General features: G+C 36.7%; 3 protein-coding genes across 9 annotated transcripts; 1 reads left to right on the top strand and 2 right to left on the bottom strand.

The window, feature by feature from the left end:
- Positions 1-19,532: 19,532 nt before the first annotated feature.
- LOC131425117 (ras-GEF domain-containing family member 1B-like) lies at positions 19,533-99,564 on the top strand. 4 transcript variants are annotated; one of them, XR_009228943.1, is made up of 8 exons: positions 19,533-21,247; positions 25,589-25,633; positions 92,724-92,774; positions 92,838-93,071; positions 97,330-98,124; positions 98,314-98,516; positions 98,571-98,878; positions 98,933-99,564. XR_009228943.1 is itself a non-coding variant. In XM_058586717.1 (7 exons), exons 1-7 carry the CDS (start codon positions 20,027-20,029, stop codon positions 98,815-98,817), a joined length of 2,796 nt encoding a protein of 931 aa, XP_058442700.1. In that variant the 5' UTR covers positions 19,534-20,026; the 3' UTR covers positions 98,818-99,564. The 4 variants fall into 4 exon arrangements, 3 of the variants coding, with proteins under 3 accessions (XP_058442700.1, XP_058442701.1, XP_058442702.1); XM_058586717.1 differs by having other exon boundaries at positions 19,534-21,247; positions 98,571-99,564; XM_058586719.1 differs by lacking the exons at positions 19,533-21,247; positions 25,589-25,633 and adding exons at positions 31,902-33,230; positions 91,527-92,553 and having other exon boundaries at positions 98,571-99,564.
- Positions 74,151-81,330, bottom strand: LOC131425116 (uncharacterized). 4 transcript variants are annotated; one of them, XM_058586715.1, is made up of 4 exons: positions 81,148-81,330; positions 80,964-81,077; positions 74,520-80,886; positions 74,335-74,449 (listed from the first exon to the last, which is right to left on the bottom strand). In XM_058586715.1, exon 3 carries the CDS (start codon positions 80,746-80,748, stop codon positions 74,602-74,604), a length of 6,147 nt encoding a protein of 2,048 aa, XP_058442698.1. In that variant the 5' UTR covers positions 80,749-80,886; positions 80,964-81,077; positions 81,148-81,330; the 3' UTR covers positions 74,335-74,449; positions 74,520-74,601. The 4 variants fall into 4 exon arrangements, with proteins under 4 accessions (XP_058442695.1, XP_058442698.1, XP_058442697.1 ...); XM_058586712.1 differs by lacking the exon at positions 81,148-81,330 and adding an exon at positions 74,151-74,258 and having other exon boundaries at positions 74,336-74,449; positions 74,520-81,141; XM_058586714.1 differs by having other exon boundaries at positions 74,520-81,077.
- A 14,943-nt stretch (positions 99,565-114,507) lies between the features above and the next one.
- Positions 114,508-118,801, bottom strand: LOC131425114 (uncharacterized). Its single transcript, XM_058586711.1, has 3 exons — positions 118,425-118,801; positions 114,720-115,047; positions 114,508-114,649 (listed from the first exon to the last, which is right to left on the bottom strand). Coding segments are annotated over exons 1-3 (414 nt in total). The 5' UTR covers positions 118,509-118,801; the 3' UTR covers positions 114,508-114,647.
- Between the last annotated feature and the right edge of the window lie 3,095 nt (positions 118,802-121,896).

Below are 121,896 nucleotides of genomic sequence, written 5' to 3'. Positions count from 1 at the left end.
GAGCATCTTTTATTCCCGCGGAATACGAGTAAGTGACTCTACTTACGTATCCGCCCAACCCTTTTTGTTCGCTTTTCGGTAACAGCTATATTAAGAAGGTGAATGGATGAGTCATATCGGGGCTACTGTAAGTCTACCCGCATCCACTGGCAAGTCCTTGAACTGATGGTGGCTTCACTTCACATCACATCACATCACAACAGTACCAATTTATGGTACATGGATCTGAAAACAGCATTTGACCGGATAGACCACCGAATACTCCTTCGTAATATGTCGCGATTAGGTGGAACTCAAAAGTTTACTGGTTGGTTATGCTCTTGCTTATGTGGTAGAGTTTTACGAATAAAATTGGGCTCGCGCGTTTCATCTCCGTTCACGAATGTATCTAGAGTACCTCAAGCAGTGTTGATGATTGCCGATAATTTGGCAGAGAGCGGCTCGATATTTCTCTACATTGTATACAACATCTTCAATCTGGTAGATAATGCTACAAGAACTCGCAGCCTCTCAATGCATTAACCGTGAAAGAATTTTTCTACATTTCTTCGCTCCACCTTATACTCTGAGTATTTCACGGCCCTTATAAAAATAGATACAATTTTGCAATGATCGGCGTTGTGTGGAATTTACCAAGAGAGAATCGCAAGTTAGCAATTTTCGCAGAAAATCGAATTGATGATTTTCATACTAGGTTACAATATTTCAAAACCCTTATGGAGCATTCACAGTCAATTTCATAGACATAGACATAGATATATATATATATATATATATATATATATATATATATATATATATATATATATATATATATATATATATATATATATATATATATATATATATATATATATATATATATATATATATATATATATATATATATATACATACATATATATATATATATATATATATATATATATATATATATATATATATATATATATGTATATATATATATATATATATATATATATATATATATATATACATATACATATATATAATATATATATATATATATATATATATATATATATATATATATATATATATATTATATATATATATATATATATATATATATATATATATATATATATATATATATATATATATATATATATATATATATATATATATATATATATATATATAGCCCTGATGGTCGGTGGTTCCAAGTATCTATGCGCCGAAAGTGGTAGACTCGATAGATGATCCTTTGGTCACAATTGTTGGCGTCGCAGATTTGTCGTTAATTTATATGTATATATATATATATATATATATATATATATATATATATATATATATATATATATATATATATATATATATATATATATATATATATATATATATATATATATATATATATATATATATATATATATATATATATATATATATATATATAACCCAACAGTGGTTTTCAACCGTCTAAAATAGTTGAAAATAGATCAGTCAACTACGAGAAAAATGAGTTGATAAATAAGGGTGGAAAGATGCCAGATCCAGTTCGTAGTTGCGTACGAGTTTGCACGCATGAATTACCATTGTATGCAAACTAGAGATGGTCGGGTATCGGGTATTTTACCCGAAACCCGACCCGTACCCGTACCCGTCGGGTTTTTGGTCGGGTACGGGTAAAAATTTTTATTTTCAATCGGGTACGGGTCGGGTACGGGTAAAAAAAATTTACTGCTTACTCGGGTACGGGTCGGGTCGGGTAAAAAAATTTACTGCTCACTCGGGTACGGGTAAATTTTTTTTTCTGATCGATTACCCGACCTTTTGTACTTCACATAAATATGTTTACACGTTGACGAGAATTTTTTATTGCAAAACAGTTGTTCCGAAAAATAAACAATTTAATTCAAGGGGTTTTGACATTCGCGCCTAGGACCAGACCTGAAAGCTGGCATCTTTTTCCAGAAAAAAACATTTCTTTTCTTCATTTAAAAAAAAACGATCAATCATAGTTACGTGAAAAGTTATGTGAATATTTTCCACCCTACTTTTTTATAACATATTTAATAAGCCCACTGCCTTAGCTCTAAGATGTTGCGGTCAGACCCTACTTTTCACGTAGGTTTTAATGGACTGCCATTTTAAAGCTGTTTAATGCACAATCCAGTAAAAATTATTTGATTAATATATAAAATGTAGTGTAGTACTCATATCACATTCAGATACCAGAAAACTGTTATTTTAAATATTGGTTGGAGATTTTCAAAATTTACATATAAATCATAATTATTCTAACCATAAAAACATGAACATTTATTTCAGAGAATCTGCATAGAAGTTCTTCTTATTCTTCACTTCTGGATGGTGTCACCTCACTTGAAATGACACCGATTGATGGCACAGCAAGTTGAGCTATATTGCCAGTTCGATGTCAACATCTCATAAGGGCACATAAACCAATGAGAGTTTCTCTCTGTTTACTTTCTCTTTTGTGAATATCTCCTTAATTTTCACGTGTACTTAGAAAGTATTCGTGTAGAATGAAAGATAATATCTTCATGTTTCCAACATTACCAAATATGTAACGAACGTTTGTATAATAACGCAGATATAGTCGAAAGAGAAAGTAAACAAAGAAAATCTGTCAATTGTTTTTAGGCCCTTTTGAAATGTTGACGTCGAGTTAATTTACGTTTCTTTTCATTGAAATTCTCGATGCGTGACAGTCGCAAAAGTGCGGGAGAAAATCTTTTCACGCGAAATGCTAAAATTTTCAGCGTGTTCACTCGTTGAGGGTTCCAAGGGAGGTGGAACAGAAGTTCAATGGCTGTAAAAACCACCAGCTCCCGTTAACATCGTTGGTGTGGGTTTGTGAGGCTTACAAAACAGGTATATATGACAGATTAATTTAAATCAAAATCATAATTCATTTTGCTTGGTTGTAAAAAAAATGTAACCAAAAAAAATTTCTCACAAATGTTCAAACTACTTACACTTGAAGGACTCACAGTTCACCATTTTCAAAATTGAAATTTTCACACCGGGAATACACGTACATTATTTGATGTTTGGTCAATTAAACGAACCGATGATACTCTATTCATTTTAGGGGATGTTCGTGATTTTTCAAGTATTTTTAATGTGAATTTTTAATTGTGTGTCAAGATAATGAGCACGCTTACTTGTGGTTCTAAAGAATTAGATCAAAAGTCGCACTGTTTCGTAAAAACCATACCTACCCAAAATTGAATACAACGGGTATTACGACATTTTGGATAAATATGCTTCTCGAAAAATTTAGTAGATATTACTCCCTTTTGTTGACATTTGTAAATGAGTATAAAGTACCAAAGACATTGGAAATCTATTCATGCTTCACAATGTATTTATATGTTTAAATGTAAACAAGCATTTTAATGTATTTTACTTACAAACTAGAGCCTGATACGGCTCGCTATCAAAAACACTTTATTTTTTCCATCCTGAATTTTGGTAAACTGTTTACTACTCATTCGGGTCGGGTACGGGTACAGGTAATTTATAATCGGGTACGGGTCGGGTACGGGTAAAATTTTTTATTTTTTATCGGGTACGGGTCGGGTACGGGTAATTTTTTTTTATTATTGATCGGGTACGGGTCGGGTACGGGTAATTTTTTAAATTTTTAATCGGGTACGGGTCGGGTACGGGTAATTTTTTTTGCTGATCACTCGGGTACGGGTCGGGTTCGGGTATAAGAATTTCTATACCCGACCATCTCTAATGCAAACGCGAAAGTATTCCGCATGGCGTTTTGGTTACCTGGGTAGCCATGGGCACAAAAAGGCTACCAAAACCGATTCAGTGATGGCTGTCAATGCCAAAATGACAAAAAAATCGTCCGTCGTCTAGTAACCCGCGAATTTTCACTTTTTTCAGATGGAGAAGTCATTTTCATACGTTCTCGTGCGAGTAAAGTTTTCTAGGATTCATTTATTTATTTATTTATTTATTTAATCAACAGACAAATTTAAGTCCTAATGATTGTTTCTAAGAATATTAAAAAAAAATTCCCTTATTCGGCTGCGGGAAAAATGAAAATCGAATCCCGTCGAAACACCGTTGAAGGTTCGTTGCAATCCAATGACGGCACCGTTGATTCCGTAGTTAGTACGACGTAGAGGCAATCTGAGGAGGTTGTTGTTGCGGAGAGCTCTGGAACGAACATTGATGTTGATTTGACTAAGAAGTGCTGGGCAATCGATATTGTATGTCAAGACATCGGCAATCAGCATTGCACGGAACAGGTCACGACGCACTTGCAAAGTATCGAGCCCGATAAGCGTTCCACGGCTTTCGTAGCTCGGCAGCTGATGAGGGTTGGTCCAGGGCAATTTGCGAAGAGCGAAACGAACGAAACGTCGTTGGATTGACTCAATTCTGAGAACACCGTTAACATAGTGAGGGTTCCATATCACCGAGCAGTATTCGAGTTTTGAGCGAACAAGTGAGTAGTAGAGCGACTTCAAACAGTATATATCTGTGAAGAGCTTAGCAATTCTCATAACAAATCCCAAACAACGAGAAGCCTTCGTAACTATGTAGCCAATATGCTGCTTGTAATTCATTTGTTCGTCTAGATGAACTCCAAGATCCTTGACACAAGTGACTCTTTCAATCGCTGCATCATGGAGGCAATAAACAAACCGCAAAGGGTCTTTCTTACGAGTGAATGTGATAATAGAGCATTTGCTAATGTTTAAAGTCATTCGGTTGATCTCGCACCACCTTGAAAAAATCGTCAATTGACGCTGAATGTATGAAGCATCCTCTGCACTCTTGATTATTTGGTATAACTTTAAGTCATCAGCAAAAGATAGTCGTGGGCCTTCTAGTGAGTAATTTACATCGTTGAAATAAAGGAGGAAAATCAGTGAACCGAGATTATGAACCGAGATTATGAACCGTGAACCGAGATTATCAGGTATTCCGGAAAAAGCAAAGAACTCCTGCGATAGACTGTCATTGATTTTAACCGCCAGCCGTCGATTGCAGAGATACGATTGCATCCATCGAAGAACACTTGAATCGAAACCCAGCCTATCCAGTTTGGCGATCGTGATAGCGTGATTGATTTTATCAAAAGCTGCGGAGAGATTCGTGTAAATAGCATCCGTTTGGAAGCCATTAGACATAGCATCTATTATGTACGTCGTAAAAGATAAGAGATTAGTAGCAGTGGAGCGTTTCGGCATGAATCCGTGTTGAGTTTCCGCGATGTATTGTTTACAGTGGTCGAAAATTGGCTTAAGAACTACTAATTCGAACAATTTAGGTATGGCGCTTAGGGCAGTAATTCCACGATAATTGTCAATGTTCTTTTTGTCTCCTTTTTTGTGAACTGGAAACATGTAGGAAGATTTCCACATAACGGGAAAGACTCCGGTCGTGAGTGATAGTTGAAACAGTTGGCATAAGGGAGTTACTATTGCACTTGAACATCTTTTCAAGACAACTGCCGGAATACCGTCGGGTCCAGGCGAGTGTGAAGGTTTAAGTTTTACGATTGCCGTTAGTAAAGCCTCGATGTCGATATTGATTACATTCAAAGACTGGCTCGATATGGGAACATTAGGAGCCGCCTGAGAGATTTGGTACGGGCTTAAGGTCTCTCTAGAAAAAACACTGGAAAATTTTTTCCTAAACATATCGCTTATCTCTTGCGTGCAGGAACCAGTTTGTTGTTCGTAAAACATGGTCGAGGGTAGGTCTGATTCCTTTCTTAGCTCGTTTACATGTTTCCAAAATGATTTTGGATCGGACTTTAGCCTCCTTTGCACATTGCGCAAATAGTTCGAGTAGCAACGCTTGGCTGTCTTTTTGTATACTTTATTTATTTGCATGTAATTTTGTCGAAACACTAAGCCGCCATTCTTCGAGTATTTCTTCAATGCGGTCCTTTTTGAACTTTTCAAATGTATTAGCTCTGCGGTTTGCCACGGAGCCTGTTTGGAGGGCTGGATAATTCGCTTTGGAACGTATTGATCGATTGCATACGTCATAACGTTAGAAAAGGTTTGAGTCGCAAGATTAACATCGTCGTTGTCAAGAATTTCACTCCAGGTCAAGTTAGAAAGTAAAGTAATGATACTATTGTAGTCGGCTTTTTTGAAATTGTAGCTGACGATGCGAGAATTATATCGATCGTGCGACGATCCATCTGATTCAAGTACAATGTGGAGCGGAGGGTGGTGTCTAACGGATTTCACCAGAGGAAAGAGTGCTGCGATAATTCTGGGTGCACAATCGGATTGGCTCGAGAAGCAGAGGTCAAGTATTCTGCCATTCTCATTTTGAACGTGATTCACTTGACGTAACAGGTTGAGACTGTATCGGTCAAGCAAGTTCGTGATACCAGTGTGGAAGGAAGACTGCAACGCATCTACATACAGGAAACCGTCGGAAGCGGGGATCCATTTCAGTCCGGGAAAATTGAAATCACCGATAATAAAGATCTCATCAGTAGGTCGCATATGAACGGAAGTAATTTCGTCTATCGATTGTATATGCGTATCGATCAGTGACAGGTCACGTATCCGGTCCGGTGGAAAATAAACCACACAGAGAAATAATGATGAGCTATCACTCAATCTGATTTTCACACATACCTGCTCAACGTTCTTTTCAGAAGCGTTTTGCAAAAGTTGTGCTTTCAAACGACGACGAATAGCAACAAGAACTCCACCACCGATGATTTTGTTACTATTGCGGGAGCTGCGATCGGTTCGAAATACTTCGTAGTTGCTATCGAATGCTTGTATGGACAGCGTATTTTCGGTCAGCCAAGTTTCTGTTAATGCGATGATATCAAAACACTCGTCCGAACAGGCTAGTCGATAGTTCTCCAAGCATGAATTCATACCGCCAGCGTTTTGATAATAAAGTTGAATTTGTAAAACGTTTCTATGTAAGTTTGAGCTGGAAGCAGGGAGGCAGTCAATTGTTGAATTGTGCAAGTTGCTAGTATACTTGCCGGCGGCGACGGGTTGGAAGACCTCTTCACCGCTCTTGCACACTGGACCGGGACGGCTGACGAGCGCTGGCTGCGATGGCACGACTGTGGCGAGGGGATCAGAGGCTTCCATAATACCAACAGCATTGCGTCCCACTGTCCGGTGAGTAGAAGTCGTCGAACTGGAACCGGAGAACAAATCAGCGCATACATAACTGGGAAATGATAAATACTTGGAGAAAAGTTTGGAAACCCCCTTCACCGCATCCGCCCACAGGACCGGGACGGCTGATGAACGCTGGCGGCGGCGGCACGACTGGGGCGGGGGTGTCGGAGGCTTCCATTATTCGAACAACGGTGCGTCCCAGTGTGTTACATCCAGTTATTGTCGAGCAGCATCCACTTGCGGCGATGCCGGCGTAGGAGACGGGTCCACTACAGGAGGAATTCGAAATTTTTGAGTGGATTTGTCCTCAAACTCGCGAAAGTAAATTCCTTGTGGCCACGTTGCGGGATTTAAAGCGACGGACTCCAACCCTCGATCAAGACCGACTTTGAACGAGACAAAAGTCATGGTGCTAACGTCAGCACCTTTGGCAACCAATTTAACAACAACCGGGTCCTGTGCTAGTCCGAGATTGGCTCGTACCATGGCAGAAATCTCGTTATTCGTGACATCAGGTCGAATACGGGACAAATAAAGCCAAAACTTATCAGTCGATTGTTCGCACACTGGAACATTAACGATGTTATCGCCTATAGGTTTAGAACCCGATTGGCACTCGGAAGCTTTTTGTTCGATATCAAGTCCACGAGGTCTTTTAGCCGGACGACGATTGTCCAAGGATGGCCAGGGCCGATTGAATGGATTGCGTGTCCGTGGAGTCGGTTTAGATAATGCTTTTATCTCACTCTGTAAGCTGTTTATTGCCTCCGTGAGTGATACCATTGGCGATTTCTCGTCTGCAGCTTTCGTGATAGAGCGGAGATGCGAGTTCTCGAACAAACTAGCGCAAGCATCACACATCCAGAAAAGATTTTTTTGATGCGATGTAAAATAACCCAATGGAGCACGTGAGACTCCCGAGCATGCCATGTGAAACGAGCATCCACGGTATCCACGGCAAACTACTGAATCAATACCGGTAATGACTTGACTGCATTTAGCACAATTTTTCTCCATGTTCATCCAGGGAAGCGCCTTTGATTAGGCTATACACCAAGCAGATGACTAAGTATGCGAAGAACTCGATCAAGACGATAGCTTATTGTTTAAACCACAAAGCGACAGCAGCTGTACAAATAGCACTAAGCACAGCACGAATAAACGTAAATCACTAGCCAATATGCAATTGATTTAACATTTTAATTTAATTTTAATTTTAAAAACACAACAAACTTAATTGAACAGTGTTCATTGTTTCTTTAATGACATTGTAGCCCAGCTGTCGCAACCAGTTTTGCTTGAATTACTTCTGAAATATTATAGGTACCTATGTCTTTAAATAAAAAGAAAAAAAACGATAAAAATGTTCACTATATTCTATATTATCTCCACAGGGAGGATAGCGGTGTGACTTACGAAAATTTGTTATATTATGCAGGCCTAGTTACAAAATAATAATACGATAACTATCACGAGGAGTCCGGCCTAAACGGACAGTTCGAAGAAGGTAAAACTTGTTGTATCTGAAACGCAACTACCCCTGAATGTTGTTATCTCAATGCGAAATGTTAAAGATCAATTTGATGCACTGAAAGAGTAATCTGGATTGGTTTCAAAGTTTTTGGTTATGATGCCAATCTCATTCCCGACTTCCGGAAAGCAATAGTTATTGGTGTCATCGGATCGGTGGGTGCTGGTAAGTCATCTTTGCTGCAAGCAATTCTAGCAATCCGATGGAAACGAGTTGGTGGTGAATGTACAAGCTCTGGTACGAGATATTGAAGCTAATCATCTTATCGCAGAACCGATATGTTTCTGAAGCCAAGGATGCTCAAAGCGGTAATCACTTGTTCGATATATGTATCGAGCCCAGGAGCCGGTTAGGTAAAGCTAAAGCTTCACGAATTTTAGTTTAGGGTTTTAATGATTGTTCAACTTCTCTTCTAGAATAATATGACGTTGCTGGAGTACTTTATCGTTGGATCACCGGTGCCACTAGACTCGTAAATGATTAGAAACTTTCAACATCGAAACTCCCAATTGTCGTGAATTCGTTCACATTTGAATTCATGTTACCACTAATTTGATACTTATTCAAAACTATACCAGAATATGAACATGAAAATTTTCTTTCATTTCCTATCATTAGCATCCGAAATAGGAATAAAGCAATCAAAACAAGCAAAGAAGAATCATTACCGGGTTTCTTGCGGTTCTGTTCATTCTGGCTGCCAGCGGTATGGCAAACAGCTGGCAATCATGTTTCCCTTAGAACCGATTGGAAAAATCCTGGTGGAAACGGCTGTATCGTTTGAGGTGTATGTCTGGCAGCGGTGATGCAGTCGGTCACTAGTCGCATGTATCTAATACCGTTTGCGTTTATTGATCAGAGCAGCCCGAGAGCTGACCCAGAGTCGCCAAAACAACTTTTGAAGAGTTTGTTTTAGCAACCTGGCGTCGCTCTAGATCGGACTCCAATCGCGTAGTTTCGCTCTGATAATTTTCCCGGGTCGCACCACGCATCCATGCAAGTTTGTTTATTTTTTCTTATTTATATGAGTTGTTGTCTAGGGCGCGTAACACGTGTTCGTTTTACTCGGATTCAGAGTTGCCCGCGTGTAGGTTCTAAAACGAAAACGGTATAAGTTAGCCGAGCGTTTTCATCTTCTCACCCTCGCTGAAAATGTCAAAGATTTCAATATCAATATTGTATATCTGGTAGCGGTGAGGCAGTCGGTCACCAGAATGTCTGCCAGCCATATTTTGCCCGCTGGCAGCGTTTAGTCCGCCGTCTGGCAGCCATTCATTTGCGGATACCGTCACTTTGATAAACAACCGTTAAATTTCTTACAAACGTTTAATTCACTACACTACAACTCAAACGATACAACCGTATCCAGCAGGGTTTTTCCATATTGAAATCTTTGACATTTTCAGCGAGGGTGCGAAGATGAAAACGCTCGGCTAACTTAGATACATGCGACTTTGTTTTGTCAAATTGGATTTTACAACCGTCATTGAATCAATTTTGGTAGCCATCTGGTGGCCATGGCTGCCCTCTCAGCAGTCCGTTCAATTTTGTTGGTTTTTGAGCGCTTGTTGAACGACATATTGCACGTAATATTCGTTCTATTTGCTGGAACGGTTTGTTGTTGTTTTTTCACTTGCAAAAATATTTTGTGTGAAAATTAAGTATTACCTTTACATAGTAAGAAAATTTGTTTTTATTCTACGTGAAGTAGAAGTATTGTGCAGGTATGTATTGTTAGTTTAAACAAATAAGTGGAAAATGCTTCGGAAATTGTCCAGTAAAACTAGTCCAACGGGGCTCCAACTCCTTATATTAAAAATGGCTCAACAATGGACCTCTGTCTGCCGGGTTTGTTGAACGAAAAAAATGGCATTCGGTTCAACCGACGACACGAACTGACACTCCGAAGAAAAGTCGGCATTAAAAGTGTTCGTAAACGATTTACCACCGGTTACCATAAATTGAGTGACCCCTTACTAATGTAAAAAAATGATCTTTTGAGCAACACTGTTCTAGTTGCTACGAACTTGTTACCAAGTGACCAGTGTTAAAATAAACAAACAGTCTTTAAATGTATCGAAATCGTGATTTTGAATGTTTGACCTTTTCACAATTTCAGATTTAAGAAAAAGAAGTAAATCCAGAGAACATTGTGAGAGTTCCTAATAAAAAGACTGTTATTTCTATCCAAGAATATGTCATCACTGTGAAGCACACCCAGACATCAATAATGACGTACTTTCAATAATGTATTGAGGAAGGTGGGTCATCCTAAAACCCCATTAATTGAGTTGTAGTATCAAGCCAATATCAGAGTCTGTGATGCAACAGGCTAGACTTCAAGAGCACTCATTGACTCTTAGCGTGAAATCGGATTGTCTACGAACGTTTACAGCTTAAGGATAATTTGATGCTATAAAATCACTTGCGAATATGTTTATTTTGTACAATATATTTTAATTAATACATAGGAACAACTCATTTCAGATTTTTGTACTCAAATTAGTCTCTTGTTAGTTGGTGGCCAACTCGGTTTCCGGTTCCGAAAGCATTGGAAGTATTGTTCGAAACACTCCACATACAAATTGAATCGATATCTCATGTAAACGATAATAAGCAAGAAATCGGTGTAATGGATATGATTTGTTTGGTTTTTGTTTTTTTTTATATAATTAACTCATTTTACTGTGCTAATATTTGTCTGGTAATAACATTCGATAGTAGGCTTTCTGTTTTTATTCTCTCAGAGAATTTTCGGAATCTTTCGTCATGGATAGGAGAGCTTTATTCCACTAAGACTAAGACCAGAATTCATCCATCTCAGCTCGGTTTATACAACAGCTGATAAAAATTGTGCTGATGGGAAAATTCCAAGACACGGTGACACAAGATTTTCCACTACAATTGAAACAAGCTTCTGGCAGCGGCCAAAATCGTCCTCGATCGAATGTTCGGCTTGTGGAATGGCATCAACATTTGTTTTGTTTACATTCTAAAATCTGTTTAAAACCAGTAACCAAGGTTATGGTAACTGTTATTCAAAATCAATAATTTATCAACTTGTGCTGCCAGTTTCAACATTTTTTCTAGAGATTTCGTTTTGACATTACCAGTTACTGAGGGGTAGTTACATTTGCGATACAGTTTCGATAGGCGAGTGGCAGGTTGTGTCGTCGGTTCAACGGTCTGTTTCAAAATCGGCAAGCGAAGGTACCGTGTTGGCACTTCCGTTGAACGATTGATTGGACTTTCATTGGACCAATGATCCAACGTATTGGACCAATGAAGGACCACCGTTGAACGTTTTTTTTTTCTAAGTGGGTGCCCAGGTAGCCAAAACGCTATGCGGGATGTCTGAATGTTAGTTTTCTGTTCTTGAACTATAACATTTTATCCGGATTGGTTTGTGACTCGAGTGTGGTTTTGTCAATATCTTTTTATGATTTACATTTTGAATTCCTTACACGAGGATCAGTAATATCATTAGCACCAAGTATAGGTCATTTTAATGATTGTGTAAGGGCAGTAATAATGAGATCGCCATGCAATGTCAAAATGTTACGCAAAAGCAGTTTTCTTCATTCCACTCGCATCGTTTTATTTTTAATCATAGTACAACAGTACGTTATACCGAACAATTGTTAGAGCAAATTCAGCAGCTTCGCGATTTATATGGGTGGTCTATAAAATAACTGAAACTGAAACAAACAACGTTCTATTTTTGCTATATTTGGAACACAGGTAAAACGCTCTAGGGCTGCCAGTTTATTTTGTTATAATTTCTAGATTTAAATTTTAAAACTGACATAAATTCTGCATCTAGAACTAGAGCACTTCTGAACATGCCTTTATTAATGTCTAATTAATACCCTGCTCTAACCTTATGGTACATCAACTTGGGCTGTATACAGTCATAAAGAAAATAAACCTAGAGGCCTCATAATGAGGAAGTGCTGATGACACTGAATCAGCGCAATCATTTTCTGAAGGCGGCAAATGGGTGCGTTAATAATGATGCACCGTGCGCATTCTTTGCCTTATGTCTTACATATCCATGCGTCTACTATGATTATAGCTATGACAATCTGACAAATTGTAACCAACAAAAAATACGTCGGGTGTCGATTTTCCAAAATTGTCTACCGAAGATGTGCAGTGCGAAATTGTGGGGATATTTCAACTGGGCCGTCGCGAAGTGCTGATAGAGAACAAGTAAGGTAATGTTTATCTATAGGATTTCAAGTTAATAAAATTTTGGGTCTAAAGGACACGCAATATAGAGGCATGGAAAAAGTTATGTGGAGTCTCCCAGTTCACGAATGAGGACTATGTGTGTTCCGCTCACTTTACCGAAAATGATTTCAAAAATTATCTCAATAGAAGCCAAGGGTGAGAACACGAGATTAAAATTGAAGTGTATCATTTTTCAATAATTTTATACTAATAATAGATTGAAGAAATCTGCCCTCCCCTTCATACGAGAAAATTCAACCCCTCCATACGAAGAAAATTTAACAACCGAAAGCGTTTCTTCAGAAGAGCCGATGGAAAAAGAAAGCATTGTGACCGATAGATGTGAGTTGGAAATAGCAGGTGAAATTGTTTGCGATGATTCAGGAAATCAGAACGATCAGAATCATGAATCAGAAGATTAAATAGAATTACACGATAAAAGAAACACCGAGAATTTAACAATAAGTTCAATTAAAAACGATCACGACTACCTCCCGAACCCTACACGATACGTGTTCATGGCTCAACAGCTCTTGGAATTGAATTATAAATTAACCTCCCTTGGATAAATTTTCACACCCTCGTAAATTTAAAAAAAGCTGTTATTACAATATTTTCATTAGACTAGAAATTTGTTACTTGTGATGTTTCTTCAAAATCACACAGAAAATAGAATTATAAATCTTTTAATAACTTATAACAAATGATTGAGAGTTGATTTGAAGTGCAATATAATCACGAAGCAAACAAAATTGAAATACAATAACTGGCTTATCACATAACAAAATTTTATTTGGCTGTCAATACAGAAGAATAATTAGACTACAAAATGTTGTACCTTGAACTTATTGAGAAGGGGGCTTCTCAATTAGATCAAGTCAAATCTTCCAGAAAAGCATTCTATGGTATTGCAATTAATATCATATCATATCTATTTTAGTTTAAATTGTAATTGTATTTTCCAGCTGATTACTTTCCCTTTCCACAAGCGTAGAGAAATTATTACAAGCTTAGCACTGAGACTGCGGTCACCATTCTTTGATCAATCGTTCCATTCGTATTTACATTCTGAAGAGAAACAAAACAAATCATACCTGTGTCCATGACAATGCCATTTGCTATTAAAAGGGGCAGGGAATGCTATAAATGTTAAACAATATTTGCGGGCACATTTACGCACCCATTCTCCACCAGACGGTGCTTTTGCTGTCACGGGTTGCTCAACTACATTACTATTACACTGGGAAATCTATGTTTATTTCATTTATGATACAGTCCAATAGAGTTTTTTCACTGGACAACTGGCGAAAACCTCGCAGTGCTGCAGGAGTCGCTAAAGTACAGATAAAGAAGTTTCACCGCATTAACAGATACGACGATGAGTCATCTGAATCGGTTCTCTATAGTATCAAAAAAGTGAAAACGGTAATCCCGCCTTTACAAGTTTTGTCCATAAACCACGCTAGATGACAGCACAGTCTCGTCAGAATTGGCTAGTATAATCAAGTTACAATTTTCGTCGTCATTTGCGAATCATACCGTCTAAACAATCACCACCAGAGGGTAACTTTTGTAGTTCGAATTGCAGCCACTTGAGGGTCAGAATTCACCGCTTTTGTTGCTTTTAAATCGGTACCAACATCTGATTATTAATTAACATCACTCGAGTTTTGAGAATGGAATTTAAAAGCATATTGTACATAATTTCAAAGATTTGTCTTCCGTCTACGATGATATATCGATGTTCTTGAAAGCTGTAAAGCCGAGCAATGAGCAACATTCTAACATTCTTAAGGTCCCTATCGCACGATATGCCTTAATCACATGTTGGTACTGAAATACTGTTTTCGAATATAGCTAACAGTTCGAATAATGTTTGTACAACCATGAAAACAAAAACAATCCATCAGCGGCTGAAAAAGCCATTATGAATCATAATATAAAATTTTATTACAGCGGTACGGACATCTAAAATGTAGTGCCAGATGGCGCACGAGAGCTTTCTACTGCCATCTACTTCAGAACTTAATGAATTTTCAGCATCGCCATCTGCCCAACCATTTATTGCATCGCCATCTGATGGATTTTTATTTTCATTCATAACTGTATGAAATGGTTACGAAAATGCACTATATAAAAGATACAAAAGAGTCTAGTTGCAATTTTGTTCTAAAAGGATTACTACGAATCGATTGGGTGTAATTTGTGTGAGGCATTTCATATTTTGATTTTTCTTTCGATATTGTTTTAGCTTGAAACGCCTTAATTCGAAGATTGGAGGTAGTCCCACTGACGCAATTTATGTTGGTGTGCTGGCAGAAACCAGCAACCTAACCAGACAGCGACGATTGTATATCTCTACAATGTTATAAGAATTTCGATTTCTTTAATTATGTAATCACCAGAAAGTTTTTTTTTCTGATGAAAGATAGCAAGAAAGCACTAAAAATATGTTTGATAAAAATATAATAAGAAAGGATATAGCAAAATTCCTCAACCGATTGCCATAAAAGTTGTTTCAAATGAATAGTTTTATCTGGATTCGATTTCTAGTTCAGGAATAATAAAATAATAACTATTAAAAACTTCAAGCCGCTTCGTAAATGCCATCACAAAAGTAGTACTGTTGAACATATTTTATTAATTCACATCTATTTTCATGTACATATTTGGAGCATAAAATAAAATAGAAAACTTACATCATCGTTATTTATGATACAGTCTATTTCAAAAACAAAATTAACAAAAGTTGATTCAAAATTATAACCTCATAAAATCAACGGAGAATCTAATTAGGTTTTATTTTAATTACGGCTACGATCAATTATTCAATTCAATTGATGCTCATTTTAAATAATATTTTTTTTCTAAATTGATCACAAATTAATTCTATTTTGTTTATTTTTGCTGTACCGGTTCCGATTTTCCGCATAAAAATATTGAACAGAAAAGTTATAAAAATTTACTAAATTTAGTATAATGCACCGAAAGCTTTAAACAACTCTGTACATAGCAAGCTTCAAGTTTAGCATAATGCTTACCTATTCCAAAATAATACTGATATACTTGTCATGTCTATTCAAAAAGTGCAAGTGCACACTTTCATGAAATTTAATGATTGACAATTGCATGCAACACAACTTGCTTGCAAAAATCCTTTCATTTTATCCATGTTTTGTAGGTCAAGTGAATGAAAACGGAGGAAATAAGATATTCTTGGATAATGTATGAGTCGATTCTTATATGATTCCTGGGAACAAACCGTTTTTCTGTGGGTGCAATACAACTTTCGTCCAAGAATGTTTTCCCTTTGCATTTCGTGAAGATATGCACCAATCAACTTATCCTACTGCAATGGTGGTTGTGTTGCATTACAGTAATGTATATGAGTAAGGTCAAGGTTGTCTTTTTATCATTTTCATATAGAAAGGTTATGCAATCTTTGTGAAAACCGAGTTTTGAACCGAGGCACGGAGGTTCGAGTATTATATACCATTCAACTCAGTTCGTCGAGTACGAAAAATGTCTGTATGTGTGTGTATATGTATGTAAGTAACATATTTTTTCATTCACTTTACTTGGATATGGCTGAACCGATTTTAATTAACTTGAATTCAAATTAAAGGTCTTGTAGCCGCATACAGAGTTCCTGAATTTGATTCGAATCCGTCCCCCGGTTCCGGAATTACAGGTTGGTATGTGCAAAAAAAAATAAATGAAAATTAATTCATTAACTTTTCTCAGAGACGGCTGAACAATCAAATGAAAGGTATAATTATCATATTTGTTGTAGCAAACGAACCAACTTCGGCTATTCCGTTTATCTGAATCCGGTTTCGAAAGAATTGGAAATAGTGATTAAAAACTGCAAAAAGGATCTCACTCACTTTTCTTGGAGATGGCCAAATCGATTTTTGAAAAACAAAAAGGATTGTCGATAAACTAGCTACCAATTGGAGTAGTTTCGAGGCCAGATTAACACATTTTACCCTATAATTCTGGAACCGGAAGTCGGATCCTGATAAAATTTGGGAGTTTTATTTGGGACTATGAGACCTGGGGTGGAATCATGTAAGGTGATTATCACCAAGTGATTATCACTTTTGAAAATTTTGAATCATGTAAGCTGATAATCACCAAGTTCTGTCACCATTGCTGAAAGGCTAACATCACTATCAAATGTTGGCATTACGTAAGGTGATAGTCACCACGATTTAATCACCTTCATGTCAAAATGGAGGTGATAGCAATTTAGTTATCATTTTTAGTAGTGATTTCATTTTTTAAAAAGTGGGTTTATAAATTATTGTCCGTTAGGTGAATTTTAAGCCACTGATATAAACATAACCTACCAAAATTGGTCGGAGATAATAATTTTTTAATAAAATTCGTACTGATTTTGTGTCAAAATTAAATACCAAAGTGAAAAGTAACTTAGTTTGTATTGTTTAAAGAATTCATAGAATGAACGGTAGTATTTATCAATAAAATCAGTTCATTTATGTTGTAATTTTTATTTGAGGGAATATCATTGGGGTATTCGTAGAGTCAAAGATAAATTGCTTTCTGGAAAAGTGATAAGTTTATGAATGTAGACATCTCCTGTTGCACATAACGTAACAACATAAAAAATCTTTGCTAACATTTTCAGTAGAATTAGATGGTCTTGACTTAGTGAGCGACATATCAGTCTCGTTCAATTGAACGAGTAAAAAAGATTAAACTGCGTTCTTAATTTTCTTCTTGTGAGTTGAACTAAATAAGGCAATATTTTTGAACAATTAGTTGCTGCTAATCATAGTGGATATTCGTAGTACCGGTGGGTAAAATTTCCAAAATGGAACTAGCATTCGAAAGCTCTGTGAAATGCCATAATCGTAAAGTGAATGAAAACTATACACAAAATTATTTAACGGATCTTTCTCATTCGAGAGGAATGCCATCCGTTGTGAAACATCAAGAAGATCTAACAATTCGTGTCATTTCAAAGCTAGCAAATTTATCCCAAAGAACTGACTGTGACATTGATTTCCATTGAAAAATAAAAATCGGCACTAAATTAAACCACCAAGTGAATTTTTTATTTGTTTGTGCGCAGTTTGCCATACTCGCGAGGCAATTTTTTTCAACGTTACTCTTCGATCCATACAATTCATCATTGATAAACATGACTCGAATTAATGAAAAGGATTGAAAACTACAGGAATAAAAAATTAGATTTTAAAATATTATATGGGTATACGCCACATTCATATTTTACTCCTGAAAAATTGACGTTTCTTGACGGTGATAAATTGAGTGAAGTTGGCTCAATCACCGGTGATGGTGATAGTAAAAGTGATCACCTTCGGTGATTCTAAACATTCTGGTTATCACCAGGAGGTGATAGTCACTTATCACATCACATGATTCCAAGATTGTTAAAATCGATCTCGCCATCTCTGAGAAAAGTGAGGAAGTGATTTGAAATAGGTTTTTTTTAACTAATCACCCTGTAATTCCAGAACCGGAAGATGGATTCAAATAAAGTTCAGGAACTTTATATGGGGCAGTTATGCCTTTAATTTGAATCTAAGTTTGTGAGAATTGATTCAGCCGTCTTTGAGAAAAGTTAGTGCACTAATTTTCATTTTTTTGCACTTATTATCCTGTTATTTCGGAACCGGAAGTCGGATTCGAATAAAATTCAGGAACTTTGTATGGAATTTATAAGACCTTTCATTCGAATCTAAATCGGTTCAGTCATCTCCGAGAAAAGTGAGTGTAACATACATACACACACACCCATACTCACATACATACAGACATTTTGCGTACTCGACGAACTGAGTCGAATGGTATATGACATTCGACCCTCCGGGCCTCGGTTTTCATAGTGATTGCATAATCTTTTTATATGAAAAAGGTAAAACAATTATGTCGTTTTCGTTTGAGAAAACTGAAACTGACCCAGGGTAGTTTCATCAAACAAACACGAAACTGTGTTGGGTTCGCACTTAGCAACGGGGGTTCAAGCAAACCTGATATAAAAAGCAGGTTCGAAACTGACTTGATTTTCAGTTCAACAACGTTGAAACTAGGTTCGAAACTGACTTCAAACAAACGGATTGACAGCAGTTAGGGTGGAAACTGGGTTAGGTTTAGCATCAAACGAAAACGACATTAGTCATTAGTAGTCGAATAGTATGGTAAATTGAATCAATAGCAAACTAGGGAACCATAAGACCTTTCATTCAATCCAAGTATGTGTGAATTGGTTCCGCCATCTCCGAGAAACGACTACGTCTATCTTCGAAAACAAAAAAAAATGTATTTTTTGGTATGTGATGTGTTTGGCGAAAACTAACGTTTGCATGAAAGATCCAATTTTAGGTTGTTTCATAACTGAAACGTTTGCCTAACGATGCGACAAAAGCGAATTATTAATAATATTTGGCAACTGTTAAAATGAGTCCCCTCATATAAGAAACATTGACAATTTCTGTCAAATGTTAGAACATCTCGCAATTGTTCCAGAGCGCCTGCGTGCGCTTTCCATCCCCCACATAGACTGTAAATTACTCCATTGCTCTTGGAGTCCTTTCCCATCGAGGACACGACATGCATACAATTTTAGGTATTGTGTTTCTATACTCACTTGAAGATAGGATACGAAGCATTGCCGGCTAATACACAGTATTGCCATTGACCGCTCAGCCACACCTAAAGTGAATGAGAGTTTTTTATGAGAAAGTCATGTAGAATAAAGCTCTACGAGATGTACCGTTCTGGGGTTTGTTTTGGTGTAAGCCACCCACAAAATCTTCCCGTTCCCTACGTTTATTTTACCCTCCCTTTTCTTTTAAATCGGCCCGTCTGCGACTGTATGGCAAACAAGAATATATCGGAAAATTCTCCAACTAATTTTCGATGCGAAAACCAGTCATATATACACAGTGCAAGTTCTTAAGCAAATGTTTATGATCATTCATGACAGTATTTGTAGTTGAAAGTTAAATTTCTGTCGAATTTCGGTTGAAATCAATTCAGATTTCCAGGTTTTAAAGTTTATACCATAGAGTGACCATCATTCTGAGTGTTGTGATAAGCTTTATGATAATCGTATAAATCGACAAGATGTGAAATTCCTATGTTGAGAAGCTTCATCGTACGTTGTGTGGTTAAGGAAGATACCAAATATTTCCCCAAAAAAGATTTGTTTAGTAAAATGCCGCAACATGGCGAGAAGAAAGTGTGTTCGGAGGAGGGAGCGCCCCGTATCAAACCAGCGCTTCCAGCCAAGCCGATCAATATTCCTCCCCCAAACCACCATCACATTATCATAGCCGGATCCGTTGGTACAAGTACTATGAATTTTGGGTCGAATAGTAAGGTGAAGCAAATTCGTAAGAACTTCACTGCAGCAAAATCACTCGATGGAGACTCGTTTGAACCTAACATCAGTAAACGTCAACCGATTTTGCATGCGGTTTGCAATTCTGTCCCCGGTGACCAGCTGAGAGAGGGAAATAACGGATGCACAAACATTAGCGATGGGGTGTCATCAAATCCTCAAACATTATCGCTTTCACCAAGGAAAACTGATCTAATAAAAAAGTTCACCGACAAGAAGCCAACCCCTTCGTCACCTAATCTTGGCTGTGCCAACGATTGCTGTGGAATTATCTTAAACTCAAGTAATCAAAAGCAAAATTTACAACAACCAAAACATGGTCCTAATCATGCTCCCAACAGCATCGGGACACTGAACTCTACCTTTGAAATGAATTACAAAGATGATAGTAAACCACCGAAATGCAAACGATGGGAAGAAAATCGTATCAAAACTTCGAGCGATAGTGTAGACAGCTCACTTTCCTCCAGTTCCGGAGGCTTTAGAGATCCAGACTTTATAGCACGGCAAACAATGGCCTTTGAGCTGTACAAAACTCGTGAAACAAGTAGTAGTAGTAGTTGCATAACAAAACCGCCACAACACATTCAAAGCATGTCGCAATATCAGAAATCAACGAAACAATTGGAACAAATGCTAGCACAACGATTAGAAAAAAGTTTAGCACTGGGAAAGAATATTTCGCCAGCTCCTACCGGAATACCTCCGATGCATCCAAACCCTGCCACACATTTGCGAGCCCGAAGCATCGATACCGGAATAGGAAGTTCAAATTTTACTATCTCGAATAGCAGTGCAAGTGGATGTTTTCTTGGATCAAGCACTATTCCTAAACAAATTCAACTAAAACTGCAGGAGGAAATGAAAATGCAATGCAAAAATATTAAAGATAAATTTTTCATCGAGAGAAGACATCCTCAGGAACACTACAAACCAGCATACAGAGAGTCTGGAGTGGTACGTATATTTTTAAGTTACTTTGTTTTAGTATATGGAATACGATCTATCAACGGTATCGCGAATTTTATGAATTTGCATTACATGGCATGGACACGTACACGTTAACAAAACTCTTCCTAATCTGAACAGCATGAATGTTAGTGATGTAAAGAGTAACCTAACATTTCTTCAAGTAGAAGTTACAAATGACGACTGTTGACTGCTCGGCCACCACCACCTCATTGTCGATTTCCATTTTCGAGTAACTTAGATAGCCGTGTATTGTTTTAACTGGCACAACACTACGGTTCAACTGTCCCGGTGGTATAAATCCACCAAATAGGTAAGCCTTGTGGCATTCGGCGTAATTGTTTCAACCTAGAATTGATTCACTGCTTTCCTGTTCCATGTCGTAAAAGGCATTAAAACGCTCACAGCTCCCTGTCACAGTAAGATTTACTAATTGAAGGCATATTTGTCGCTTAAGCGGTCTACACCGAGCTATAACGTCATATTCTTCATACTTTATGAATTCCAGTGCTACTAAAGCCATTACTAGTAAATTCATTGCTATTTATTTGCTCTCAAGCAATGCTTAGTTGTTTATAGTGTTAGTTCATCACGCTGCTTAGCGTAACAGGTGGCAACTAAAATTTTGGAATTTCTTTCTCAAGCTGACAAAAAAGACAAACATACTTTTAGATGATCTGATTTATTGAAATTAAAGATACATTGTTCATTGTTGAAAATATTAGAGGGTTGTATTCAAGACACGACCGAGCACAATAAAATTACAAATGAAACGTTTCTTCATAATAAATACAAAAATAAACATGGTAATGATGATGATACACTAAACTTCACTACACTTCAAAGTTACTTGAAAGCTCAATTCTAGATACAAATAACCTAAAGATTTAAACCTGAACAAATGAAACTATTTTATTTTATGATGATAATTTTCGAGAAACGTACAAACTTATTAATTTGATTTGATTTATATCGTTTATTTACCCCCAGCTTTAACCTAATAATGGTCGTTTACTGGGTGGACTTTTTAATTTTATAAACAGTTAATCGATCCAAGAGAATGTTGTACCAGTAATCTCAGTAATGGTGTAATTTTATTAATCCTTCAAAATCGTCGATAATCTTCGGAAAGTGTCGGTAAATAATATGGCAACAATACGAGGAAGAAAACATGTGAAACAGTCCGCATTAAATATTTAGTTATTTACATTGATTTTCGCTTTGGCATATTAGGAATGGATACGCAACAAAATTCCGAAATTTTGTTCATATCGTAACTTGATGTTATTAACACATGAATGAACATTGTCATAGTTACAACGCGTGTAGCCATCAGACGCTTATTGCTTTGAAGCAAATAATAATTGAACTGAAACTGGCGGTTAACCAAATTCTACGAGGGTTTTTATTCAAACGATACATGTAAAATCGCAAGTAAACCTACCTTGAGTTTATCTTTGATACTATATGATATTGCATCTAATTGTACTGTATATGTGGGCCTGTGGAACTCATTTATACTACTAAACCGAGGAGACCGCTTTTAAATAAGTTTCAGAATTTAATTTTGAATCTTTTGAAGCGTTTAATTTCTGGTGGGACAACAACTTGTTCAGTCACACTGTCACGTTTTGTTCGTATGGGAATGGATATTTAAGTATGCAAACCAATCTGTTGACAAATTAAAACATTTTTTATCTTACAATATTGAAAATTTGGAATAATTTAAATTAGGAAAATCCATTAACAAATCATCGAGGTCGAGCGCTGCAAATTAGATACGAGAAATCTATCGCCGATAATTCTAAATTGGCCTGATAGTTACCAGAGAACCGAAATAAATAAAATAAATAAAATAATAAAAATAAAATACTCAATTCAAACCAATTTTTCAATGGTATGCAATTGAAATATTCAAATGACGTTGGCTTATAAGTTTAAGTTAAATGTTTCCAAATCGATTGTTTGTTGAGATATATAAATCCATCAACAAATGACTGAGTTATAAGGGTTCAAAATTATGACAGAAAAATGTTACGCGATTAGTTTTGCATGTTTTAAATTGACACTCAGCCTAGGGAAGCGAAGTGTAAGGCATTTTTAATGGCAAAATCGACCAAAAATTTGCTAAATACGTGGGATATTTCAAAAGAATCGGTAACCACGCTGATTCGGTTCTTCAATAGCTGTATGATATATAAGACACTCAAGCGAACACGATGTTGAGCAGACAACAGGAAATTTCACCAACAAATAATGCAAAAGCGACAATCCAGCAAGTGAACGCATATACAATCCAGTCATCAGCTCACTGGACAAGCTACTTGTTTCATTCACAGTCAAACATCAACTAGGCAAAGAAATATTGTGCAGCCTATATTTATAGATTTCTCTTCATGCTACGCATAACGATACGGTGTTTTTTATGCATGACGCAAAGCCTCCTATGCCGAACAAGAAGTTGGCGTCGTTTTGTACAACAGGGATTGGTGGATGAAAACATAGGTCTATTCCAACCATTTTTTCAATAGTATACTATTGAAATACTGAAACGACGTCGTCATACATGTTTAAGTTAAAAGTTTCCGAATCGATTGGTTGTTAAAAATTGAAACTTTTAATTGACACCCGGCCCCATACAGTGAAGAGTAAGGCATTTTTAATGCCAAAAAATTAGTGAACATTTGAAAACGGTCCGTAATCGGATGTTCGGCGAAGCTTCCGTTTGATGTCGGAACAGGAGCGTTGTTCGGCCTTTGTTGTCAACTTTGCGAATGCATCTCTTGATTCTACCAATTAACTGTTAGCAATTCGTGGCTCTCCAGTTATTTTTGTACACCAAGGAGCTCAAAACCCCGAAGAAATCTTCGATTAGGCGACACTGAGGTAGATTCATCGGGTTGTGGTTTTTGGGTACAAATGGGATCGAATGGGTATTCAGGAACGATTGTGTTTTTATGGCGCAATGCGATGACGCTTTATCCGGCCAAAACAGGTATTGTTCATAAGCATGATGTTTTTGAAAAAACGGGATCAAAACTTTCTACAAACACTCGTTCTGGTACACATCTTGATTGATTGCCAACCCAGATGGCTTGAACCATGGCTTAGAAATGCCTTTCTCGGAAATGACAATGTACAGCATCACTTTCTGTTCAAACTAATAGTTTATGTTCGGATGTACAGTAGAACTATCCGTTGAATAGTATCGATCGTTTGCGTCTTCGAAAGAGGGAAGTAACTTTCGTCGTCCAAAACAAAACTTTTTCCGGAAAACTTTTTAATCAACCAGCGGCATTGGGAATAATTTTGGCTGGTCTTCCACTACTTTCCTTACGAGCAATTGTTGGGCATCTTAAGATTTTGTAAACTGTCGAAGCCGCAACATTTTTGCTTTTAAAATGTTGTACCGTATACTATTCGCCGAGATTTTTGTGCAGTTCGTAGAACTGTACAATGCGCCCGTGAAATACTTCTTGTTTCGACGGCATTTTGAGCAAAACTGAGCAAGCATGAACAAAACAGATAATACTAGCAGAAAGAGGAAAAAGAGTGCTAACACATACACACTCTTAGTTCTGTCTGAGCTCGTTTGTTGTTGAGCATACAGGCCTCGAAAAAATTCTAAAATTTTAGTTTCCACCCGTTAGTATGATATTCGACATAATCTTTTATTTCTTTCTTGAACACTGACGATTACGGTTCGTGTGTTGGATCCGCAAAGCAAATCGCTTTTGGTAAGGTTTGTTGAGATGGCTTCGATATTCACTCAAGTATGCGAGATTCAAATGCAAGATGATGTAACTATTGTATGTTCAAACCCTCATAAGATGGATGATGCAGATGAGATTCCTTCCGCCGTTGAAAATTTGGATGCTGAATGCGTGTCAGTCATCAACTGTCTCGGACAACACTGTTTCAAAGTGCACATAATCGCTTCCGAAAATGCAGAATGGTGTCGCTTTATAAAATCTCTAAATCCTTTAGGGGGTTGAAGGTTTTACTGGATGTACATTTTGAGACTTTCAGACAGTTCAGCATCTTTCCGGGGATCCAGAATGATTTGTTTCGTTTTGTTTTGTGCTATTTTCCCACCTCACTTACAACACAGTTCATTTTCATGATCCTTTTATATTACAGTTCCCATCAGGAAAATGATGAGAAGACATGGCAAGACTCAAATCTCCAGATAATTAGGGGAACACCCGAGCCAATTTGAGCTGATTTATGTGCAAAATTTCATCTTCAACCTACAAGAAACTACATGATTTTGACCCCACAAGATAGAAGCCCTCCTTAATAAGTACATTTTGATGTTTTATATTTCAGAAAAATTCTAATTCATTGGATAACAAACAAGGTGTAAACAGCAAAGTAAGTAAAAGTATAATTTGTTGTGCATTTTACTCCGTGTCGTTTGTAGTGCAGTAATGAACCAAGCCGAAATATTTAAATCTTAAATCGTTACTCTTTCATTACATAACCAAGTACCAAATAGCGATATCTGTTAGATTTATTGTTAAAACAATAAGCCATTACTCCCTCCCTAACACCCATAACACGAATTTTGAACAATTTTCATGACCCATTTTTTTTAATAACCTTTTTCGACAATAATTTGTTTGTTGTTCTGTTTTGTTCTGTCATGAAATTTAAAATTAGTTTACTTGAACCTTTGTTAATATAATTTCATTAAGGATTTTAATGATGTTGGCACACCGGTCGTTATAATGACAATGTACAGTGGTTCGAAAGCGCAATTTCACTCTTTTATTTGATAACTCATAGAATCGTGGTTTTTGAGGTACAGTATCTTCAGCAAAGTTGCTCAGAATGATAGACGCCATCTTTTGGTAAATTTTATTTATGTGATTAATCCCCCTAAAAGTGAGATAAAAATTTTATTTTAGCTCACTTTTAGGGGAATTAATCACATAAATAAAAATTATCAAAAGATGGCGTCTATCATTCTGAACAACTTTGCTGAAGATGCTGTACCTCAAAAACCACGATCCTATGAGTTATCAATTAAGAGCGTGAAATTGCGCTTTTGAACCACTGTGCAATGGTCGAAATATCTGTACGTCGATGGTGTTAATTCAACAGCGAATGCAGTTTCAATCCACCTCTTGGCGTATTGATGCCTTTCTCATAAATGTGGTTATCAGATTACTCGCGGAGAATTTGCAATTGACTCTTGAAACACAAAACTTGTTCAACAATTGATATATTATGTTAATTCATTGAACCACACAATAATTGAACGAAAATCAATCGCAATTTACGATTATATAATTTCCGTCGATATTCAGTATTGAAAACAAAAGTGATCACTGATAATTGACGCCAAGTCAATGATATAAGAATGAAACATATTTTTATATTTTTGCCTTTCACGTATAGAAAGGTTATGCAATCACTGTAAAAACCGAGTTTTGAACCGAGGACCGGAGGGCCGAGGATCATATACCATTCGACTCAATTCGTCGAGTACGCAAAATGTCTGTGTGTGTGTGTGTGTGTGTGTGTGTGTGTGTGTGTGTGTGTGTGAATTCCTGAATTTCATCCGAATCCGTCTTCCGGTTCCGGAGTTATAGGGTAAAGCGTGTTACATATAGTGTTACATAGTGTGAAGGTGTACATTCACTTAAACCGGCGAAACAAAAAACGTAAAAAAAATTCAAAATTTCTAAACTGGTCTCAAAACTACACAAATCGATTGTAATTATCAGAAGGCAACTAAACAAATCAATTCGGCTATCCTGAAACTTCTGGTACCGGACAAGGCAACTCTAATGAAAATTTTGGATCCTTTCCGTCCAGAAAAAAAACTAAGATTCCTAACAAAAATAACACGATTTCGTTATTTATATGATTCCGAATCTTGTCGCTTTCGATTTTTTAACTTTCTAGAAAATATTTACTCGCTGAAATATTTCTTTAATTTTCACGTTTTCGATTCAGTGGCTGTAAACTTCGGTCGAGGTTCAATTGTTGTTCTTTTTAACAAGCATATCATAGGTCTTCTTTCATAGACTGATAATGTAGAATATTATTTCGATCCATAAGGTTCCAAAGTGATTTGCTCAGTTGGCGGTAGTGCTTAAGGATGTTTTGTGAACACTGAATGAAGTAGGTTCGATCAATTCAACAGCATGTTTGGGCCTGAAAGTGATGATTTCGGAATGCCTTAATTCATAACTCGTACATAGCGGACTATAAACAACGGATTAAAAAGAAGCAAAAAGCAGATAAAAATATTAAAACCAGTTCCTTGTTTTTCTCATCAATGAAAGGCAATTTCTCTCATAACTGCAAAAACCGGCAGTTTGTGCAGCGCAGAGTACTAAACTACACGTTGTGTTTTTCTATACGGTTCTCTTTATTCCTGTTCGTTGGCTAAACGCTTAAATGCGCATTCGATATTACGCCAGAGGTCCAAAAGAAATGGAGAAAACCTGATATTGAATGGGCAACTAAATTTTAAGTTTATTTTGACGCGTGAAAGTGATAGTTTTCTCCTTGAGTCACGTAATTAATTATCTTGCACAAATCGAACAGCAGAAAAATTGAAAACGCTACCTTCTTGGAAACAACACGGTTTATGAAAAACTGTGACATAGCCTCTAATATCGTATAGCTGTGATTGCGACTAAAGAAGTACTAATAATACCACCCATAAACACTTTCACTGCAAATAAAGCTTAAGAAAAAGTTCTTTTCAATTCCGAAGTTGCGATGAGTAGTAAACACTAACGATCTTAATAGTCATTTTTTTAAATTAAACTGAGTGGGAAGACATGGGTATTGGATGAAGATCTATGCACGCAGCGACAGAATCAAAGGGGAAGAATTCATAGAGATGAATATGGATCAAATTAGAAAAGGTATCACTATGTGTCATGCTGAAGCAACTCATTTCATCGGTGTAAATCATAATACTACTAGAGTTATATTATTCAAATGGGTATAAAATACTGTACTCCTCGATAGATGAAGAGTTGAAGAGATTAGTAAATCCGACTATTTCATCAACGCTACGAAATTCTCGATAATATCAATAACGATGCTGACATCATACACCACAACAGAGCGGAAGAGACGTCGTGTAATTTACAACATTTGAAGAACTGAAGACTGATTAATCATTTTATGGACCGACAATCAATGATCTCGTGAATTGTTGAGTGAATGATTTTTGTTAAAAAACTTTATACGCGTTTTACCCAAATAGAGGAGCTGTACCAATAGTCATCTGATTAGTAGAGTCGCAATCATATTTTCCCGATTACTTGACTTTCCTTGAATCAATTGAGATGAAATCGGATGCAATATCTTTGTTTCGGTTCTAAGACGCAATACTGCAAAAAAAAAAAAATTGTTCGAAAATTGTACAATAACATAATGCTGTTATAGCGACGAAAACTCGAACTTATGGTTTTTGTATATGAAATGACTACTGGAGTTGAGATGAACCGTTACTTTATATCAACCAAGTACAAAATATCGGATTATCGATTCCAGATTAACCGGTTGATGATCGGCTTTGAAATATACAATTAAGCGAAAATGAAAACTTGTTTTCAACCACCTTTTGCCTCCATAGCCTCTTGATTTTATCTGGATCCGACTTCTGTTTCCTGAGATACAGGGTAATATGTGCAAATTGATGAAAAAATGTGCGCTTTTTCTCGGAGAAAGTCAAGTCCATTTTTACAAACTGGAATTCAAATAAAAAGTCCTAAAATTATTTAAAAATATCTCGAAATTTATCCCGATCTTCCGGTTCTGGAAAAAAGCGCGACAAGTGAAAACTTTTCAATTTTTTGAGTATTTTTTCACAACTCAATTCTTCTAGTTTGCAGATACTGTTAGTTTGAAGATATAGAAACTTACTTCGGAACCACTATTCCCGGGTTTCCGTTTCCGGAAGCACCGAAAATTGTGAAGAACAATTCTAAAGATGGAACTCACTTTGATTTCTCAGCGATGGTTGAACCGATTTTCACAAACTTTGATATAAAATAAATAGGTCTTTTTGTTCATTCGCCACGGGTGCAAAGTTTTTTTTGAAGGCAAATCAAGTTTTGCCCCGGGCATAACATTTTCTAGGTTATCCTGTTAACCTTAAACCTTCACTAACTAACTGACTACATTCCTCAGGGCCGCCGAGAGAAAATTCGAGCCCGTGGGGGACTGCAATATTACGGGTCGCTAAATATGAGAATTATAAAACATTGTGAGCATGGCAGTATCATCTAAACAAGAGATTTTTAAATACATTATTTTAACAAAATAATTTGCATGCAAAGTTTGTTTCGATTTTGGATTGTTTTGTTTTTTGTTACGAAGAATGCAATAACAATTTTGAATCTTCGCATTTCCGGGCCTCCTGGAAAAAAAACCATTTCTTCCCGTGATCCATATCCCAGTTGATCCTTCGGTTTCTAGTAGTAACTAGTATCGTAATAACAATTCTTCCCTTCTTAATTAGATCTGCATACGGAGACTGTCTGACGTCATTTGTGTAAGAAAAAACCTGTTTTAATCCACCTAGTGGTGTAATGATGCCTTTCTCATGTACATATAATATTGTGGTATTCTATTCAAAATTTTTCTCTTCGATTTTTGAAAGAAACCAAGAGATTGTTTATGCATAACATGTTTGTTGCATCCGAAAATATTTTAAGTGACGGTGTACAATATTGAACACACTTTATCCTATAACTCCGGAACCGAAAGTCTGATTCGGATGAAATTCAGGAATTCCGTATGGGAGACCTTTCATTCGAATTTTAGTTTGTGGAAATCGGTCAAACCATCGCTAAGAAAAGTGAGTGAGATCCATTTTGGTATATATGACCACTATTTCCGGAACTTCCGGAACCGGATACCGGGAACCAGGATAGCTGGAATCGGTTTGTTTAGTTGCCTACTGATAATGACTATAGATTTGTGCAGTTTTGAGATCAGTTTAGAAATTTTTTTACGTTTTTTGTTTCGCCGGTTTAAGTGTCAGTGTACAATATTGAACACACTTTAGCTTATAACTCCGGAACCGGAAGTCGGATCCGGATGAAATTCAGGAATTCCGTATGGGACTGGAAGACCTTTCATTTGAATCTAAGTTTGTCAGAATTGGTTCAGCCATCTCCGATTAAACCTAGTAAGATTATTTGACACACACACACACACACACACACACACACACACACACACACACACACACACACACACACACACACACACACACACACACACACACACAGACATTGCACAGCTCGATGAACTGAGTGGAATGGTATATGACACTTGGCCCTCCGGGCCAATTTTCACTAGTCGGTTTTTCAAGTGATTGCATAACCTTTCTATATGAGAAAGGCAAAAATGAACGATTTTGTTTGGCAATCCATAATTTCGTTTGCTACAAAGAATTTATGAGTCATGCAAATAAAAATGAAATAATTTCTGGTAAACTTTCGAAAAGCACATCAGCAAATGACGGTTTCTCTTTGTTTGTTTTCTTCTTCAAGTTCAAGTACCTACTGACAGTTTGTTTTCATATTTAGTAGTTGGTGAAAGAGGTGAAAATAAACCAAACGAATCGGTTACTTGTTGATACGGTGTTTCTAAATGTCACCGATAATTTAATAAATATACTTACTGTGTATACTTTCTAAGATATGAGGTACAAACCCCGAAATATGATGATACAAAGGTACAAACGAATCACTCTCACGAAGATTCTTGCAGCCATTTTGTTCGAACCTTTTTGATTATATGCTTGACACTAAGTATTGCCGCAGTTGTCAGGGAATATTAGGATTATTGAAAAAAAACATATGAACAACAACACAGCGACACTTCAAACTGACATGTTATGGCATTGTTCCACTTTAGTCTTATGTTCGAAGCGTTCGATATCAACATGTTTGCATTTAAGTTCAAAATGTTATGATATTTGATTGAGTCATATGACGACACACTTTATTTTTATGCGTTAATATTTTGAAGCACAAATGAAGTGTACTTGAATTGTTAGTGAGTCTACGACATGAAATGTATTTATAGAAACACATTTTAAAAAAGTGTCGATTTTTAGCAGTGTAGAGAAGATGAGGACATAAGAAATTATATGTCTCACGCGACAGAATCTGTTGCAATTCATATGCTTTTGCTCCCGGTCGTCTTATGTAGTTCAACTTTGGGAAACGAAATATCCCAAAATTGTCATATTGAGAACTATTAGCGCAGTTATCGAATAAATTATTTCTAACGCAATCTTAACGTGAACAATATTTTGTTAAAACGAATTCTACATTTGCACGAGATGTAAGTATTTTTTCATAAAAAAGCGATTTCATTTGTCAGGATTATATTTCCGCCGATCTTTAAACATTAAAGCTTTATTCTCAGTGCAAGCAAACGAAACTGCCAAACTGCTCATATTTCACCCAAATACAGGTAAACAACCGGTTTTCTTACGGCAAGTCAGACTAGCAACTCGAATGGTACGAAAACTCTCCCAAATCTCTAAAGAGAGAGTGCATATCGCATTGTAAATTCGGTCACTCACTGTTACTAAAGCTTGAGAGTTCATTTTTAGCTCACCTCGCTCGCCGAGTCACTCCATTCCAGTGTAGCATTCAGAAGTATATCTTCAGTGATTGTGAATGGATGTGAAATGTAGTGCTGCGTGTGACTTGTTCTTTCGTATGTTGGTGGGATTGAAATAAGTCAACCTTGAAAGCTTCTGTCGTTTGCCGTTTGTGATTGCATCTCATTCATTGATGTATTAGAGATTGGAGAGATAGAAGAATAACATGATGCAAACAAATTTTACTGAATTCATGTGCAATAAAGTGTTAATGCAAATTTTGTTCGAATGCACATGAGTGATTCGTATCGTCCATGAAATTTCTATGAGAATATTCTCTACTGGAGCAGAAACCGCGAGTAAAAGTGTAGATGTGTTAGTGATCGTCGTATTTAAGAAAAAAATGCATTTTACCTTCAAATAGTAATGTTCAATGTTTTTTTCGGAAACAACCAACGCCGAAAGCAGAGTGTGATAAAACACCGTCTGAAATTTCTGAATGGAGTACGCAGCAGCTAGTCTCAATAAACTGAGTTAAAAATATTTTAGCTCGAAGAATAACAGCAAACTAGGACAACTTAGATGATGTCATAATTTTGCTCCGAGCTTCGTTTGGATACTACGTGTTTCGTATGGATTATCGTGCAAAAAGTATTGTGTATAATCGTCATCAATTCTCTCAATAAAATTTGTTTGGTTATTGAAATAAGTAAGTTATGTTAACAACGCCGAAGTGAAGATCAGAAAAAAAGCAAGCCAATAGTGTTTTATAAACCATCTTTGGAAATTTTGTGTATTAGTGTACGTTTACACTTTCCACTTTGATACGCTGTTTCGCTATTGGTGTTATGCTTTGACTATATTTTTTCTATACAAAAGCACTTAAAGCTTTATCTGTATTGGATGTAAACAAATCGAATGTTGTGTGTATCTATAAAACGTGTTAAATGCAGTTTATACCCTTATCGTTGAATTGTGTTAGAGTGACTAATGCGAATAAAGAATAAGAGTTCAATTTAGTGTAAAAACAAAATAAAGTCTGAAAAAATTATGCCTTGTGAGATAGCTTTCTGCAGTCATTGGAACCAAACCCACCAACAAATTCGCCATAACGTATTGTAAAATGATTGGCAGTTCAAACCCTACATATTGTGTCGTCACTAACATTGTGCTTATTTTGTTACTTCTGCAACTACCTTAAAAACTAAAAAATGAAAATGGAAATACAGTCACTTGTCAATGTTCAATTCGTCTTATTCCGGCATTCGATTGGCTGAACTGAAGCATTAGTAGTTGTGGCATATAAAATTGCGCCTGTGACCTAGTCTGTAATAATCACAGAGCATCATAAAGATTGTTTGTTAATATTATCAAGTAAGTGTACTCATGTTATGGTCAAAAAATTATTCTCTTAATAAATACCTTTCGAAACACGGGTACTTCTATTTGCATCTACATCAAGAAACTAATAATTAATAATGAAAATGACAGAGAAAGATCAAATTGTCCTTTGATTTTTGCTAAAAGTAAAAATCCAATAAGAACAACTTGGTATGAAAAACCCATTTAAGTATATTTGAATGTAAAAACCAGATAAAACCATTCAGAGCCGGATATGGATTTTGCAATGCAAGAATCGATAAAAACATCTTTTTGCAAGAACTGGAAAAATTTTTAAGTCAAAAACCGGACAAAATCTTAATCTTCAAAAACAAATGGTTTTACTCGGTTTTTACATACAAAGTTTTCACTGACTGCCGCGGTGGAACGCAACATAGCTTTTTAAGTAACAAACAAGCAAACCAAGTCTTTGTTTTGGAAGAACCGGTTAAGGTTTTGTCCGTTTTTTGCATTGAAAATTTTTTAGTCCGGTTCTTGCAAACGAGATTGTTTATAAACAATTCTTACATTGCAAAATCCGTTTCTAAACTAAGTTGTACTTTTTTAACTGTCCGTACTCAACAACCCGTAACTCCCAAACCGGAAGACGCAAATGAATAAAATTCAATAACAGTATATGCATTGGACCTGAATAACTTTCAATTGAATGTAATTTAATCTCATTTGGGCAAAACGGTCCGAGAAACAAATTTGAATTCGATTTTGACCTCTTCTGGGCGCTACTTCCGGAATAACAAATACGACCACACTCAAATACCCGTAACGTCGAAACCATAATTCGGATTCGGATAAAAATCAATAGCAACCTATGGGCAGAGCAAACATTAAATATAAGTTTGTTAAATATGTTCTGTTTTGTCGGTGTAAATTAAGTTTTCATTTTTGTTACACATATATTTCCAAATTTCGTCGAGTTGTAACGATTAGTCAAGTATAACTAGACGTTATTTGATTCATTACTATTCCTAGTTTTTTGAGTTTTTATCCGTTATTTGATTCATTAATATTCATTCCCAGAGCAAGAATTATTGATAGAAATATTTTACTTCGATATATCAATATTTCATTTTTAAATCTTTTTTAAACACGACATATAAAATTACCAACTAAATCGGGTCTCTTTTTGTATAAGTAGACAACTTCTACATAAAACGGAAATTATTTCTACGATGAAGTTGGGTTTTAATTTGATTTTTTGACATATTAAAGTCAAAAGATTACAAAATTGATTATCTTGACGCATGATTTTCGATTGACTTTGCATAATTTGTTCCATTGTTTCTCAAAAAATAATTATCGTGTTCGTAATTTGCAATGCTATTTACTTTATTGATCATGGTATTATAGTGATCCACAAAAGTGAGCTTGGAGTCTAAGACTGCGCCTAATCTCGTAAAATATTGCATTTTTCTACATGTTGGTTTCCTAGATGTATGTCTATAGAAAGTTTCATTTTTCCTACTAAATGTTTTCGAATTGCATTTTTTTACATTAAGCTTGAGTACACTCTTGCTGTACCCAATGTGGAATAGATTGATTTCGTTCTGGAATATTGCGGCGTCGTTGATGTTTCTAATTTTCATGAAGAGATTCATGTCGTCATGCACTTTTAGATATTAGAGTATGAAGGAAATGTTGTTTACGTGTAGACGTTCACTCTGTCAGCTTGGAGCGATCTCAATCTTCAGTTCAGCAACGCCATCGCACGGCGTCTCATTCAACATGTCATGTCAATTGTATGGGTGCGCAGCCCTGCTATTTTGGCGCGTAAGAATTTGACATTTCTCTCCCCTACTTCTATGTATGAGATTCGATGCGGACTCACCTGAGGGCGACATGCTCGCAAAAAAGGATGTTGCCAATTATTTGTTCGGGAAATGTGAGAGCTGGATATCTTGTTAATATGATGTCTTTGAGACGTTTTAATATTATAATCATTCGTCTCTCTGGTTAGAGAAACTTCTTGGTCCTTTTTATGTATTGTTTATTGCAATACGAGTTAAATTTAAATTGTTAAGATTTAAAGTGCGTGTTCAGTCAAAAGTGGTGACTTTTTAGCTCTGTTATATAAATGATTTGGTTATTACCATTGAGGCATCATTTGCTTACGCAATTATGTGATTTCTTGTAGGGACAATTGTAATCCCGTCTGTGTAACTCATTGGCTTCAAAATCGTATTCAGAATTTTATTCCGAATCCTTTGAAGCGTTTTTCTCCTGGTGAAACAACAATTTGACTAACTTGGTAGTGCATAAAGCATGGACAATCTAAAAGTTTCTAACATTTAATATATTTATTACACTTTGCCTGGATTCCTCCAATGTGATCCTTGAAAGTAAGTTTTTTGTCATACGTTAAACCTAACTATTTTACTTGATCAGACCATGTCAATTCCAAGACGTTCAATTTGATAACGTGATTATTGTTTAGATCAAGAAAAGACTTGTATTGTCACAGAATAGAGATTTCTGACAACCAACGGGTAAATTTGGAAGGTCAGAAGTGAAAATATTTTACAAGATTGTAGCTACACCCGAACCTTGAGGAACGCCTGCTTGTGCGGGTAACAATTCTGATAGCGTACCTTAAAAGTACGATTAGTTAAATAATTTTTCGTCATTTTATAGAAAAGAAACTGGAGATATCAAATAAATAAAAAAACTGGAAATCGGACATGTTTGCTATTCAACTTCTGTTCAAAACTCTGTCGAATGCTTTTTTCGTGTCTAGAAGAGCAACTCCAGTGGATAACCCAGAAGATTTATTTGCTTTTACCATGTTCGTTACTCTAACAAGTTGATGAGTAGTTGAATGTTCATGATGAAATCAAAACTGCTCTGGGAAAAAAATGGAACTCTCTTCCTTGATAGCAGGAATTGGTTTCTGAGGTTTCTTAAGAACCTTAGAAAGTTTCCAGAATAGTTTGAAATATGGTTTAATTTGTTTAACTTTACGAAACTTTCATTTCGCAAAAGAGTGATGTGCGAAAGACTGTTCAACACCGACTGAACTTCTTGATCCGAGGTAGGCTAAGTGAGAAGCGATGGTCTTACCGATCACCATGAAACAAATAAACCAAGAGATCCTAATGTAACAGAGCTATCAGTGACAACAAAAGCGCCGTCTGGTGAATAATTGGTGCGTAAATGCTCCAAAAATGCATGTATAATGTTACCTTCGCATTTCACACAACCACAGTATATATTGAAAAAATAAACCTTTTTTAACCCACCTAGTGGTGTAATGATGCTTCTCTCATATTACATATGTTTTCAAAAACTTCACTAGAAGATTCTGTCAAGATTTGTTTTTTTTTTAAATTTGAATAAAATTAAAAACTTTCTTTGATATAAACTACCATCACCTTTTCAATTTGTAAACAGTTCTTTCCAGTTAATATAGATTTGAATGTGGCAACCCTGCACGCTATACGAAATTGAACAAAGCACGCTGTGTGCTAGGTGGGTGCGTTTTTTCTTCTTCTGTATGACAGTTTGAAAGCTGTGATACCCATTACCCTATAATTTCGGAACCGGAACTCGGATCTGGATGAAATTGCACAGTATCTTTTAAGATACTGAGAGCTTAATCATGATTTGTGTAAATCTGCCAACTAGATGAATTGACAAGTAAATTTTATTAGAATGTACACCATGTTTCGCCATCGCTTGTGAAAAAATACTCATTAAAATTTTTACTAATCGCGCTGTAATACCGGAACCGTAAGTCGGATCTAGAACAACATTTCGGGGGCATCTTAAATAATTTCAAGACCTTTCATTTGCATCTTAGTTTCTAAAAATCGGTTAAGAAATTTCTGAGAAAATTGAGTGCGCATTTTCTCATATATTTTCGAAATAAAATTCAATAGCGATCTACGGGACCATAATACATTTCGTTTGAATCAAAGTTTGTGAAAATCGGTCACACCATCTCTGAGAAAAGCTTTTTTTTATTTTTTTGGTGCGTATCACGCTGTAATTCCGGAACCGGAAGTCGGATCGGCCAATTTATGGGACCGTAAGACCTTTCATTAGCGGCCCTTACACGAGCATTAAAAATGTCATTACTGAATTATTAATGAACGTGTAATGGTGCAGTAATGACGAGATTTCAAACAAATTTGAAATACATCATTACTTAGTTACATTAAAACTGACATTTTTAATGCTCGTGTAAGGGCCGCTATTTGAATCTGAGTTTGTGAAAATCGGTCACGCCATCTCTAAGAAAATCGATTGACATTTTTTGTCACATACACACACACACACACATATATATATATATATATATATATATATATATATATATATATATATATATATATATATATATATATATATATATATATATATATATATATATATATATATATATATATATATATATATATATATATATATATATATATATATATATATATATATATATATATATATATATATATATATATATATATATATATATATATACACATACACACAGACATTTGCTCAGTTCGTCGAACTGAGTCGAATGGAATATGATATTCGGCCATCCGGGCCTCGGTTGAAAAGTCGGTTTTCGCAGTGATTGTATAGCCTTTCTATATGATAAAGGCAAAATAGTACACTAGAAGCGCTGTCAGTGTCTCTGTACAATGGAAAATCTAGGTTTGCTTCAATGATGATTCCTTATTGTATCGATGAATTGTAAAATATTTCACATGAGAGTACATGAAACAATTTATGAATTATCAGGTTTAAATTCGATTGACAAATAAAACTAATTTAGACTGAGCAAAATCTGGAAGTAAAATGATTTAAGTATGTGTGCTTGATATTCAGGATTTGCACATCAAGAAGAATGTTGACTTTTCAAATTATCAAAAATTTTTGATTGTATAATAATACTGAAGATATGGAATTCAGAGCTTATGCATCACAGAAAATTTAACCAAATCCTCAAATTCACTCCAAGAGTTTCGCAGACCCTACTTAGCTGATTAGAGACGTGCAAATGTTATGTTATTATATTTCGCGTTTCTCATAGAAAGTTATATCATTTAAAAAATCGGCTAGTGAAAATTGTGTCGTTCGCCATTCGACTCAGTTCATCGAGCTGAGGCCTGTTTGTGTATGTGTCAAATAATCTCACTAGGTTTTCTCGGAGATGGCTGAACCGAGTTTGACAATCTTAGGTTCAAATGAAAGGTCTTGTCGTCCCATACGGGATTCCTGAATTTCTTCCGACTTCCGGTTCTGGTACTATAGAGTAAAGTGACCAATTTTCACAAACTTTAAATAGGAATCAAGGAGTATAAGGAAAAGTAATTCTTGAATTCCATGTGGATCCGACTTCCGATTCCGAGATTATAGGGTAAAGTGTGTTAAAAATTTTATACCGTAAAACGTAAAAAAATCTAAACTGGCATCAAACCTACTCCCATCTGTGGCCATTATCAATAGGTGGCCTAACAAACCGATTGCGGCTATTCTTTCAAGAATGGAAAAAAAATTTGTTTGAAGAATACATTTTTTTTACTCCAGTAAAAACCAACTTTCGAAAAATGATAAAGTATAGCACAATTCATGATTGTAATAGTATTTTAGCACCTTAGTTAAGAAATATGAACGATTTCGGAGACGAATTATGGGGATAACAGAAAAAAGTGTTGAATCAAAAGATATTTCTAGCAAATTTTCAAATATTTATTCCAGTTGCCAAAATATTGGGAGGGCATGGTCACTCCAATAAATGTTTTGGAGAGGCAAAAAGTGCTCTGCATCATATAAGCGCATTTGATAATATACCAGACAGTACGCCATCGCACAATAAGATAAATGCTTTACTCTGACTAGTATTGCATAATCAACGAGGGTTTTGTTTCACGTCATCTTGCCAGACTCAAAGCCAGACTAACCCAGTCGTTTTCACTGTTTTCTGTTTTGTCTCGTTGTTTTACACACATACAACCAAGCATCATTTGACCATCGTTGATGAAACTGACCAAAACGGTGATTGAAAACGAAATCACCACTAGGCGTGAACTGAAGAATAGTGAACGCATTTGTGTCAGCACTCATGTGAATTATGGAACTGTGTATCTGATATAGATTTATTTATCTGACATAGATAGAGCAATGCAACAATTTACTAACTAAATTTCAATTATTTTCCAAATTTCACGTGTTACAAGGATCCCCACAGAGCTTAAATATTAAACAAAATGTTACTGTTTAATTTAATTACTATGAGCGGGAAAATTAAGTAGACTTATTTGAAGTTTGTTCTTTAAAACAGAAACACAGTTTAATTTAAGAACATTTTTTTCATTAAAGTTTGCTTAAGACAAAGAAAAAAACAGTTTAATTGCAGAACAATCTTTGTTCCTTTTGATTATTACCTTATCTGAAATTATAAAAGAAGAATATTCAATTAAGAAGAGTTACTAGAACTTTATTGTTGAAGAACATAATTTTTCATTGAAAGATTTACAAAAAATCTAAGTAGTTATTTTAAACAAAAAATTCTTACTAACTTATCATACAAATCGTCAAACGTGGTTATATAACTGAATTAATGATTCTAAACTTATGTCACAAGAAACCACTTTCAGAAATATAGATGTTAGTATCTTGAATACTCATGAATCAACTTTTGTTTGCGATTAATCCATGTTGGAGATTATGAAATCTCGGAACACGTACGCTCGGTTGAAATCCCGGAATTATTATGATTCCGTGATTATTATGATTATTTTCATTGATGGATCACTCTGCTCTCAATAACCCATAAAGTTTCGACAGAAGTGGTGTTCAACGGTTGAGATGTAAGTCGGTATTTCATTCGTGTGATACCCATGGGAATCTCCAAACATTATACGTTAGATGCACATCTTCGTCGTATCGGCTTGCAGATTATTTAGATGTCATGTTTCATCTAGTCTTCTTACAGGCCCAATTTTCTCATATATCATTTCCTGAAGGCTCTTATATCATATTATTATATCATAACATCTAGATTTCCTCACAGCAGGAGTGGAAACAAGCAAATTTTTGATTCACTGTAAATAAAAATAGTCAGTATTATCTTTTCATATCACATATTTATTGTAGATATTATAATGAATTTTGAAACGAATGATTTTTGATAAGATGGGTTTTACTTAGAATTTAAAAAAGTCTTCAATTTAATTTCCCATAATTAAAAACATAATCGCAATTTTAGTTTTGTTATCCATTTTTTTAATTCACAGTCTTCGGTTTTTTGATTCACAATCGGGAATCTTGATTAACAGTTTCATGTGCAAAATGGGCTTATTTCCACCTCTGCCTCACAGCATCTATCCTTTCTTAAATGCTGTCATTAGCTAAATTCAAAATTTTGACAGAAATACTAGAATACAAAATAAAATTAATTTGTTGAATTTCAAGTAGACAAAAAGTGTGAAATATGGGTAATATTTTCCAGAAGTGTTTTTGTCAGTACCATTCTCTCTGCTATGTGACTTTTTAAGCAGTACTTTCCTAATATGTTAGACTTAACCAAAAAGACGCTTCGAAGTTAGTCTGGTACTCAACCTAACAACCTCTGTAGTTAAGAATGTTATTCATTTTTAATCAGGACCATCAAATAAATCAAACATCCCCCTGGCGAGCTTACCCCAATGATTGTCACGTATTTATAAACAGTCAATCATCAACACGTTTTTGTTCAAAATCACCATTCTTCAAATGCTAGTACTGGAAAGTAAAATTATATTATTACTTTTGTGCTATACGCTTAAATTTTTGGAAATTAGAATGTGCGTAGTTTATTGAGTTGGAAAAGGATTTTTTAGTGAAACACTTGGAGTGGCGGATGCGAATGAATGAATGAATGATTCGTCCAATCGGCTTGTCATACATGCCAAGATCCGATACATTTATAACGGTCCTGATAACTTGATAAGTTTATTTGGGTCGTTCAAAGAAAGATAACGAAATGCCATTTTCGCTGGATAGGTTCACTGAGTTTCGGGCAAACGATGATGTTTAGATGAATTAAATGGAAATAAATCGTTTTCTCATCCATTTATTTAACCCTTCAAAGCATTCTGTCGTTTAAGGCGGAGAAACAAATACTTAGTATTTAACAACAATTAATCAGGAATAGTCTCATGATTCCGTGATTTCCAATGACATCATATACTGTTCAAATTTTTAATTTCTTTTATTTTTTTTTAATGAACAACGATAAGAAAAGGAGTCAATTATTTTCGTTTACAAGTTTTATTAGTTGACAGCTGAACAAAATGTTTTTGGGTTGTACAGGGACTAGTAGTAAAATCGTCTCAGAAATGAAAACTGATTTTTACAACATTCAGTATAAACGGATAGAGTTTTGTTTTCGGATCCGTCTTTCTAGTCCTGGAATATACGGAATTTGAACCATCATTGTCATTATGACATCGATCTAAACGAAACCTCTGCAATCGTATTACTTCATCGTTTTATAGATAAAATCATTTGCATGAAATTTCGTTCTGTGACTCAAGGGTAGCTGTGGTTCGATTTTCCAAGCACAGCTACCCCTTTTTGTTGGGAATATCGAACCACTAAGTTAGTGACATATATCAAACAAATATTTTATGTTCATGCTCTTAAATGTTTTTTTTTCATGCGATATAACAATAAATTATCGGCAAAGAAGATGGACTTAAACAAAAACCGATCGAACTGTCCACTTGCGATGTGTACACATGACTGGTGGCTAAATCACATGCAATGATTCCCAATGAAAAACATCGTTTTTTGCCTTTCTCATATAGAAAGGTTATGCAATCACTTGAAAAACCGACTAGTGAAAATTGACCCGCCAAGTGTCATATACCATTGTGTGTGTGTGTGTGTGTGTGTGTGTGTGTGTGTGTGTGTGTGTGTGTGTGTGTGTGTGTTTGTGTTTGTGTTTGTGTTTGTGTGTGTGTATGTATGTATGTGTGTGTGTGTATGTGTCAAATAGTCTCACTAGGTTTTCTCGGAAATGGCTGAACCGATTTTGACAAACTTAGATTCAAATGAAAGGTCTCGTGGTCCCATACGGAATTCCTGAATTTCATCCGGATCCGACTTCCGGTTCCGGAGTTATAGGGTAAAGTGTGTTCAATATTGGACACCGTCACTTAAACCGGCGAAACAAAAAACGTAAAAAAATTTCTAAACTGTTCTCAAAACTACACATATCGATAGTCATCATCAGTAGGCAACTAAACAAACCGATTTCAACTATCCTGGTTCCCGGTATCCGGTTCCGGAAGTACCGGAAATAGTGGTCAAATATACCAAAATGGATCTCACTCACTTTTCTCAGCGATGGTTTGACCGATTTCCACAAACTTAGATTCGAATGAAAGGTCTTCTAGTCCCATACGGAATTCCTGAATTTCATGCGAATCCGACTTCCGGTTCCGGAGTTATAGGGTAAAGTGTGTTCAATATTGTACACCGTCACTTAAACCGGCGCAACAAAAAACGTAAAAAAAATTCTAAACTGGTCTCAAAACTACACATATCGATAGTCATCATCAGTAGGCAACTAAACAAACCGATTTCGGCTATCCTGGTTCCCGGTATCCGGTTCCGGAAGTACCGGAAATAGTGGCCAAATATACCAAAATGGATCTCACTCACTTTTCTCAATGATGGTTTGACCGATTTCCACAAACTTAGATTCAAATGAAAGGTTCTGAATTTCATCCGGATCCGACTTCCGGTTCCGGAGTTATAGTGTGTGTTCAATATTGTACACCGTCACTTAAACTGGCGGAACAAAAACCGTAAAAAAACATTTAAATCGTAATTTAGAGTGCGTATTAGTAGAGTTTGTATGTCATGTTAGTTGGTGGCCGTACGCAACGACTTTGATTATACCGGTTCTCGGGTTCCGGTGCCGGAAGTGCATATAATAGTGAACCCACTTCGTTTTCTTAAGAATAACCTACGCAATCAAAGCACTGTTTTATTCTGTATGTTATACTAGTTAATGCACAAACAATCTCTTGGTTTCTTTCAAAAATCGTAAATTTTAGTATCATTACACTGGAGTTCTAGTGACTTTTTTATTTCGCTATGCTTCAATTTTTTACGATTTTCTTAAACAGATTTGCAATACAGATTTTTATTCCCCGATACAGATTTATAGGTTTTCCTACAGCAACATGCAGATTTAAATGTGGCAACCCTGGTCACCAGTCAAGTATATGTTTGGGTTCGTGCGTTTTAGTATATGTTTGAACGTTCGTCAGTGTTTTCGTTTTTATCGGTATACGTTAAAATTTTCTACTACGCGTGCGTATGCATTCCGGAATATTCGAATAAAAATAAATAGTTGTTCGATCGTGTTTTCTTTCGAATTTCAGTATCTCTCATATGGCGATTGCGCGGTCGTGTTCATTTTCTGAATGACACGATCTCGTTTGATGCAATGTGTGATCGTTGGAGGTATACTAGACAAGTTAGTATTCTCATGTAAAACAAACGATTATTCTGCGTGCGCGTTTGTGTTTTTTTTATTCAAAGCGTCGCAAATCACGAGTGCGTACATCGAGTTTGACTGTTTTTTGCATAGTCGTGTTTATAAACGATTTCGATTGTATACGTTAGCTTGTCCGTTTTTGTGTGCGTACAAGTTTTCGTGTGATTGAGTTTATGATATGTTCACGTGTTTATCAAATTTGCTCAAATTTTTGACATTCGGAAAATCATAACTGAAATTCTTATTTGGTGAGTGCTTTCTTGATAAAAGCACATCTGAGGGCTTTCATTAGCGATTTTGTGCGACCTCTATAATATTTACGTTCATTTTGTCGCATGTACCTAAGAATATATTCGTTAGCGGAAGCGCGTGTTATTTATTTTTGATCTGGACGATGATTGTGTCTACGAGCGGTTTTATGACCACACAATTTACAGTTTCTAGTATTTCTGTTCCCAGAAATAATAAATTCTCACAAAATTAATTATGAACAATCCATTATTTAGGCTAATCGAGAAATTTGCGACTATTTGTTGTTGGAATAAACATTCAAAAGCGTGATACAAATTCCGTATTCAATTGGTTCATTTTTTAAAGAAGCTAAGCGGTTCATAAATCAAGCACGTACGTAGATTTTATGCCATGCACATAAAATGAGTGAAAGCATTGGACCATGCAATGAATGCTTTTGCGCAACCAACTACTAACGAAGCTTGAAACTTCAAGCTACAATTCAAAGCTAATGTCCCTGGTGACATTGTCTGGTCGCAGAACACATTTTCATTATTGTACATGCATGTTGAAAGACTTGTTATTTTTTTCAACGTTGATGTACTGAATCCCATCCCGATTTATTTTCGAGACATTACAAGCATTTCTATGACAACTGGCTTCAAAACAGTTCGATTTTTTTAATGTCATTTTTGTATGCCAGATGTAAAAATGTTTTTTTAGAAATGTCCGAAATGTTCAAATCTCGACAAAAAATTAAACCGGGGTTTTGAGACTTCAGATAAAATTTTTGTTCGCATATTTATCCTAAGGAGAATGAAATTAATGTTTGTCCAACTTAAGCTGCGGAAACAGAGATATCTTTTTCAATAACCATAATAAGATTAATGGTGATTTGTTACACGTTTCCCGCACATAAATCTTTGTTGTTATGAATTGATTTTTTGTTATGCAAAGCGTAGTCCTGGGAGTGAAACCTATTTCGATCCACCTAGTGGTATGATGATGGCTTTCTCATATTATTCATATTTTTTTAAACATTACTAAGGGATTCTTCAAAAAACTTTTCACCGAATTTTGAATTTCAACAAGCGAGTTTATTTGGGTATTAAACTTTAAACAGTTTTAAGCCAAATTTTAACGATTTTATTTTACTTTTTCATCGTCGCTCTCAATAACGGTTTGTAATTTTAAACATACTTCACCCTTTAGTTCCGAAACCGGAAGTCGAATCCGAACAAAAGTCAACAGCAGTCTATGGAATCATACGACATATTATTAATATTGGTTTATTTATACCCGGCTTTAACCAAGTTACTTTCTTAGGTCGTCGTTTATTTGACGTTTATTTTCCATCACTCATCTCCTTGTGATTTGAATTTAACTGTTCTCATCAATACTGTTCACAACATAGCAGTTTCAGTCAGCGGATGCGGGGAGGATATTCGCAGATGAACTCAAAGCAAAGCAAAGTCTTGGCATTACATTCCTTTTGTGGAATTTGGCCTTTCTGTTTCAACAGACTTTGCAGCCGATTCTTAGCGTACAGAATCATTGCATGGCTAGTACTATGGATCCTACTGACACTAAGAATCCTTCCAGATCAAGGTTTGAACTCAATGATGACTTAATAATGATATTCTCGTCTACTAAAAAGAGGTTCATCGCTAATGGTTAGCAAGATCAATGGGCCACCACTAAACATTTTTGATCCACATACTTCATGTGGATTCATTATTGACTATAAATCATCATTCAGGCATTCAGAATTAAAATTTAGAAATTACTAATTTATTACGTATATTGTCAACGAAAGTTATCAGGTGTACAACTTTGCTTCCGCCGTTTTTTTTAATTAAAAGCTTTATTGCGAAAAAGTGCTTACAGATTCAAAGTATTGTCCGTCGCAAGCGACAACTTTCTCACATCTTTCCGGCAATTTTCGGATCCCGGCTCGAAAAAAGGAGTCCTCTTTTGACGCTATCCATGAAGCAATCCATTTTTCCAACTCTTCGAAGGATTGAAAATGTTGATCTGCCAGGTCGTGTGCTATCGAACGGGATAGGTGGAAGTCAAAAGGGGCGACATCTGGGGAATACGACGGGTGGGGCAAGACTTTCCATTTCAGCGTTTCCAGGTACTCTGATCACTTTTGCAACGTGAGGCCGAGCATTGTCATGTTGCAGGATGACTTTGTCATATCGCTCTTAATATTGTGGCCGCTTTTCTTTTAGCGCGCGACTAAGGCGCATCAGTTGTGTTCGGTAACAATCTCCTATGATGGTTTCACCCGGTTTTAAGAGTTCGTAGTAAATCACACCGAGCTGATCCCACCCAATACAAATCACAACCTTGGCACCGTGAATATTCGGTTTTGCCTTCGACGAAGTAGCATGCCCGGGATTTCCCCACGGTTTTCTGCGTTTAGGATTATCGAATCGAACCCACTTTTCATCACCGGTTACGATTCGATGTAAAAACCCCTTACGGTTTTGTCTTTGAAGAAGTTGCTCACATACAAAAAGACGGCGCTCGATATCCCTCGGTTTCAACTCGTACGGCACCCAGTTTCCTTCTTTCTGAATCATGCCCAGGGCCTTGAGACGTTTTGAAATGGCTTGCTGACTCACTCCCAACGATTCGGCAAGCTCTTCTTGGGTTTGGCACGAATCTTCATCAAGCAATGCTTCTAGTTGTTCATCTTTGAAGGTTTTTTCTTTTCCACCACCATGTTTGTCTTCGACATCGAAATCACCATTTTTAAAACGTTGAAACCACTCCCGACACGTTCTTTTACTCAGAGCAGCATCACCGAAAGTTTCTGAGAGCATTCGATGCGCTTCAGCTGCATTTTTTCGAATTGTAACAGAAAAGTAAAACTTCCCGCAAATGGCGAGATTGGGCACATAAACAGACATTTTCGAGCGTGAATAATTCGAAAACAAGAACAACTGCCACTGAAACGGCGATGACAATTCAAAGTTGTACACCTTATACTATTTTAATTTCAAGGGAATAAATTAACCCATATTAGCAATGGTTCCCGACCTGGAATAATGTCAGCAGGGTCGTAGCACCCTAGTCATGAAATAATTCTGTACGCTATTATGAATCGGCTATGAAGTTTGTTGAAGCAGAAGGTCAAATTCCAGAATGTAATACCAAGGCTTTACTTTTAGCAATATTTTTACAACTTTCTCAATTCAACTTTCTCAAATTCAAATGCCCGCAAATTGAACTTAACACTACCCATCAAATTCTGCCCAACACTTGCGTCATCTTCCTCGCACTCTCTCATCCACAGGTCGTTTTTGAAGACCTTATTTGCCGAAGCTTTCCCTTCAGAATTTGTCTACTATCCTAAGTTGTGAATTTGATGGATTCATCTCCTTCGGAAGAAAAACAACAACGTCCATCACCAGTTTGAATAAGTCGCACCCACAGATTGCCTGCCACACCAAACGTTACTTGGCAACTCTTGGACGCCTTTTTTCTGAAACTTCTCCGGGAATTTTAGGTGGTGCTTTCCGACGAAAAACTTCAGGTGGGAGATTTGCACTTGCAGTTCAGCTTCCTAACGTGGGATTTGGCTATAATTTTCTGTTTATAGGTTCGGTTAGACCCCTTAATTACCTTGAAAATATGTGGAAGTTCGACCCGCTTCAGTGTCTGTTGGATAAATAAGACTAACAAATTGACCACTATGGACTCATCCCAAATGAAAAGATTTGAATTGTGCTTAAAGAAATCACTCATCTTCCCTGCGTTTCCATGTTTGCATTTATTCTCTCAAATTGTCGATTTCATCAATTTTTTCCCATTCAATAAAAAGTCATACACAAAAGAAAGTGTAGCATATATTTCGAGTACAGTTTTTAAAAGGTTTTTATCGGTTGCTAAATTTTGTCCGATTCGATTTCCGGTTCCGAAATTACAGGGTCATGATTGTTACTGTTTGATCATAAGTGACGACGTGAAAAGGAAAGAAATCTCAAAACTGTTCAAACTTGTTGGCCAAACAAACTTACTTTATCAATAAAAAAGGCATCATAACTAAATTAGTTGAAGTATTGTTATTGTGGTATTTGGTCCTGGACAACGAAAAAAGTGTTGAAAAATATCACAGAAAATGTTATTAATTTATTCTCCTAATAATTATCCTGTGTAAACATCACGCATGTTCTGTGAACAAATTTATTAGATAGCTGTTTCCTTGTGTGTCGAAAGCCTACATTATAGGGACTACAATGAATACTTCCGCAATACTTGTACAGGTTATAACCAAAACACTATTTTTCTTTGATTATATTTACTCTGATTCACATTGAGCCAACTGTATGCATGCTAGTACTGCCAATACACCGGAATGTGTGACCTTTGCGAGTGATATGTCCGAAAAATTGTTCTTGAATTTCCAAATGACAAATTTCACTTTTGTGGACGATGCTAACTATTTATCCAGCTGTGGCTGATGATCGGCTTGCGTGGGTATTTTAGCAGCTTCAATCCGATGAACACAATCTGCGTACAAAATAGAAATAGGTATGTTTATTCCATTATCGCTCAATGAATCAGATCGGTTTTCAGTCAGCAGTGAGCAGAATAAATTATTTAAAAAACAAAAGTTTTGTATTCTTTTCAATATGAATCGAAATAAAATGAAAGGAAATTAACTACGTATTCCGAAATGTTAGCTATTTTAATTAACAAAGACTGTACTAGAAAGTATCGACGTAAGGCATTCATTTGTATGTATACTGTTAATATTAGGCTAGCACAACTGATTGGTATTCTAAACATTTGCTATCTAACGAATGTAGTCTAGCTGGCACATGTTTTTCGGAACGGCCTTCATTAGATTCAGCACATACTTTTTGGCGACAAGTTTAGACAGTTTTTCCATGTTGAATGATTTCGGCTGCAAAGACATATTTCCTAAAATGTTTCCTCGTAAATGCCTAAAATTCTTTAATTAGTCGACTTTACGGGCAATTTGATGGGTTCATGTCTTTCGAACGATTTTTTTTCTGTATAACATCCTACCGTTGATTTCTCCGACGAGGATTTGCATCGTACAACTTTCGAACTCAGGGTCTAATCAATGCTTTTTATTTCGGATTACGTTTTGACTACTACTTCTGGTTCCAATATTGGAACGTTCTTTAGCACGAAGAACATTTAGCTTTTGAACAAAGTACGAACAACTTGAAAATTGACAGATTCTCAACTATCGCGAAATGATAACGGTTTTCCACTGCTCCCATAATTTCTGGACAGTCTTTGTGCTATAACCCACATTGTCAGACTAAGTAATAAATTCTAGCTCTACTACTCGTTGGTTGACGTTTTCGTTGTCTCACTGTAGCCTTGAGCTAGATAATGTGAACAATAGTACTATAGTACAACATTGACCCATGTGCTTGTGTGATCAAAGTTAATTAGAATCGGTTTCTAGATAGCAGGAAATTGAAACCGAATGTGAAACACACTGACGATCTCTCTACTGCAGTAAACTTCACACACACAACGTTCGCTGACGTGCCGAACCGGCAGCATTCAGTTCTTCAATCGATTCTCTTCAAATCAAAGCTCAGGTTAACCACCGTCAGTTGATCTCTTGAAGTAACAAAATATCTCAATAGTGTGAGAGTGGCCTTCAAATGAGGTTTATATAAACATTCGAATTGGTTCAAGATAATAGATAAAAGACAAACCAGATAGCTGAAATTACAGAATAAACATAAATTATTATCATTTAGGGGTTAGCCAAATTTTGTGCTAGGGCACATAACCGTTTTCATTATTTTTACGTTTCGTCTTTGACTCATCAGTGCAGAGCAGTTCAAATTGAACTGCTTAGTGCTAAACTCGGCAGTTCAATTTGAACCGCTAAGCAGACCGCAGCCGAGTTTAGCACTAAGCAGTTCAATTTGAACTGCTCTGCACTGATGAGTCAAAGACGAAACGTAAAAATAATGAAAACGGTTATGTGCCCTAGCACAAAATTTGGCTAACCCCTAAATGACCATACCTGCATCGGCCAGAATAGTCGAAAACACGTTTTCGTTCGGCACGTCAGAAAAGACATTGCACTCCGTTGCAAAACAAAAAGTGTTCTGTAAGTAGCAGAAACTTTACGTCTGCTTAGCGGTTCAAATTGAACTGCCGAGTTTAGCACTAAGCAGTTCAATTTGAACTGCTCTGCACTGATGAGTCAAAGACGAAACGTAAAAATAATAACATAAATTATTAGTTTCCTCCTTCAGTTTTCATTTTCATACTTTACTCCATTTATAATTCTATTCATTCGAATTTGCTCACTACCAACAGCGAAGACAAATGAAGCAGCTAGACTACTTGGCACTTGAAACTGAGCAAGCAAAACTTCAAATTACTACATAAAATTACATTACATAAAATTAATCATCAAATTCAAGAACAATTTCGGCACATTCAACTTCGGTCGATATTTTTTGCATCTTTTGACGAGTTGAACTGCTGAATAAACGATTGTTGACAGCTATACCACAGACTAACAGACAGGACACTCAAATTAGATTCTTCAATCATTTTAACGGTCATTTCGAATATTCCTTTATTTCGGACAGTACTCACATGTGTCATGATGGCGCCACGTTACCCTATCAAAAACATCCTGTCTGTCATCTAGATTGTGTTTATTTTTTTCATTTACCAACAGAGTTGCCATTTATACAGAATTACCTGTAATGTATTGGTTTGTGTACGTCCATGCGAATTTCATGCAGGATACAGATTTAATACATATTGCCAAAACTATATACATAATTGTGCCTACTTCTGCCTATCCTCCAACGCAATACAAAATCGAACCCGTTTTGTTACAATATTTACTTGATTCTGGTCTGCCGCCACTTAATTTCGGGTGAAAACTACCAACACAATAAAAAATAGTCTAGATGAACAACGTTGAGTCAAATAAATGGTTACCTTCCAACATCGCGAAAAAGTTGAATATATTATCAACGTAATTTATTGTGACGATTCATTTTCTAATATTTTGATGAAATCAGGCATCCCTGCAAGCAGCTGATCGATGTTGACAAACGAGGGAAAACCAACTAGTAAAAAAACTTGTACATAACACAAGGGGTGTACAGATAGTAAATAGTTCGCGCAGTGCAATATAGGTAGAACTAGTGCATCACGAAAAATTATTTTTATATGAATTTACTCATACTGTCATGTCTGTTAGTCTGTGGCTATACCTCAAGGTAGCTGTGATGAAACCTTATGATAACTGAAAAAATCACTTAACGAGATTTGAGCGACTGAGAAAATTCAATGCAAATCGGCAGGTAACGATGGTTTCATTGCTGATGAGTTTAAAATGATTGTTTATAAATATATCTTCACCAACCAAAATTAGAATATAAAGTTGTCATTGCAACCTTTTTGTTGATTATATTATAACCAAAATCAGCACAAATTTAACACACTGTTTCAGATTCCGTAATGTGAAAATCAGTGCACGCTAAAATGCAATTGATTAAAGCATTTTAGCAATGAAAACTTCAATTCGCTTATAATTTTCTCCAATTAAAATTTCAAGTTGATTTCTATAATTAATTAAACGAAAAACTTTCATTGAAACAGATGAACATTCATAACAAACAGGCATCTTTGGACTGTATCAATATACGCTTCGCCAACTTCACCGACATATAATTTCTGTTGCTATTTGCTATCGCATCACGCCCATTTGCGCACTTACGCACCGGTGATTAGTTTCTTCATATGCCTGTGCTTTGTTTGGTCTATTATTCTACATTATTTATAACAAGTAAAATTCTGAGCATAAACAACAATATCAATATCAATATCGTTTTCATTCAGTAACAAAATCGATGACGGATAAAATCTCCTCAAGAGTCAATTAAAATTATAAATGCATATCATATCAAGTGTTTCATGGGCATCAAAATCAATTTATTTTCATTTAGGGCTTAGCCAAATTTTGTGCTAGGGCACATAACCATATTTATTATTTTTACGTTTCGTATTTGACTCATCAGTGCAGAGCAGTTCAAATTGAACTGCTTAGTGCTAAACTCGGCAGTTCGATTTGAACCGCTAAGCAGACGTAAAGTTTCTGCTATTTACAGAACACTTTTTGTTTTGCAACGGAGTGCAATGTCTTTTCTGACGTGCCGAACGAAAACGTGTTTTCGACTATTTCGACTGGTGCATGTGTGTGTGTATGTGTGTGTGCACTTTTAGAAGATATTTGAACGCGCTCAATTTTCTCAGAGATGGCTGAACCGATTTTAACAAACTTGGGCTCGTTTGAAAGCTACTGTCGGACCATTGATCATGTTCGAAGATCAAATGGCTGTGACTTTTGGTTCCGGAGATATGATTGTATAAGTGACGTAACCGACAAAAAGCGTTGTATTTAAACGCACTCAATTTTCTCAGACTGTACTGATGAGTCAAAGACGAAACGTAAAAATAATAAAAACGGTTATGTGCCCTAGCACAAAATTTGGCTAACCCCTAAATGACCAAACCTGCATCGGCCAGAAATAGTCGAAAACACGTTTTCGTTCGGCACGTCAGAAAAGACATTGCACTCCGTTGCTAGACAAAAAGTGTTCTGTAAATAGCAGAAACTTTACGTCTGCTTAGCGGTTCAAATTGAACTGCCGGGCTTAGCACTAACACATGGATCAATAAGTCCCGAGACTAAAGCAGAGATGGCGCTCGTAATAAACCAGTAACCACGTCTTTCTAGAGTACTAACCTTTGCTTGAAACGGGTCAAAATTTTAAGTCGATCCGACCAGAAACACCTGAGTTATCGAGGTTGGAGTAAAGTCGTTTTGTAGTTTGTTTAAAAAAATGGAAAAAACCGAGTTTCGTGTTTTGAGAAAAAAAATTGTTTTTAATGGGTAAAAACACCGTGCAAGCGAAAAAATGGATTGAAAAATGTTATCCTGACTCTTGTCCATTAAAAGCAACGATTTGTCGGTGGTTCGCCGAGTTTAAACGGGTCGTACCGACACAAATGACGCGAAACGCTCGGGTAAACCTGTGGAAGCCGTTACACCGGGAAACGTAAGTGAAGTGACAAAAATTATAATGAAAGATCGTAAAGTGAAGCTCCGTGAGATTGCTGAGATGACACAGATATCATATGGAAGTGTATTTACTATCCTTCATGAAAAATTGAGCATGAAAAAGGTTTTTTCCAAGTGGGTGCCGCGATTGCTGCAATGCACCCTGCCACAAGTCGATGAAAACAATGGCGAAATTGAACAAATTGGGCTTTGATCTGCTTCCCAACCCCCCATACTCGCCAGATTTAGCCCCCAGTGACTACTGGCTCTTTGCTGATCTTAAAAAATGCTCCAGGGAAAAAGATTTGGCTCAAATGAGGAGGTCATCGCTGAAACTGATGCTTATTTTGAAGCGAGAGACAAATTTTTTTATAAACATGGTATTGAAAAATTGCAAAAACGTTGGAACCATTATATCACCCTAAAAGGTTGATGAATAAAAAAAAATTTGCAAAAAAAATGTTGTTTCCATTGTTAGTCTCGGGACTTATTGATCCATGTGTTAAGCAGTTCAATTTGAACTGCTCTGCACTGATGAGTAAAAGACAAAACGTAAAAATAATAAATTTATTTTCGTGCTTTTTTTGTGATGCATGCATAAATCGTGACAGAAAATTTATCCGCACAAATAGAAATATAAGAATTATGAAAATTTTTATTGACTTTTAATCAGTTGAACATTCAGTAATCAGTCTAGTAAATGTGTAATTTGCTGAATGATCGGTACAGTGACACTGAACTGACTATTTCTACTGACTTGCTTATCACTCAATACCAACGTTCGGTGAAACTTACAAAAAAAATCCTCGAATATATAAACGTTCTAACCTGTGAAGTATTACTGTTTTTCGGTAAATTTTGTTGGAGATTTATGAAAGAAAAGAGCAATTTTTTAAATCAAAACATACTTTCTTACAATTAATAAATTCACTTACGCGTGATGAACGATAATTTACACCTGCTCTTCAAAATTAACTTATACAAATATAACTTTCGGTTGTCATCATTAATGTTCAAATTTCAGTAGAATGTGGGATCATCAATCATTTTACTTGCTGCAATGAATAGCTGTAAAAGGCTTCTTGAATATATTCACCCAAAGGAAACTTTTCGTCAAGAATCAGCATTATCTATTTTTTTGAACAGTAATCAATTTTCACATACATTTCCATTTCCGAATATGATTTTTTTTGTTTCTATTATAGGGACCTTAACCTTAAAGTCATTTGCCTCTTCGGGTCAGACTTTCTGTCATTATGTTCGGTATTGGAAATCGAAACCAGGACAGCTGCATAAAAGGCATCGGGTAACTCTTTATGCCATACCCGCCCCCCTCAGAAAATGATGTTATTTGACAGATCTGTATTTCTAATGAATTTATAGTGATAATTATTGAATTTCTTTATTATTGTTAATTAATTTACAGGAAATTGGTAAAACTTTCCTGAGTTTTTACAAAAGACATTACATTTAAGAGTTGACGGACCGTGTCAGTAAATTCGTAACATAGAATTTACCGATATTCAGTAGCTTTTTGACTGACAGATAATCGTAAGTTTGGTTAATTTCACGAATCGTTCAGTAAAAATAATAGTTTACAAATCGTAACCGCAAAAATAATTACCGAACGCCAAAAGAGAAATTTGGTGTGTATTTCAATTGATTATAAATAGTAGCATGTGCATATCTCATCATAGACGTCAGTTTATTCATTGAACTCCAGCGCAAACAAGCAAAGTGTTTTGCAAATTACATTACGTCTGCTACGCGGTTTAGATGAAGCTACTAGCTGTTCAACATAAACTGTTAACGCACTGATGAGTCGAAGAAGAAACGTAAAAACAAGTAATAAGTTTTAAGTTTTGAAAAACCGTTTTACAACAAACAATGAAATTCAATTGAAAAGTTCAGATTTGTTTAAAGTGAGAGAGTAAGAGTTTTCGCAATTACTAAATTTATATTATGTCCAAGACGATAGCTGAGATGAGTCTTCAAACTTTACTTCGAGTATGATAGTTCTTGTCAGCCAACACAATTTATATTAAGATGCGCCCAACGGGAAACGTATTGAACTTGGATTAAACCTAAATACTTAACCATATTGAGGTTAAATTTCTATTCACGGTGATCCAATCGACCATAAAATTGCGGTACGTAAACTCGCATAAAAAAAGATTTCAGTGTATTAAATCACTTTTTTCTACATAAAAACGTATATAACCATGTAATTCCACCCGGTCTAATTCAATTGAAACTCCTTTCACTGTACACTTAAGATAGGATATTTTGACTCAACTTCAACAATTCATACTACCAATCATACATCCATTGTTCTAAAGACAAAAAATGACAGCTTAAGTAAAACCTGTTTTAATCCACCTAGTGGTGTAATGATGCCTTTCTCATATCAATCATACTATCATATATAACAACATAATTTTCTTCGATTCTTAAAAGAATAACCGAAATCGGTTTGTTTGACCGTCTACTGATAAAAACTATCAATTGGAAAACCCACTTTATTCTATATTTCCGGATCCGGAAGTCGGTTTCGCATGAAATTCAGGAACTACGTATGGGACCACAGGACCTTTCATTTGAACCTAAGTTTGTGAAAATCGGTGGCACCATTTATGAGAAAAGTTAGAACACATTTTTGTACATATCAACCTGTAGCTCCGGAACCGGAAGTCGGATCCAAATGAAGTTCAGGAACTTTGTATGGGGCTATGAGACCTTTCATTTGAATCTAAGTTTGTGAAAATCGGTTAACCCCTCTCCGAGAAAAGTGAGTGAAAATATTTGTCACACACATACACACATACGCACACAAAGACATTTGCTCAGTTCGTTGAGCTGAGTCGAATGGTATATGACATTCGGCCCTCCGGGCCTCGGTTCAAAAGTCGGTTTTTGCTGTGATTGTATAGCCTTTCTATATGAGAAAGGCAAAAATAACAATCATTTAGTAGTATTAAATTTTAACTAACGAAATTCGGGTTTCTTGTATAAAACGAAATTATAATATAATACCACAAATTCCAATGGTTCCAGGCTGTATTTTAAAGTAAGTTTTAATCAACGAGACGTTCTAAAACTGACATGACAGCTAATACTTGTAAACTGTAAGACTTTCAGGATAATTCTTTTCAAAGTAAAAAACTTCGAATATATCTATTTTTTTGTAAAATTTTTGGCATTCTCCAAATTGCGATTGCTTTAAAACAATATATGGCTATTTTACCAATAGTCATCTCATTACTACAGTCGCCACGCTATTTTGTCGATTACTTGAGTTCCAATCAACGAATTGTGATAAAATCGAGAGTAATATCTTTACTTGGGCTCTGAAAAGCAATACCGCAGGAAAAATAGATGAAAATTTTGTAATACTTCTGTTATAGCGACGCGAAAACTTGAAGCGAATGCATCTAATTTCATTTTACTCTAAAGACCATCTATCGAACAGAGACAGCAGATCTCATCCTAACTAATTATTTTCGATATCCATATGTCCATTTCACCACAGCATGCTTTTGTTTTTAGCTCTGTTAATCGAATCTGTTGCAAGTGATGTTTTAAAAATAAACTTTTATATCAATATCATATGCATAACATATTTGATCAAAACGATAAATGAATTTGTAAATGTTACAAATCAATGAAGAAGTATAGAAACTGCTTCATCGCCGCCCAGGTTCTAATGTGTAACCGCCAGAATCAACTTCAGTCATTGAATATAAGGATTGCATTATTAATCTAAATGTATGTCGAACATTAACCAATTAACATTGTTTGTCTTGATAAATCATTTGGAGAGATATTTCATTGACATTTCGTCGTTGCTTGAGCTATCAAAACTATGAATTGGTACCTAACTTGAAATGCGTTGATAATACTATATGTTGATCATATAAAAATACAACTTGTGTAACCCCAGTTAGATTGTTATAAACCACTAGATCCTCATAGAAATTGTATAGTTGTATTGTAAAACCAGTGTGCGAATGAGCTTCGGATCACTTATATCTATACAGTGGTGTAGCCATTGAGATATTTTGAAATTTGAAAAAAAAACAACATCTTTCTGATTTGTATGAAAAATATTGTCATTCTTTATTCAAAGAGTAAGAAATATACACATCCATATTGCATTTTCGGGTACGTCACTGTATCTCGTGATTTAAATGAGGTATGAGAACATGATTGTTACTAGATGCATTCACTTACAAGCACACCATCCAACTGAGGCAACTATAATTTTTAACGATTGAATAAAGCTTCTGGCACACGACGGATAATGTTACGCAACGAGCTAATGCATAAATTTAAATTATTATTCATTTTTACCTGTGCTTGTTTCGCTTTTGCCAAGGCCGGCCTCTCTCTTAGATTATATATATTTATACATAGGCGAGGTGAAATTGTTTAGCTTACTATGTCGATACGAACGGAGGATCTACAGGTAAGCCCGACACTTGCTTCCCCGGAAAATTCTCATTATCATTCCATTTCAAGACCATCTTCAAGTTCATTTTCCACGACGATTAATTCAAAAATTTCGGCCTGCGTGATGAAGCGAACAATTTTACATCTACCGAATCAAATTATTTCCGAATGCAATCGAATCAAATGCTTGACTCACTGAATTAGAATCTATTCCCGAACTATACATTCCTACAAATCGGTTTCGGTAGGGTTTTGTAACGTAACTTCAAATGCAAGGACCAGCACTTTTTTGATTGAAATTTCAAATTTGGCCATCAGGAACTTAAAATTACATTCTATAATATTCCATTCTATGTTAATTGTTCATAAATGAAAAATTCAGAGTTTTCGATGTTTTTTTTCAATTTCAACAAATTCTCCTTTTTGTGATTAATCTACATTTTCAAAACAAAACCTAGATTGATTTGAAAATGCCAGAGAAGAAAACTTTTGTACATTCTGGATTCTGTGAGTGACTGTATAAAATAGTGTCCCTTGTTTCTAAAATATTGATTACAGCAATCGGAGCATACCTTATGTTCAATTAAAATGCAATAGTTACTGCCGTTCATTACCAACATAGCTAAAAACGAAAGTGAGTTGGATTGTTTGGTTAATGTATTGAAATTCGAGCACGTGCTCAATCAAACAGTACTTTTCGTATTTCTGAAAACTGTTTACATTATAAATAACTACAAATATAAGATGAACAATTATTACGACACGGTCTCCAAGCTATGGTTTAAAAACGAGAGTGAATAAATAATCACATGGTGCGATTTTGTTTATTTACAACGAAACACTACATAACTATCTTCCACCATTAGGTTGCTTGGGAGTCCATCAATTGGGACTCTGAATGAAGTGTGTTAACTAGGTATAAACTGAGTTGAAGTAGCACGAATAGTCGATTCACTCTAACGTAAAGGTCTGAAATTTACGTTACATGTTTTATTTTCCTTGTTCATTTTCTTGTGTGTAGATTCTCGATTACAGATAACAAAGAAACAAATTTCAAGGATAAATAACTATAATGCGTCTGAAGACCCCTGAAGACTTCAAAATTGAAGTAATGCTGTCCTCAAATACAATTAAATTCCCACATTTTTTCGAAATGTCTATAGTTATAGTTTCATGTCTACCCAAGTAGCACCTGCAACTTATTCATAGAAAAATAAAATAAAACATATGCTACGTTACGTAATGGTCGCATAAAAAATACAACGAAACATGCCGGATTATGATAATGACAACGATGTTAAACTAATGTTAATAATCATGCTACAATAAGTTGCTAATTCTTACAATATGTTCGCATTGACTTTTCTTGGTTACCATCAGGTCAAATGTAAAATGAAATGTGAAATAAGTAATGGACTCATATCGGTTACCGTATTCGTTGTGATTCAAAAAACGTGCTTAATCCACCTAGCAGTGAGATGATACCTTTTTTTTATCAATCCGCGTTTTTTTGCATGAATATTCTTCGGTGTTTCAGTTTTCATGACATTATTCTAATGTCCGTCGTTTTAAGTGGCAATTTGAGATTTTAATTACTCATTACTCTGTAATGTCGAAACTGAAAATCGGATCGAATTTGAATCTAAAAGTGTGACCGTTCCACTTTAGAGTTTACGGTTGTTTAAGGTACTTCCAGAGCATAACCCAAACAGATTCGTATGGCCATATGACGAATAAATTGCAATAGTTTTGAGTCCAATTTTAAAGATTTTCGGGATTGTTATCTTCTATATCGGTTTGAATTTTTAAAAATCATCATCCTGTAATTCCCGAATCGGAAGTCAGAATCTGATAAAATCAATTAATTTTGCCTTTGTCGATCTACCTTTTCTTGAGAAAACGATTGAGCTTTGAGAAACGAATCGATACAGGAACCGGAATTCGAAAATCGGTGTAGCCGAAGTCAGATAAATTCACCTGAGTAGCTGTATAGTTTACATTTGTTCCAAAATGTTCCATTTCCGGAACCAGAGGTTGGAACCACACATAATTCAGGAATCTTGTTTGGGAGCATACGACATTTCATATGAACATGAGTTTGTAGAAAACGTTTGAGTCATCTCCGAAAAAATTGAGTGAAATTATTTGTCACACACGCATTTGCTGATCTCGACGAACTGATTCGAATGGTATATGGGTGTTATGTTCTTCCAGCATTTATTGCTCTAAGTAGTTTAAAACAATATGATTATGGAATTGCTTTCAACTCGAAAATGATGCCATCGTCTGATTTATATATGTCATATTCGAACGATTATGTTGCCAAAAACGAACCGTGCTAAAATCGGTCCGAGGTAAAATGTCATGAAAAAGGATGCCGTACACAGTCTTCTTGGTACTTAAAAACAATTGTATGTAACTGTATAAAAATCGTGTTTTACGATGCTCCCCAAACCATTTAATAGCGTTCTGGGTGACGGGAAGACCTTTCATTTGTGACTAGTTTGATCAAAATCGTTCCAGCCATCTCTGAGATCTCGACCTCTTTGTTGACAACACACACAAACATACACACACGTACATTTGCTCAGTTCGTCGAGCTGAATCGATTGGTATATGACCTCGGAAAATTTTTCGAAAGTTTGAGCGAATTCTATACCTATTTTTTATATCTATAAAAAATGGTAAAAAGAAATACAAATGCAGTTTAGATTGAAAGTTTTCTTATATTCTCTCGGACAATAACATTACATCAATAAGAAAAAAAACTCCATTTGAAAAGAAACAGGTATAGTAGTAAGTGAATGCCGTGGTGACCAAGTAAAACGAAGCATGCTTGGTTTTGTCTAGTCAATTGGACTTTCTCTTCATGTGTTTTCATATGCAGGGTAGTTTAACTAGTACACTGGGGTCTCTTTTTACGCGGTTTTTTATGCGGTTTCTTTTTACGCGGATTTCCAAAGTTACGCGGATTTTCAAAATTACGCGGATTTCCAAAGTTTCACAAAAAAAATTTTTTTGAGATTACACCAGATCTGGACGTTTCATGCATTTCTAAAATATTTGACATCTAAAATTTTTCTTTAGTTTGCAGTTTTTTTTACGCGGATTTCCGAAGTTACGCGGTTTTTTTTACGCGAATTTCCAAAGTTAGGCGGTTTTTTACGCGAATCTCCGAAGTTACGGTTTTTTTTGCGCGGATTTCCGAAGTTACGCGGTATTTTGCCCGGCTTTTTACGCGGTACGTATCCCCCTCAGTGTAAAACCATTTCCCGGTTAGGAGTTCCAGTCCCGTCACTGCGGTACCCTTTTCGCGGTTTTCATTACATAATTGCATTCACATGTCAATTTTCCAATCTGTTTTCACCGTTAGATATTGATCTAGCTCAAGACGGTTCTACGTCTTAACATACAGGGTCCGGCACTCGAAGTGTAACCAACTTCAGACCGCTCGCGCAGCTGACGCACGGGCATCAGCTCTCTAGAAATTTGCTAAATGACAGTTCGGAGTTGTATTGTTTACAAGCGCAAGAAAGCATTTTGCCAAAAGTGAACGCGAAAAAAAAATCTTGACTTGAGAGAGCGAAGGAGTTGCTTCGTTTGGCCGAAAGCGGTCAATTTCCGAACATTGTATTTTCTGACGAGAAAATTTTTTCAATTGAGCAATTCGTAAACTCTCAAAACGATAGGGTTTACTTGACCGACCGTTCATACGAGAATTTGAGTCATCGATTGGCCACCAGGATGCAGCACCCGCAACAGATAATGGTTTGGGCTGCTGTAACCGCAGATGGACGCTCTCCAATCGTTTTCATCGAGCCTGGCGTCAAGGTAAATGCGACATATTATCGGGCAAGTATTCTGGAAGTTGCTTTGAAGTCGTGGGCAGACAAACATTTCGGTGGCAGACCATGGACGTTTCAGCAGGACTCGGCACCGTCTCACAAAGCTCGAGTGAACCAAGAATGGCTGAAAAACAACGTTTCGAACTTCATCACGTCCACACAATGGCTCTCGAATTCACCAGATGCGAATCCAATGGATTATTCTCTTTGGGCCATTTTGGAGAGCAAAGTCCGAACTAAAAGATATACCAGTCTCGAGGCGCTGAAAAAAGTTATTGTCCGCGAGTGGGCCTAAATACCTGCAAGTCACATTCGGCAGCCCATGATTCGTTTTTTGACCGTCTCAAGGCCATAGTCAAGGCAAAAGGTGGTCATATCGAGCAAAAGTGAATTGATTCTGAATTTTGTATTATTTTTACACATTTTGTACTTTGAATTAAGTAAAAGTAATTTTCCAAACTGAATTTATGACCTTTTTAATTGGTTACACTTCGAGTGCCGGACCCTGTAGACTAAAACTCAAATCGTTGAGGTATAGTTGAGTCTGCGCTTATACTTAACGACATTGGAATTCCGAAAATTTCTGTGGTTTTTTAAGTATTTCGGAAATTTCTTTGTTATTTTTAAGTATATCAAACGGAACACTTGTACACTTTGTCGCGACATAGAGCTTAATTTTCCTAGACTACATTTTATGACCGATCAAAATTGTTTCAGCAATCAAGAATAGATACAATTTTGTTTTTGCCTTTCTCTATAGAAAGGTATTAGAATTGCTGGAAAAACCGACTTTCGAACGGAGCCTCGGAGACCCATAGTGTTATATACCATTCGACTCAGTTTGACGAGATCGGAAAATGTCTGTGTGTGTATGTGTGTGCACTTTTCGAAGATATTTGAACGCGCTCAATTTTCTCAGAGATGGCTGAACCGATTTTAACAAACTTGGGCTCGTTTGAAAGCTACTGTCGGACCATTGATCAAGTTCAAAGATCAAATGGCTGTGACTTTCGGTTCCAGAGATATGATGGTATAAGTGACGTAACCGACAAAAAGCGTTGTATTTTTACCGCTCTTATATATGTAAAGGTGCCAATATTTTGGGATCACCTCTAATTTCGTAAAGCGCTAGTGCTCAAAAGTTTAAGCACCTCGAAAAATGTCCTCATGCAAAATTTGAGCTAAATCGGACATGCGTAAGGGGTGCTGCCCGGCGGTTAAGGTTTGAAAATTTTCGATCCTGAAAAAGCACCATAGGGGGGTTCATGAAATTTCCAAAATTGAAAATTTGTTCTGATGCCGAAACTCTTAAAACTGCACGAAACGTCGAGATTTTGTGTCATCTCAAAAAAAATTTTTTTCGGAAAAATCAACTTTCTGGAACTTTTGATATTCCCATAAAGTCGAATTTTTTAAAAATCTCGACGTTTCGTGCAATTCTAAGCCTTTTGGCATCAAATTTTTTTTTCCATTTCGGAAATTTCGTTTCGGTACATTTTGTTTTTGATGCCAAATGGCTTAGAATTGTCTAAATCGTCTACGTAGATCCTGACGTTTCATGAAATTCTAAGACATTTGACATAAAAAAATTTCAGATTTCGGAAATTTCACTAGCAAATCACACTAGCTTAGTTCGATTCTCTTTTTGATCCGCTCTAATAATCAAATAATTGTAACATGTGAATGCTTATGATCATTCTGCGATGAGTGAAAGCTTGATTGTTTTTTATAGTATGTTAAAATTGTCCTCAGGAACCAATATAGATAAATGAAAAGATAATTGAATACATAATCTTTATAAAATGAGCGCCCATTTTTCTAGAACTTACATGTAAGCTCTTCTAAATATGAATCAATTTATTCACAGATAAAACTGTGGCAGTATAAATATCTCAAGTTATAAGCACAGATAAACAGACAGAACACTATGAGTGAATTATTCTAAAAAAAATATATTCTCATGGGGCCTGAGTTTCACATACGCCTCTGGTTGAAAGACCACTTCAACCAAATCAGAGCAAATACGGCGTTAACAAGCCGCAGTAATGCCCTTTCTTACAGCTGTCAAGGACAATTTTCACAAATTTAGATTTGAATGATAAGTCATCGTCGCAAATTCTGTTAGGATTGAATTTTATCCGCATCCGACTTTTGGCTCCTATTTGAAGTATCAATCTTATAAAGTGGGTTTAATTCTATTTCAATTTCAACTCTTGTGAGTTGATGCTCAAACAAATCTTTTTGTTTTCATTCAAGGTAAGGTATTTAAAAGATTACCACAGTATTATTTTGGCTTATGAGGAAGGTATTATAACGCCATTAAATAAATTAAAACAAGTTTTTACAATTGATTTCAGCTCGAGAAAAAAACTGTCACGTATATTATCAGTCGTACTAGTATGTATGACGGATAATATACGTGATATGTATGTATGTCATTCAGACAAGGTTTTAATTCAAGTAAATAATTGCTGTCATCTTTCCGGAGATGGAGTTAAGCTTTGTTTTTTTTTGCTCACTAAACCAACGATGAGGCAAATCTCTTATTTTGCCCCGGGCACCAAAGTTCCTCGGTACGCCACTGCACCTATGCAGAAAAAATGGCTATTTGTTGAGTTCAATTTGATTTGAATAATTGCCAAAACTAATGATAGCATAATTGATCCGAATAAAATACTTATTTACTCGGATGATGATGATGTTTTGTGTAATACTGGATGAACTAATACATAGTATAACGATTGTACTTATATATGACAATTCAGTATGCTTATCTTTTCCATCGACAATCATTTGTTGAAATGCAAAATTGATTTGTTAGCTCCCCTTCTTGTTACCACATCTCTTATTTATCATTTTTAAACTCAACAATGGAACATAAAATTAAATAACAACTACAATTTGTTCCCATGCTGATGAATCGAAAGTAAGAGTTCATTTACGTTATATGGCGCGGAAGAATTGCACAAGTGTTGTGAAAAAATTGTAAATATCTATGTTTTATCTAAACGCACCTGGCTTGCCCATCTTGGCAATATTTTTTACGGTTTAGCTCAGTGTATGCTATTCCGATGTTGCCGGCTATATTCTCATAACATTTTTCGTAGACATACAACTAAAAGAAAATAGACAATTTAAGAACACCTGAGATAATATATAGATTCGGGGGAGCACCTTAGAGAAAAAAAATGTTCTATTTTATTCTTGCATTTATTCATTTATGTGTTCAGAGTACGGTATGGAATTTTAAATTTCTCCATATTCGTATTCAATCAAATTCACGATTCAAGTAATCTGTAATTGTTAAAATTGTAATTTTTCTTAATGTGATTTTGTGGTGTAATATAACAACACCTTTGAGAAAGTACTTGTTTAATACACCTAGTGGTGTAATGATGCCTCAAATTCGCATTGCGGGGGGTGGTTTGTCAACATGATTCTCTTTGACTTTAGAATAAAAGTTTTGGGTCAAATTTACGAGTCAGGCTTATTTCGTTGAAAGTTCTTTTCGCCGAAACGTACAATTGTCTTGGAATTGATTTAAAATGAAGAAAAATGAAAGATTATAGCGTTCACGAACTATCACCTATTAAAAATAACGGATAAAATCATTTACCCTTGTTCGATTCAGAGAGAACTCTCTTGATTGAATTTTCAGGCCGATTTATGATCATCTGAATGATGTTTCCAGTTAAACAAGTTTACTTTATTAACTACTAATCAAGGTAGTTGTTTTAACATATCTACCAGATAAATTTTTGCAGCACTTTACCTTTTACCGAGGGCAAATGATAAAAATCTAATGCTGTTTCTCCGAGTCGTTTGGTCGTGTGCTGTCAAATTTCGCAACCGCTCATTCGGACCTAACTAAGGCAAACTGACCCACTCCCAAATCAACGGTTTGAATTTTAAATTCACTTCATCCAAAATCCAACCGGAAGCCTAACTCCTACTACCTACCAATTGAACCATACTTAAAGCCATATTAAGAAGAATTTCCCGTGTTTTTTATCTCCGCACTAAATGACGGTTTGAAATTTCCAATACTTCACCCTATAATTCTGGAACAGAAAATCGGACCCGGAAGAAAATATATGGGACCATCAGACCTTTCATTTGAATTTAGGTTTGTTGAAATCGGTTCTGTCATATCGAAGAAAAAGGAGTGAGTTCTGTTCTGAAAGTTTTGCCCACTACTTCCGGTACGTACGGAACCGGGAACTGAAACGAAAATTGTTTTGGCGATCCGAGCGCGTAGTTATGAGTTTTCAGCTGACAGTGGCTATATTTGATAATATGTTGAACGTTTCTGTATTCAATGCACTTTGATCATTTACTACGCCTAGTCTATGATTTTTTTTCTGTTTAAAAAATATTTCATTTAGGCCTATTTGCGTACAAGCTTTACGTGGCCGATTGAGCTGAGTTTTTAGATAAATTTGTTTTAGTATTGGATCTCGTTGTCACCCTTTTTCTAGGGGGAGAGGAGCTTCCATTTCCCTCCTGTGAGGATTGAGGGGCAGTTTGTTCGCGGTTCGTCTCGTCATCCATTGCCGCATCGGTGGTATTGTTGTGGATTTCGTTGCTTGTTGCTTTAGATGCGCCTTGTTGTACATTGTTTGCAGTTGCTGGTTGGTTGGATGGTAAGTTGTTAACTGCAGCTGGTGTACTTTGTGCTATAGGAGATACGTTGGTTGGTTTCGTTGAAGGGGATGCTTCACTGTTGTTGGTGACTGTCACAGGTGTACTGGGGTTGCTTGGGGTTGATGTGAAGGAAGCACCGTTGTCCTTTGGTGTAGTTGTCTCCTTGTCCGGTTTATCACATGGCTTACCGTAGTGAACAGCTTTTTGGCAATATTGACATGTGGCAAACTGATTGTCATAGGTAACAAGTGATTTGCACGGGATTCTTGTATCCTGACCGAATGTCACATAAGAAGGTATAACCCTCCTCAAGCGCATGCGTAACAAACGTACACCATTTAGAATACTGGAGAAAAATTCTTCCACTTTTCTTTTTCGATAGAGAAAATCTCTCCGTATTGGGACATAGTTTTGCGATGACGTTTGAGGAAAGATCATGCACACGCACTTCTATAGCACTATATTCCATATATACTGGAATATTGTACTTGATATTTTCATGCTCCATATAGTGCACATTATTATTGTCTTTTGCGAATTGAATCGCATCCAACTCTTTATAGAACTGGATATAAACAACATTATTGGTCTTATTGCATTGAAGTGAATGCACACGTTTAATGTCAAGATGCATTTGCTCCTTAAGCAAACCTTCAAGTTCTCGTATCGAAGGTCGAATTTTGCACTGCTTGAAGTTAACAATAATTGTATTCTTTCGTGTCGGTTGGTTCACTCATTTTCGAGGTCTATTGTTCACTACACAATACTGTACTTGGTTTCTTCCGTCCCCAACGTAAGCGGTTTTGTTTTATCGACTCACTTGGATGAGATGTGAAAGCGAACTGACCTAGTCTATGATGAAAACAAATAGAATTTAGCCAACCATATCAAATACTTCATTGTACCTGGGTTCGATTCCCAAACTCTTCACATAAGGTTAGAAAGCTATTCCGACTCGAAGAAACGAATGACCTTAAAAATCTCTATATTTGAAACAAAAAAAAGGTTTTAAATGAAACGTAATGTTTTGCTTTAGGTATTTATTTTGCATACTTCGATGGCATGCATCAAATTGAAAAATAGGAATAGACCTGTGCGCCGATCAAAATTGTCAACATCAACGGCTAAAGCGTCTTTTTGACCAGCGGCGGCGGCGAATCGACGTGAAGCCATTTCCTGAAAATATCGGCGACGGAGGCGGCGCGATCCGGCGTAATCAATTATAAACATATTATTAATTTTAATATTGATTCACAAAGGACAATTTCTCTATTTAACATTTTCTCGACCTACAATCAAAGATCCTAATGTTAATGTAAAGCCAACGTAGTGAATAGAGATGGTAAATTCGAATGCATCGAATTAGAGGAGAAATTAAGATGAATATGAGTGCGATTTTTTGGAGATGGTTGACTATTGTTTAAATAAATATATCATTCATATTCTATCGTTTTTATCGCATGAGCAAGAAATAAAAAGTTTTATTCGGAACTATTGCCGATATGAAAATTTTCGGAAGAACTCTCCTGTTCTTGGTTCCATTTAATTTGCAGGTGTTGCTACCGGTAATTCAGTTTATCGACAGTGTTTATTCAATAATACAAATAGATATCAGCAATAAAAGTAAACTCGGACTAGAAGAAATCGAAATCGATTTCAAAGTGATTATTACTACTTTAAACATGGAAAATCTACAGAAATGTGTGAAATGGGGTAAGGTTAAGTTTGTTTCAGATCAACATTTTTTTAAACAGAAACCAGTGTAATGTTGATTACTTGAAAAATTACTTGTACTAAAATGTATAGCGATCGAGTATAATTTATTTTAGATACTTTATTTGTTATTTCCGGGTATTTGAAAATTGGTATTGAATCATTCTAAATAAACGTTAGTTTTCGCACAATAAATTAAAATCATCATTGCCACCTCAGAGTATAAACATTTTCTTCCACTTCTACTATGATTTTTCGAATGAATTTACCCGTTTTTATAAGAAATCGTTAAAAAGGTAAAGTAATTTGAAATTTTCCTACCGATTTGACAGCTCTTACTGACAGCACCATCTATAAATAAGCAGCGTCCCTATATTTAATTCTAGCGTCATTGTGCCAATCGCTCAAAAACTTTTAAAGAAAGACAAAATAATAGACTTAAAATCAAATAGCATTGGCTTCGGTTAACGTCAGTAATTTTCAGTATAAGTAAGCGGAAAAAGCTAAATCATCTCCAAAGGATTCACGACAACTCCTACTGCTGCTCTAGAGGCGCTACTGTGCATTAAACCACTACATGTGTTCCTAAAACAAGAAGCATTATCTTGTGCATAACGTCTTAAGGTTACAGGGCTTTGGAACAGTAACCCATTAGATTATGCTACCAGCCACACTCGCTTGTGGTCTCAAATGGTTACGTGGGATGAGTATTTACTCGCTCCTAGTGACCTATCTCTCACATGCAGTTTTCCTTTCAAAACATTCAATATGAGCTATCCTCTTCGTGAGGAATGGTTGTCTGGTTGTCTGGAACGACAACTTGATGAACACATAGTTTGTTATACGGACGGTTCTCTGTTGAATGGTCGTGCTGGTGCTGGTGTCTACTGTCGTGAAATGAGGCTGGAGCAGTCTCATTCACTTGGTAGATACTGTACTGTGTTCCAAGCAGAAATCTACGCAATTCTGTGTGGAGTACAATTGGCGCTTCAGCAGAGAATCTGTGGTAAACGTATTTATTTTTGTTCCGACAGTCAGGCAGCCTTAAAAGCACTCAGTTCGAATGACTCACGGTCGAATCTAGTGATCGCATGTCGAACTCAAATTGAAGACCTCAGCATTTCAAATGCTGTTTACTTCTTATGGGTACCCGGCCATTCTGGTATTACTGGAATTGAACTGGAATTGGCTAGAGCTGGCGCAACGAATGATTTCGTTGGTCCTGAACCAGCTTTACCATTTTCAACTAGTTGGATAAAGCACAAGATTCGTTCTTGGGCTGCATCCAAACATGCCAGCTACTGGCGCAGCTTGCAAACTTGCGCTCAAACAAAAGCATTTCTACCAGATTTAAATCTGAAAATGTCAAAGTGTGTACTGCATTTTTCCAAGCCTCATTGCAGTATTCTGGTCAGAGCTCTGACTGGACATTGCAAACTCAATTATCACATGGCTACTATTCAACGTGCTGAGTATTATTCGTGTGATTTGTGTGAATGCGATTATGGTACTTCATATCATCTGATATGTAACTGTCCCGCATTGACGCAGCTATGTATCCGGGTTTTTGGTTCTCCATACATGGTTGAGTCTGTGTATGCGGAGCTAAAATTGAAGGATATTCTCTCGTTTCTCACCCAATGTGGTGAGGAGCTATAGTCAGAAGGGTTCATCGTTCTTCATGGAGTGAATGAATCCCTTCTGTATTCACCTTAAATAGGGTTTAGCAGATTGTTTGGCATCCTTTGGGGGGTACCGAATTTACTTCTGCTCGTACATACTGCGAATCGTTCTACATTCTTCCGGGAGTGCAGAATGGTGTCGCTTTTGTAAGATCTCTAAATCCTCTCGGGGGTTGGAGGTTTTATTAACAGCAGACTGTTCGGGACCTCGTAGATGTTCAGAATTTACTTCTGCTTCCACTAAATGTGATCCTCAGCAGATTGTTCAGCATCCCTTAGGGGTGCAGAATTTACTTCTGCTTTTATGTGTTTTTGTGTCGTCAATTTTTCCCATCCTCCTAGTCCAACCCTTACCATTTCCTTTCAATCCTTCCCTTTTATATATCGGGAAAATGATGCTAAAAACAAATTTATGGCAAGGCACAAATCTCCAAATATCAAGGGGAACGTGCCATTTGAGCCAATTTGTTCTGATTCCTGATTCCTGATACTGACAGCACCATCTATAAATAAGCAGCGTCCCTATATTTAATTCTAGCGTCATTGTGCCAATCGCCCAAAAACTTTTAAAGAAAGACAAAATAATAGACTTAAAATCAAATAGCATTGGCTTCGGTTAACGTCAGTAATTTTCAGTATAAGTAAGCGGAAAATGCTTTAGTGATAAATTTTCAATGTATTTTCACGAAAACTGTAAACAATTTTCCACATTAATAAAGTCATTTTTTCGGCTGGTGTAATATAATCGACGGCATGATTAAAATTTTATAACCGGCGCGCTGATCATCTTTTTATTAAATTGGCGGCGTGTCGAAATTATCAGCGACGGCGGCGTGGCGCGGCGACGCACAAATCTAAATTGGCACCGTTTTGTTTTAAATGTGGAAGAACGGATGCGAGTTAAAATGAAAAGTGTTGAGATCTCATAGAAAAATCCCGCGTTTTATTAAGAACATGCTTTTGGCACCGGAATTACAGGATGAATAGAACAACATTTCAATTTCAAGAGTATTTTTCTATGTGATCATGTAAGAAGAAGCAAGTTATTTGAAAGTGGAGAACGAATTCTTCTACTTTGCTGATCTTGTTAATTGATGACCAAATAAACTCACTTTGGATTCGGATCCGGAAGTACCGAAAATAATGAACAAAAACTTCAAACCGAAACTCAATTAGATTTCGCAGAGGAGGTTGTTTAATTTTATCAGGATGCAATACTCCAAGACGTTTGAGGCTTCAGTTATGGACACCACTTTCAATTAATACTCGTTAAAAGTTTCAACATTACTCTTATAGTCTTGATTACTCCTTAAATCGAGTGACTGTTCTCGATGCTACACTAAATAAGTGCAATAATATAAACAAAAACGGTAGTAATTGTTATATGTACGGACAAATTCATCAGAGTAAGTTAGCTAATTTATACCTATTGTGACATCATGGGATAATTTAAACGCAGCGATAGTTTCTTGTATTAACAAAATTAATTGCTGCTAATTAGTAGACAAAGTTGCATTTAATTTTCAATCCCCTGTATCTTGGCAGACGCGCATCGCATCTCTGTAAGGTAATTCGAAACGTACTAACGTACTAACGAGTGAAAAACGGCTTGATTGCGCTTGCAGTTCACGAAGAGTGAAGTTGAGCATTCCAGTATCTCGTCAACCAGTCTGAAACATGTATGCCACACCACTATCACTCATCATATGCAGACATCGTCCTAGAAAATCGCAATCCGGTTTCACTATCGTTGATAGATTTATTTTGCACAAACGTTGCATTGACAACGGCATGATGCAGGAGAAAATGACAGAAAAATGATGTCATGAATGTGGAACATGGCAAAATGCGACTGACAGGTCAACCGCAGTGACAGAAAACGAAGAGTGAGATAAATACCGAAAACTAGCAAGCTAGTATGGGGTTGTTGGGTGTAATTTCGTAATCTGTAGCTCAGGTACTACCATGTTGTTGCTTTAAATATGACTGTGTGCTATTCTACACATTTTTTAAAGTTATCTTTGTATTATCTGTCACGAATTGTTTTTGCAAAGACTGTTTAATTTATTTCATTATCTACTTCATAAAATATACAACGGAATACACAGTTTTGTACGATTGATAAATATGCCATCATAAAGCTTGCTTCAGATAGAATTGGAACAAGGACAATTGCCTGTATTTCAGTTATTTATTATTGAATTCAAGATCTTTTTTTTTATACAAATGTAGCATTTTCTTCATACTTCTAAGAAAAAATACGGATAAAATTATTCGTCACGGTTTCGAAGGAATTCTGCTCATATAGTTTCCGAGCACGAATTTTGACCACACTATTCTGTTTTATGGTCCGATTTGGTTGTTTGCTAGCTTGATACGACTTGATTCCTTCCCGGAGTCGAGTTCTCCTCACGGTACTATGGGCAGCACCGAATTTTCTGGCTATATCACGGTCTGACAGATTAGGATTCCTCTTAATCGTCTTCAAAATCTTACCACGCAGTTTCCGGTCGACAGTTCCACTCCGACGATTGGCTTGAGGCTTCCGGTATTTCTGGGCAATTTCAGCTGTTTAGCTAGCCTAGATGCAGACCACAATGGATTTTCCAAATAACTTCCATGTTGATTGTTTACAAAGTACAGTTGATTTGCGGAATGTCAAAAATCATATGTGAAGCTGACAAAATTCCCGACACGTGGGCGGAAAGAACTTTCAAATCCATCTACCAGGAGCGCCACAATATGAGCAAACGTTTGTTCCAATTCTAAATGAAGCAAGCTTTAAGATTTTTTTGGTTTCGGTTACAGAGGTTTTAATCATAAGGTCATTCGGCTGCGTGAAAGGCATAGACTGACCCATCATTTCATTATAACCGCTATTCGCTTCGGTGTTTCAGCAACACTTCCTTTTGCTGTTATTTATGGAAACCCCTTTGAAGATACCTTCGAATTCTTGCTGAGAAGTTTTCGAAACGATCTAATCTTACTCTCCCTAAATCTACGAGAACACCCTTAATCTGTTGTTCCTGATAATATGTTTCAACATAGAGAAGATCTTTCCATGCTATAGATACTAGAGGGATATAGAAGAATAGATTTTATTGTGTCGTTGAGCATGTTTGGTAGCTTGGTATGTTCACCAAGCTACCAAACATGCCTTATACCCCGAAAATTGATCATGTTCGATCAATTTTCGGGAGAGAAGAGTTGCTGCTCATGATTGGAATAATTTTGATAGTAAAATCATGAATAATTCGCATGATTTCATGAGAAGATAAAATGATTTATTTCGTGATTTTTAACCACAACAGCGGTCACGGATTCCTGTCCGTGTAGTACTCCAACTTTGTTTTACATTGCGTATGTAGTGGTATCGAAGGAGAACAAACAGTGTTCACAATTAGAAATGTTTCAGAACATCTAAAATTCGAAGATACACAGAAGTTCAATTGTATACCAAAGCTTTCTATAAAGGTCTATATTAAATCGGATTACACTGATCGTGTCCCTACGTTTTGCGGCTTATATAATATTATTTCACAACTTGTTCGTCGGCAGATTTCTCATAAAGTTCCCCCTACAATATTCGACTAACTTCATCTCACGCCACTCGATAATTGCATCTCACCGTAAAATTTTCTCCCCCAAATATTGCTTCACTTTTTGAAGGCATGCTTCAGAATATATGTACTGAGTCATCGATGACTCATCTTCGAAACCGAAATATATAGGGAGGGTTATTGTAAGAATGAATGCAGATTCTTACTATAAGTAGCGTACGTAAATAATCGTTTATGTATTGTGCCGAATTTCGTCCATCCAACGTTAAACGATAATGTTTAACTTACTGCAGACATTGACCAAGTGCTGTTCTATAGAAACGAAAATGAATTTAAATAAAACTATTATTCTATATATTAGAACGACTGTGGTTTATGCGTTCTTTTGCTATTAGAACATAGACATGTGATGTAATTTGTTAAGATTCAGGTATCGTTTAAAATTAAGTATTCGTAGAGTTTTATTTTTAAATTGTTAAAAGCTCAAATCTTTAGCACAATGGTGTATGAAAAACTTACACGAGGATGCTGGATTTGGATCGCATCTCACTAGACCGCGTGCTTCAGTGGGTCTAGCATTATTAAGTGTTTCGGTATATCAACGAAATCTTAACAATGTGATTTTTTCGGACTTTCATTCATATTCAGTTTGATATGCTAAAGTGTATTTTTTTTAACATTTTCTTTTTCTAGTACCTGTTTTAAAATTATTTTTCTAGTAACTGTCTTAAATGTTCAGCTTAACCAAATGCAAACATTTTCTTAACGGATGAAGATACAAAAAGCATTTCTATCTGAATTATGAACAATGTCAAGTGCTACCGTGAAAATACCGTTTTAAACAAAAGTGTTCAACACTATATGTGTTATTGATTCTATTTCCATAGAATTTGAGGAAGATTTCGATCTCATACGTGCTTCATCGAGTTTTTATTACAAAAAATTTACTTACGTTCAAATGTACCACTTTTGGTAATATCATTTTTATAGCGGCTCGAAACTCCGAGTGGACTGTTAGTCAATTTTCAGTTCATAGAAATGCTAAGAAGTTTATACACATTCATACCATATAGGCAATTCCGAAAGTTAACGTCAGGAAAGCTTGAGCTTGAGCGACCACCCTGGTTGCTACTCCGTTACTTATCGGGATTAGCTGAAATTGTACAGAGAGTTTGTTCCCGAGACGGCAACAAGACGGAATTTCCGAAAATTTAAACTACTTTATTGACTACGCCGAACTTTGTTTGACAATGTTGGTTTATTGTAGAATGATGTTAAATTTTTCCTGTTGGTATATAATGAACAATAACTCATCAATTATTTGTAATTAGTGTATAATTCAATTATGTTTTCTTCACTCACGTTTACTGTCTACTTGTGATTTTCGTTCTGTCCGGTAAGCGGTATCGTACGGTAGTTAAATTACTAATAACTGCAATAACTAGTTGCTAATACCACCAACTGTGATGCTCCGACCTGTGATAAGTTAGGTTTGTAAACTAGTTAGTAATAGTATTTTTAATCTAGGTTTCTAATTAATTTTTACCTCTTAATAATACAATTTTAAACTAGGCACTAAGCAAATTCACAATTTAGAAATTTTCAGAAGTAATTTAGAAATAAGCTATTCACTGATTCTTTCTCTTCCTTTTTTTTTTTCCCTTTTGACGTTTCTCTACCAACCCGCTTTGTGATAGTGGTCGTGCGTCCCGTATGCGGTTCGTTGGTAGCGGAGGTGCGTTCGCAGATTGCGTAACATTCCCCCCCAGTACACAGGCTCGATGTCCCTGAGTACTTTCCGATGCGCCGACGTCCAGAACCGCAAGCTTGACCGCTGGACGTTCGTAGATGTTGAATCGCGTTTGTACTGTTGCACTACGTACTTGCCCGTTCCTTTTATTTACGTCTATCACCCGTCCCAATGGCCACGAGTTTCTAGGTAAGTCCGGGTCCACGATTAGGACGACATCGCCGACCTGGATGGGTTTCACTGGATAGTGCCATTTCGTTCGTCGGCTGATTGTCGGCAGATATTCGCGTAACCACCGTTTCCAGAAGATATTCGCGTAGATCTGGGAAGCTTTCCAACTATTTTTAAGCGTGGCGAGGCTATCATCATAAGGCACCAAGGGTTTTGTGCCACCGGAAGAGCCCAATAAAAAGTGGTTGGGCGTCAGTGCTTCACTTTCGGAATCTTCGACAGGAACGTAGGTGAGGGGGCGAGAGTTTACGATGTTTTCAGCTTCTAGCAGGAAATTACGGAGAACTTCATCGGTAGGGGTTCTTGGAAGCTGCATGTTGTTCAACACCTTCTTAACGGATTGCACCATTCTCTCCCAACATCCTCCCATGTGAGGACTACTTGGAGGAAGAAAAGTCCACTTGGTATCCGGTGTTACGAATTCTTTCATGAGCTGATTCTGGTTCAGATTCTGAACCGCTTCGGTGAGTTCCCGATTGGCTCCGACAAAATTCGTCCCCCTATCGCTGTATAATTCTAAGGGAGTACCTCTTCTGGCCATGAAGTTCCGTAGGGCCATAACACAGGAACTGGTGTTTAGTGAGTGCGCGAGTTCTATGTGGATAGCGCGTATCACCAGACAGGTGATTAGCACACCCCATCTCTTCTCAGTCCGTCTACCCACAACAACTTGCATCGGTCCAAAGTAGTCGATGCCTGCGTAGGAAAATGGTCGCGTATAAGCTGCTAGGCGAGCAGGCGGAAGATCGGCCATAACAGGCGGCTGAGGTCGGGCTCTGGAGTTCTTGCAGTACTGGCATGAACGGCGAACTTTGTTGCAGATGGTCCTCAGCTTTGCAATGCGATACTTTTGACGCAGTTCGTTAACTGTAGTTTCGTGGTTGAGATGATGGTAGCGCTCGTGAACGTACTGTATGATAAGGGAGGTAACCGGATGATCCTTTGGCAACAGGATAGTATGCCCAGCGTTATCATTGATAAACTGACATCCGGCAGTACGTCCCCGCATTCGAAGCACCCCATGTGTGTCAAGGAACGGAGAAAGTTTGTAGAGCGAGCTGCTTTTGGGCAGCTGGATTATGTTCTGCCTTGTTATATCGTCAGTACACTTTAACAGTGATACTTCCTCACTGAATGCATCGAGTTGAACCTGACGATAAATGCAACATTCCGCTTCTAACAGCTCCGGTTGCTCGAGGGCTCCCGTAGATTGTGTATGCTGCTTTACCCTAGCTCGAACGTTGCGCACAAATCGTAGCACATAGGCAGTGACCCGTAGGAGTTTCCGCCAGTTGGAATATCTGACAAAGCTGATGACAGGTTCGCAAGTTGCGTGGACGTTGACCGAAGCGATTATTTCGTTCGTAGCGACGCCGTGATTTGCCGGTTGAACTGGCCAGTCCCTCTGCTGCTGCCACAAAAATGCTGGACCCTTAAACCATCGACTTGATGGAGAGAGATCAGGGATCTTCTGCCACTTTGTGCCCTCATCAGCCACATTCTCCTTTGTTGGAACCCATAGCCACTCTGACTGTTCCGTGCTTTCCAGGATTTCACCTACTCTAGCACCGACGAATTTGCTGTACTTCCTGTGATCCGAACGTAGCCAGCAGAGCACGTCCCTCGAATCGGTCCACAGGAACCGTTTCCGTACGGGAACCTTATGAGTTTCGCAAACTGAATTTGCCAGGCGGGTTCCGATCACGGCAGCTTGAAGCTCCAGCCGAGGAATCGAGACGTACTTTAGGGGAGCGACACGAGTTTTCGCCGTAACGAAGGCGCATTCAATAGATTTTTTTTCTTCGAACCGGAAATAGGCGACTGCTGCGTAGCCCTTTTCGCTGGCGTCGACAAACACGTGTAGCTGAGTATCGTTGGTTTTGCTTGAGCAGCTGGTTATCATTCGATAGCATCGCGGGATGGAGACTTGTTCCACGGTATGCAACACGCCAAGCCACGTTTTCCATTGTACGAATTGCTGATCGGTTATCGGTTCGTCCCATCCTATGCATGATCGCCAAATCTCTTGCAGAAGAACTTTGAGAAACATCATCACGTTTGCCAGGAGTCCAAGTGGATCATACACCGACATTAGGACTCGAAGTACTTCCCTTTTCGTAGGAACTTGCTCCCCGAATAGCAGTCTCTGCTCGCATCGCTTAGGTATCTTGAATGTGAAGGTATCGTTGGTTGTATCCCACCACATTCCCAGGACTTTCTCGGTTGCTAGCTCTCCGGTTTTGTTTAGATCCTTTTGTTCAATCCTCTGCTCACCCATGGCATCTAGCACCTTCTTCGAATTGGACAACCATCCTCGGATCTCGAAGCCACCCTTCGCGTGTATGTTTCGTACATCCTGCGCAAGTTTCACCGCTTCATCTTCAGTTTCGACGCTGTACAGCATATCATCGACATACGTCCCTTCGCCTATCGCCTCGACTGCTTCCGGATATTCATCTTTGAATCGTTCTGCGTTAAGGTTCTTGACATACTGTGCGCTGCTTGGCGAGCAGCTTGCACCAAATGTCATTACCTCCATCACGTAGGTCGATGGAACACTCCCGGATACACCATCATTCCACAGGAAGCGCTGGCAATGCTGATCGTTGGGGTTGATCCGTACTTGGTGGAACATCTCCCGTATGTCTCCCGAGACTGCAGTACGATGTTCGCGAAACCGCTGCAGAACTTGTTGAAGAGGTGTAACTTGGTCGGGACCTTTGAGCAGAAACGAATTGAGGGAGAGGTTCCCTACTTTCGCGGCAGCGTCCCAAACTATTCGCAGCTTACCAGGTTTGTTAGGGTTTACTACCGGAAAGATCGGAAGGTACCACGAGCGCCCCTTGTGTACTGCTTCCTCCTCTGTCGTTAGCATTCGGATATATCCTTTTGTCCGATAATCGAGAATTTTCTCCTGCAGGGCTTTCGCGAGCTGTGGTTCTCGAGCCATTCGTTTGCTCAAACATTCGTGCCGTCTTAAGGCCATGGCTTTGCTTTCTGGAAGCCGGACTTCGTCGTATCGCCATAGTAGACCGGTTTCATACCTTCCGTTCTTGAACAATGTCTTGGTCTGCAACAGCTGAATCGCACGTTCATCGTCCTTCGACATCAGTGGCTTCCCGGTGAGTTGAATACCGAGACCGTCAATTGAAAAGTAGTTCTTGACGGCTGAGTGTAACCCATCGCATTGGCAGATATGGTAACTGTATGAAACGTCCGTCGGTTTTGGTCGTCCAGACATCGAGCACGGACCGTAGACTACCCATCCTAGTCGGGTCAACACCGCCGTTGGCTGATTTTCGCTACCTTCTCTAGAGTCGAGTGGATACTCTAGTCTGGAGTTGTCAACTCCTAGCAGAATTCGAGGTTTCACATCGGCGTACGACTCAATTGGAATATCTGAGAGATATCCGAAATGCTCGGCTAACTCTGTTGCTGACATTGACTGTGATGGAAGATCCAGACTTCGCACGGTATGTACATCTTGAAGATTGAAGCGTAATCCTGGAGTTCGTTCACCGGTAACCTCCACCGAAAATACTACCGAATCATCTTCATATCTTCCTTGTCCGCCAGTCCACGAAATACACAGCGGAGCTCTTTCACCGTCAAGGTTTAGTTCCTCCCATAGGCTATGCTCCATAAGTGTAGAAGTCGATCCCGCATCGAGGAAGGCGTAGGTAGAAATCGAGCTCCCTTTTCCGTGAACTGTAACGCTAATATACTTCAAAAACGTGCGTTCCAGTGAACTGTGGTGCGCATTAATCGAAGCAGCTTGTGTAGAATGGCTAATTGACGGCTTATTATGTTTGCTGTCGTTATGCAACAGCCGGTGATGTAGAAAGGCACATCCCTGAACACCGCAGGGAACTTTCCTTTCGCAGGTTTTGAAGTGCTTGTTCAAACACTTGCGACAAACCTTCTTCACGTTCACTAACGCCCATCGTGCACTTGGAGACATCTTGAGAAAACTGCCGCACTTGTCGAGAGAACTGCACTCGTTTCCGCAAGCCAAACATCCTTTGCGATCTACTTGATCCGACGAATGCGTTGTATGCGTGTGAAGATATACTTCTTCCTTTCGCACTCTCCGCTCCGTTTTCTGCTCAGCTTTCTGTGGCTTGGTCCATACAGTGGGCCTTATCACCTGACTCAGGGTTTCTACCATCTCACCCAGCCATTCATTGAACTCTAACAGAGTAGCAGTTCTAATCTCCTTCCGATAGAAGGCCCATTTCATTTTCAATGCCGACGGCAGACTGTCAACAAGCTCCTGAAGAAGTGCGACATTATATAACCGTTCATCCATCTGGCACACCTGGATAGTTGCGCACAGGTTCTGAACTGCAACACCGAAGTCGACAATCGTCTCCATCTTATCTGCTTTCGGCGGTGGCATCATGCGAATCCGCCGAACCATGGTCTCTACTATCAATTCTGGATTCCCGAAGAGAGTTTTCAGCCTGTTCATGATCACTGGAACGTTATCGGGATGCAGCAGTAGGCTTTTGACAGTGCAGAGTGCCTTGTCTTGCAGACTTCTTTCCAGCCGATCGAGCAGCTCATCATTCCGAAAGGCGCACATTCTGGAAGTTCGCTCGTAGGCTGCAATGAATCTAGGCCAATCTTCCGGATCTCCTCCGAACTTTGGCAAGTCCTTTACCGTTTGTCTGGCCGCTAGGTGGCCGCTGTTAAGCGGTAACTGATCGTTGCTTAGTTGCCGTTGTGCCTGTGGACGATAGATGGCCGGATTTGGCCGCGAAGCCGACGTAGCCACTCGGGGTTGTGCGATGTTTCTGCTATCTGGAACGTAGCTCTCGCCCTCTTGTTGCGATGCGATATACGGAAACGGGAAGTGACCAGCTCCAAACCGTATATTAGATGGCCTGATTGGACCCCAATCGCCATGAAGATTGATCGGCTTTGTAGGTGCCACCGATTTCCGTAGAAGTTCGCTGTAAACCGGCAGTGGAGTATCCTGGTTCGATTTTCCAAGATTCTTTCCGATATTGTCGGTCGTCTCTATCCATTCGCTGATTTTACTGAAACTCGCGGCTGATTCCGACTCGGAGTCACTAGTCTCCAACATCTCGCGTTCCAATTCCAGCCGCTCTTCTAGCTGCTTTTTCTCCAACGCTTGTCTCGCCGCCAGGGCCTTCAGTTGCAATTCTCGTCGCTTCGTAGAATGCTTTGACGACTTTGAGCATGCTTTCTCACTTTCGTTGTTGACGGTAGAGTTCGCCAACGGTTTCGCACGACCTTGTCTCGTCGACTCGACATTATCCATACACTGGACTTGCTGCTGTTGCTTCGGAATAGCACCAAGCGATATTTGAGGTACTCCCGTTGCCATTTCTGACGGCAAATTCTGCTGTTGCAACTGCAACTTCCCTATCTGCGACTGATCGAACTGCTCATGCATCCGCTGCTGCAGCTCCGGCTGCTTCTGCCGCTGTGCATGCTCCTGCTGTTCCTCTATCTGCCTTGGGGGATTCTGTTGCCCTTGTTGCCACTGCTTCATTCGCTGTTCAAAATGTTCGAACTGCTCTCTCAATATACGCTGCTGCTTCTCCAGAGATTTCCTCATGCATCTATTACAGCTCCAGTCACGATCCCCGATATGGTCGTCTACGTCTACACAATCATAGTGAAACCACACGTCACATTCGTCACACTGCACCATTCGACTAGTATCGACACGGCGACACGCTCCACAACTCGCCCCCTCCCCACCAGGAGAATTATCATCATTCTGGGGACGTTTCCCAGCACTCGCTACGCTACCACTTGACATTCCGAAATTAAACGAAAAATTTAATTTGATCCCGAGACGGCAACAAGACGGAATTTCCGAAAATTTAAACTACTTTATTGACTACGCCGAACTTTGTTTGACAATGTTGGTTTATTGTAGAATGATGTTAAATTTTTCCTGTTGGTATATAATGAACAATAACTCATCAATTATTTGTAATTAGTGTATAATTCAATTATGTTTTCTTCACTCACGTTTACTGTCTACTTGTGATTTTCGTTCTGTCCGGTAAGCGGTATCGTACGGTAGTTAAATTACTAATAACTGCAATAACTAGTTGCTAATACCACCAACTGTGATGCTCCGACCTGTGATAAGTTAGGTTTGTAAACTAGTTAGTAATAGTATTTTTAATCTAGGTTTCTAATTAATTTTTACCTCTTAATAATACAATTTTAAACTAGGCACTAAGCAAATTCACAATTTAGAAATTTTCAGAAGTAATTTAGAAATAAGCTATTCACTGATTCTTTCTCTTCCTTTTTTTTTTCCCTTTTGACGTTTCTCTACCAACCCGCTTTGTGATAGTGGTCGTGCGTCCCGTATGCGGTTCGTTGGTAGCGGAGGTGCGTTCGCAGATTGCGTAACAGAGTTTTTAAATGATCCGACCTGGGACTGGTAGATCATCCTTCAATGTACATCTTTTGGTAATCCCAGAATTCATTGATCAGTACCGGCGCCGGCCAGGCCAGAACGTAGATCTTCTAAGGAATGGGAAGGGATGTTAGTCCAACACTTGTTGTTACTAGAGGCCGTATATACTACTGCGCACTCTACAAGTGTCACGGGAGAAGGATATTTGGTAGTAAAAATTTCAGTGTTGGTATTATTCGCGCGCGACTCAGTATGTTCCGGTTTCAAGATGCTCGGATGCACCACTAAACTCACTGACTTCCCGAGTGAACGTTTCAACAATATCCTATATAGAAGTCCCGGGAAGTCTTGATTCATAGCTCTTATTCGAGGAAACTGACGAAAAGTGTGAACGTTTCAACAATATCCTATATAGAAGTCCCGGGAAGTCTTGATTCATAGCTCTTATTCGAGGAAACTGACGAAAAATGTGCAATACTATCGCGTAAAGAATAAAAACTTCCCTATTTTTTATAAATGAAATTACAAAATAAATAAGTGAATAGGATTTAGACAAAACAGTTGATTCATTGCATTGACATATTCTAAGCAGTAGTTATAAAATCATATTAAATCACCAAACAAAGGTCAACAGACCCCACGCGCGTCCTGATCCTTTATTATTTCCACTTTATAATTTAATTATTTAATATAATTATTATTTGGTTATATTGGTTGATCTGGGCAGCCGGCTACCGAGATAAATATTAATCTATTGTTTGAAATATATATTCAAGTGTATTTTTACTATGTATTCAATGGATCAGGGTCATTTCACCGAAAGCCACCCCGCCGAAAGCCGCCCCGCCGAAAGCCATTTTGCCGAAAGGGTCATTTCACAGAATGACATTTCGCCGAATGGGCCACCTCGCCAAATGCCATCCCGCCGAAAGCCATTTCGACGAAAGGGTCATTTCGCCGAATCCTGAAATCGTCCTAAAATCGTAATTGGAATTGATGAAAAATGATAGCGTTAACGCCCGTTTTGTTGACCTACTATTGTATTTCTTGAATAAAGATTTATTCATGAACCTAAGAACGGAATTCCCAAGAAAACTTGTTGACTATTATCTTCTAAGCATTAAAGCAATTGCATAGGTGTATCTACCAGGCAAATGTATGTAGTGTTTTCCGTTTATAAAGTGAAAATGAAAAAATACCTAATGCGGCTACGCCACATCGTTTTGGTTCATGTGCTGTCCGACCTCGCTCCGCTCGTTCGGACCTAGCTAAATCAAAGAAACCTAGCTTTGAGTAGACACCCCCGATGAACGACCAAAAGGTTAAAGCCGGGGTAAAATAAATGATGTTAATAATAATAATAAGTAGACCGGGCAGACGAGGCGGTTACGGGTTTATACGCTAAAGGCCGCCGCTTCCGACGGGGGGTCGGCGGCCGACTCAGCTGGCGTCGCCTCGGCGGCTTTGTGCCGCCGAGCCATCTTGGCTTCGGTTATGTGGCTGCGCCACACCAGTTATACAAAAGACATAACCCTTTCTGCGAAATTACCCTTTCGGCGAAATGACCCCTTCGGCGAAACGACCCTCGGCGCAACGACTTTCGGCGAAATGACCCATTCGGTGAAATGGCAGTCGGCGAAACGACTCTCGGCGAAATGACCCGCTCCCGTATTAAATATACCGATATATGTTATCTCTGTGATTAACTTTGTAATATCAACGGATTTGCGCAATAGTTGATTTTTATCATTCAATTTACAATCCTGGAAGACAATCAATAACATGGAAGAAGAAAACATTCCAAATAAAACTTTTCTTCGAAGCTAGACGGAAATTGATAGGTTGAATGAAGAGATAATTTAGTAAAATAGAGTAATCAGAAGTGGATTATTTCAATCAGTTAGATATTGAAAATATCTAACAATTAAAAGGAAAAAGAAACTCCTGCAATTGTCGCCTTTTACGACATGGAAGCAGGAACCCAGTGGATCTATGCTTGGTTCATTTTTTTCCGTCGGATTCCACACGGCATTTAGGCTGGTACTGTCCGGAGAGAGCTAATAGGTACAATCAATCTCCTAGTGGACCCCAGCCCCTTACGAAAGTTAACGTCAGGAAAGGTGGCAATGTCAGGATCAACTTTTTCCGAATTGGACGAAACTTTGTGAACGTCTTCAGTATGGCAAACCATTATTTTGCACGAATAGAGAGCGATTCACTCAAGACTTACTTTTGAAAAGGGTTAATGCATTTTTGCATACACTTTCTGCAAATCGTTACAACTTGAAAAAGTTTCTTGTATCAAAATGGTTTCCAAGAAGAAGTTGTCAATTGAGCACTCTAAATCCATACATTGAAAAAAATTGTATTCTTTTTCAAGAACTAGAGCCTAAGAAAAGCTTGTAGGATATTAAATGAACATCATTGAAATGTATGCACAGCGAAAAAACTGTTGAAAAGTATAAACAGATATTATTTTAAACGAAACATAGAATTTAATAATTAACGTTAATTTGACTAATGCATTTTCTAACATGAAGAAACTACAATGAGCATAATTCAATTGTATTTGCCAAGCTCCTAATTTTTGATGAAAAATGGCCATTTAAACCAACAGAATGTGATTTTTTTAATCAATTATAGAGAAACCTCTATAGCCTTCAAGTCATTCGCCTCTTCGGGCCAGAAAAAAAGAAATATTTGTTCTTGTAATGTAGGCTTAGAAAAACTTCGCAATTTAATAAAAACTTTCTTCGAATTTCACATTTAAATATCTCAAGAACGGTTAAAAGAAAGCTGTGAACAAATTTATTTCTTTTGAGCTGTAAAATCATATTGTAGTTTTCAAATTATTATTTTTTTATTAACCGCTTCAAGTTCACCAAATGCCTTCAAATTATTTTAAAAATTTAAAAAAAACCTAAAGAGGCACAACGAAAAATGATGGTCTTGATGACAAATTTAAAATTGAAACATTATAATAATGATAAGTTCAAAACTGAAATGTATATACTCAGAATGCAATTATTTTCTAATTTTCTATATTTTTTTTTGAAGCGCGCGTTTGTAATCCTACGTTTTTAGATATGAGACAAGCAACCGCAATTTTCAAATGTCAGTTTTGAGTCTAATTGGTCTTCCGATCATGCAAAAATAAAAAATTTGCCATACTATCAAACGTGTGGTAAGTTTTATTCAACTCGTAATATGTGAAGTCTGATCACTTGTTACCCATTTCAGGAATTACTAAAGACGGCTGAACCGATTTTCATTAGCTGCAATCTCATACAAAGTACATGTCAATTTCAAGAGTATTTTTTGCCTTTCTCATACAGAAAGGTATATGCAAGCACTTGAAAAATCGACTTGTAAAAATTGGTACGAAGGGTCAAGTTGCATATATAATTCGACTCAGTTGATCTAGCTGAGCAATGCCCATGTGTGTGTATGTGCATGTATGTAACAAATAATAGCGCTGGGTTCTCTCGGATATGACTGAATCGATTTTGACATATTTAGGTTTTAATGAAAGGTATTGTGGTCCCATATGGAGTTAATGAAATTCATCCAGATCCGACTTCCGATTCCGGAATTATAGGGTAAAGTGTGTTAAAATCACTTCAAGTGGCGAAACAAAATATGTGAAAAAAATTCTAAACTGGCCTCGAAACTACTTCAATCGGTAGTCGTTATCAGTAGACGGCCAAACAAACTGATTCCGACTATTCTTTCAAGAATCGCAGAAAATTATTTTGAAGAATACCACAGTATTATATATTAGAGTTTGATTGGTATGAGAAAGGCATTATTACACCAATAGTTTTTTCATAAGTAACCATGTGATAAGTAGCGAATTCTTCAAATTGGCTAATATTTTTTTCTAGTTTACCGATCAGGATAGTCTTGGGCCAAATGAACTCATTTCAGGTTTTTATAAAATCAAACTCAAATTATCAGGCCTGATAGTCCCATAAAAATATCCAAGTCAGACTTACGGTTCTAACATTACAAGGTGGTGAGTTTTCAAAATTTCAAACCATCATAGCAAATCGTAACATTTTTCTTAAATTGTGCTCGAAACTGTTCCAATTTGTAGGTCATGTTAGTTTATGGTCATATAAACTGTTTCAGTTATACTGGACCATTCATTTATTTCGAACCGCCATTTATATCGAAGGCGCAGAAAACGTTGCAATCCTTTTAAATTAACCTAAAAACTGTTTCAGTTTGTAGTTCATATTATCTGATGTTTTAATGATCCAAAATCACACTTACCGGTATCCAGTTTTCGGTTCCGGAAATTCTATAAATAGCCAAATCTTTGAAATGAAGCACACTTGAATTTTTCAAAAATGGTTTAAACGATTTTCGCTAACTTAAATTCAAATGTTGCATTTAAAAGTAGAGTATTATGCAAAAAGAACTTCTCAAAACTGGGTTGTAAACTTTTTTAATTTGTAGTGTTTTGAATAATATTGCTGTAATATATAGGAAATAATGACTAATATGAGAAAGACATCATTACACCACTAAGTGGGATAAAGCAGTTTATTGTTAATTTTCGCCATAAGAAAGTTTTATAATATGGAAATATTTTTTTAGATTCTTTCGGGAAACTTTAATTTTACAAAATAGTGAATCTATGTTTAATTTCTTTCTGTAGATCCTTAATTATAAACTTCCTAGAAGAATCACAATAATGTTGTTGTTGTCGTCGACGAACATACTTCAAACGAATGAATAATTGAAGATTGAAGAGCAAACATTTTTTAATTTGCCTTATATTAAAAAAAAATGGAAATACTAAAATTTTGTATTATTGTACCGATGTCAGCAATGTTTTCCGAACTAATTTCAAGATATTTAGATTTTTTCTACCTGGATACATAATGCCTCTCAGGAGTCAATTTCTTTACCAAATGTGATTAATCTCTTGGGCTTCATTTCTTGACCATTTATAAGTCTTTCGAAGATAGTAAGTTAATTTTTTTATAAATAACATAATAAGAAACAACAAAATGTTAATAGTATCTTTTCGATGATGGAGAAACTGCTTTTGCGTTTCACAACAAAGTTTTCCTAAGATAGTAAGTTATTTTTCGGATCAGTGTTGGTACAATTTGCAGTTCTCAATTACGTTCATCAAAGTCAAAGTTTGTGCCGATCTAAAGCATATGATTTAAAATATGATTACAACCACACAGCACCAATACTTGAGGAATGCAAAATTTCTATTTTCATCAGACTATATTTAATATACTGTACACGAAACACAACCGCTTACCGCTTAGATTTTCTGAGCTGATGGGCGCCAACTTTATCTATGCACTCCAAGCTGACCGAGACGTATCGTAAATTAGGTGCCCTTTCATGATAAGTAATGCTTTCTGAGAAATTATATGTGCATCTGGATATTGAATTAATGCCTTAACGATAATCATACTAGTAAGCAATATAAAAGGGGTAGCGTCGAGAGAAACAAACATTGAGCTAAACGAAATACTGAATATAGAAAGAGCGATCCGTCGTTTCTTGAACACAAATCAGGTAGCAATTTGCCCAGCAACAGACTAATCATAAAATTTCTTGGTCTGGTAGGTTGTTTGCATCAACTTACTCGAGAACACGAACTTAAAACAGCTGATAGTGTTGTCTTTACATTCCTTTGGCTTTATTAGTAACAACGTGATGAAAAGCAGGAAAAGAAATGCTATCCCAAGAATGTATTATAAGCGGCACTATGGTAGATGGCATATGTCGTATAAGTAGTTTATTTTTATTCCACCTTCATTTATAAACTTCGACATTTTTAAAACAAAAGTATCATTAATTGAACGGTATATAAATCAGATATTACTACTAATGATTATATCCCATAAATAACTATTTAACTAGGGGTATGTTATCTATATATATATATATATATATATATATATATATATATATATATATATATATATATATATATATATATATATATATATATATATATATATATATATATATATATATATATATATATATATATATATATATATATATATATATATATATATATATATATATATATATATATATATATATATATATATATATATATATATATATATATATATATATATATATATATATATATATATATATATATATATATATATATATATATATATATATATATATATATACATATATATATATATATATATATATATATATATATATATATATATATATATATATATATATATATATATATATATATATATATATATACAAGGTGAGATGAAAAAACTGCAACCAACTTCAGACTGCTGTCATTTCTAAACCGCTCGTCCCACAGCTGTCAGATTTATTCTAGTGACAGCTCATTATATTATTTACAAGCGCACAAAAGCATTTTGGTGGGAATTTTTCAGAAAAAAAGTTATTTGTGATGGAATTCAAGTGTGATAGTGTGATTGCTTTGCATTTGGCTGGAAAACCACAAGTGGCTATCGTTAGAGCCCTCCAGCATTTAAAAGTGAATAAATCTTTTGTGTCTCGTACCATCGCTCGTTACCGTGATACTGGTAGCGTAGCCCGACGTCAAGGAAGTGGACGAAAAAAAACAGCAACATCGGCAGAAATGGTTCGAAAAGTGAAGAAGCGAATTGAACGAAATCCGCGTCGCAGTGGCCGAAAAATCTCGTGAGCTGAACATATCGCAATATGCCATTCGGCAAATATTGAAAAATGAGCTTGGACTAAAGCCATTGAAGTTCCAAAAAGTGCAAGATCTTACTGATGCGCAAAAAAAAGTTAGACTCGAAAAAGCTAAAGAGTTGCTTCGCTTGGCCGAAAGTGGTGAACTGCCGAATTTGGTTTTCTCCGATGAGAAACCATTCGTTATCCAGCAGTTTGTAAACAAACAAAATGATCGTGTTTACTTGCCAGAGAGGTCAGCTGAAAATTTGCAACTTCGGTTGGCCACCAGAACTCAAAAGCCGGCCATGGTGATGGTGTGGGCCGCCATAACAGCCGATGGTCGCTCGCCGCTCGTATTCATCGACCGTGGGGTCAAAATAAATGCGCAAATCTATCGCGAAAATATTTTGGAGGGAGTTCTGAAGCCCTGGGCACGCAAACATTTCGGCCGCAGACCTTGGACATTCCAACAGGACTCAGCACCATCGCACTCAGCACGCGCCACCCAAGAATGGTTAAGAAATGAGGTTCCTCGCTTCATTTCCACCGCACAATGGCCACCAAAATCTCCGGATGCCAATCCGTTGGACTATTGTGCCTGGGGTATTTTGGAAAGCAAGGTTGGCACTAAAAAATACCAAAGTGTCGATCATCTCAAGCAAGCGCTTCGCCGAGAATGGGACAAAATACCGCAGAGCCACTTTCGGGCAGCGTGTGATGGTTTCATTGGCCGTTTGAAGGCCATAGTTCGTGCCAAAGGTGGCCAATTCGAACAAATCTAAACCGATTCTCAAATTTGATGTTATTTCCGACATTTTTTTGCTTTCATTCAATAAAATTTAAAAAAAAAATGAAAAAATTATGGCGTTTTACTTTGTTGCAGTTTTTTCATCTCACCTTGTATATATAAATGCAGAGATCATTCTTTGTAATCGCATCACGTAAGAACGGATGGACGGATTTACATGATTCTTTTTTTGTTTGATCAGTTTTCACCCCCACCGGGTTCGTACATCAAAAAAATTTGGAAAACTTGCTGGAAAAGTGGGAAAAGTCCATGAAGTTTTTTCTGTATGGACAATGGAATTTTTTACTGAAAAAGTCGCCAATGATTGCTAGATCATCGATAGGTGTTTGGCGCACAATGAGTTGCATAAATGTTTGGCCGTCGAAGAAAGGAATACTAGATCGTCGAATAATTTTTTTGACGCGCAACGAGATGTTTTGTGGAGAATTCTCATGCATACGTGATTAATTGGGTATCAAAATTATTGCTTGGTAAATAAATTAATGACAGAATGCATATGACTGTATGACCGCTGCAGGTAGAAGAAAAATTCTGATATCCAGTTGAAGAATTGTATGTAATGAAATCAAATGAATCAGAAATTAGAAAATTTTTGAATGAATCAATGAAAAGATTGTGCTGTAGAAGTACTAAGGTCAAACTAAAAGATCTTCCTTGCATTTTACCGAATGTTTTAGATTACACTAAGCACACAAAATAAGTGGCAATTAGATCAATGTTCAAGGTGACTACCATAACGGATTGAGACTGCCATTTTCTGTTTCATATTCTGTGAAGAATGTTAAAATTGGTTAGAAAAATATCAAATTAAAATGTAAGCCTCATCTCTCCAAGCAACCAAAAGTTCCCCAGAACCTGAATAGTATCGACTTTATTAGAGCTTTAATGTACGCGTGGTACTTTTTAGCAACTAGAACGTACAGAAAATGTTCCCAGAAAACTTTCTCGCTGTTTTAAAGCTGTACAAGGAACTTTTGCAAAGTTTGTTCTGTTGCGTCGGGTGAACATTAAAGTTTGAGTAATTCCTTAAAAACGGACTGCTGGGAATGTTTTGTATGCTACTTAAGCCAAATCCTTTTTGACGAACTTTTGGTTACTTGAGCTAAAAACAAATTGTAAATATATCTTACTCTACCGAATGAACAGTTCTAGAAGAGAAGCTCTGCAACATTGTGTTAAGTTTATCAATCCAACATTATGGTTAGTGAGCTTTTTTATCGATTACCGGAAGTAAGAATCACATCTGGAACGGAAAACGTGGCACCTTATATCCATTTCGTCGAAGCCGTTAGAGCAGGATCTCTATTCAGTTCATTGACTCAAAGAATGAGATGAAAACCTGTGCATTTGCTCAATTTTAATATAAGTATTTCACATTTTCACATTTTTTGTGATACTCTTTTTTTTAGCTAAAGCGTGTGTGTGTCGCATTCCGTTGATTGTAGGTTAGGCAGTCAGAAAAACAATGGAGACATACGTGAAGCACTTAGTCGTTTGACAATTCTGCTGTCTGAAAACATAAATTCGAACAAAAAAATTTTTGGCGAGACGAAGTTCGACAGGTCAGCTAGTATTGTTCTAAATTCTAAATGATTAGAGTTATCGAATGATGTAATTGGCCAGTTTTGAACATTTATTCAATCTAGCACACGAAAAAAAGTCACTTCCGTCTAAATTTGTTGAGCTTGATTTAAGTGTTCGAAACTACTCCTTTTCTTTTGCACTAGTTTATGAAGTTTTTCAATTGTTCATCCAAAAAGCTTATGTGAAAAACTCGCGCCCCTAAAAATGTAATAGATGTAATAACAATAGTATTAAAAGCAATTCGGATAAAATAAGGCTTCTATTCGTTCATTAATCCAATAATAATACATTTCCTTACGTTTCGGCTTCGGTTCATCACTGCTTAAAGTCGATCAAATTGAACTGTCATCTCCGTCTATCTAAACCGCTAAACAGACGCAAAGTTTATACTACTTATGTAACACTTGATAGATTTTTGCAGAGGTGCAAAATCCGACGACTGATGACTGGCTACTGATCGCCGCAGAATTTTAACCCTTAGGGGTTTTTGGTTTGTGCAAACAGCACATATTTTATTTCGATCTCATCACGTTTCGCCTTCGGCTCTTCGGTGCTTGAAGCAGTTCAAATTGAACTGCCATTCCCGCCTAACAGTTCAATTGAAACCGCTAAGCAGACGCAAAGTTTACACTACTTATGTAACAAGCGGAGATAGCAGTTCAATTTGATCTGCTTTAAGCACTGATGAGCCGAATGCGAAACGTGATGAAATCGAAATGAAATAGGTGCTTTTTGTACAAACCAAAAACTCTTAAATGTTCAAATAATGATAGTTGATAAATACAATTTTTATTAACAACAAAATATGTGCAAATATCAGGAACTATGTGAAATATATACCTTAGATAGAATTTTAAATTGAAAACACAATTTTATCTGTAATCTGAACATCATAAAAAGACGATTGTCTTTCACTGTAGTCGAACTGAATCCGATTAGTACCGGAGGTGGGAACATCCAGTATTTTCAAGCCAATCAAATTAAAACCTACATTGAATCTACGATAGAAGAAATTCGTGTTTCGAAAGAATAACAATTCGAATGATATTTTCTGTAATAGCACTATTATTATTAAAATCTATTTTAGAACATTCTGGCCGCGCCAAGCTATGGATGATGAAATTCTGAAAACGGTTGAGTCTATGCTGGGCACTAACATTCAAGTGGTGGACTGCGAGAAAACACAAACAATCAAAGAAGAAGAAGTTCTGCTCATAAATGGCGTTCCCGTCACACTGGAGGGCACAGATGGAAATGCCATCAAAAAAGCCCTGATAGCTGGCGAAATTCCTTCGTGTGAAATGCTCAATCAGTTGCTCTTCCGTGCCGGAGTATTGCGTCAACCAGTACAACTTGAAACATCATTGAGTGTTAAAACTAGTACCGTTACTACCGAGGATATCACAATTGCCCGAAATGGTCGGGTATTGGATGAAAGATCCTGTGAGACAAAAGAAAACAACTACTATACCAGTACTTCTAGTGAAATCTGGGAACCGGTTGGCAAGCTTAAAAAGAAAAAGCAACAGGAAATTATCAACACGGCCACCGTTGAAGATATGCTCTCTAACCAGCTCAACAATGGATTGTACTTAGTAGCAAACGAAACCACCGAAAACGTCCCTGCACATCCAATACGCCAAAGCTCAACATACAATGAATCTACCACATCCTCATCTACTGAGTCAAATTATTCTTCATCTAGGCCAGTTAGCAATGTTTCAAATACTTCGTACGACAACTTCGTGTGTCAGATGACGCCTGTGCACCCAAAGATGAAAGATTTAAACAAATCGTACACCAAAATATCCTCAAATAAACAAAGTGTAAGCTGTGATTCCGGAAACGACGAGGTCACTCTTACTTCAATCTACAGTAGCGGTATTGGAGGCGGTCAAGAGTATTATCCCTTTAGTGACATCTCCAAGACAAACACTACCAACTCAATGCAGACCGATTCGTCTCTTGGGTGCGAATTTTCACCACCTACTTCATTCCATGATGTACCAGATTTCGCTGCTATTCCGAGAAGCGGTTGCGCAACGTCGACAACGCAGCATAAGAAACGTAACCGTATCCTTCGAAGCAGACCGCAGCGATATACTCCAAAGAATGTATGAGTTCAACTGCTTATCTAATGTAACCCATTAAATCAAATTTCTCGTTAAAAAACATAGCTGATTATTTCTGCATATGTTTTATTAATCCTAACAAATGTTATTAATTGCAGAGCTATATGACAACTGCACATGTTTTGATAACCTTTTTTCGCTTTTTTTTACAGAATGATTCCAGCGCTAGTGGTGCAGATGACCCCAATCTCAACGATGACAACGTACGAGTAAAAGTATTGCTTAGTCTTGTCAGTCAGCTTACCTTTTTATTTTTTTCCTTCTAGTGCCTGATGTATAGGGATGGGAACCTGGTTTCCGGAACGCTTGAGACTCTTATCAAACATATGGTACCAACGGATGAATACTATCCGGATCAGTCATATCTGTTCGCATTTCTTTTAAGTGCACGACTGTTTATTAAACCGCACGAGCTTCTCCAACAAGTATGTGATATTTGTCATCAACAACAGCAACTGAACGTCCATCTAAGCAACAATAGCAATGTTGTCGCTAGTCAGGTACGTCTACTATGTTATGTAAACTATGCAAGCTTTGCTTCGACTAATGCATATTACCTTAAGAAATAAACGTATTTATGTTTAAAGAATCACCTTAGCCAAAACTGGGGTTGCGGCATCCCCATTCATCTCAGCTCCAGTTGTCATCTCATACACTGAAACCATAAGTTTAGATTTGCTGTCTTTGTTCGATCCATTGCCTCTAAGGGTAAGGATATAAATAGGTGCATTCGCTTCCAGATTTCGTTTGGCTAAACAGCCGTATCACCGTATTGCAAATTTTCGAATTTATCTCATTAATTTGGTTCAAATGAAAGAAAACACACCGAAGTCTTATTTGGATGTCTTATGTTTTGCAGTCTTTATAATTATTTTATGGAATAGGGGAAAACGGGACGAAAATTGCCACGGGGTGAAAACGGCCACTCGACCCTGAGCTCAAACATTAGCTAAAATTTGATTAGGTTCATTTGACATGCCATTAACTCAGTTGAGCCTCAGTATTCGGTAGATGTATAGATTTTTTCCTCAAAAAAAAATTGTCTAGTTCTAGAATTCTTGGGTTGTAGAATATATTCCCAGGGTCAAATAATTATCGATGAGCGTTTTTAGCTAATTAAGATGTGCTGAATCGAATGATACTAGTGGTTTATATCTATATATTGTTACCGTCTAGGTTTCGGCACTTGTTTTCTTTATATTTCTTTTCTGATTATCCTCATGTAACACGAATGTAATGTAAATATAAAATTTAAATAATTTAACTAGGACTAGGAAACGAATTAAAAATTAATTAAAGTTCAAATATAACAGGAATATACACGCTAGAAATAAGGCTAGATAAAATTAAATATATATATATATATATATATATATATATATATATATATATATATATATATATATATATATATATATATATATATATATATATATATATATATATATATATATATATATATATATATATATATATATATATATATATATATATATATATATATTCAAAATCAATACACCTGAACACGATACACCCCTGATGTTGCCCCAACAGAAACGTAGTGTCGCGATTGTGAGAAGACAAGGCAGAGAATATTACAAAAGAGATATAAAAGGGAAAAAAGGAAAACGCTACTGGGTCTGAGAATTCAGGATAGGTCTATTTCAGTTCAACCATTAAACGAACCACATCGATTTTTGGTAAGACCGTTTAAATCGACAGTTAGTCCACCGAGATCATTAGCAAGTTTGTCGATAGAACGAATCAGGTATTTACTGAACAACTAAAGCCGGCGTGCACAGATTGTTCTGTAGAAGCGCTAATATCAAACTAATAGAATTTCCTTGCTTTCAAATGATTTAGCGCACATAATAAGTGACCATTAGATATCAATGTTCAATATGATTATCATAATGGATTTATACTGCCATTTTATATTTCATATTCTGGGAAGAATGTTCAAATTGACAAGATCAATATCAAATTAAAATTTAAGCGACGTCTCTCTAAGCAACCAAAAGATCCACAGTACCTGACAGGCCCGTGTGGGATTTCAAGAGAGGGTTTAAGGGAGGGTTAAAAAAGGGGGGCATGTGTTCAAGAGGGGGGCGTTCAAGGAGGGTGGAGATTCAAGGGTGGGGAAGGCGCACAAATTTGAAGGAAAAGTCAAGTTATTTGCACTTTTATATAATAGGTACTTCATTGTTCATGGAACCTAATGTTGAAAAATTTTCCATTTTGTGGAGAGGTGGTGGGGCAGGGGTGTGGATGTAATTGTTAAAACACCACGCCTCTTTTTGGTGGGGCAAAAATGGCTACTAGACTCGGTCTGAGTTGTGAATTTATTGTTGTTTTTTTTACAATAAAAAAACTTGTTGATTTCATGAAGTTCAAAACTATTTTTGAGTGCGTACAAACAAGATAGTAAAAAAAAATTGTAATTTCGGACATGAATTGATAATCACAAACACGATACTACCGACGACGTGTGTAGTTTTCTAAACGTTTCTAAAACACATCGCCAACACAAAACGTGAGTGAAAATTCCAAGCATCTAATGAATTGGACAAATGCTGCGTTTACTGACACAAATTACTCAAAAAAAAACTATAAAACTATATGTACAGTAAACGAACGTCCAATTATTGTACAAGATGCTGTACAAGAATAGAGTAAAATAAAGTTTGTGCGATATCATTTTTTAATTTGAAGATAACAAGATTTTTTGCAGCGTGTTTTGCGGTGACATGTTTGTTTACATGTCAATAACAGCTGCGCAATTGATTGGTTTCGGTACGGTTTATCGTTTCAATGATGAGTCGAATTGATCCGGAAACGCGAAAGAAAATTCTGCACACTTCGTGCTCAGAAAGTGGTGTCACGTACAACGAAATTGCAAAACGGGTGAAAGTGCACCACACCAGTGTCAAAAATATTATCGAGAAGTTCGGTAAGATCCTTTCCATGAAGGATTTGCCCCGATCCGGTAATAAAACAAGTCCCAGCCAGCCCGGCCGGGACTTAAAAGTGGTTGAGTACATAAAAAGAGCCATCGGCGTCGACGCGGGATTTGGCCAAGCAATTCAACACCAGCATCGGGATGATTCAACGGATCAAAGTTCATAACTCCCTGAAAACGTACAAGAAACAGAAGGAGCTGAAAAAGTCCCTGGTACAGCAAGTTCAGGCCAAAACAAGAGCGCGAAAACTGTATAACCGGATTCTACAGAATAAAGACGGATGCATCCTGATCGACGACGAAACCTACGCCAAGGAAGACTCTCGAGCGCTGCTCGAACCGCAAAATTATACGAAATCGGTGTATCAGAACTTGGACGACGCTGACACTACGGTGGCGATGGAAAAGTTTGGGCAGAAGTGGTTGGTCTGGCAAGCAATTTGTACCTTTGTTTGCGGTCGTCGATTTTCTTCACGAAGGGCACAATTAACGCCAAGGTGTACGAGGAATAATGTTTGAAGAAAAGAATGCTGCCACTGTACAGAAGCATAAGGCTCCTCCTCTCTTCTGGCCGGATTTGGCTTCAGCCCACTACGCCAATACCGTTCTACAGTGGTTGTCAAAAAATAATGTATAATTCGTGGAAAAGGACATCAACCCACTGAACTGCCCGGATCTTCGGCCAATTGAAAGGTATTGGGCAATTGTCAAGCAGCACTTTCGGAAGGAAGGTACAGTGTCCCAAAACATGCAGGAGTTCAAAAAAAACTGGACAGCTGCCACCAGGAAAGTCACAAAAGTAACTGTGCAGAATTTAATGAAGAATGTCAAGTCCAAAGTTCGAGCGTTTCACAGAAACTAGGATTTTCTTCAATATAATCAGTGAAATGCATAAAAATGTAATTTTTCTACAATATATCGAAAACTGATGTCAAAATATGTTTTTTTCGCTTTTTTATTCAATAATCATTGTTGCTAACTACTTTTCGATACATTCCTTAACTAACTAAACCAAAAACTGCAGACATTTCTTGAAAAAATATCCACAAACTAGCGGAATCAGTGAAATGGTTCAAAAGTTATAAATTTACCAAAAACGTCTTTCTTGAAGAAAATCAAAATAAAAACTACGAATACATGAAATTTTCAAAAATCACCGATTTTTGATATGGTATGTAAAAATGTTTCAGCTTTCAGAAAAAAAATCTCATAATAACTTAAATCTGAAAAACTTCATAAGTTAGCAGTTTTCCACGAGATCTTCAGATCCTTCGTTCAGTAAGCTTACACACTTAGAAAATTTCGCAGAATTCGGTATATTTTTACCGAATTTTCAACAGCTGAACGTTCGGTAATCAGTTCGGTCATAAAATTGATTACCGATAGTTCGGTAATTGCTGAACTGTCAAACAATTACCGTAAACTGTAAACCAATTGCATCTAACTGATTGTTTGATAATTTTTTGTTTGTTTTCCTTTGGTTAAAAATCTGGATTTTCGGATTTCAAAAAACAACACAAATTCACAAAAACGAATGAAAAGACAAAATTCTGGAATGAAAATTTACGTAAGACTGATCGTCCGGTAAAATTTTGCATAATTATTGTAAAAGAAAACTCATGTCCCGAAATATTGGTCATTTCTATAGATTACCGAAATTTCTCGTCAAAAATATTACCGAATAAAGGAATTAAATATTAGTGTGTAAAGTGTAACCTTCATGTAACAATAATACATTCATTATGCTTCTTTTAACTGTCTTGAATTCTAATAATATTGATTATTCGTCTTTGTTACAGCAAAAATCACAGAGCCTAGGACGTTTCGCATGCAACTTCGTCCAGCTATTGTCGGAATGGATTGAAACATTCCCGTATGATTTCCGTGATGAACGAGTTATGCAACATGTACGTGCAATGACGCAAACATGTATCACTATCGATAACAAACTACGAACACGTGTTTCAACATTACTGCAAAATCTTTTGCAAAGATTGAAAACATTGGAAAGATATGAAGAGTTTCTGGACAAAATATCTGTGGAAGGTAACAAGGAATCGGACATCAAACCTATGGAAAATCAACGAGTTGATTCCAAAAACAGCAGCACTAATTTCCATCAAGCTGCCGAAAAATCATCCTCTTCGATACACCACCAAACATCCTCTTCGACTTCTTCAGTGAACAGCATTTCGTCAATCAGTTCAACACTTTCTACTCCCGATATCACAGATCTGTGTCCAAGCCCATCAGTGCTCGCACATCAGCTAACGCACATTGAGCTCGAACGGTTATCTTACATCGGACCGGAAGAATTTGTACAAGCCTTTGCCAAGGAGAATCCCAATCTAGAGATTTCTATAAAGGACATGAAAAAGACTCGTAATCTCGAGTCGTATGTACAATGGTTCAATCGGTTGTCGTACATAGTTGCTACCGAAGTGTGCAAACATTCGAAGAAAAAGCAGCGGGCGAGAGTGATTGAATATTGGATCGAAACAGCTCGAGAATCTTTTAATATTGGAAATTTCAACACACTTATGGCGATAATTGCTGGACTAAATCTTTCTCCGATCACACGGTTGAAAAAGACGGTGCGTATAATCATTTATCAATTTTTTTTTCATGTAAGGGACTGTTGATAAGACACATAGGTAAAAAGTTGGCACATTCGAACACTAGACTTAAAACAATCTCACCCTCTCCATCTCCTCCAATCGTAGACTTTAACACCAAGTGAGCGAGTTTATGAATGATTCCTAACGAAATTATTATGTTTGCAGTGGGCGAAAATTCAGTCCGCCAAATTTTCAATTCTGGAGCACCAGATGGATCCTACAAGTAATTTCAGTAGCTACCGATCAACGCTCAAAGCAGCAATGTGGCGTTCAGAAGGGGCTACTGACGAGCGACAACGAATCGTTATTCCATTTTTTAGCCTACTAGTCAAGGATTTGTATTTCCTAAACGAAGGATGTACCAACAAGTATGTGAACTCATTTATTAGTGTACTTTAGGCTAATACATTTTTTTCCAACAGACTACCCAACGGTCATATAAATTTCGAGAAATTTTGGCAACTGGCCAAACAGGTCAACGAGTTTATCGGGTGGAAGCAAGTCACGTGTCCTTACGAGAAAAATAATAAGATTATCATGTTTCTGCAAACAAACAGTATTTTGAACGAAAACACTTTGGCCATGGCATCGTTCGATTGTGAGCCACCTGAGAATAGTAGTGAAAAGGATCGCTACAAAAGTTTGAAGCATGATCACCTTAACAACTGAATTAAGAAAAATAACAAAAAATGATCCGAGGTGCATCATCTGGCCGGATATAATAAGTTTTGTATAACTCCTAAACCCAACCTAATGTATTTTACAATAACACAAAGTATTCCAGAAGCAGAGATCTACTTATCAAAAACAAACTCGAATACACAAGAATCACGAAGCGAAGAAATCTCTCATTTGACACTGCATTTATCGATTGAAGATTTTTTAGATATTTTATACCTTTTACGAACTTTTTAGAACTAAGCTAACATCTAGTTATATTTAATGCATGTTTGTGAAACATGAAACGTTACTGCGAAAACCAGAACGAAATTTATAAAACAATATTGCATCAGTAACAAGTGTTGTACGAAAACAGAACGTACGCGTAGATAACATATTCAAAAGAAAAACTACGGGATAAGTTTTTTTATTTCACCCAGTGAAACTTTAGGATGCCTCTACACGTATTTCAGAAATATGAAGGAAAGGCAACAGACCCCTAATGACAGTAGACCATTGTGATTAGTTTTATTCAATTATCGGCGCACTAGATTTTAAGTATTTATTTGTTGTTGTTTTTTATTATAATTTTATAGCTTTTATTTCGGTTTGTTTATTTTTATTTGTACTTTACGAATATAATGTTTATGTTCCGTAAACGTTCGCGCTTTTTTTCTTAGCTTTGAGGACACTAATTGCTAAAACTTACTAAGTCACAAAACGGTATTATGATATAATAAAGCATGTCAATAGTAACAAAAACCAAAAGCAATTTAATAGATTGATGACATACTTCCGATATGCTTTTCACCATGACTTGTTGTTCACTTATATGTGACCTTCATAATCCTTCATTGTCGATAATCATTTCCATAATTAATATATATATATATATATATATATATATATATATATATATATATATATATATATATATATATATATATATATATATATATATATATATATATATATATATATATATATATATATATATATATATATATATATATATATATATATATATATATATATATATATATATATATATATATATATTGCCCTTTTGCATTGGGAATAGGCACTTTATAAAAATACTCAAACCAGTTTCATAAACTATGATCCATTTATCCGATTTTTGCGTCCTGTTATTCTTTTGATACTAAGTTTCTGAAAAGTTTCTTTAGTTGGTTATTTTGCATATGTCATATTGCCTGCACTGCTAATCATTATTATGCCAACGGTAAAATAAACACAAGTGAATTGGAAAATTTTATCTCCCCTTGCTGTTAAGTTTGCAATAGATGAAGTAAATTGTGTTAAGCGACTCTCCCCTTGGTTCAGTTTCTTAACTCTAGACCTAAATTCAAGTATTGAATTCTTGATCTGAACTTCGAAACAGATATACAGATATTCGGAAGTATGAAAAAGGCATGTCAGTTTTATTAGTATTTACTTCCATCCGCTTTTTCTAAGATGAAATGCATCTCCTTATTTTTGTGAATCCCTGATGTGAATTTGAAATCTCTCGGTCAATGATACCAGAACAGAAGAAAAGATGATAAATAATGAACATAATTTCAATTAGCCATATGAAAACTATAATTGCAGAGTTTGGGTTGTGAATTCTTCGAACTGCTTCGCTTGCAAAACAAATCTGTGCACTTTATATTTACTTCATTTACTAATTATAGCAAACAGTAATTAACTAAAAAAATTATCTTCCCTCACATTAATAACAAAACATCCTGACAACACTTTTATTTCACAATGCGATAACATCGTGTATTTGCTTAGGGGCTGTCCATAAAAGACGTCACGCTTTTTTTGACGATTTTTGACTCCCCATCCCCCCTTTGTCACAGAAGCAAAGACCCCCCCCCCCCTATGTCACATGTCACGAATTCAAAATAAATAAAATTTATCTCAATACATTCTCAATATGTATGACAAACTATACAAATATGAGGGAAAAATCTACAAAATCATCGGAAATATTTTAATATCAATTATATAAATTAACAAAAGTATTTGATTGGAATTGATGAAACATTTAAATCATCTGTTTTATTCGTTCTAGGGGTACACAGATATATTATTGTTTTAGGTAAAGAATAATATTTCCTTAGTGTAGCATACAGGGCTGAGAAAATAAAGACCAAAACCTCATCAAAACAAGATCACTGCCGGAGAATCTTTTCAAGATCAGTTGATCAGTGAATTTTAAATCACATCGATCAATATCGGTACTGATCTTCCGTCACACAATGGGTAGTGATTTTGGGCCAAAATGATTCTTGATTTATGTAAGTTCAATCATTGGATGATTCGATAAGCTTTGATGATGGAGGAGGAAAATCACATATGATCAAGATAAGACATGACATGATCTACGTCTGAAATCGTTGATCTCCCGCCCTTTTTCAAATGATGTACAATTGAATAAACTGCATCAGAATCAGATAATAGAAATTCTTATGATATGCTATTATCAATGCTAGAAAATCAAATAACTGAAAAAATGGTCAGTGCATAACTTAAATTAAACCGTTTGAAGGCATCTTTTTCTTTTTTACTCATATTAGGCAAAATTTATTAATTTCGTCTTCCTATAGAATGTAAACGTTTATAGTGAAGATTTTTTCAGGAAATAGGGCCACGGAGTAATATAATTTGGTATTTAAAAAATGAGCTCATTGAAATTATTGGATGTCACATTCCAATAACCTCCCCCCCTACCCCGTGTCACAAAAGGTCACGTTTTATGAAACACCCCCCTCCCCCTTGCGGCGTGACGTCTTTTATGGACTGCCCCTTATGCCAATTTCAACCAATCCACTATGGATTGAAACGGGAAATTAGCGTGACAAAAATATTTTCACTATTTAATATAAGTTTTTGTAGTTGGTGTCGACGAATTCAGCAGAATCGCGAACGTTCAAGATGTTTTTAAAAGGTTGCTGTTATCTTCAGACCCTATCTTGGCATTGTCGAACAAACAAAATAGGAGAAGTTCAGAAGACTTACCCAAACAACAAAATGTTTAGTTTTAGATAATAATTAGAATAATTGCGTAATTTATTCAATACATACCAAACCGTAATCAACTGTTGTCTTATGTTTTGTTTTGAATGTTAACGATACGATCATTACGATAACGGAATCAAAATCAATTGAATCAGTAATTTTGGTAATAAATTAATTAAAATTGTTCAGCAAAAAATCTATTTTCGGCTGTAGTTTTTGCGTTTCTCGAATGGACAATGTATGGAAAACTTGTAGGGCTAACTTGATACTATTATTTTGCTGAAGGAAGTATGTTGATACGTTAAGGCGTTTAAGAGTTATGCAATGTTTTTGAGTTTTTTCAAGGTATTTTTAAGACTAATTTAAATAAGTTAAAAGAAAAACACCCTCCCAATTTTCTCTTAAATAATTACTTATATTATGAACTTTCAGTAGCCGCATAGGATACATTTTTATCGATCTGGCATCTAATGAATTTTGATATTTGAAGGTTGACTAGTTTTTGATGAAAAAACAATCATAACTTTTTACTGGTAGCTCATATGAAAAAGCTTTACTCGGCAAAATTATGCGCAATATTTATTTCAACAACTCTTCTGAAGACAACTTTTCCATAGAACGTTTCACAAAAAAGTTAGAACAAAAAAATCGATTTTTCGGGAGCCACCCTACTTTTACCCGGGACAATTGATGTAACTCGGTCAAATGAAAAACTAGAAAGGTGCTTTTTTCAGCAAAGTTACTCAAAATAAAATTTCCCACAACTTTTTTGTACAATAAAATCGTTTTTGAGTTCACTTAAGAAAGTTAGATTTCAGATTTCAATCTAAATAAGGTCCACCCTAGTAATATTTTATATCAAAAGGAGCGCCATTTGATAACAAACAACTTTTGTGAAGACACCAACTACAAAAAACTAATATTTAATAGTGAAAATATTTTTGTCACGCTAATTTCCCGTTTCAAACCATAGTGCAATCGTGAGCTGGTTCGAAACTGCTCTGAAAATCATTTTTACCTATTTTTTGAGGAGAAATCACTCATTGTCGAGATCTTTTATGAGCTACCCAAATTTGCGCGTTCTTTAAAATTTGTAACTCAAGGTCTACCGAAAACAGATGGTATTTTATTCGTTCACTCCGGCAATTGTCAATTGTTATTCAAACTATAATTGTACTCAGTTCATTGGGCTCAGTGAATAACATTTGAGATAGGCGGTTTGATCGTGATACAATGCGATTGGGAGTCTATGTTTACTTGACGCGCAAAAAGGCCTGAGTTGATGGTGCCCCCGCAAAAATCACCCCTGTCTAGTTGTGGGTGTTTGTCCGGATTGTCCAAAGCTAGGGGCTATCTCTCGGTTAAGTCCGAACGAGCGGCAGCGATGTCGGACAGCAGTTCATCATAAACCTTTCAAAATCTCAGTAAATTGGAACAAATTGTATTGAGCAGCATGTTGATCTGACACGTCAAACGACCATCGCAGTACCAAAGATTTGTAAATTTTATACCAAATTTGTTGTTTTGTGGGAAACATCTTTGTGGGGTGCAAATTTGAAATTCAAGAGAAAATACACGTAGAAATGTGATTAGGTTTTGAACGTTTACAGCTCTGTCTATTATGTATCAATTATTAATATTATTTCACCATTTGAATGGATATTTTTCTATGTTTCGATTTGAGTGTATCATGCCACGTATTTTCAATTTATAGAGAGCAGTGCCTGTTTTGTCTAACAATCTAAGACACTATGCTGGCTTGCTGAATTCCCCTAACGGAGACGATGGTTTTGAAGGAGTGAGCGATTTGTCAACTGAGAAGCATCGCTATGATTGGTCAATTAATGCAAAAGAGAAACTGTACGAAGCACGCGAACCTATGAATATAACCGAAATTGTAGCTAACATTTCAGTCGCACTTGTAACATATCAGAGGAAGGAAAGTATTTGAAAGTCATCATATGAAGCTGAAGCTGCGCGGTATCATGCTTTTTTGTAAAGATAACCAACTCTGTTTTCTCCGCAGAAAATTCGATATTCAGATGAACAGAACAAGCAACAATTTTATGATGCAGGACAACTTTTCATATGAGTTGTGATTGAAAACTGGTTTCCACGGCTTTTGAATGGCGATAACGTTCACTTGCCTCCAGTCTGGTGGAACAATGTTTTGCGCAAAAAACTTGTTGAACAATTCCAACAAACGTCTTTCTGAGAGGTCAGGCAGATTCTTCACAAAGTTGAACTTAATCCTGTCCAACAAAGGGGCGTTATTGTAACAAGACAAGAGTGCTATAGAATAGTCCATCACTGAAAAGGGGCTATCAATGGAACCACTATTTGAATTAGACTGTTAAATAATGCTCTGCTTAGGAACAGAATCTGGGCAAACTTTTCTAGCAAAGTCAAATATCTATCCTTTCGAGTATACCTCACTCTCATTTCCTACGTTACGATTCCTCAATCGTCTGTTCGTGTTCATTGAGGTTCCTCTTGAAAAACCTTCGAAAAAATGTCTCCCATAGCTACTTTTCTTGGCACGAAGTATGCTCTTGTACTTGGTTTCTAAAACACGAAAATTTTTCAACTTCTTTGTATAGACGCCAAACAAAAACTAATCGTACGATATGCGTCAAAATTTGACAGAATGTGTATAAAAGTGTTGCCAACGTTGAGAGAATAAAAGTTTACCGATTGGACAAGCGCGGGAATTTTAAAATGAAAATTCCGGTTCTTTTTTGATCATAAGGTACATCACTTTTTTGACCATGCAATAAAACTTTAAATAAATCAAGTTTTGGCATGATGCTTTGACAATTGCGCTGCAAGACAGTGATTGAATCGTTTGCGGAGGATAATAAATTATCCATCAAATGTTACAAACCCTTAAAGAATTGGTCATTGAGTTTATAACTACTCCAAAAAAGTTCTAGCAATTGGAAGGAATGCCGTTATGAAGGTCTTCAGGGGTTAAGAAATGTTGCAGCGAAAATCCATTCTACAATTTCCGAAAACTTGTTTAATCCTGTTGGTGGCTGTGAAAAGGAGCCCACTGGATTATTGTTTTTTTGTGCTAGTCCCTGGATAGGTTTGTGAATTTGACAAAACCAGGAGACACAGTCTTTTGTTTTGAATTTAACTGTTTTGATTTTACACGGGGATCTTTTTTAGTTGGTGAAATTTTAGGTGCCCTTTTTTGGTAGTTTGGGGGAGGACTTCTTTCTCTTACCTGACCCTCGAGAAGTACCTTCACTATTTCCATCAGAGCCAGATTTCTCAGACCCTAAATTTGAAGCGACGTTCACACCTTTATGCGATGGCACCTTTCGTTGCTAGCTTTCCAGTCGGGAAACGCACCGAATGTCGGCTTTGCAGCTGCTTTTGCGATTAGCAGCAACAGGTTATCTGTAACTTAAAGTTGTCTCGGTAGCAGCCGTTAACTCATGAGCCAGTATAATCGAAACACAATCTCTCCGCTTGAATGCTTTTTACTGAATGATATGTTGGTTGATACACATTGAAATTAGACTTTTTTGAGAGCCACACTTAGGCACCGCATCGTACTTCCAGTCAAATAAGCAGTTGATACGAAATTCTTTTCTTCTATTCATGATCTATATACACCTTATGTTTCTTTGAATCAGGTTATTTTAAGGAATCGTTCAATTAACCTAATGCTTCGACGAAAAAGGCGGGTGGGTAATGTCGGAGACAACTGGATGTCGTCTTCCGAATTGTTTGTAAACAACTTACCGCCATTGTTGTGTGTTTGTTCGCTCTGGTAGTTTTTCTGAATATTTCGGTTTTTTTAGGGTTTTGCCCACTACGTTGTTCATGATTTCGACGAGATCTGGATTGTGTTTCGTGTCGTGTCGAGGTGGAGGACTTCGAAGAGTTTTTTCGATCCATTTTGTCGCTGTTTGTGATTTGCTTGTAGCGATAGTGCCGGCTGCCGAAGATTTCGTTTTATAAAGAAATCCAACTACTCACTCTATTTTTTCGCTAAAACCGTTAAATCAGATGATGATTTCATAGGGTGATCGGGTTATTACAATCCACAATTTGTAGTCCACATGAAGTTGCCAAAACTGAACAAGAATTTTTTTCAAGTGATTGACGACAACCCCAATTTGGTCTGGATTTGTGACAAATGTTGTAAATTGATAAAACTTGCTCGTTTTCGCGAAACAGTTTCCTCCATTGGATGTGCTATTGCAGAAAAAACTGAGTCAATATGTGCTGAGCTGAAAACCGAAATTACAAAAAATATCCATTAAATATCTCGCCTCTCTCGCATCGTTTCTACTTCGACATCGGTACCAGCGAATCCAGTTGCTCGTCCGGCTGCTATAACAGATCGGCTGAAAAGTTCTTATCGTTTCTATGAGAGGGCGCCACTAGAATTAAATCCATACCATTTTCAGTTAGTACCAACCTTCAAAAAATACGTGTATAAATTTGACAGCTGTCTGATTATTAATTTGTGAGATATTGCATTTTGAGTGAAGTTACTTTTGTTATTGTGAAAAAAATGGAAAAAAAAGGAATTTCGTGTGTTGATGAAACACTACTTTTTGATGAAAAACAGTGCCGCCGATACCAAAAAATGGCTTGATGAGTGTTATCCAGACTCTGCACCGGGCGAAGCAACAATTTGTAAGTGGTTTGCAAAATTTCGTACTGGTCATATGAGCACCGAAGACGATGAACGCAGTGGACGTCCAAAAGAGGCTGTTACCGATGAAAACGTGAAAAAAAATCCACAAAATGATTTTCAACGACCGTAAAGTGAAGTTGATCGAGATAGCTGACACCCTAAATGTATCAAAGGAACGTTTTGGACATATTATTCACGAATATTTGGATATGAGAAAGCTTTGTGCAAAATGGGTGCCGCGTGAGCTCACAATCGATCAAAAACAACAACGAATTGATGATTCTGAGCAGTGTTTGGAGCTGTTATATCGAAATAAAACCGATTTTTTTCGTCGATATATAACATGGCTCCATCACTTCACTCCGGAGTCCAATCTACAGCTGAGTGGACTGCACGCGATGAACCGAACCCAAAGCGTGGAAAGACTCAACAATCGGCCGGTAAGGTTATGGCGTCTGTATTTTGGAATTCGCATGGTATAATTTTCATCGACTACCTTGAAAAGGGAAAAACCATCAACAGTGACTATTATATAGCCGACGACACGACCTGCCACTCGCTTTTAAAACTGTATCGTAAATCGAGCTACCCCTCAGTAACTGGTAATGTCAAAATGGAATCGCTTGAAAAAATGATGGAACTGGCAACACAAGTTGGTAAATTATTGATTTTGAAAAACAGTTACCAGTAGCCTTGGTAACCACAAAATAAATGTAAACAAAAATAAGAGATTCTCACTTAAAACGAAACCACTGAGTGTAGTTGGCCTGCTGGCAGGTATTAAATTTATTCTTTCAGAGATCTGCCATAGCTGCATAATCTGCCATAGCGATTGTGTCGTATGCCGCTTTGAAGTCAATGGCGCGTTGTATTCTCGACACTTTTGGAGTGCTTGTCTCATAACGAATATGTAATTCGTAGTGGCGTACCGTACCGGCAACGCAAATTATTCACTACTAAAAATTTAATTTTGGTTGTTTAAGGCAATAAAAAACTTCTCGTGTGTTATCTTCAGGGGGAATATATTCATTTAACTAAGCAAAAAAACTAAAACTAGTCCACCAAGCCGATTGAATGTAGATTTTTTGATAACTCACTCCAGGCGATTTGTAACTTCACTAGTAATGATACTAAACGAATAATCATAATTTGATAATGATTTCTTGGTGTAAGGGCAGTTTTGAACGCCGTTAATAAGGCGTCGACTTGCACTATAAGGAATTGTAAAAATGTTTCCCCAGCTTCATACGATGCCAACTCTTCCTCAGCGAGGTTGCTATTGTGATTGATAAATTAGACAACCCACGGATGCAAACGAGACTTAAAAAAATTTTGCACATGCCTGTTTGTAATCGCCCTTGCTAGATTGAACTTTGAAGTGCCGATTGGGCTAATTCTACGTAACCGGTAGGGTAACCAGATTTCAGAGGTGATTTCGAAGCATTTATGAAGTTTAGTTCCAAGCAACTAGCAGCGTTATAAACAATAGCACACACTCCGTCTAGTGATTGCGTTCCACGTTGAATGCACTTCCGAATAATGAAAAATACATCATCCAACATGCTGGAGCATTGCTGCCCCGTTTCAATGCTGTACAAAATCATCGCTTTCAGGACGCTTTCTTCCATGAAATAACGCTCTAAAAGTAAATATGTCCCAAGAATTTCCTGCGTTTGCGTACTCAATCGGGACTTTTCAATCAACTCATTTAAAGTTTTTAGCTTCGCTTCCTAAGTATTTGGTTCCAGAGAACTTTTTTCGAGATCGAACTAAAAACACAAAGCGATTAGAAATTCATTTATACGAATTAGAATATCATTTACACTCACCAAGCATCAGCGTTTGACAAACTTTATATACAATTCAGCCCTCGAATGAATTATTGTTATTTTTTGCAGTTTTTTGTAAGATTTTTAATAACCATGAAATGTGGAATTATTCCACAACTGTTTCAAACTGTTTGTTTATTTATTCTGGTGCTCCTTGGTAACTAGTTCATAGCAACTTAAACAGTGTTGCTCGAATAGTTAGATTTTGTCACTTTCAAGGGGTCGCTATATTTATGGTAACTGGTGGTAAATCGCTCACGAACACGTTTTATTCCGATTTTTCTTCGGAGTGTCTGGTCGTGTCGTCGATATAGCGTTATTAGAGCGTTTGAAGGACGAAATTAAAAAAAAGCGGCATCATTTGAAGAAGAAAAAAGTTTTGTTTCATCAAGACAATGCACCGTGTCACAAGTCGATGAAAACCATGCTGAAATTGAACGAATTGGGCTTCGAATTGCTCCCTCATCCACCGTATTCTCCAGATTTGGCCCCCAGTGACTTTTTCCTGTTCTCAGACCTCAAGAGAATGCTCGCTGGTAAAAAATTTAGAAACAATGAAGAGGGAATCGCTGAAACTGAGGCCTATTTTGAGGTAAAGGACAAATCGTACTACAAAAATGGCATCGAAAAGTTGGAAGATCGCTATAATCGCTATATCGCCTCTGATGGCAATTATGTTGAATAATAAAAACGAATTTGGGCAAAAAAATGTGCGTTTCTATTACACGATACGATCTTTTCAGCCGAACTGTTACATGGGAAAATTATACCGATGCAGTTTAAACACCAGGCCATCGTGCCACACATTGTCGAATACCTTTTCAATATCCAATATTGCCATGGCACAGTGGTTTGAAACGACAAAAACGTGAACTTAATTCTCTAGCTGCTAAACCGTTGATCCGATATACATAGTTCCTTTGGAGAACTCATTCACAAAAATATACCTCGTGATTTGATCACAATAAAAAATGTGCAAAGCCTACTACGATAAAAGTTCAATTCAACAACTTTTTTCCCTTAAGAGATAGAAAAACAATGTTTTCCACAAAGTTGTAGAACTCCCAACGAGAAAAAACTTTGCCGAAGAAGCTATAGGTCTAACGCATAATGCTTCGGATATATGAAGCATTTTCTTTTGAAACCACTTAAAATCAATTTTTTGTACATAACTTTTTTCGCAATTATTTTCTGTGTCCACTATGTTCGAGACAATTACTAGAAACATAAAATTACATATTTTTGTTGAAGACTGTACACGGTTTGGCCTTTTCCCTAAAAAGTTATTTAACATTTAAACTTTTATATACACTAACTTTAACTACTAATAGGAAGCAGGGTCGCAGACCAAAAGGCACATACATATACTTTTATGAAAGCTTAAATCAAGTAATATAAAGTTACGAAGTGTGTAGCGTGGCCTTTTTAAATTGTGTGAATGAGACAACAAAATATAGAGTGCCTTTTTGACCATTTTCTTAGCAAAAACATTTACTAAAACGATTATTTTTGGTTTATTAAAAGGAACTTTGTAGGAAATGTCCAAAAATTGGAATCGGTCGTTAGTGTAGCTTTGCTGTAATGGTGTAATGATTGAATATAATTTCATGATGCAATTGATCGAACTTACGAAGCATATAAACGGGCTCATTAAATTTCGACAAGGTTTTGTTATTCTTTTAATAGAATATTCCTTATCCGTTCTTTTAATTCCAATCCAATTCATTTCATGGATGATATCTTACACCATTACCAGTACGCCTAAAAACATCGTTTAAATTTAAGTCTTCTGAGATTAATTTATATGTGTTGAAATGTGTAAGTGTAGCCTGCTTGAAAGGCTTAATTTTTGTGTGTGAAATCTTGTCATTCTACGAAATACGTTCTTATGAATGAAGCCATACACTGAACAAAATAATTGAATTCTCACAATTTTTAAATAAATATTACTATGAAATGGACATCAGTTGAATAAAAAATTCGATTCAAAACTATCCTCGATGTAAAACTAAATTGGAATTAATTCCAATGAATATGACCGTTTATCTATATTGACGATTAGTTTTACTTTTAAGGTATATTGAAAAATGAAGAACAGTGAAGTAACTTTATATTAAATTTCATGCTCCAAATATGCACTGTTGGTGTTGGTGAGAGCAGCGCTGCATATTATTTTTAAGAACACAAAAGAGTTGGTTGATAATACAAATGATGGAGCATTTGGACGATAATAATATCAAAATAAAATGCGTGAGTGGTTTAACTTTACATACAGGCGTACACGGTAAAGTATTCAATCAAATTATCTAAATTATGAGTCTAGACATTTTTTTAAAAGAGAAATGCCAGAACTAGGACCAGAGATGATTTTTGCGATAAAATTTCCCAAAGCTAAATTTGAAAAAGTTATAAAGTTTTATGAATTGGTTACATGTCTAGTGTTACAGATGTTCCGTTTATACATCTCGTGGCGTGGTTTCGTGAGAACTTTATTTGAAATTGTTCTCAAGTGTAATTGTATTTCTATTGTTGTTGGGTACAGTTTTCTAATCAATGTAACAAGCACAGGAGGTGCTTGACCATGTGTTTGACGCTCTATTTTCTCCTTCTCGATTTAGATCAATATCGAGTCGACACAGTTCAGTGGATGAACGCAAATATTTTTTCGCATTTTTTCAAATACCAAACTTGTGAACACAATTATCCGGGTCAGTACCGAAACGAAACGGTTTTGTGCAAATTTGAATACACTAGAATCGAAGCTATGTAAAGAAAAACAAATTGAATTATATTTTCGGGGTTTCTAAAACGTTTCAAGACAGCAATTTTTGACGAGGTTTGCTCGCAATTATTCTACTGGTCGAAGAGGTATCGAACCAAATACAAATACTGTTTAATACCGCCGTTTCGGTCTTTGCGAACAAACGTTGGATTTCTGATATGATTCCACATTTGACCCGAAACCATTACAAGTCAGAAAATGATCACCAGAAATCCCCACATTTGTTTATCGTACAAAAAGTCCAAGTTGTTGTGTCGCAAATACAAGTATCCTCCAACGAATGCGGTTAGCATCAGAACAGCCACCGCCGTTGAATAATTCGGAGGGCAGAATATTTGTATTTGAATATCTGTTTGCTCCTGTATCTATTTGTCGATCACTTCAGCCGAAATAGCTTTTCGCTGAATATCCATAGTATCCGCCGGTTTCGGTTTTCCTTTTGAATTAACACTGGCGCTGTATTCAATCGAAGCATTTGGAATACCTCAGATCCTTCGTCCAAATCGACCATGGCGAAAAACAGTTTATTCTCCTAAATAAAAACAAACAAATTAAATTCGTGTCGTAGCAACTACGGTCTTCCGTGATTTCGTTGCCAGATACTTTATATTTCTACACGATTATTCTGTCAACTCCAAACAGTAAATTAGGCTAGGCTAACTTGCTCAATCTATGAACCAAACATTGGAGATGCGTTTGTATGGGACCTAGGGGTATTATTATTTGTATTTGGTATAAATACGTGCACAGACTAAGAATAAAGAATAACAACCAACAAAAACAAGTTTTTTTGGTTTTAGGGAATTTGTAACTAATCTGTTGCCTTACTGCAATTCTATTACATTTACTACTGAAGTCGGTAATATCTCGTGATTTTTTTGTGATAACGGTCAATAAGACACCTATCAACATTCACTTTGAAGAGGAATTCCGGAAAACTTGGAATTCGCTGAGATTAAGTCATAATAGTAAGCTAGAGTGAAAAGTCTTCTCTTTCGTCTGGGTTAAAAATAATGCTCTATTTTTTATACCTCGACTGCAATTTCTTGCAAAAGTTGTTGCCTAAAGGTAACTTATCGGTCGGTAGCACAAAAATCGCGTGATGTGAAGATGAACAATTTTATTAATGTACGTTTTTACTAAGGAAATGGTCAAAAAAGCACTCTATATTTTGTTGTCTCATTCACACAATTTAGAAAGGCCACGCTACACACTTCGTAGCTTTATATTACTTGATTCAAGCTTTCCAAAAAGTATATGTATGTGCCTTTTGGTCTGCGACCCTGCTTCCTATTAGTAGTTAAAGTTAGTGTATATAAAAGTTTAAATGGTTAATAACTTTTTAGGGAAAAGGCCAAACCGTGCACAGTCTTCAACAAAAATATGTAATTTTATGTTTCTAGTAATTGTCTCGAACATAGTAGACACAGAAAATAATTGCGAAAAAAGTTATGTACAAAAAATTGATTTTAAGTGGTTTCAAAAGAAAATGCTTCATATATCCGAAGCATTATGCGTTAGACCTATAGCTTCTTCATCAAAGTTTTTTCTCGTTGGGAGTTCTACAACTTTGTGGAAAACATTGTTTTTCTATCTCTTAAGGGAAAAACACTCTATATGACACTCGGTCCTCCGGGTGTCGGTTTTCACAGTGATTGTATAACTTTCTATATGAGAAAATTTGGTTCAAAATAGTTTTATTTCGTAGGTTAAGTTAGTTACTGGTCAGACTTTCTTGCTTTTATTCAAGTATCGAAGCGGTTTTGAGAATCTCACAGTAATATGAGAAAAGCACACAAACAGGTCTTTTACAGATTATTTCAACTGAAACCAAGAGTACTAAGACTGGAACCAATAAGAATTCAGACTTAGCCATTCTAAGGACTCACTTTATCGGATAGACCCGGATATCGGTCATATAAACACCAAACAAGACATTGACACAGATTATTTAGTGAGAAGATATGAGTGTTTGATTAGCGACACCCGATATATAGTTGTTTTCTTACTATGAAATCATTGTAGTTCAATATATAGGATAAACAATTGAATCAATAAAATTACGCACATATTCCATATTAAACATGGCAACTAGAAACGCAGACGAATCGAGCTCACCCCACCTTCTTAATATCTTTTAGCGCTAATTGAGGTGATTCGCGAACGAACAAGGTTGTACATGCAATTAATGTTGAATAACTAATATAAATTTTTGATGTGAATACGTCTTACTTTACTATGGGACGCTTTTTAAAAATTCGTCCTATGAAAGAATCGGTAGAATTTAATCATGAATTTACGATTTGTACTAAACGCAATGTTAGAATTCTTTTTCCATGTCATTAGAAATATGATCATCAATTTGTGATAAAATGTTCAACGGTGTGAGATAACCATGAATAACTAAAAAAATAAGTTTTCTCACGCCTCTCATCATTGCCTTTGTCGAACCCGCAACGACGCTTTTGAGGTATCAGTCCCGACGTTCAACTGTACGAGTATAAAAGGTAAAAATAGATTCAAATGGACGGAAATCGTTCATTTTTTTCTTGTGCTTTGGGCGGAACTGAACATCGTGGCCAGAACCTTCCACAATCAGAAGCGAAGACAGACCTTCTGCATGGTGTAAAGCCTCAAACTCTCAAGTCGTTCTCATTCACATTCCGGACGTCGTAGCGAGCAGTCGCCTTAAACCAGCAGCATCAAGGAAATGAATTTTCGATTAAATTCTAGAATTCTGATTCAGTATTCTTGAACGAAATGCAGGATATGAATTTTAGATTTGGACTATGAAACTAAATGTTAGATCTGAACTCTGAACCTGAATTTGAAATCTGGATTCCGAATTTTGCAACTGAATTCTGAGCTTAAGACTTCGAATTTAGTTCTTGAATCAAGTTTCAGAGTTTAGTCTCCTAGTTCTGGTGAAGGTAAATCAATGATGGCATAAAAGACTCATTTAGCACTATTAGAACACTATTTGTTCCGTGTTTTTCAATTGTTTATAGAATATGTTTGTCGTCAATAAGTTGTGCTTTCGTATAGAACCACCGTTGCAATTCTGGAATGAAGCAATGCAATACAAATTGCAAAATCCGCAAAATCTACCAATACGAACCAGGCCGTGCGCAGGCGTAAAAATTTGAAAGAAAAATCAAGTTATTTGCACTTTTATATAATAAGTACTCGAGTGTTCATGGAATTTAATGTTGAAAAATCTTCCATAAAGGTGGAGGGGGTTACAGCCCCTCCCCCTCCTTCCCCCTTCGCATGGGCCTGATACGAACGATTTACTATATTTGGAAATATGAAAGATGCATGTTACTTTTATTCGTATTCACGTTCTCCAGTTATGCCTGTGACATTACCCACCAACCTTTTTTTAAATAAAGAAACGATTTAAATTTAATAATTTCGTTAACCTCTAGCTTCCGAACTGATTGTATTGTTGATCAAAATAATATTACACAGAACTCAAAAGCAGATAAGAATTTTATAAGGATACGTTGGACATCGCGTCCTTTATTTCAAACCAAATTTGGAACTCTGAAAATAAATGAAAAAAAAATCAAGATTAAGTAATACATTGTTGAGTATGTACCAACAAAAAACTTACATTGTAATAAACTATGACGCTTTTTTAGGTTATCTATCACCGTTGCATTATGGTAATTTTGAATGGTTACAATTTCCTCCAGTGGCAGTCGTTCCAACGTTCTTTTCAAGCACAATTGGCAATGTGCTGATGAGGAATCTTGCTCTAGATTGGGGTCAGATTTGATATTCCGCATAAGGATTTCCTGTTTTTGATTTTGGATTGCATCGGCAAAGCCATGATGCTGTGACAACTTGAATGCCATTGAAAAGCCTTGTTGATACCCACAATCAAAGTTTTTTTGATACACAGTCTCCTGTCCGTGTGCTACTCCATTCGCATAACCATTCTGAAAATATAAAAAACACAATGAGTTGAATTGATATGCTGATTGTAATAATTCAGTAATTAAGAGCATGCTGAAACCAACCCGTGGTCAACCTAAATAAGTAAATATTTTGGTTCTCTGGTTCCACAATGGTGTCGTAAATGAAATAAAATTTGGAAATGTTGTTGACAAAATGCAGTTTTGGATTAATAGCGGCCCTTACACGAGTCATTAAAAATGTCATTAGTAAAAAAAAATATCATTTTAATGAACTTGTAGTGGTGCACTAATGACGAAATTTCTAACAAATTTGAATTACATCATTAGTTAGTCATCATTTAAAATGACATTTTTAATGCTCGTGTAAGGGCCGCTAATATCATCAAGCAGCTTTGCAGAAGACATTGTTGTATCTCCAACGGTTTTAGTGTTACAGCTATTTTAAGAGAGCATCTTAGGGTGTTCCTAAAAAAATCAGACGTTTTGCTCTTGCTTTTTTCTTTTTCACTTCTTGTGTTTAGTATCAATTAACATTTTTTAGAGTTTGTTAAAACCAATTTTTTGATGACTGGCGCATTCAGGTAGCGTTTTCTGAACCGAAGTTAAGAGCAAAAATAGTTCAAAAACAGGTTATTTTTAAACTGATATATTTAAAATTGAGGCAAACGAAAAAAAAATCTGTTTCTTGCATTCGATAGAAAATACTTTCAAATATATTTTTAAAAACATGGCGAAGGAGATATTTTTAAAAAATTTTAAATTGTGTTCAAATTTTGGGTTTTTTTCATTGAAAAATCATGTAAGGCATTTATTAGCTATATATGAAAATAAGGCATTTCTGTCTTCTAGAGTGCTAAATATAATTCAGCTGCATAATCGGGAATCTGAAGTTCCCTCACGTATGTTGTTACTCTATTTGATAATGCTATTACAGGATCTGACGAATGACCAGTTGCCAGGTGAGCTGCTCAAATATGGAAGAGAGGCAATGGCTAGAGCGCAGCACTGGATGATTTCTAACATTTGGGCCTCATCCCAAATAGATGGATCTACCGCAGGAATGGATGGAAGGAGTGGTATGTCCTAGAGTGCCTATAACCAGAGTGACGACATCTCATCCGTAATGCTGGCAACAATTAAAAACATTCCATTAGCTTTACATTGAATTGACAGGTCGTTTGCTCGTTTGGAACTGGTAGCTGTCATTCCAAACGAACAGCTGTCGCCACTCTGATTATAGTCACTCTAGTATGTCCAAAAAGGTGATAAGCTAGATTGTTGCAATTACCGCGCAATCACATTGCTGAACGCCGCCTACAAATCCTTTGCCGTCGTCTATCACCAACAGCTAAGGAATTAGTAGGGCCGTACCAAGCGGGATTTACTGGAGCCCGCGCCACTACGGATCACATATTCGCAATCAGGGCCGCCGAGAGAAAAAAAAGGGCTCGGGGGGATTTTAATAAGAGCCCCTTCGTTTAGTGATCATGAGCATGACTCTATTTTGAAGGATTAAATGAGGAAAAAAAGGTCCTAAAATATGTTTTGATTATGAGAAATAAGAAATATTTTTAAATCTTCGAATTTCCGGGCCCCTAAAAAGTCCAGGAGGTGATGGACTTTCTTGTATTTTGTCCAAAGTTGCTTTGGAAGGTGTGATTCGAAGAGTGAGAATCAACACGAGTGGCACGATCTTCCGAAAGTCCGTACACCTTTTTGGCTTCGCTGACGATATTGATATTGTGACACGTAACCTTGAGAAGATGATGGAAACATACATCGAACTGATAGCTAGGCGTATCGGACTGGCCATAAATGCGTCAAAAACAAAATAGGTGGGATGAAGAGGCTCTAGAGAAGAAACACTACGCCTCCCATCATGAATATTGATAGACGGTGCCGATATCGAGGTAGTTGACGAGTTCGTGTATTTGGGGTCACTGGTGACCGCCGATAATGGCACTAGCAGAAAAATTCAAAGACATATTTTGGCAGAAAATCGTGCGTACTTTGGACTCAGAAAAACCCTTCAATCGAGAAAAGTACCCCACCTCACGAAATTGAGACCTGGACTGTGTTGGGAGAGGATCAACGCGCCCTTAGTTTTTTTCTTAAGAAAAGTACTGAGGACCATCTATGACGAAGTGCAGATAGAATACGAAACGTGGCGACAGCGTATGAATCACGAATTGCAACAGCTGCAAGAGCAGGAGAACCACTCGTCGTACGGACAGCTAAAATCGGACGTCTACGATGGGCTGGGCATGTCATAAGGATGTCGGACGACAGCCCAGTGAAAATGGTTCTTGAATCTAATTCGACTAGAACAAGAAGAGGGGCGCAGCGAGCAAGGTGAATCGATCAAGTGGAGGTGATCTACGCAGCATCCGTGTCTTGAGCTGTTAGGTAAAGTAAGACAGCTGGTTGATATTTTTATGGGGGATACAGATTATTTGTTTGTTTTCTGCAAATTAGCTGGTAAACGTTCACGATTCGGAAAATAAATTTATCTCGACAATTTATCATAATGACAATAGATTTGACATAGCAGTGCTTTTTCATTGGATCTTGTTCTAACTAACGAATACACAATTAACGAACACTCCAACTAAAGGGGCTTCAACCAGCGAATTCCGGCTGTACCTAATAAATGTTATATGAACAGCCCGGTTCATTTCATCTATATACCCAATAGAATTTACATGATAAGTTCTGTCGATGTGAATCATATATGTTCTCAGGTAGAAGTAGCGTGAATTATTTTTTGAGTGAGTGATAAACATTAACAGGAGCTCACAATGGAAGGTGTACTAATAGCTCCGTGGAATTCGCGATTCCTAACTGCGCAATGCACAGATCCTTGTTCTCTGTGTATTCGAGCCAAATTTTTTCGCGCATCCACTGATCATTTCGTCTTTTGTGCACCTTATAAAATCATTTCACAGATTGTAAACAATACACATTAAACTGTCTACGCAAAATTTTAATTAATTCTATCTAATAGATAAAAATTTAGAGCAATTTGAGTGTATGCGAATTTTGAAGGGTTTTTTCCGATTACAATTATCTGAAAATTTTTAAACAACTTTTCTGCATACAACAACGATTCGTTACATAATAAATATGGGTGCTTATTTTAAGTGTTTTCGTACGGTGTTTGGAATTACTCGTTTGTAATGAAAGATTTTTTAAATGAACACGAATATTTCAGCACGGCACGCAAAACGGTCGTGTAAACGATCTGACTGTAATAAGGTTTAGATAGTGCTGTATATAATTCCAACGAATATTGTAATGTCCGATCTCATCAAGTGATTAGCTTGCATACTTGAGGAGGCAAAGAGTTTATTATTTTTTATAGATTCATAAAAAATCCACTCTGTATACTTTTTTCTTACCTGAACTATGTTTTTTCTTATCCTTCCAAAATTTTTATTCCACATACTGTGATCATAACCATCTTTTTCGGAGTTGTTGGTCATTGTAGAATTGAGATATCAAATTTTTCACGTATATTTTGTTCGAAATATTTTCTTTGATTCAACTGGTATTGTACTCTACTGACGAAAATAGTTACGATGTCACCATGCGAAAACCGTGCACAGCTTATCAAGCCCACTGAATTCATGTGCTTTCCATTTAAGGGCTGAGGACAGTACCGTAAAGTGGTAGTTTTTTTTGCTATTTTCCCGTTTCAAATTAAATTTTCTTGGAAACGGTGCAGAATGTAGAAAAACCCACCTGACAATGTCTTCGAAATATAGTTGAGAATATTCTGTGAAATTTTCAGAATGATTCATTGAGTTTAGCGGTCGTGTTTTTTCTGACTGAAGAACTGCTGAAAATTGGAACGCTCGGAAATGCATATCTCTACTTGTTCATCGAATATCTCGACTTTGAAGGCTTGTATCATAAATCTACCGTGACTAAGTCTAGATAATTTAGTTTAGATGCGATTAGTACATAAAAACATATATATTATCGCGATAAAAATAAAGTCTTGTATTTTTCTGTGAAACAAAGTCAGTTTCAATGCATCCGCCATTTTTTTCGCTTTGGTTTCCTGATAGCATTCTGAAAAAGGAGAGAGAAATAAAATTGGCTCGACAAGGCTGCCAAACACACAGACATTCTATCTTTGTGAAAGTTGAAAATGTATGCTGGCAACCCGGTACAGTTTGATCATATACGAGTGAGTACAAGAGAAATTCGATGCGCAAAAGGAATTGAGCAAGCCACGTGGTCGATTTAAAATTCAACACGCGACCCTCTGTCCTCAGACCTTAAGGTGAAATGTAGCGTCATAAAATGCGTGCAAAATTTTATCCGCTTCAGTCGAACGAACCGTCGCACAAAGTATAACAAGAAAAACCGACACATGGAAACCAGGAATATTTCAAGAGATTGAGCGCAGTGGGCTTACCACTCGTTTAATTGGCTTGTGAAAAAGACTCATTGATTCGTAATGGATTTTTTAATTCTTCACACTTTGAATGTATCCTGATTAGTGATTACTTTTACCCTAGAGCTATGAATCATGAGTGATTATGAATGACTAACATGAGGTTATATGTATATGTATTGACTAACTTGCTAACCATGTAGGGTAACAGATTTTATTTTGGCCCACTTATTAAAAATATCCACCAAATGTTGTAATATTTATGAAAAAACCTTCCGCAATAGTTGATTTAATGTGATTAGCTTCAAATTGATGCAACATGGGTTACTTAACATCGATATAATCCGATAAAATTGATAAAGTTTGTTAGGTGGACCAAAATATATGAAGTGACCAAAATACCTCTGTTACCCTATATACCTGAGTTTAGTAGCAAGCATGGATTCTTCTTCAAAAGAACGATTGAAGACAAGAGAACATTCAAGTATTTTCGATATCTTCGCCAGTAGTTCACCAGGCCACATTGTTTGTATCACAGGTACAACCTATTATATGATATTACACAGCCACATCAATGCATTGAGCTCAACAGACTTGGATATTACTAGCATTATAAATAACAGTTACTTAAAAAATAAACGATTTCTTAAATACCTATTTTGTCGTGAATACGACTTACGAAATCAGGTAAAAATAAGCCTCTCAACAAAAATTGGATCAGTTTGAATTCTATCGCCACTGCGAGCAGATGTATTTTGTGTCGTTTGCAAAGCTAGTTTCGCTTCATTCGTCATCTAACACTCGATGTGGATAGACGAATAACCTACTACGACTAATTTCGATTTTGTTTTATCTTTTATTCGCAACTTTCTACCTACCCAAGTTATGGGTAAAACGTGCCATAGATCCGAGAAGGATCCAAAGGATGCTATGCGTCTGAAGCCAAGTGATGTACAGGTAAACGACCGTATGCTGAGTAACAACCAATACCCTGATCTGCCAGTTGATGTCGAAAAGGAACTGCAGAAGAAGGAAAAAATGCCGCCTTTCTACCTGAAGGGCTTCCCACCAACTCTACGCTCGGATTTCAACACGCTTATCAGTAAAGGACTAAAGGCAACAATCCGTTTATGTACTGAAGGCTACAAAATAACTGTTCCGGCTTTGAACCACTACAAAGGAGTGGAATTGTACCTGAAGCAGACAAAAGCGGATTTCTTCACACACGATATTGCCGCCAACAAACCTATGAAGGTTGTACTTCGAGGACTACCCGACATGATGGAAGCCGAAGTAAAGCAGGCACTTTTCAAATTTCATATATAATCACCGCAACTTTGTTAGATTTTATCGATTTGTTGATTCTTTTCGGTGAGGCACTGTCGGAGGCTGGGCTAAAGGCTTTGATGGTGTTTAAAATGAAGCGACATAACACGGACAAAATGTATCGGGATCAACTGTACTTGGTTCATCTGGAGAAGGGCTCCATCACCATGAGTCAACTGAAAACCATAAAATCGTTATTCCATATAATCATCGAATGGAAAAAGTATAAACCGGTACATCGAGATGTCACACAGTGCACGAACTGTTTGAACTACGGCCATGGAGCGAGAAATTGCCACATGAAAAGTCGGTGCCGGAAATGTGCCGATTCACACAATACCAACGATTGCCTACTAGATGACATCGCTGTAAAATGTGTGAACTGTGATGGCGACCATCCACCATGTTCCACAGAAGGATGGAATTAATTTCACACTGCTCCCACCGAAAAGGGATATTCCTAATTTGCCGCCACTTCCTCGCAGCAATCCAAAAGATTCAACGCTGGATCACAAAAAGAATCTTCCTCAAAAATCCCTTCTGGATGGGGCAATAATCAACTACAAGCAAAGGATGACTCTGGTGACTTATTCTCTGCTGAACAACTGATCGTCATTTTTGAAACAATGACAACAAAACTACGAAACTGCAGAACGCGGTTAGATCAAATCAACGCCTTAGGCAAACTCATCATCGAATATGCAATATAATGAGTTGGTTGTAGTAAATTGGAATGCTTGCTAACTCAGGAGCAAAACTGCTGAGTTATCCGACTTTCTTCAAGAGAAGAATGCCGATATTGCTATTTTAATTTCCAATTACAGAATTCACAGGCTCGACAGGACAACTACCAGAGGAGCTGAAACATTTGAGTATTCGGTCATTTGTTTCCTTAGCTAAAATTTTAAACAGGTGCTTGGCTACTTCCCTTCAATGCGGAAGTTAGCTAAAGTTATCCCAGTTTTGAAACCGGGGAAAGATCCTTCCTTTTCCAAGAGCTATCGGCCCATCAGCTTACTCTCCGCTCTATCCAAACTGTTTGAGAAGTCAATACAAAGGCGAATTCTTGCTTTCGCAGATGAACAGGATATATTACTGGAAGAACAGTTTGGGTTCCGGAAAGGAAGATCCACCATCCACCA

Source organism: Malaya genurostris, chromosome 1 (assembly GCF_030247185.1).
Source record: "Malaya genurostris strain Urasoe2022 chromosome 1, Malgen_1.1, whole genome shotgun sequence".
In the NCBI taxonomy this organism is placed as follows: Eukaryota; Metazoa; Arthropoda; class Insecta; order Diptera; family Culicidae; genus Malaya; species Malaya genurostris.
This window is presented reverse-complemented; position numbering and strand designations above follow the sequence as displayed.

Excerpts from the sequence above, each read along its gene's own strand:
- LOC131425117 (XM_058586717.1), top strand. The coding sequence starts at position 20,027 with ATGTTGAGAAGCTTCATCGTACGTTGTGTGGTTAAGGAAGATACCAAA. Across the intron at positions 21,248-25,588 it reads CATACAGAGAGTCTGGAGTG|AAAAATTCTAATTCATTGGA; the intron begins GTACGTATATTT and ends TTTATATTTCAG. Across the intron at positions 98,125-98,313 it reads TCACACGGTTGAAAAAGACG|TGGGCGAAAATTCAGTCCGC; the intron begins GTGCGTATAATC and ends TTATGTTTGCAG.
- LOC131425116 (XM_058586714.1), bottom strand. The coding sequence starts at position 80,748 with ATGTCAAGTGGTAGCGTAGCGAGTGCTGGGAAACGTCCCCAGAATGAT.
- LOC131425114 (XM_058586711.1), bottom strand. The coding sequence starts at position 118,508 with ATGACCAACAACTCCGAAAAAGATGGTTATGATCACAGTATGTGGAAT. Across the intron at positions 115,048-118,424 it reads TAAGAAAAAACATAGTTCAG|AATGGTTATGCGAATGGAGT; the intron begins GTAAGAAAAAAG and ends TTATATTTTCAG.